This window comes from Salmo salar, chromosome ssa20, assembly GCF_905237065.1.
Source record: "Salmo salar chromosome ssa20, Ssal_v3.1, whole genome shotgun sequence".
Lineage (NCBI taxonomy): Eukaryota > Metazoa > Chordata > Actinopteri > Salmoniformes > Salmonidae > Salmo > Salmo salar.
Window position 1 is genome coordinate 64,093,574 of NC_059461.1, and position 144,179 is coordinate 64,237,752.

The window sequence follows — 144,179 nt, forward strand, 5'->3', positions numbered from 1 at the left end:
TAAACATTACACAACAAGTTGGAAATCGCAAAATCAACTATGAGTGATTTGGAAGGAATCAGTGGCTAACTGCAAGCGTTGCAAAGCAATCATTAGCCTGCTATTCAGTGGAGTGGGTGTGTGGTCCAATCTGGGTTTAAGGGTCTCTTTTCCAAACTTAAAAGGAGAAACATTCAACACGATGGGCCAGAAAAGGTTGAATACATTGGCCATGTTGTCAATCCAGCATGACTTCTGCCGTGTTCAAAACAACTGGGAAATCTCAGACTTCAGTGAGTTCAAGACAACTGGGAACTCGGAAAAAAACGAGCTCCGACTGGGAAAATACGTTTTGAACGGTCATCAAACTCAGAATTCCAAGTCGGGAACTCCGGCCTCTTTCTAGAGCTCCTACCTGAAGATCACTGACGTCATGATTCAACATTGTTTTTTTTTTTCTCTCGAGTTCCCAGTTGCCTTGAAAGCACCATAAATCCAGAGAATGACAGACTTTGATGACAAAGTTAGATGACAAAATTTGCCCATGAAGGACTGAGGCGCCACCTTCCTGATCAAGTGAGCACAGCACAACAAGGTGAGTCCAAAAATGTCTTGTATGCTGCTGCATAAATTATATACAGTGCATTCGGAAAGTAGATACGGTGCATTCAGAAAGTATTCAGACCCCTTGACTTATTCAAGGGGTCTAAATAAATACAAATCTTCATCAATCTACACACAATACCCCATAATGACAAAGTGAAAACATTTTTTTTTTTGAGAAATACCTTATTTACGTAAGTATTCAGACCCTGTGCTATGAGACTCGAAATTGAGCTCAGGTGCATCTCGTTTCCATTGATCATCCTTGAGATGTTTCTACAACTTGATTGGAGTCCACCTGTGGTAAATTAAATTGATTGGACATGATTAAGGTCCCACAGATTATAAGGTCCCACAGTTGACAGTGTATGTCAGAGCAAAAACCAAGCCATGAGGTCAAAGGAATTGTTTTGTAGAGCGTCGAGACAGGATTGTGTCAAGGCACAGATCTGGGGAAGGGTACCAAAAAATGTCTGTAGCATTGAAGGTCCCCAAGAACACAGTGGACTCTTCCTAGAGCTAGCTGCCTGGCCAAACTGAGCAATGGGGGGAGAAGGACCATGGTCAGGGAGGTGACCAAGAACCCGATGGTCACTCTGACAGAGCTCCAGAGTTCCTCTGTGGAGATGGGAGAACCTTCCAGAAGGACAAACATCTCTGCAGCACTCCACCAATCAGGCCAGACGAAAGCCACTCCTCAGTAAAAGGCACATGACAGCCAGCTTGGAGTTTGCCAAAAGGAACTTTAGGTTCTCAGATCATGAGAAACAAGATTCTCTGGTCTGATGAAACCAAGATTGAACTCTTTGGCCTGAATGCCAAGTGTCACATCTAAAGGAAACCTGGCATCATCCCTACGGTGAAGCATGGTGGTGGCAGCATCATGCTGTGGGGATGTTTTTCAATGGCAGGGACTGAGAGACTAGTCAGGATCGAGGGAAAGATGAACGTAGAAAAGTACAGAGACATCCTTTATGAAAACTTGCTCCAGAGCGCTCAGGATCTCAGACTGGGGCGAAGGTTCACCTTCCAACAGCACCAAGACCCTAAGCACACAGCCAAGACAACTCATGAGTGGCTTCGGGACAGGTCTCTGAAAACCTCACCCAAGTGTATAGCCCTGTTGGAAAATCTAAATGGACTGTTTGAAAATTTGAAGATTTTATATATTTTTTAAAGCATTTATTTATAATTTTTTTGGTACACATACCCCAGTTTGGGAATACCTGATGTAGACTATTCTAACTGCACAGCACACACCTTCCCAATATTGATGGATGTCCTTTGGGTGGTGGACACTTGTTGATACACACAGGAAACTGTTAAGCATGAAAAACCCAGCAGCGTTGGAGTTCTAGACACAAACTGGTGCGCCTGGCACCGTACCCCGTTCAAAGGCACTTTAACCTTTTGTCTTGCCCATTCACCCTCCGAATGTCAAGCATGCACATTACACAATCCATGTCTCAAAGTTTAAAAATCCTTCTTTAACCTGTCTCCTCCCCTTCATCTACACTGATTGCAGTGGATTTAACAAGTGACATCAATAAGGGACAGTGGTGGAAAAAGTACCCAATTGTCATACTTGAGTAAAAGTAAAGATACCTTAATAGAAAATTACTCAAGTAAAAGTGAAAGTCACCCAGTAAAATACTACTTGAGTAAAAGTAAAAACATATTTGGTTTTAAATATACTTCAGTATCAAAAGTAAATGTAATTGCTTAAGTGTACTTAAGTATCAAAAGTAAAAGTATAAATAATAAAAAATTCCTTATATTAAGCAAAGCAGCTGGCAAAATGTTATATATTTTTTTATTTATTTACGGATAGCAAGAGGCACGCTCCAACTCTGCATCATTTACAAATGAAGCATGTGTTTAGTGAGTCTGCCAGATCAGAGGCAGTAGGGATGACCAGGAATGTTCTCTGTCCTGGTAAGCATTCAAAATGTAACTAGTACTTTTGGGTGTCAGGGAAAATGTATGGAGTAAAAAGTGCATAATTTTCTTTTTGAATGTAGAGAAGTAAAAGTAAAAGTTGTCAAAAATATGAATAGTAAAGTACAGATACCCCAAAAAATGACTTAAGTAGTACTTGAAAGTATTTTTACTTAAGTACTTTACACCACTGATAAGGGATCATAGCTTTCACCTGGATTCACCTGGTCTGTCTATGTCATGGAAAGAGCAGGTATTCTTAATGATTTGTATGCTCAGTGTACAAGCCTGCTGCCTGGTGAGAGGTGAATAAAATGCTGATTCTTCCCAAATGCTCAACATCCTCATGTCACTGGAGCGCAAGATAGGAGGAAGAACATTAGCATCCTCTGTGATAGGCCAGTCCTGGAGGAACACATTTACTAACATCAAAGTCTCACTCTGTGTGTGTGTCAGGTCTGTGTGTGCACGTGCTTATGAGGGAGAAAGAGTGTGTTAAAAGAGAAGCCATTTTTTATGAAATGTTTCCATGTACACTCAGTACACCCAATTTATTAGGTACACCCATCAGGTACTGGGTTGGATCCCCCTTTGCCTCCATAACAGCCTGAATTATTTGGGGCATGGAAACATTGCTCAATTGGTATCAAAGGACCTAACGTGTGCCAGAAAAACATTGTGCATGCGGATATATCTTCCCCATCCTCCACTGAAACAGGCTTATTTTTGCTTGTCTAAGAGCTAAACCAACTCAATAGATCCCTCACCTCACTTCACTGCTGTGAATAGTCACACCACCATGAACACGGCAGATAAGAGCCCTGCACCTCTATCATGTAGACAAAGCTGTAGATAAAGTAGATAAACCACACATTGTCTGGGTCAGCAAGTCAACCTCATTATAGAACTGAACCACTAACGAGGTCGGCACAGACTGAGTCCTAAATGGCACCCTGTACCCTACATACTGCACTGCTTTTGACCAGAGCTATGGCCCCTGGTCAAAAGTAGAACACTATATAGGGAATAGGGTGCCATTTAGAACTTAACCCCCTCTCTAGTTTCCACATCTAGTAACATATTTTTGATGTGATGTGATTCTGATTTCCACCCATTGATTCCTGGCACTTTTTGGAGGTGTCTCAAATGTGATGCAGAGTTCTGTAAGATTCTCCTACATGTCCAGAGGATAACTACAAACAATGCATGCAGGGCAGAATTAGGCTAATATCCACTAATAATAATAATTTTTTAAAAAGCTATTAAGTTTTGGAAACATCTAGAATACAGTGACCCCCTCTCATATCATTACCAAGCCCTGCAATGCCAAGAGCTGAGCAAAGAAAAGAGTCCCCTCATCCAGCTGGTCCTGGGGCTGAGTTCACAAACCTGTTCTACTAACACACTGAAGCCTCAGGACCAGAACATCCAATCAATCAGAATAAACCAAATTACAACACAGTCAAAACAAAACTACATTGCTTATTGGGAAACACAAGCATAAACACAAAGCAAAATGTGATGATCTCTACAGATTGGTTTACAACCAGTCAAGCAGTTTCAGCTATTCTTTTCTTCCCACTGTTAAAGTTGCGACAGTTCGTTTCTGGTATCAGAACAAAATAGTCAGCACATAGTAACTTCTGATTTATTTGTACTTTAATTAATGCAAACACGTGTGTGGTAAATGGGTGGTTCGTATATACGGTCTCGCTGTTTTACCTCGCAGGGCAAACAGAGAAGAGAACGACACATCCTATTGTTCTCGCTTTTATACTCTGACAGAGATAGTTCCTGCTCAATGCTGGCCTGTCAGAGGGAGGAGGAGCGTGGTTTAAACTTGCTCCTCCTAACGTCGGCGTGCAGGCAGGTCCCAGCGTCGTGACGCACTTCCTGTTGCCGGTTGTAGTTCTTCTTGTCTTCAACAGTTGATTTACCCGTAGTTTATGCACTTAGCATAGCTTCCCCAGTATATTATATAAGTTATGCATACAAATAGCCAGTTCAACCCTAACACCACTCAGGTGCATACTAAGGGCTTTAATGCCCCCCCCCCCCCACATGTGGTTACAGCAAGGTCAACAAACAGTGTAAACGGTGTAAAAGGTTTACAATGATTTTCACCAGTGCCAAGGTACAGTAATGTATAGTCTAGATCAGCATGTGGTGTTGGAAGATGTATTTGAGAATAAGCTGAAAATGTACTGCTTCAAATGATGAAGGCCTTGTCAGGGAGAACGCAATGTGTTTGTTATTGCCCGCATTAGAGCAGAGATGGAAGCAGAAAGAACAGGAGCCAAGCTTGGCATCCGCCTGCTTATCTCAGCCGAGGGGAAGGCACTCCATAATTACATGCCGTCTAGACACTGTTACCTGCAGTCGTACCTAGGAAAGGAGAGAGATAGTGTGGAGATTAACCCTCTCTCTCTCATTTACACACACACACACACACACACACACACACACACACACACACACACACACACACACACACACACACACACACAGTATTACTGATGACAAAATCTAATTTAGTCAAATGATATGAATGAGCATTCAATAATATCCTACAACAAAAAAGCCTTTGAGTAACCATTAAAACAGAAGAAGCTTGCTTTCAGATCCGCGTGCTTTATGTCCCAAGTTGTTCCCTGTAGGAGCAGGGGAAGTGTTGCCTGGAGACGACTTTCGATTTTTTTATTTTTTTTACAGCCTTGAGCAGAGGAGATGGAGAAGTATGAGAAAATCAAAGTGGTCGGAAGAGGAGCTTTTGGGTAAACCAAAAGTTATTAACTTTGAACTTCTTGATGAAACTACATCGCTAAGACACAGTAGCCTTATTTATATTTTTTTGTGACGTTTTATTTCTCTTACTGTCAAACTTAAGTTAAAGTTAAAAACTTCGCAGCTTGTCTATTTGCCAAAATACAGAACGCATGTAAATTGGTTCAGTCGAGTCCCGGAACGGCGCGCGCATCTTTTATTAAAAGGCCCACCCTCGTACAATTAGAATTAAGCGCTCATTCTATTTCTATGGTCGCCCTAATCAATATAGTATAATACTAGTACATGATGAGTGCAAAGCTACTGTGTTGACTTTTTAGTCATAAATGTAATGTGTTATGTTATTTGCCCATTATATAAATTGTAAAACTCTAGTTCTAAGATGTTTTTCTAATGCCCACATGCGTTACCACATGCGTTACATAGAACCAATGTCAGTGGCAATAATGTTCAAAAATGTACAAGCAAATAGGCCCACTGTAAGGGGATAGCCTACACCAGAACACACTTTTCCAACTCTTCCCCACACTACTCATTCTCCACCTTTCCATGTCATGTGTGACAGGATAGTGCACCTGTGTCGCCGGCGCAGTGATGGGGCTTTTGTGATCCTGAAGGAGATCCCAGTAGAGCAGATGTCCCGTGATGAACGCCTTGCTGCCCAGAACGAGTGCCAGGTGCTGAAGCTGCTCAACCACCCCAACATCATAGAGTACTATGAGAACTTCCTGGAGGACAAGGCTCTGATGATCGCTATGGAATATGCACCAGGTACTATCACATTACCCCCCCCCCATATCACATAAGGTACATAGAAAGTCTGACACTGTAACATAGGGTGTCAAATATGTTTTGCTTGTCAGACGTTCCCCATGAGATCTTATTCAGTCTCATCAGATGTCAATCCCTGTTGTAGGGCTTCAGGAGATATATGATAAAGGGCACTGCATTATGTTACAAAACTCTGGGTGGCCTGAGAGCATGATCTATTCTACTGTAACTGTATTATTTTCCTGCTTTCTTACTGTAGGTGGAACCCTAGCCGACTACATTCAGAAGCGCTGTAACTCCCTGCTGGATGAGGACACCATCCTGCACTTCTTTGTCCAGATTCTGCTGGCCCTGTACCACGTGCACAACAAGCTCATCCTACACCGCGACCTGAAGACCCAGAACATTCTGCTTGACAAGCATCAAATGATTGTCAAAATAGGCGACTTTGGAATCTCCAAAATCCTAGTCAGCAAGAGCAAAGCCTACACTGTGAGTGGACATGACGTAGCATTGGTCACCTGACTACATAGTAATGGCCAAATACGTACTCTGATGAAATGCATAGTCATAGGCAGCACAGGCAGTAGAGTTTATCTTTTGTTTTTGTTTTATTTCTATTCAGGTGGTGGGGACCCCATGCTACATCTCTCCGGAGCTGTGTGAGGGGAAGCCCTACAACCAGAAGAGTGATATCTGGGCCCTGGGCTGTGTTCTATATGAGCTAGCCAGCCTCAAGAGAGCTTTCGAGGCTGCTGTACACATTCTTTTCAAATACACTTCATACATTGTCATTCCAATTTCATAACCTGTCCTTGCACTTTGGAATTATGTATCAATAGATCCAGAAATAGCATTGAAGTTAATCATATCTCACATTACTTTGAAGCTTTTATCTTTCTATCTCCATGCAAAATGTATTCAAATTTGTGGGATGATGCCTAAAGTTTACTGGTCCAAAAGTAAACCCATAAAAAATCAAAGCATTAGCATAGTTTGAAAATGTAACTCCTCTCCTTGGGCTTACTCACTCTTCATTATTTTACAGAACCTACCTGCCCTAGTGTTGAAGATCATGAGTGGTACCTTTGCCCCAATCTCAGACCGGTACAGTACAGAACTCAGGCAGCTCATCATGAACATGCTCAATCTGGACCCGTCCAAACGCCCACAGCTCAATGAGATCATGGCCCATCCTGTTTGCATCAGACCCCTGCTAAACCTCTACACTGATATAGGCAACGTCAAAATGCGCAGGTAATGAATGCCACAAAAGACTGTATCCCAAATAGAACACGATTCCCTATACATTTCACTATATAGGGAATAGGGTGCCATTTTGGACACAGACAAAGCCTGAAGCTTCTAGTCACCAGACTCATCATAAGAAAACAAAATGTATCTGATGTATACATACAGTTGAAGTCGGAAGTTTACATACACCTTAGCCAAATACATTTAAACTCAGTTTTTCACAATTTCTGACATTTAATCCCAGTAAAAATTCCCTGTTTTAGGTCAGTTAGGATTACCACTTTATTTTAAGAATGTGAAATGTCAGAATAATAGTAGAGAGAATGATTTCTTTCAGCTTTTATTTCTTTCATCACATTCCCAGTGGGTCAGAAGTTTACATACACTCAATTGGTATTTGGTAGCATTGCCTTTAAATTGTTTAACTTGGGTCAAACGTTTCGGGTAGCCTTCCACAAGCTTCCCACAATAAGTTGGGTAGATTTTGTCCCATTCCTCCTGACAGAGCTGGTGTAACTGAGTCAGGTTTGTAGGCCTCCTTGCTCGCACACGCTTTTTCAGTTCTGCCCACACATTTTCTATAGGATTGAGGTCAGGGCTTTGTGATGGCCACTCCAATACCTTGACTTTGTTGTCCTTAAGACAATTTGCCACAACTGTGGAAGTATTCTTGGGGTCATTGTCCATTTGGAAGACCCATTTGCGACCAAGCTTTAACTTCCTGACTGATGTCTTGAGATGTTGCTTCAATATACAGTGTGGATTTTTTTGTTGTTATTCTGTCTCTCACTGTTCATATAAACCTACCATTAAAATTATAGACTGATCATTTCTTTGTCAGTGGGCAAACGTACAAAATCAGCAGGGGATCGAATACTTTTTTCCCCCACTGTACCCACATAATTTTCCTTCCTCATGACGCCATCAATTTTGTGAAGTGCACCAGACCCTCCTGCAGCAAAGCACCCCCACAACATGATGCTGTCACCCCTGTGCTTCACGGTTGGGATGGTGTTCTTTGGCTTGCAAGCCTCCCCCTTTTTCCTCCAAACAGAAGGATGGTCATTATGGCCAAACAGTTCTATTTTTGTTTCTTCAGACCAGAGGACATTTCTCCAAAATGTATGATATTTTTCCCCATGTGCAGTTGCAAACCATAATCTGCCTTTTTTATGGCGGTTTTGGAGCAGTGGCTTCTTCCTTGCTGAGCGGCCTTTCAGGTTATGTCAATATAGGACTCGTTTTACTGTGGATATAGATACTTTTGTACCTGTTTCCTCCAGCATCTTCACAAGGTCCTTTGCTGTTGTTCTGGGATTGATTTGCACTTTTCGCACCAAAGTACGTTCATCTCTAGGAGACACAACGGGTCTCCTTCCTAAGCGGTATGACGGCTGCGTGGTCCCATGGTGTTTATACTTGCGCACTATTGTTTGTGCAGACGAACGTGGTACCTTCAGGCGTTTGGAAATTGCTCCCAAAGATGAACCAGACTTGTGGAGGTCTATAATTCTTTTTCTGAGGTCTTGGCTGATTTCTTGTGATTTTCCCATGATGTCAAGCAAAGATGCACTGAGTTTGAAGGTAGGCCTTGAAATACCTCCAGATGTACACCTCCAATTGACTCAAATTATGTCAATTAGCCTATCAGAAGCTTCTAAAGCCATGACATAATTTTCTGGAATTTTCCAAGCTGTTTAAAGGCACAGTCAACTTAGTGTATGTAAACTTCTGACCCACTGGAATTGTGATACAGTGAATTATAAGTGAAATAATCTGTCTGTAAACAATTGTTGGAAAAATGACTTGTGTCGTGCACAAAGTAGATGTCCTAACCGACTTGCCAAAATTATAGTTCGTTAACAAGACATTTGTGGAGTGGTTTAAAAACAAGTTTTAATGACTCCAACCTAAGTGTATGTAAACTTCCGACTTCAACTGTACATGTACATTACCACTGATGGAAATGTATGTATACAATATTCAAAAGACATTTTGATTTCTGGTCCAGAATTGAGAAACCACTGTCCACCGTACAGTCAGGAGGTCATGGTAGACAAGGAGGGCGAATGACCGGCACAAGGTCCTTCAGAGGTCAGTGACATTCCACCCACATCCATGATTGAACCAGTTCTGTAATAATTAACACCTTTGGTATAATATTCTGTCCTGTACTAGATGGACGGATGGGAACAGGAAAGTTGCACTCCTTCCCCCTGTCATCAGTGTACACATGGGGCAGTGGCATCTCTGCGCCTCTGCGTCTACCCATGCTCAACACAGAGGTGCTGCAGGTGGCCCTGGGACGCACACAGAAGATGGGCGTCACCAAGTCAGGCCGACTCATCACCTGGGAGGTCAGATTGGGTTTCTTGATCCCCTTATCCCTTCTCTGTCTGAATGAGGCTTGTCAACCTCAGTTATGGCTTCATATATCAATATTTACCTTAACCAACAAGCTGCCTCTTTAATATCTTCAGATTATGCATTAGATTGGTTAAAGGATGATAAGATAAAGGATTTGTTTTCAAAACAATATGAGAGTCTTATCTGGATAGTCTTTAATATCACCAGTATTCACACATTTCCTAACCACGTCCTAATGGTGCTGTGCCAGGCTCCGTCAGTAGGATCTGGTGAGCCCACTCTGCCTGGTGCAGTAGAACAGATGCAGCCACAGTTCATCTCTCGCTTCCTGGAGGGCCAGTCTGGAGTCACCATCAAGTCTGTGTCCTGTGGGGATCTCTTCACCACCTGTATGACAGGTACAGGCTATAATAACGTCTCAAATGGCACCCTATTCCATATATAGTGCCCAAATTTGGAGGGCTCTTATCAAAAATAGTGCACTATTTATGCAATAAGGCACGAGGGGGTGTGGTATATGGCCAATATACCACGGCTAAGGGCTGTTCTTATGTACAACGCATCGCGGAGACCTTAGCTGTGGTATATTGGCCATATACCACAAACCCTAGAGGTGCCTTATTGCTCTTATAAACTGGTTATCAATGTAATTAGAACAGTAAAAAAAAAACGTTTTGTCATACCCGTGGTATATACCACGGCTGTCAGCCAATCAGCAGTCAGGGCTCTAACCACCCAGTTTATAAATAGGGAATATGGTGCCATTTCGGATGCACACCATCTCTCATTGTGTTTCCTGCTGGGGACAACAGCATCCGTGTCAGGTCAGCCTCAGTAGGGGAGCTTCACTATAGGAAATCAATATTTATTCACTGTGTGTTTTTGCTGCTAAGCACACACTCTGACACACACACACACACACACACACACACACACACACACACACACACACACACACACACACACTGCAGTATAGTACTATCGTAAAGCACTGGAGCAGCATTGGAATGGAAGCTGCATTTGAACGTGTGGATGTAATCACCACTTTCACTGCACTTCTGACAAGAGAACATTCATCAGTGTTTGTCCTCCCCTACAGAATGCAATCACCACACTGCTGGCTTGGCGTTTAGGAGTTACACTTTCTCCAACCGGGATACACCATTAGTCACAGTCATAGTCTTGAGGGAGCTGTCATTAGTCTAATATCAAAAGCAGGATTAACGAACCTCTGAGCCCAAGCTCTATTTCCTGCTCCCTCGTTACCATTTATCACCGTGGTGGAGCAAGTTAGCATTCCCTTGTTAGGGATTAAAACTCACACGGTTGGCCCACACTGTGATATAAACACACCCATCAACTCATCATACCTATAATCTCCTCTATTTATTTTCAATTTGCAGACCGAGGTATTATTATGACATTTGGAAGTGGAAGCAATGGCTGTCTCGGACATGGAAATTTTAATGACGTAACACAGGTAAATGTCAATGATTTTGAGGTTTGTTATAAACATTATTGTGGTCCGTCATTCCGGTGAAAGAACACTATATTATTTCTCTGTATGTATTAATGCCCAGCCCAAGATTGTAGAGGCCTTACTCGGATACGAGCTGGTGCAGGTGTCATGTGGTGCTTCCCATGTGCTTGCTGTGACCAATGACAGAGAAGTATTCTCCTGGGGAAGAGGAGACAATGGTAAATGAGCAAGTTTTTTTTCCTGTCGTCAGTCACTCTCTGTTTCTTGGTTTATGTCAGCAGTGTCTGTGGGAGAGCTTGGCATTCTAACAGAATGTTCTGCTTTCTTCCCCCTCTGGCAGGTCGCCTGGGGCTGGGCACCCAGGACTCCCACAACTCTCCCCAGCAGGTGTGTGTGCCAGGGAAGTTTGAGGCCCACAGGGTGCTGTGTGGAGTGGATTGCTCCATGGTTATCAGCACCCAGAACAGCATTCTGGCCTGTGGCAGCAACAGGTAAAGTTACCTTCTTTTATAGACTACTAACAACATAATAACAGTCATTTGCATGAAAGTGCTGTGAAATTGCACAGGCATTCCACAAAGGTTACTATAAATGTGAGTGATCCTTTTCATTAACAACTCACTAAAAAGCAGAGCTCACATTAAAGGTAAAACATGCCCTTGATTTCCACTGCACCAACACCCTGCTTGCTTAAGCACTGACATACTGTAGCTCTTCATGGGCATGCTTTGTTGTGTTAAACTAATACATGGATTTATAGAGGTGGTGTATGACATTATCTTCTGGGCCAATATCCAGTGAGGCAGCATTATCTTACAGTGACAAACACTCTCTGATAGTTAACCCATCCACTAGAAATCCTTGTGGGCAGGAAGCAGGGTTCTATTAGAGCGAGGGTAAGGATAATGAGCACAGTGCTATCAGACCTGGGTTCAAATACTATTTAAAATCATTTAAAATACTTGATCTGTGCTTGATTGAGTTTGCCTGGTTTAATGGAGCAATATAATATTCTCAAAACTGCAAACCTTGCCTATCTGCCACTACAGACAGGATGAAGCTAACGCTCATTGTATTTGAAAGATTTCAAATAGTATTTGAATCCAGGTCTGAGTGCTATAGCAGGGAAGAGTGTATTTGTATTTATTATGGATCCACATTAGCTGCTACCAAGGCAGCTACTCTTCCTGGGGTCCAGCAAAAGTAAGGCAGTTATACATTTTAAAAACATGACATATTGTAAGGTTCTGCTTTTCTTTTCTTAGTCAACCTTGTGTTCTTTCTCTTTGTGTTCTTTTTTTGTTAATTGTTTTCACCTGTGTTCGTTTCTCACCTGGTCTCATCAACTCCCTATTTACTTCAGTTCTTTCTGTTTGTATGGTTGTGAGGTATTGTTTGTTTTTGACTGCCTACCTGTGTTTGACCATTGCCTCCGACCACGATTCCTGCCTTCTTTGAAGGCTTAATAAACATCTTCTGTGCTCTGCGCGTGAATCTACACCTTTTTCTCCCTGACTATTCATTACAGAATACCTCAACTAAATACGGAATGGATTCAGCGGAGCTACAGCGGCGCCTAACCCAGCAAGAGGAGCTTATGGAGGAAATGTTCCATCTTCTCTTCCAGCCTATTCGCTACACCTCCTTCATTCATATCCATGCCTGGAAAATATGACGGTTCACCTGGGAAACGTCAGGGATTTCTGATGCAATGCAGTAAATACATTGAGCACAACTCCACTAACTTCGCCACCGACAAGAGCAGAGTGGATTTTGTTGTGTCTCTACTCACAGGCAAAGCCCTGGATTGGGCCACCGCCATATGGACTGCCAACAGCACAGAACTCGGATCCGAGACCCATTTCCACACCTTCAAAGAGGTATTCAATCACTCTCCCTCCGGTCGTTCTATAGGAGACCTCTTCATAGAACTTCAACAAGGACGCAATTCAGATGCCGACTATGCCCTCGAGTTCCGCACCATGGCTGCAACAAGTGGATGTAATGAGGCTGCTTTACTTACCGTCTACTGAAGAGGGCTCAACAGGTAACTTCAGGCGGAGCTGGCCTGTAGAGGTGACCTTCAGGATTTAAATCAATACATTCGTATCTCCATCGACCACCTCATCGCCGACCGCCGAAGAACTCTACCACCCAGCAACCCGAAACCTTCTCTTTCCATGATTCCGTCATCCCGTCCGAGTCTTCCAGAGCCCATGCAGTTGGGCCATGCTCCTTTCCCATGTATCGAACGTCAAAAGCGGATCCAATAAGGGCTCTGCCTACACTGTGGGGGGAAAGATCATCTACTCAGCCATTGCCCTGTTTGCCCCCCCACGGAGAGATGATGCCATGCATGTAGGCATGTCCTTATTTCTAAATATCTCCCAGAAGCAATTCTCTGTCCCAGTATTGATAACCGTGAAGTGGGTTACCAAGTACGTAGAAGGCTTGATAGATTCGGGAGCAGCAGGTCATTTTATCGATTACCAGCTAGTACAAGAGCTTGACATTGATTTAACACCTGTCACCCCTCCCTTAAGGATTAACACCCTGGACGGGGAGCCATTGGGCACGGGCTTCATCACGCACCTGACACAGAGCGTCACCCGCCAGATTGGAGTCTTCCACACCGAAACCATTCAACTCATGGAACTCTCATCCCCCAAACAGCCACTCATCCTCGGACACCCCTGGCTTTGTTGTCACGACCCTGCCATCTTGTGGCAACAAGGTGAACTACTGTCCTGGTCTTCTACCAGCTTCTCCAGTTGTCTCAGGCTACCCTGCAGAGCCACCACCATTGAGGACTCTGCCTTGATAGTGCCACCCACCATACCATCTGAATATGCCCAGTACAGCAATGTCTTCAGCAAAATCAAGGCCTCCACTCTGCCACCACATCGCCCAGGAGACTGTGCTATTGACTTACTCCCTGGAGTGTTCCCACCGAAGGGCCGTGTTTACCCCCTATCTATCCCAGAAAATGAGGCAACAGAGAACTACATTGATGAATCATTCAAACGGTTTCATTCGTCCTTCTTCCCCGGCTGCGTCCAGCTTCTTCTTTGTTGGAAAAAAGGATGGTGGTCTCCATCCGTGTATTGATTATCGTTCCCTGAATGACATCACTGTCAAGAACCGTTTCCCTCTTCCTCTGATCACAGCGACTCTTGAACAAGTCGACCTGCGAAGTGCATATAACCTTGTCTGTATACGTGAAGGCGACGAATGGAACTCGACCTTTATCACCGCTCGAGGACACTATGAATACCTGGTCGTGCCCTAAGGCCTTACGAACGCCCCCGCCATCTTCCAATCCTTTATGAACAAGGTTTTCCAGGATATGATCAACCACTTTCTCATCGTCTACATTGATGACATCCTGATTTACTACCTGAAGGAACACATACAGCATGTGCAAAAGGCTCCTTGACCATAACCTTTATGTGAAGACAAAAGAGTGCCTTCCATGTAACCTCTGTAAACTTCCTTGGCTTTGTACTGACATGGATGAGCATGGATGAGAACAAAGTCACCGCCGTCAGTAACTGGCCCAAACCCACCACCATTAAGGAACTCCAACGTTTCATTGGGTTCTCCAACTTCTATCGCCGGTTCATTCGGAACTTCAGTTCTACGGCCGCTCCCCTCACTGCCCTTACCAGGTAAGGTTCTGCTTTTCATTTCTTAGTCAACCTTGTGTTTTTTCTTTGTGTTCTGGAACGTAGCCCTGTTTCTTTGTGTTCTGGAACGTAGCCCTGTTTCTTTGTGTTCTGGAACGTAGCCCTGTCTTTCATTTTTGTTAATTGTTTTCACCTGTGTTCGTTTCTCACCTGGTCTCATCAGCTCCCTATTTACTTAAGTTCTTTCTGAGGTATTGTTTGTTTTTGACTGCCTACCTGTGTTTGACCATTGCCTGCGACCACGATTCCTGTTTTCTGCGAAGGCTTAATAAACATCTGCGCTCTTTGTGTGTGAATCTACACCTTTTTCTCCCTGAGTATTCATTACACATACATTCATAACAGATCTCACAACCTATTAAGTGTGTTCCCTTAAGCCTCTACTCTACTAACACATATCTACAACACAAAATCTGTGTGTATAAAGCGTATGTTATCGTGTGTTTGTATGCATGTGTTTGTGTTGCTTCACAGTCCCCACTGTTCCATAAGGTGTAATTTTAATATATTTTTATTTTTTAAATCTCATTTTACTACTGGCACGAGTTACTTGATGTGGAATAGATTTCCATGTAGTCTTGGCTTTATGTAGTACTGTGTGCCGCTCATAGTCTGTTCTGGACTTGGGAACTGTGAAAAGACCTCTGACATGGTTTGTGGAGTATGCATGGGTGTCCGAGCTGGGGGCTAGTAGTTCAAATCAAATGTTATTTGTCACATGCAGATGTTAATGCGAGTGTAGCGAAATGCTTGTGCTTCTAGTTCCGACCATGCAGTAATATCTAACAAGTAATCTAACAATTTCACAACAACTACCTTATACACACAAGTGTAAAGGAATGAATAAGAATATGTACATAAAAATATATGGATGAGCGATGGCCGAACGGCATAGGCAAGATGCAGTAGATGGTATCGAGTACAGTGTATATACATATGAGATGAGTAATGTAGGGTATGTAAACATTATATAAAGTGGCATTGTTTAAAGTGACTAGTGATACATTTATTACATCCAATTTTTTATTATTAAAGTGGCTAGAGATGAGTCAGTATGTTGGCAGCGGCCACTCAATGTTAGTGATGGCTGTTTAACAGTCTGATGGCCTTGAGATAGAACCTGTTTTTCAGTCTTTCGGTCCCCGCTTTGATGCACCTGTACTGACCTCGCCTTCTGGATGATGTTGTCCTTGATGATCTTTTTGGCCTTCCTGTGACATCGGGTGTTGTAGGTGTCCTGGAGGGCAGGTAGTTTGCCCCCAGTGATGCATTGTGCAGACCTCACTACCCTCTGGAGAGCCTTACGGTTGTGGGCGAAGCAGTTGCCGTACCAGGTGGTGATACAGCCCGACAGGATGCTCTCGATTGTGCATCTGTAAAAGTTTGAGTGTTTTTGGGGACAAGTAAAATTTCTTCAGCCTCCTGAGGTTGAAGAGGCGCTGCTGTGCCTTCTTCACCACGCTGTCTGTGTGGGTGAACCATTTCAGTTTGTCCGTGATGTGTATGCCGAGGAACTTAACTTTCCACCTTCTCCATTACTGTCCCGTTGATGTGGATAGGGGGCTGCTCCCTCTGCTGTTTCCTGAAGTCCACGATCATCTTCTTTGTTTTGTTGACATTGAGTGTGAGGTTATTTTCCTGACACCACACTCCGAGGGCCCTCAGTTCCTCCCTGTAGACCATCTCGTCGTTGTTGGTAATCAAGCCTACCACTGTCGTGTCGTCTGCAAACTTGATGATTAAGTTGGAGGCCTGCATGGCCACGCAGTCATGGGTGAACAAGGAGTACAAGAGAGGGCTGAGAACGCACCCTTGTGGGGCCCCAGTGTTGAGGATCAGCGGGGTGGAGATGTTGTTTCCTACCCTCACCACCTGGGGGCTGCCCGTCAGGAAGTTCAGGACCCAGTTGCACAGGGCGGGGTCGAGACCCAGGGTCTCGAGCTTAATGACGAGTTTGGAGGGTACTATGGTGTTAAATACTGAGCTGTAGTCGATGAACAGCATTCTTACATAGGTATTCCTCTTGTCCAGATGGGTTAGGGCAGTGCGATTGCGTCGTCTGTGGACCTATTGGGGTGGTAAGCAAATTGGAGTGGGTCTAGGGTGTCAGGTAGGGTGGAGGTGATATGGTCCTTGACTAGTCTCTCAAAGCACTTCATGATGACTGAAGTGAGTGCTACGGGGCCATAGTCATTTAGCTCAGTTATCTTAGCTTTCTTGGGAACAGGAACAATGGTGGCCCTCTTGAAGCATGTGGGAACAGCAGACTGGGATAAGGATTGATTGAATATGTCCGTAAACACACCAGCAAACGGGTCTGCGCATGCTCTGAGGACGCGGCTGGTGATGCCGTCTGGGCCGGCAGCCTTGTGAGGGTTAACACGTTTAAATGTTTTACTCACATCGGCTGCAGTTAAAGAGAGCCCGAAGGTTTTGGTAGCGGGCCATGTCGGTGGCACTGTTTTGCCCTCAAAGCGAGCAAAGAAGTTGTTTAGTTTCTCTGGGATCAAGACATCGTGATCCGCGATGGGGCTGGTTTTCTTTTTGTAGTCTGTGATTGACTGTAGACCCTGCCACATACCTCTCGTGTCTGAGCCGTTGAATTGCGACTCTACTTTGTTTCTATACTGACGCTTAGCTTGTTTGATTGCCTTGCGGAGGGAATAGCTACACTGTTTGTATTCGGTCATGTTTCCAGTTGCCTTGCCCTGCTTAAAAACCGTGGTTCGCGCTTTCAGTTTTTCGCGAATGCTGCCATCAATCCACGGTTTCTGGTTGGGGAATGTTTTAATAGTCGCTGTGGGTACAACATCACCGATGCACTTGCTAATAAACTCGCTCACCGAATCAGTGTATTCATCAATGTTATTGTCCGACGCTATGAGGAACATATCCCAGTCCACGTGATTGAAGCAATCTTGAAGCGTGGAATCCGATTGGTCGGACCAGCGTTGAACAGACCTGAGCATGGGCGTTTCCTGTTTTAGTTTCTGTCTATAGGCTGGGAGCAACAAAATGGAGTCGTGGTCAGCTTTTCCGAAAGGAGGGCGGGGGAGGGCTTTGTATGCGTTGCGGAAGTTAGAATAACAATGATCCAGGGTTTTGCCAGCCCGGGTCGCACATTCGATATGCTGATAAAATTTAGGGAGCCTTGTTTTCAGATTAGCCCCCAGCTATAATAAATGCAGCCTCAGGATATGTGGTTTCCAGTTTACATAGAGTCCAATGAAGTTCTTTCAGGGCCGTCTGTTTCTGCTTGGGGGGGATACACACGACTGTGATTATAATCGAAGAGAATTCTCTTGGTAGATAATGTGGTCGGCATTTGATTGTAAGGAATTCTAGTTCAGGTGAACAAAAGGACTTGAGTTCCTGTATGTTGTTATGATCACCACGTCATAAGGCATACACCCCCGCCCTTCTTCTTACCAGAGAGATGTTTGTTTCTGTCGGCGCAATGCGCGAAGAAACCAGGTGGCTGTACCGACTCTGATAAAGTATCCCGAGTGAGCCATGTTTCCGTGAAACAAAGAACGTTACAATCTCTGTCTCTCTGGAAGGCAACCCTTGCTCGGATTTTGTCTACCTTGTTGTCAAGAGACTAGACATTGGCGAGTTGTATACTCGGGAGCAGTGCGCGATGTGCCCGTCTACGGAGCCTGACCAGAAGACCGCTCCGTCTGCCCCTTCTGCGGCGCCGTTGTTTTGGGTCACCGGCTGGGATCCGATCCATTGTCCTGGGTTGTGGACCAAACAGAGGATCCGCTTCGGGAAAGTCGTATTCCTGGTCGTAATGTTGGTGAGTTGACGTTGCTCTTATATCCAATCGTTCCTCCCGGCTGTATGTAATAAAACTTAAGATTTCCTGGGGTAACAATGTAAGAAATAATTCATAAAAAAACAAAATACTGCATAGTTTCCTAGGAACGCGAAGCAAGGCGGCCATCTGTCGGCGCCTTGCAGATTGTTCAGACAGCTCGTGCATTAAACATGTCAATACCTCTGACAAACACAAGTAGTGATGAAGTTAATCTCTCCTCCACTTTGAGCCAGGAGTGATTGACATGCATATTATTAATGTTAGCTCTCTTTGTACATCCAAGGGCCATTACATGATTTGAATGATTTGTCCCAAATACAATGCTTTAAGTTTTTGAAATGTTTAGGACTAACTTATTCCTTGCCACCCATTTTGAAACTAATTGCAGCTCTTTGTTAAGTGTTAAAGTCATTTCATTTGCTGTGGTAGCTGACGTGTATAGTGTTGAGTCATCCGACTACATAGATACACTGGCTTTACTCAAAGTATGTCGTTAGTAAAAAAAAGTAAGGGGCCTAGACATCTGCCCTGGGGAATTCCTGATTGTACCTAGATTTTATTGGAGAGGCTTCCATTAAATAACACCCTCTGTCTTCTGTTAGACAGGTAATTTTTTATCCACAATATAGTAGGGGGTGTAAAGCCATAACACATACGTTTTTCCAGCAACAGACTATGATTGATAATGTCAAAAGCCACACTGAAGTCTAACAAAACAGCCCACACAATCTTTTTATCATCAGTTTCCCTCAGCCAGTCATTTGTATCAGTGTGCTGAAAGTTTGTTTATTTGTTTATTGTAAAATAGCATTGTATCTGGTCAAACATCATTTTTTGGTTGGTAACAGGGTGATTGGTTGGCTATTTGAGCCAGTTAAGGGGGCTTTACTATTCTTAGGTAGGGGAATAGCTTTTGCTTCCCTCCAGACCTGAGGGCATACACTTTCTAGTAGGCTTAAATTTAAGATATGCCAAATAGGAGTGGCAATATCGTCCACTATTATCCTCGTAATTTTCCATCCAAGTTGTCAGACCCTGGTGGCTTGTCATTGTTGATAGACACTTTTTTTCACCTTTTCCATACTTACTTTACAGAATTCAAAATTACATTGCTTATCTTTCATAATTTGGTCAGATATACTTGGATGTGTAGTGTCAGTGTTTGTCGCTGGCATGTCATGCCTAAGTTTGCTAATCTTGCCAATGAAAAAATCAAGTAGTGGGCAATATCAGTGGGTTTTGTGATGAATGAGCCATCTGATTCAATGAATGATGCGGAGTTTGCCTTTATTGCCCATTTAATTTAAAGTGCTTCACTACTTTTTTACTATCATTCTTTATGTCATTTATCTTTGTTTCATAGTGTAGTTTCTTCTTTTTATTGAGTTTAGTCACATGATTCCTCAATTTGCAGTACGTTTGCCAATCGGTTGTACAGCCAGACCTATTTGCCATCTCTTTTGCCTCATCCCTCTCAACCATACAATTGTTAAATTCCTTATCAATCCATGGGGATTTAACAGTTTTTACATTCATTTTCTTAATTGGTGCATCCTTATTAATAACTGGGATAAGCAATTTCATGAATGTGTCAAGTGCAGCGTCTGGTTGCTCGCCATTACACACCACAGACCAACAAATATTCTTCACATCAACAACATAGGACTCACTACAAAACTTCTTGTATGATCTCTTATACACAATAAGAGATTGTATTGCCCAGACACCTGTGGTTTAGCTACTTCCTGCCCTCCTTAACTCTCTCTTACTCACTCCACTCCATACTGAATATTTATCTGCCTACACAGAACAAGAAACTCCCCTTCAATGAATTCTTACAGAACATGACAAAGCATTTCTTAACTTTTCTCCTTACAATTTTGTAATGTGATATTGTAGAAAACACATATCAGCTGATAAGGTCAACTGGATCTACTTTTAAGTTATCAATGTTTCCCTTTTGATACGTTTCAAATGTTCTTTAATTAAATGGCCAGAGTAGTAGATTGGCACTTTTGATAGTTTTCCAATAATTGTGTTTGGACCAATCAGATCTTTTGCATGCCAATAATTGGGCAAAAGATCAGAATTAGGCTGCCTGTGTAAATGCAGCACCTTTATCAATTACATTTAAGCCTATAAATGTGCTGCCATGAAAACAATTGCGATTCCTCTAAATGTGCTTGGTTAGGTTCAACAAGCTGGGGTTGGATAAGATCATTGCTGCAGAGGAGCCAGCCCCCTGTGACCAGATTGAAGAAGTCTACTTGTTCAGTCCTGTCCAATCAGCACCTCTGAATGTGGACAAGGTTGTTTACATTGACATTGGAACAGCCCACTCTGTTGCTGTCACAGGTGAAATTATATTTTGTCTTCACCTCGTATGCCTGACATGTCACCATGCAGTTCCTGAACCCATCGTAACTAGAAACCCAAAGTTCCTATGTTGCTGCAAGGACGTGACATCCCTGTGTCAAGCTTACACAGTAAAACATGTAACTGTATTGTAATACCATTATCTACTATAGGATGAATGTGCTTCTATGTGTCCTGTGACAATACACAATAACAATCTTCACACATTTATTCCCCCTGTTCCGTGTGTCCAGAGAAGAGTCAATGTTTCACATTTGGCAGTAACCAGCATGGTCAGCTGGGCTGTAGCTCCCGCCGGACCAGTCGTGTGCCCTACCCGGTGCCGGGCCTTCAGGGCATCACCATGGCAGCCTGTGGGGATGCATTCACTCTGGCAATTGGATCAGGTGAGTAAGAGGCATTGGCAATCAGGGAAGATGCTTTAAGCAGACATTTTCACTTTATATAAAATATTGGAGAAACGTGATGTCCTCAGTAAACTTAGATAACGCACTTTATTAGAAGAGCTAATTGAACACTGTACCAATCTGTTTCTGTAATGTCTTTTGTAATTGTGCTTTCAGCGACTGCTTTAAGGTCCTTAATATGTTGTAACAGGTGTGTTAGACATTTTCCAAAGGGTAGAGAGTTGTGGAAAATGACACAGTACATGTCAGAATGTGTCAATGATCAGCTCGACGTCCCATAGGGAGATGGCAGGCACAGTCACCTCATTGTTCAGGGCTGTCTTTGATCAGATCTGCTCTCCCAGGGATAGATAGAGCCATTGTGCAGTCAGGAGAGGAGAGGAGAGGGATAGAGGGGAGGAGAAGAGAGGGCTGTCAGTTAAGGATTGTGCAGATTCATGAACCCTGGGGTGCGCTGAAGAATGTAACTATTCTGTTCTCTCTATCTTGGTGTAGAAGGGGAGGTGTATACCTGGGGAAAGGGAGCCCGTGGCCGCCTCGGAAGAAAAGAGGAGGATTCTGGGATACCAAAGGCAGTGCAGCTCGACGAGAGTCACCCGTTCACGGTGACATCAGTAGCATGTTGTCATGGCAACACTCTGCTGGCAGTGAAACGTAATATTTTACCTATTACCTTTTTGTCAAAGAAAATTATGTGAAATTGCCAGTAGCACATACTGTATGTGGTGAAATCAAACAGCAATCACTGGGATGAAAGAAAGGTAAAACTTGAAACAAGCTTCTTTAGATGTGGCTGACAGAGATCCATGTTTTTTCCTTGTAGAACATAAGGTCTGAAAGAGCCTATTTGTTAATAGCTTGATAATTAGCTAACCCCACAGTGCAGATTTTCCCGTGGCTTTCTCCCAGTCAGTCAAATCAGAAGTGAACACCATGCCCCATGTTTGGCTTTTTGTGTCTCCATCGCCTCAGGGTCTGTAGTAACAGAGGCTCATTAACGGTGGGTGAGACAATCAGTTGTGCCTTGCTTTCCACAAGCAATAAAATGAACAACAGGGGCCTGCCTCCCTGTCATGCTTAGCTCCTTAGGCATTGGGGAGATGAGCTGGGGTTAGCTCTGTTTATAAACCTGAATGTAACAAACCAGTGTATCTGATAATAGGCATCCTCTGTGCCATTTCCACAAAACCAGGCAGAGGGTTGATTAGGTTGTATGTCTCTATTTACACCAGTAATAATTTACTCACATTTCACTATTCCCTTACACTGTACATTTATAATTATTGATTTCAGGTTGTTGCATGCAGTTTATGGATCTTCATGTAATGTGAATAGTTCCCCAACCTCAATAAGATAATGTATTATCCAGCCTGTGATGAATGGTCCCTCATCAGGATAGTGGATAAGCCAGCAATTCCTCTGCTTTAAAACAATGATGGTTTCCCAAAAGCACCCTATTCCCTTTGTAGTGCACTACTATTGACCAGAATCCAATGGGCTTTGATCAAAAGTACTGCACTATATTGGGAATAGGGTGCCAATTGTGTCACAACCAATAGCTATTAAAATGTCGCATGGAATAGACTAAAGCAACCCTCCCATTACAAATAGATGCAGATTTAGGAAAGATTAAATTGCACTTAAAAATCTCGTCAGTAAGTAAGAGAGACATCTCTAGTCTTTGGAAGAGACCCAAGTCCTGTTGCAGTGTAACTCTGACCTGGCTGTGTTGTAGTGCGTACCATGTGGTAGTGACCTGAAATGCAGACACAGCAGCCAGAGTGCCCTCACACAGGTCATTTCACCCACATTTGACTTCCATTGGTTTTGCTATTTTATCAATGTATGAGTTGTACATTAATCCAGATGCAGTATGACTAAATGCATGGTAGACAATGGCAGTGTGTGGGCATTAGAAACATTATTGTGTCACCACACCTACTGCATTGTGTCTAAGTGAAGTAATCAAGATGAAAATGTGGGTGTATCGATATCTAAAATACAAGAGTGAAATAATTCAATACCTGTCCTGAAAGCTTTTACAAGACTCAGGCCCCTTAAAGTATGTAACTGTACACATGCATTGTGTAAGATGGTATATTCTTTTAGTGCTAATGTAAGTGATACGTTGGTGGCTTCTGATTACTCTTTCTCAGCTTTGCTTGAGGAGCCAGTCCCCAGATGATACAGCTCTGAAAACCATCCCACCACCGTCCACCCCTTCAGTAGCTGTCAGGAGAGAAACAGTGGCACAAGGTGAAAGACTGCTAGCCTCCTCTGAATAACCTCTTCCAGTGGCCTGTCGTTTACTAAGCTATGAGAGGATTCCTGCACATCTTACACAGTTTCAGTTGCCCTGTCTCAAGTCAGTTTATATTTTTTAAATATTATGTTTTTCATACAGTATTATGTAAATGGTGGGGCTTTATTAATGGCACAATTTATGGAACAAATGCAAAACAATCCTATTTAGCATCCTGAGCTTATGTAGCTGGTAGCTAATAGAATTCTTTACCAAAAGTATTGGAGTGAGATTGCAGAAGGAATTGGGGAGCTGTCCTGCTGTAAGGTTTTGTCCTCTCTCACCAGTGAGGTTAGCATGATAAAACGCACAGTTCCAGGATGTCTAACTGGTTTGGTAGCTTTATTTACCCAGTATTGAGTTAGACAAAACAATGTGTGTGAAGAAGGAAGGCTGCTCGTTTAGGACTGCCACTACCGTGTGAGCCTACTAACTGACTTGTCAGTCAAATGAAGCAAGCAAGTAAGGCACTACAAATCTTGAGCACGTTATCAGTGTGCTTTTAGGATTAGTGTGCAATTGGTTTAGAAAGTTTTGTTTAGTATCATAGTAAGGTACTTTTAGACCACACATGAACAGTGACATTTTCTTTAAGACGGTTGACTAAAGGAGGCCACTTCTATTGTAAATGCATTTCAAGTCACATAGACCTTTCAACCCTCAAGAGTTCAAAGATTGTTTAAGATGTTGTATGTAGAAGTGCCACTAACAGCATGGCACAGGTGTGAGAGACACATTAAGAGTCAATATTGGCTCTTCAGCTGTGTGTGTGTCGTAGGCATGAGCAAGTTTGATATGATGTGCTTAATTAGAACCCTTGATGCATCCCAAATGGCACCCTATTCTCTACATAGTGCACTACTTATGGGCCCTGATTAAAAATAGTGCACTATATAGGGAAAAGGGTGCTATTTGGGACGCATACACTAGCTTGATCCTACTCTGGAAAGCCTCCAAACAGGCTGGGATGGTAAGTGCTCCAGACAGAGTAAATCAATGTTATTGGCCTGCTCCTTACTATCTTATCTCTCTGTCACCCACTATAGTATTAGCGATGTAGTGGTAAAAAATAGGTGGTTAAACTGATCACCGGTCACAGTGAAAAAAGTAATTCTCCATATACTTTCAATGCATTTTCCACCAAAATGTGGGTAAACTGTAGTGCAAAAAAGGTGCATCACTGTCTGGTATCCAAGATGATTTCTAAGCAGATTTTTTTTGTTTTCCATTTTTGGAAGAAATGTGAACATGATTCATGTTAGTGCTTTGCTTGCAGTGTTGCCAATTTTGTCAGAACAATCCTCTCCATTTACCTTGTGTGGTACCACTGACACACAATTTTTTGTGAGGAAAAAAACAATCATTATGTAACAAATAACTATTTATATTTGTGCTGTTATTACATAGTTACTGCCTTTTGTTGTTGGTATATGAATATGCCATTTTATAAATTCTGTCAAATAAGAAGGAATAGTCTTTTCTTGTATTTCATTGTACATAATGCACCAGATAATTGATAAACACTGGATATTACGCCTATTGTATGTAATACAATGTCCACTTTTCTTTAATATCAACCAAATTAGAAATTAATAAGGGACAAGAAATTTGAAATCGATGTTCTTTGTTTGGGTCGCTATTTCATGTCAGATTACTTTAGTCAAAACTGAGTTAAATAATTTGTAATGATTGTGAAAACAGTTTATGAAGAATTGAGGCAGCAATAAATCAGGAGTTAGAAAAAGTTCAAAACATATATTGGTTTGTTCATGATATCTATAGCTCTACTGTGTGTGTGTGTGTGTGTGTATATATATATATATATATATATATACAGTGCCTTCAGAAAGTATTCAGACCCCTTGACTTTTCCCACATTTTGTTACGTTATAGCCTTATTCTAAAATGGATTAAATAAATAAAAAAGTCCTCATCAATCTACACCCAATACCCCATAATGACAAAGCGAAAACAGGTTGTTATTTACATAAGTATTCAGACCCTTTGGTATGAGACTCGAAGTTGAATTCAGGTGCATCTAGTTTCCATTGATCATCCTTGAGATGTTTCTACAACTTGATTGGAGTCCACCTGTGGTAAATTCAATTGATTGGACATAATTTGGAAAGGCACACACCTGCACACATGTTTGGAACAACCAAGACTCTTCCTAGAGCTGGCCGCCTGGCCAAACTGAGCAAACGGGGGAGAAGGGCCTTGGTCACGGAGGTGAACAAGAACCCGATTCTCACTCGGACAGAGCTCTAGAGTTCCTCTTTGGAGATGGGAGAACCTTCAAGAAGGACAACCATCTCTGCACCACTCCACCAATCAGGCCTTTATGGTAGAGTGGCCAGACGGAAGCCACTCTTCAGTAAAAGGCACATGACAGCCTGCTTGGAGTTTGGCAAAAGGCACCTAAAGACTCTCAGACCATGAGAAACAAGAGTCTCTGGTCTGATGAAACCCATATTGAACTCTTCGGCCTGAATGCCAAGCATCATGCCTGGAAGAAACCTGGTATCCCTACGGTGAAGCATGGTTGTGGCAGCATCATGGTTTGGGGATGTTTTTCTGGCACTGGGAGACTAGTCAGGATCGAGGGAAAGATGAACGGAGCAAAGTACAGAGAGATCCTTGATGAAAACCTGCTCCAGAGCGCTCAGAACATCAGACTGGGGCGAAGGTTCACCTTCCAACAGGACAACGACCCTAAGCACACAGCCAACACAACGCATGAGTGGCTTCTCAAAATATCCTTGAGTGGCCCAGCCAGAGCCCGGACTTGAACCCGATTGAACATCTCTTGAGGGCCATGAAAATAGCTGTGCATCCAACCTGACAGAGCTTGAGAGGATCTGCAGAGAAGAATGGGAGAAACTCCCAAAATACAGGTGTGCCAAGCTTGTAGCATCATACTCAAGAAGAATAGAGGCTGTAATTACTGCCAAAGGTGCTTCTACAAAGTACTGCGTAAAGGGTCTGAATACTTATGTAAATGTGATCTTTCCGTTTTTTTATTTTTATATAAATGTTCTGAAAACCTGTTGTAACGTAACAAAATGTGGAAAAAGTAAAGGCGTCTGAATACTTTCCGAATGCACTGTAGATATAGAATTTCTATAGAGTCCCTCAATGGAGGTGTCATAATACCCATAAAACCTAGCGGTCAAAGAAGGAAATGGTTCCAATCGTTTTTCCACCATCAATTTTTCCCATAGGGGAAATTTCCCATAGAAACACTTAAAATAAGGTCTGTGTTTCATGTAGGCTTACCCTGGCGTGATGTTTTGATAACCATGTATATCTCTCTCGGACATGGTGACTTTAATCAATATATTCGGCTCTATTTACTTTCAGATTCGAAGTAGACATCACACAAAACTACATATCCCTGCAAGCTCCTGCATGTCATCTCTAGCTGACACCTTTACTAACAGGTATTGTGTCAATTCAAAACTTGCACAAGACAGTTCACAGAATTGTCCATTTAAAGAAATGTAGCAAATGTATTAATTTCTTAATTTAGCTGACGTTGGGTAGTTAATTCAGAGATTCTTACCTTTGCCTCGAGTCGGCAGTCTTGTCCAGATCATCATGACATTTGTAGTTCTTTATGATATCAACATTAGCAGCTAATTAGCATTTCATTTTGGGGGGATAAATACAGGCAAATTATTGATAAAAGTCACCTTGTCCTAGGGCCTCCCAGAGTGGCGCAGCGGTCTAAGGCACTGCATCGCAGTGCTAGAGGCGTCACTACAGACCCGGGTTCGATGAGTCCCATAGGGTGGCGCACAATTGGCCCAGCATCGTCAGGGTTAGGGGAGGGTTTGGCTGGGGGGGGGCTTTACTTGGCTCATTGCGCTCTAGCGACTCCTTGTTGCGGGCTGGGTGCCTGCAGTCTAAACTCTGTTGTCAGTTGAACAGTGTTTTCTCTGACACATTGGTGAGGCTGGCTTCCGGGTTAAGCGGCGGGTGTTAAGAAGTGCGGTTTGGTGGGTCATGTTTCGGAGGATGCATGACTCGACCTTCGCCTCCCGAGACCATTGGGGAGTTGCAGTTGAGACAAGATCAGAAAACGGGGTAAAATACAAAAAAAAGTAACTTTGTCCTAGAAAGATTTACAGGTTATGCAAATGTCAGGCCAGGGTAAGCCTACACAAAACACAGCCCTTATTTTAAGTGTTTCTAAAATCCCCTATGGAAAAAATGTATGGTGGAAAAACGATTGGAACTATTTCCATTTTTGACCGTTAGGTTTTATGGGTATTATGATTCATACTGTGGTACTCTATTGATGACAGGGTCTATGATTTAGTAATACCACAATGCTGTGGCGGGTTTCCGCCACTTATTTGATGAAAGCGCACGAGACTGTGCCTGTGTAATGATGTAATCCTGAAGCAACAAGGTTGGCGATGACAACCTATAGCTATTGAATAATTCTAAATGTGCACAATTGTAAAGATTTTTAAGACAAGTTATTGGCCTGCCATTTGAAACCACTTCCGACAATTATCAAAGTCAATGTTTCATATCGATTATCATATTTATCTGCAACACCATGAATATCAGGCTCTTCTTTTTCAGTTGCACCACCAGAGGGCAGCTCTTCCTAATTAGTAATTCATGTGTCTACTTAGGCTCAATTCATCAATACATCTTCTATTCTGAGCAGGCTTTAGGATATGCAAAACAAATATTTAACTTTTTTATTGAACATTAGACATCTGTACCTTTTTTTTAAATGAACATACACCTTTCAAAATATTTAATTCAAGCCAATTAATTTGCAGGTGAAACCCTACCTTATTTCCATTAATTTTAGATTGATATCATTCAACTCATAAAAAAGAGACTTGAATTAAATAGCTGACAAATAAAACAAATCAGAGGAGATATCATTGACCCAGACCACAGAAAAGCAAATAGGCTATGTTGATTTCACGTTCGACTCCTCCCGCAAGAAAAATAGTAGGCGGGGCTTTGTACCTAAGCAGATGGGATGAGAGCATTGTCTTCAATCTGTCAGTGTTACCTCTGCTGAGAGACATATGCCGAAGATTTTCCTGCATTTCTAGACGCAGAGGAAGATTGTCAGAAGAAGACATCGTCAGGTTTTTATGCAAAAACGTTTGTACTGTCGAGGATTCCCTTTGTTTCCATGCACTCGGTCACCCTGTTGCTGGAGAGACGGCGGAACTGAATCGGTCTATACTCTCGTCTCGTAAACCGATTTGTCACTGGCTGGCGATGGGGACATGAATATCGGAGAATTTCTCTGTTGACGGCCATCAAAAGAGAGACACTGGTGACATCATACACTACAGATCCTGCGTGATTTGGGGTATTTCTACTAATACTGCAGCAATGCCGGGGTTTGATTACAAGTTTCTGGAGAAACCGAAGAGACGTTTTCAATGTCCATTATGCAGTAAAGCCATGCGCGAGCCTGTTCAAGTTTCTACGTGTGGCCACCGATTTTGTGACACCTGTCTACAAGAATTCTTAAGGTAAACTGCGCGTGCGTGCGTGCGTGTGTGTGTTCCAGATCAAACGCTATTAGCCTATTGGATTGCAATAATGATTTTGCATTTTAATGTGTTCTGTATACGCAGCCTTAAAGAACACTGAAAAAAATTGTTTTCAAACTTCTCCCTGTATCTCTCTCGCTCTGTGTGTGTGTGTGTGTGTGTGTGTGTGTGTGTGTGTGTGTGGGGGGGGCTACATGTGTCTTGTCTATGGGTCACACTATAGGAACTAACCATAAATATCAAGTTTCAGTTGGGAAGTATATATGTAAACAGACCCTGTAGGCGTGTCCTTCCTTTGTAAGGCCTTTGCACTCACAGGTGAAGCAAAATTATAGGTAAAGGAAGTGGTGGTGACTTAAATCCTTAACAAAAAATTAAGAGGACATATTATTATATGGGACAATATTCAAACGTTTTTGAGAAAGATCATTTAAATACATTTTTACTGTATTTATTGGTTCCTTTTAATTTTGATAAGAGATTAAAAACATAATTTGAAGGTTATTTGTTGATGTAAAAATCGAAATGTACCGATTTTAAGGTTGTCATATTTGGGGTGGGGTCACAATAAATTATTTCCCCCAAAAAATGGAGTAGAAATTTGGTCCCCTGCTGAAAAAGTTTGAATACCACTGCCTCACCTACCCAGCCTATGGTATTGAAAATGTTTACAACATATTTCACTCATGTCAACTTTATTCCTCTAGATTAGCCAAATTATTTATTTTGGTCCAAATATGATTGTATATTTCTGAATGTGATATCCTCCGGGTAGATATGTGTGGTATATTATGATACAGTAGGATGACACAACAGCCATTGGGGGTGTTGTTTATACATGCAAATCTTTCATAACGTCAGTTTCTTTATTTTCCATAACTGAATTCAAATTGGCCCAACTGGCAGAAGTCTGGGAGCCACCAATGAGAACTCAAGCTCTAAAAGGCCATCAAACAGAAGAGAAAACAATTGCTTGTTTGCATCATCATTTGACACAATGCAATTGTAATATTGTGCATATAGGTTTCAGATAATAATAAACAGTCAAAGATTCAATGCTGTGATGAGGAAGAAATGTTTCAGTAGTTGTTGGTTTTGCAGACTTTGCTGCCATTCTAGCTGTAGTTGCCTACCATGACACATGTAAACAATTATCTAATGTTAAGACCTCAGGATCAGGGACAGACAGAGAGAGGGGAGCGGCACGTTTGAGGTTGTCTGTTTGTGTGTGTGAGCCTGCATGGAAATATATCTGTGTGTGTGTGTGTGCATGTTTTGTTAATGTGTGTGTATTTTCACCCGGGCAGGCATAGAGGACCCTGGCCTGCCTGTCTGTCTCTGTCTGTCTCTGTCTGTCTCTGTCTGTCTCTGTCTGTCTCTGTCTGTCTTTCTTTCTTTCTTTCTTTCTTTTTGCCCTGAGGCTATGTGCCTGCCTGGCTGGGTTTTGGGTCAGGGGGAGGGGGCAGGGTGGTAGGGGTGCTGGGGAAGTCAGCAGTGGCGCTGCCTTGGATGAGGGGGGATTAGACAGATTCCTTTATTGGATTAAGGGCACAAGTGTGCTGAGAGACTGGCGGCCCATTCACTCGGAGGTCATCAAATCTAAATCAGTTTAGATTTTTTTTATTTGTCACATGGTTCGTAAACAGCCGATGTAGACTGACAATGACATGCTTACAGGCCCATCCCAACGATGCAGAGAGAAAAATAGAGAAATAATCACACAAGGAATAAATATACAATGAGCCATGTCTGAGCCCGAGAGAGGTTATGTCCCAAATGGCACTCTATCCCCTATATAGTGTACTACTTTTGACAAGGGCCGATATGGCTCTGGTCAGAAGTAGTGCACTTCAATATATAGGGGATAGGGTGCCATTTGGGACAGAGCCTCTGTCTCGGTCACATACAGTGTAAAATAGCTGCAAAAATTAAGATTTAGTTTTGAGACACTTTAGTTCCTCATACACCTTCACCACTACCACATCCCTCCATTGAAAGATGACTGAAATACTTGGGGTCTTACTTTATGTACAGTACCAGTCAAAATTTTGGACACCTACTCATTCAAGGGTTTTTATTTATTTTTACAATTTTCTACATTGTAGAATAATAGGGAAGACATCAAAACTATGCAATTACACATATGGAATCATGTAGTAACCCAAAAAAGTGTTAAACAAATCAAAATGTATTTGATTTCTTCAAAGTGGCCACAGCTGATGACAGCTTTGCACACTCTTGGCATTCTCTCAATCAGCTTCACCTGGAATGCTTTTCAACAGTCTTGAAGGAGTCAACTGTTGGACCAAATAAACTCAGCAAAGAAAGAAACGTCCTCTCACTGTCAACTGCGTTTATTTTCAGCAAACTTAACGTGTAAATAGTTGGATGAACATAACAAGATTCAACAACTGAGACATAAACTGAACAAGTTCCACAGACATGTGACTAACAGAAATGGAATAATGTGACCCTGAACAAAGGGGGAGTCAAAATCAAAAGTAACAGTCAGTATCTGGTGTGGCCACCAACTGCATTAAGTACTGCAGTGCATCTCCTCCTCATGGACTGCACCAGATTTGCCAGTTCTTGCTGTGAGATGTTACCCCACTCTTCCACCAAGACACCTGCAAGTTCCCGGAACTTTCTAGGGGGAATGACCCTAGCCCTCACCCTCCGATCCAACAGGTCCCAGACGTGCTCAATGGGATTGAGATCCAGGCTCTTCGCTGGCCATGGCAGAACACTGAGTTATGGGGGGGTAGAAGGATTACTTTATCCTATCTTCCCTGTAACACACAGTGTTGAGATTGCCTTTAATGGGTTTGGGTTTGTGCCCATAGGCGACGTTGTTGCCGGTGATGTCTGAGGACCTGCCTTACAACAGGCCTACAAGCCCTCAGTCCAGCCTCTCTTAGCCTATTGCGGACAGTCTGAGCACTGATGGAGGGATTGTGCGTTCCTGGTGTAACTCGGGCAGTTGTTGTTGCCATCCTGTACCTGTCCCGCAGGTGTGATGTTCAGATGTACTGATCCTGTGCAGGTGTTGTTACACATGGTCTGCCACTGCGAGGACGATCAGCTGTCCGTCCTGTCTCCCTGTAGCTGTCTTAGGCGTCTCACAGTACGGACATTGCGATTTATTGCCCTGGCCACATCTGCAGTCTTCATGCCTCTTTGCAGCATGCTTAAGGCACGTTCACGCAGATAAGCAGGGACCCTGGGCATCATTCTTTTGGTGTTTTTCAGAGTCAGTAGAAAGGCATCTTTAGTGTCTTAAGTTTTCATAACTGTGACCATAATTGCTTTCCGTCTGTAAGCTGTTAGTGTCTTAACGACTGTTCCAAGGGTGCATGTTCATTAATTGTTTATGGTTCATCGAACAAGCATGGAAAACAGTGTTTAAACCCTTTACAATGAAGATCTGTGTGCCTTTCCAAATCATGTCCAATCAGTTTGAATTTACAACAGGTGGACTCCAATCAAGTTGTAGAAACATATCAAGGATGATTAATGGAAACAGGTTGCACCTGAACTCAATTTCGAGTTTCCTAGCCAAGAGTCTGAATACTTACAGTTGAAGTCGGAAGTTTACATATACCTTAGCCAAGTACATTTAAACTCAGTTTTTCATCATTCCTGACATTTGATCCTAGTAAAAAAGCCCTGTCTTAGGTCAGTTAGGATCACCACTTTATTTTAAGAATGTGAAATGTCAGAATAATAGTAGAGATTTATTTCAGTTTTATTTATTTCATCACATTCCCAGTGGGTCAGAAGTTTACATACACTCAATCAGTATTTGGTAGCATTGCCTTTAAATTGTTTAACTTGGTCAAACTTTCGGGTAGCCTTCCACAAGCTTCCCACAATAAGTTGGGTGAATTTTGGCCCATTCCTCCTGACAGAGCTGGTGTAACTGAGTCAGGTTTGTAGGCCTCCTTGCTCGCACACGCTTTTTCAGTTCTGCCCACAAATGTTCTATAGGATTGAGGTCAGGGCTTTGTGATGGCCACTCCAATACCTTGACTTTGTTTTTCTTAAGCCAATTTGCCACAACTTTGGAAGTATGCTTGGGGTCATTGTCCATTTGGAAGACCTATTTGCGACCAAGCTTTAACTTCCTGACTGATGTCTTGAGATGTTGCTTCAATATATCCACATAATTGTTCTTCCTCATGATGCCATCTATTTTGTGAAGTGCACCACTCCCTCCTGCAGCAAAGCACCCCCACAATATGATGCTGCCACCCCTGTGCTTCACGGTTGGATGGTGTTCTTCGGCTTGCAAGCCTCCCCCGTTTTCCTCCAAACATAACGATGGTCATTATGTCCAAACAGTTCTATTTTTATTTCATCAGACTAGAGGACGTTTCTCCAAAAAGTACGATCTTTGTCCCCATGTGCAGTTGCAAACCGTAGTCTCTTTTTTTATGGAGGTTTTGGAGCAGTGGCTTCTTCCTTGCTGAGCGGCCTTTCAGGTTATGTCAATGTAGGACTCGTTTTACTGTGGATATAAATACTTTTGTACCTGTTTCCTCCAGCATCTTCACAAGGTCCTTTGCTGTTGTTCTGGGATTGATTTGCACTTTTCGCACCAAAGCACGTTCATATCTAAGAGACAGAATGCGTCTCCTTCCTCAGCGGTATGATGGCTGCGTGGTCCCATGGTGTTTATACTTGCGTACTATTGTTTGTACAGATGAACGTGGTACCTTCAGGCGCTTGGAAATTGCTCCCAAGGATGAACCAGACTTGTGGAGGTCTACAATTTTTTTTCTGATTTCTTTTGATTTTACCATGCTGTCAAGCAAAGAGGCACTGAGTTTGAAGGTAGGCCTTGAAATACATCCACAGGTACACCTTCAATTGACTCAAATGATGTCAATTAGCCTATCAGAAGATTCTAAAGCCATGACATAATTTTCTGGAATTTTCCAAGCTGTTTAAAGGCACAGTCAACTTAGTGTATGTGAACTTCTGACCCACTGGAATTGTGATACAGTGAATTATAAATGAAATAATCTGTCTGTAAGCAATTGTTGGAAAAATTACTTGTGTCATGCACAAAGTAGATGTCTTAACCGACTTGCCAAAACTATAGTTTGTTAACAAGAAATGTGTGGAGTGGTTGAAAAACGAGTTTTAATGACTCTAACCTAAGTGTATGTAAACTTCCGACTTCAACTGTATAAGGTATTTCAGTTTTTTTAACTTTTAATGCATTTGCAAAAAATTCTCTGTCATTATGGGGTATTGTGTGTAGATTGATGGAAAAAGGCAATTTAATCAATTTTAAAATAAAGCTGCAATGGAAAAAAATGTGAAAAAATGTAAGTGGTCTGAATACTTTACGAATGCAATGTATAGGGAATAGGGTGGCATTTTGGACGCATGCAATGTCAGTGACTTACAATGTGAGTGACATTATTGACTTGGTAAGCTTGTTAAACTCTAGTGCCAAACATAGCCAAGAGATCTGGGCCTCTGTTTTCATAACACATTGTTTTCTCAGCCTAGAAAACATCACACTTATTTTGACTGGTATTTTATCCTCTAAAACATTTTGATGCCTCATGAGGTCTGTCCACTCCTACTTTACTTCTTTCTTCATCTGTCAGGATCCTATTGGTCCAGCTGACAGGGGGTTTAGGCTATTTGACAGCCACTTCACCTCTCCATCGATCTCACACACTTTTATCTAGTCAATTGATTAACCCAGTAAAAATCCACACGTAGCAGAGTTCACTGAGTGTATTTCCATTGGCTAAGTTAGCACACTGTGCAAACTGAGGACACAGACCATTGCACACGAAGGGATTGCACAAGGTACAGGTGAGATCATTTTGGAGCAAGCACCAGTATACCAAAGCTCTCTGAGGTCATTTTGATACATTCTGTACAGAGTAGATCCCCCTCCCAGTGAGTCCTAGCTTTAGTGTACAGTATCTGAGATCAGTCCAGGCTTGCCAGCCTGCTTTCACTTTGACACTGATAGTTCTGCCAGCGTCCCTGGGACCCACCTGGATTCACCACTCTTTTGCAACAGGCCATAAAAAGAGCTTTTTTTTCATGTATTTTTATTATAATTATTTAAAATGTTTTTCCCAACCACCACCCACCTCTTCAAGAACAAAAATAAATGTTGTTTTACAGCTTTTTCTTTTGTTGTTTCATGTACATTTTACATACATGGCACTTTTTTTTTCACAGTAGTTGCATAGCAATAATAAAGTTATTTTGATATACATTGCATCTGGATAGATAGTACATATGACTGAAACACGATGTATAATGTATAACTATTATAGAACATGAGCTTTTAAAAAGAGCTTATTACTTTAGAGCGTGAATCACCAAATTGACACTTCCACTTTTAAGTATAAATGATCTATGGCTACATCTCTCTCTCCTTCCCCTCTAGCCAAGTTTCATCTTAAACTTTTCCTCATGGGATCCTTTGAAATAAGTGGCCTCCACACCCTTGCTTCAGGTTTTACACTTTTCATATGCTATCGTACAATAACGTTTCCCTTTTCTCTGACAGACCCACTACTTTTGACTAACACAATAATAGCTTTATTTGCTGAATCATGTCTTTGTGATGAAAAGGTTTCGCTTGCCTGTCAGTCTGTCAGCATGTGATGCTAATGGGCTGTGTTTCCACCCAGGGAAAGAGAGGGAGGGAGGAATGTTTAAATACAACAGGCCAACAGGCAGAAGCCCTGGAGGCTGCCTGGCCCAGCTCTGATGTAGAGTCATGGGGTAGTAGAGCAAGCACAGACCTGAGGCTTATCACTTCTGCAATCAACTGTGAATCACATGCCTGTACCACCGTGTATGCTGGTCTTGATCTGTGTCCCAAATGGCACCCTATTCTCTACGTTTGGCCAGGGCCCATAAGGCTCTAGTGAAAAGTAGTGTACTGTATAGGGAATAGGGTGCCATTTGGGACGCAGCCTTGGTTGGCGACGGCAAAACCCTTATCATGGGCCTTGGCAATTAGCTCAATACCTCATGAGCAAAGGAGAATGAACACTCAAACGATACAAAAAAAACTATTATCCCCATGATATTGGGCAAGAGCAGCCTTACATGCCTAACCCATCCCATACATGGAGTCATCTATCTTGGGTTAGTGTGTGTGTGAACCAAGGCAGTGTCACACGCACGTTACTGTGCCATCTCTGTGGGAATGATACAGTGCTCCGGCCTGGTCTTGACAGGGGCAGTTATTGGTTTGTTCTGCCCCATAACTTCTTCCAGGATATGTTTCCGCAACACTATGGTAGCCTACTGTAACGTCTTCCTGGATGGGCCTCCTCAACACTATGGTAGCCTACTGTAACTTCTTCCTGGATGGGCCTCCTCAACACTATGGTAGCCTACTGTAACTTCTTCCTGGATGGGCCTCCTCAACACTATGGTAGCCTACTGTAACTTCTTCCTGGATTGGCCTCCTCAACACTATGGTAGCCTACTGTAACGTCTTCCTGGATGGGCCTCCTCAACACTATGGTAGCCTACTGTAACTTCTTCCTGGATGGGCCTCCTCAACACTATGGTAGCCTACTGTAACTTCTTCCTGGATGGGCCTCCTCAACACTATGGTAGCCTACTGTAACTTCTTCCTGGATGGGCCTCCTCAACACTATGGTAGCCTACTGTAACTTCTTCCTGGATTGGCCTCCTCAACACTATGGTAGCCTACTGTAACTTCTTCCTGGATGGGCCTCCTCAACACTATGGTAGCCTACTGTAACTTCTTCCTGGATTGGCCTCCTCAACACTATGGTAGCCTACTGTAACCTCTTCCTGGATTGGCCTCCTCAACACTATGGTAGCCTACTGTAACTTCTTCCTGGATTGGCCTCCTCAACACTATGGTAGCCTACTGTAACTTCTTCCTGGATGGACCTCCTCAACACTATGGTAGCCTACTGTAACTTCTTCCTGAATGGGCCTCCTCAACACTATGGTAGCCTACTGTAACTTCTGATTTCCTCTGCAGTCCCGTGGAGCTTACAGTCTAATTGGTGTGTCTCCCAAATGACACCCTTTTCCCTCTTAAAGTGCATTACTTTTAACCAGGGCCTATAGGGATCTCATCAACAGTAGCATACTATGTAGGGAAAAGGGTGCCATTTGGGACGTGGTGATTGCTTTGTGCTGTTTTGCTGATGCAGGCTATAGGCCTACTAATCTCTTTTTCTCTGCTCCCTGACTTTTCTTTATGGCTTTCCAATCTCCCACACATGTAATAACACTGAAGTCCCTTTGATGCAGCATCACCAGTAGGGCTGACCCCATTTAGTCGACTGGTCGATTGTTTGGTCAATAAGCTGTTGGTCGACTAAGATTTCTTAAGTCATGCAGTCGCAAAAAAAAAAATGTTTCATGGTGCACAAGACACCTGTCTGATTCGCGCCAGTCTCTGTGGGCTGATCCATTGCGGAGGCCATGGGGATGGCACAGTTCATCATTCTAAGACATGATGTGATACTAAAATTTGTATATGGTTATATTATGTAAAAAATAATGGTGCAACACTAATAAATCTAATTATTTTATATAATGCACTTTCTCCCGCATTGGATATGGTCACTGTCCACGGTTCTGAAACATAATCTTCAGTGCACTGTAGAATTGGCACCTTTCCCTATGTTGCTATGTGCATAATAGCAAAGTTAACCAGCATATTTGTCAGAAGGTGAGTGTAGCTGGTGCATAAAGTCAGGCGCAGGAGAGCAGAATGAGTGAGCAACATACTTTACTCAAAAAACAAAGGCACAAGGTAAACAAATACACTTGACCAATAACCAACGGTAAACATTACGCACGGTGAACACAGCACCCGTGGAAAAACCAGCCATCATGAACCGAACTGAACATAGAAATAATCACGCACAACAAACATGGGGGAAACAGAGGGTTAAATACATGGAATTGGATAATGAAAACCAGGTGTGTAGAAAATAAAGACAAAACCAATGGAAAATGAAAGATGGATCAGCGATGGCTAGAAGACCGGTGACGTCGACCGCCGAACGCCACCCGAACAAGGAGAGGGACCGACCTCGGCGGAAGTGGTGACAATATTGCGATTGAAAACAATGCGGGGGAGACAGATGCAGCAGAGTCGAGGACACAGGACATTTCATTTGGTTTATAATCAATAGCCAAACTGTTAAATGTGCCTGGCTTTATAAATTATCCATATCTACAGAAAGAAGACAGACCTTGCTTTTTGTTTATTAGCCTGCTGATTCCGTGAGCACCAAGCCTCATGCAAAGGCAAAATGTCGGATAAAGCAATTTCACAGATTCAGCTGTTTTTAATCTTTGCTATGCTGTAATAAAGGCTTTCATTTTTTTTCTCGTTAGAACAGCCTGGTATTGCTTATCATTTATTTAGTGCTGTTTACACTGTTTCAAACAGGCAGAAAAATTATATTGTAATCTAACAGCTCCTATTTGTCGCACATAAAATGTATGCAGCTCTCACTCCTATGCCCTCCTTTTTCTTGATCTCCTTATTTGTATTTTTACAATTATTATTAAGATCATCATTATAATAATCAGTAATGTCGTTATCATTAGTGGTCTTTGTATACTAGCCTTGTATAACCACCATCGAGCTCTAGGCCTAAGAGTCCTGTTTACTCTTAATACCGTAACTTACTTTCAATATATAGGCTACTGTATCAATCAATAGATCATTTCTTTTAACCTTGTGACCATTGGGCTCTTTCTTGAGTAATTTGTGTGTCTTAATTATTTAATCGAACAGTGTGCTTAAAGTATCAGACGAGCTCTGTGGATATGTAGTTGATTTTATTCAAACACATATGGTATGTCTGTCTATATATGGAAAAATAAGTCTAAACATTTCGATCAACTTATTGGTCGAAGAACAGGATGTCTCTTTTTTTTCCTTTTTTTTTTGTTGTCTGGGACAGCTCTAATCACCAGCATTATCAGTGCCTCTGCTGCCTCCTACTTCCTCTCTCCTTCCTCACATCCCGCTTTTTCCTTCCATCCCTTCCGCAGTCTGGGAAAGAGAGTTTGCAGCAAGTAAACAGAAAGCTTATTGCAGTGAGGAAAGAGTTTGGAGGGAAGAAAAAGGGGATGATTGATTGTGGTCTGAGACAGTAGAGAGAGAGAGGGAATCTGGGTGAGCAACATTGGTCTCCATCAAAGCCAGATGAATTGACTTCTGTCCATTGTGTGTGCAGATTGATAGGGGAACGCAGAATAGAGACACTTTTGGCCAGGGAGTTATCTAGTGTCTCTTAAAGGACTAAATGGGGTCGGGGAGTACTGGTGCCCAGCTCTGTGTGTGAGCCAGGCCTGCTCTGGCAGCTGGGCCTTTGAAAAAGCGTGTGTGTTTGTGTGTGGGTTCAGCCGGACTAGTAATGAATGGTTCAGTGAATGAGGATATCCAATCCCCAGCCCCACACACCACCTCTAGTCGCTTCACAGAGGCCTTCATAGACCCTCACAGTTGTCCAAAGGCATTTATGTATGTATGGCAGACGAGGATACAGAAGGGGATGCGGAGTGAAAGGGATTTTTGCTTCGTCTATTGCTGAGCACAACGTAGTTCACTGCTTCGCTGAAGGGGGTTTAGTTAGCGGAGTGAAATCCCCCAGGCCTCTGCTCTGGTCTACTCTGCTCTACTCTGTTCTCTGGGTGGGTGGTGAAGACCTCTCAAAGCTGAATATTGCTGTTCCAGCTGATGAACTGGGAATGATGGAGTCTAGAATCCGGCTAGAAACACTGGGGCAGTAGTAGCCCATACAAAGGAGTGGCACCTAGACACTGATCTTGGGTCAGTTTTGTATTTTCCTCCCACTAATGGTTCAGGTAAGGATTGATGGAGGGGAAGCTGATTTATTAGATCTGTACCTAGGGGAAAGGAGAGAAACTACCCCAGAGCTAGTACATAGAGGCAGTTCCTGATATACAGTAAAGGAGAGGCAGGGTGGACACACACTGACATGGAAATATCCCAATGTAGGCTATCCCTATTGAGAGAAACTAAACCAGTACTTCCTCACACGTGCATGGACTTTGAAGCGATCCATTGTGTGAAAGTCCACTGATCTTTTCAAGTTTAACATGTCAGTTACACATACAGTATGAATTATAGCTTTGCCCTTCAGAATGACTCCATGACCTATATGGTGCTCATTCACCCAAATCAACTGGTACAGTAGTAGTTACTGTACATGGACACTGATTTGATGGCCTACACAGATATGGTCAATAAAACAATACTCTGTCTGTATTCCATAGGTTTTTCAGAATTAGGTTAACTCAGGTAACCTGGGGAATGCATTAATCCTTTGTTGTTTGTAATGGATGACCTCACTAAAACAACAAACCAACAAGGTTGTATTTTGTCAACCTGTATGGAATACAATACCTGGAACGGAACTTCACCACCAGGATATTTCTATTGCCCTGATAAGAGGTTTCTGTTGTGGGTGTGACTGTAAAACAACGTCTACACTTGCAAAGGTGATGATGTGTGCTTGTGTTTACGTGTGAGTGTGGCTGGGCGTGAGTGTATGTGGTTGAAAGAGTATTGTAAACTCACTGAACATTTTGTGTGTCACTCACATGGCGTGATATACAGTGCATGCTGAAACCTGAAGACACCCATCCATTTAACTTTAGGGCACCATCTTTTCTCATTCAGCTCCTTGGCAGAACATAAGCCTTACTGTTCTCCAAGCGTTTTCCCATAAGACCCCCTGTACCATGAGAGGAGTGATATGGATGTGAGCCAGGACATTGCAGGATGATGTCATTGTATGGGGTCTCATGGGAGGAAGCTGAGGGGCTTTAGACGTCCAGCTGTGATGATGACATCGCTGAGAGAACGTTATCGGTCTGTTTCGCACAGTTGCAGAGTTCCTTCACACAGACTCTCTCCACATGGACTGGACGGCCCCGTTGCTATTGTCAAACTCTCTTAGTGGGAACTAGAAGTCATTTGGTTGAATGTTCTGCAATAGTAATTTTCTATGCCTTGGTCACTGGCGTAAGGGCTTGGTGATGCTAATTGTTGGTCTAAGCTAGGAAAATGTGAGCAAGTCTCTGTCCTTTTTTCAGGGCAAAATTTCACACCTCTCAAAGAGGGAAAGCACTTAAAATTCTTGTCTAGCCTCTCTAAATGCGCTGACAACATTCCTGCGTCAATGCTCTTATCTTCCCAGTTCTCTTTATCAACATTTGTGTGCACGAAGCATCCCTAGAGCAGGTTTGGGACTTGCTGAGACTTGTCCATGGCTATAGGAGGTCTTATTCAAACAGCTCGGAATCTGGCAGCTCTTCAGGCCAAACAAAGGTGGTAGGCATTCCAGTTATGTAGCGGAGCACCTTGCCCCTCACACAGAGAGCATGCTGGGGCCAAGCTGCCAGTCCCAGCCCTGTCACTGGAGCCTGAGCAGTTGGCAGCCCTTCCAGCATGGCCAGTGCCTACATGTGCATGGGTATGCATGTAATGTGAAAGGGCAAATGTAAGGTGTTTATTGTGAAACATACTAGCCCTCACGTTAAGACTACATCGGGATTAATGGACAATGTACAGCGGAGAGAGTCTGGGTTAAGATTGTGGGAACTGGGATGCGATGAGGGCTGTTAGGAGGTGGATGGATGGGCAGATTACCCTAATGACCAATTCAAGGTTACACAGCGGACGTGGGAGGGTCTGCTTGGCCATGGCACAGCTTGTGCTTAGCTGTTCGAAACCCATTCCACTGCTCGGCTACATCACCGCACTGCTCCCTGTTGAGCTAATTGACTTCCCCCAATCTATCTGTGTTGTGCAGAAGTCGCTGCACTGGCTGTAAAGCTGACAGCCCCTCTGCACATGACCACATGCACACACATGCTCAGACACCCACATATATTAAGCTAGTATAATGCATTCATTAATGTATACAATTTCTTCCCCAAGAGAGGCTACTGACTACTTTCTATTAAACCCAGTAGTCCTGAGAACTATTGGAAGCGTGTCTGTGAGGGGTAGCTGATGTTGTGAGAGGCTCATTAGCGGCAGGCGACTGACTGACTGGCTGGCTGACTGGCTGACTAACTGACTGACCATTGGTTCTGGTTGCTGAGTGGACGCCCAGGCATGTGAGGAATCTGTGTCTGGGCTCTGAAAGGAGAGCAGCTGGCCAGTGGGACTGGAACGTGGGGAAGGCACCTGTCTCAGTGAAAGGGTCCACTGTAGACCAGAACAGGTGTTGGCATAGCAGTTTAGCTTTTCACTAAAAGCATACACACACATCCTGAATTATAGTCATTTATTCGGGAGAGGCCCCTTCAATGTTAAGGTCATTGCCATTCAACCCTAAGCCCTTCCGTTCAGCCCCCTCCCCCTGGCCAGTGAAAGGGCCGTTGTGATGATGGCTCCCTTCCTTCCTTCCTTCCTTCCTTCCTTCCTTCCTTCCTTCCTTCCTTCCTTCCTTCCTTCCTTCCTTCCTTCCTTCCTTCCTTCCTGCCCTACCTTAATATCAGCTAGCTGTACTTACTGTGTTGGACAACTAACTAAAACCCCAATGACCATCCACCACCACCACTCTCTGTCTGTGTGGCATCCTCCCTTCTCTCACACAGCTCATTTCAGATATGTCAACAATGCACAGCCTCCTCCAATCCTCCCTTCTCCTCCCCCTGCACAGATGGGCTATTGATCCTATGAAAGAGCCCAGCGGAGGAAGTGACTAGCTCACGTTCGTGGCCAGATGCATCATTCACTACCGCTCTGTTTGGGATGAGAGAGCATTTGTCTCATTGCAGCCTCTCGTCTCATTCATTTCTTAATTAATTTCCCATTTCAATTTGGCTTTTGTTCAGTGTCGCTCCTTTCAGTCATCATCCGGACCCGTAAATCAATACCGTTGAACAAGAGAAACCTGCTGAATTTTCTCTCTCTCTCTCTCTCTCTCTCTCTCGCTACCTTTAGCACTCTCTCGCTACCTTTAGCTCCCTCTCTACAGTCATAGAAAGCAGGGACAGACTTGTGTAATACTAAACTGGGCCATTGTGCTTTGTTTATGTTTAGTAAAATTCACATGGCTAATCGTTCTCCCTCGTCGCACTCTCTCTGTCTCTGATTCCAAAAGCAAATGCCTCAATGTTGTCACTCCTGGCAACAGGAGCAGCTTATAGAATGCATACAACAGAAGCACTGCTTTCTAGGTGTTTCGACACAAAGGAGTCTTTTTGACGTCACTGCCTCGCCTGGCTAAACAAAGAAAATACATCGTCGAAAAGAGGAGTGGACAGCAGCTTGAGCTGCAGCTGAATGCTGGTTTCAAACATGTATGGCTCAAGGAGAAGGGGACAGAGGGAAAGATATGACTGGATTTCTCTGGCAGGATGTTTTTGTCTCTGTCTGAATGTTTGTGGGCTTCAGATTCAGGCTGATAAGGGAAACAGGAGCCACAGCATGTCCAGAGACGAGCTTTCTGGCCTTATCAGGTGTGTGTGTGTGTGTGTGTGTGTACATGTGTACGTCGCCGGCTAGACAGCAGCCCCCTGTCTGCTTACTGAGCTCTCTCTCACACAAAGAGCCTCACCTTCCCTCACTGTTACCATGGCCACAGCCAGCACAGGGCCCTCTCAAACTGTCACCAGCAGTGAGGTGCACAGCTCAGACACACTGACTTGAAATGAATTGGCTTACTGACAAAACAAGAAAAATAGCTTTTTCCTAAATGTCAGATAAATGGAAATGCAGGTAGAGCAGAAATATAAATTATTATTATGTAAGGCTGTTTTTGCTCTGAAGTGTCACCATAGAAAAGTGCCAGGGTAAGGTGTCCTTTTGATCACCTTTTGAAAGCAAGCAGAATTTAGTGAGGGAGTTTGAAGAAGGCGAGGAAGAAAGTTTGGACAGTTTTGTGGCTGTGAGCGAGGAGGAAGCCTGTGATGAGTGACTCATGACAGATGAGGGAAGAGAAGACGCGTGGTTGTGTTCTGTGCCATCCGCCGCAACGATGACTGTGCATCCCAAAGGGCACCTTATGCCCTTCATAGGCCACTACTTTTGTCAAAAGTAGTGCGCTATGTAGGGAATAAGGTGCCATTTGGGAATCAACCTATTACTCATGCAGAGGCAGGTCACACTGCCAGGCAGGCAGGCACAGCGTGAATCCACAATCATTAACTTCTCCACCTTGCACTCCTCCTCAGATGACCACGCCCTCACACAAGTTCCTCACAGCTTTACTTCTGTGGAGGAGTTGAACAGAACTGATAACATGGTGTTTACTTATCTACAAGTTATACCTTGAAGGCACGTTAGGACATAAGGTTCAGCAATTGGTGTTTATAGTTTTGTTTATTTATTTCTCATGGGGAATCTTTGATGTTTTCCTGATTGAAACATCTCTCCTTCTCTTACCCAACCTGCTAATGAATGGGTTCAACAACACTAAAGGCGTGGCAGAATCTTTCCACAGATGTTCTGTTGGGATTGAGCTAAATTAAGCCTCCCACACGGCACAGATGAAAGTAGTATACACACAAATCCTGGTATCTCACTCACCCACATAGGCTTACTGTACATTCAGAAAGTGAGATCAAGGGACAGAGATCAAACCCTCTGACCTCACTGTTGGTAAATCCATAAATAATAGACCAATCTCTATGGATAAAGCACTAAGCACAGTAGATCACCTATATTCTATGTAAACCCTATCAAGGTGAAGAAAGGAGAGCAACTTGAACTTGGTGCTGTTCCTTTTTGTATCAGCAGCTCCTAAAAGGTGACAAGAAGGACATTCCTTTTCTCCATTGTTCCCTCCAGACACAGATACAGCCTGCAATGAACCACTCTGGTCTAACAACCAACGAAAGACTTTATGGTTGTTGTGGGCATTGAGTATGAAACAAGAGCACAGTGGTGAATCACAGGTCAGATAGGTTAGACACAGAAAAAATATTTATTTCATCAGTCCTCAATATTATCTTATTTGTCTAATTTACTCATCTATTGATGTGCCATAGAAGCAGGGTATGAATAGCTTGATGTTAATTAATTCACTGCATACCTTGTCCCAAAGGGGCAGCAGGTAGCCTAGTGGTTAGAGAATTGGGCCAGTAACCGAAAGGTTGCTAGATTGAATCCCCGAGCTGACAAGGTAAAAATCTGTCGTTCTGCCCATATTACTAGCATATTACTACATGTTGCATGTCTCTATGCAGGCTTGAGAGCAGATGCAGACTAATCAAAAGATCTGTAGTCCATAAGATATTATTGGTAGCAGGGAGGGATTATGTGTCCAACCCACCTGCTGTCCCTGGGGCAGTGTGCTGGGGAGAAGCAGTATGGAGTTGGTGAGGTAATCCGCCTTTAGCCACCAGCTCCCTGGATTAGCACAATGCTAATTTTGGCCTGCCACCATGTGATCCTGTAGGCAGGCCATTGTTGTTCTCCATAATTTGTGTCCGTTTTTGTCATCGCCTAAACTTTTCAATGGACCAGTGTGACAAAAGAAGTTGACACAGGATTAGAGGGTCAGGACACTTCAGACCATGTTGCCTGCTTTCCTCTGTGTAGTCTCTCTTTCTGTAGGACCTCATTACATTTACATTTAGTCATTTAGCAGACGCTCTTATCAAGAGTGACTTACAGTTAGTGTGTTCATCTTAAGATAGCTAGGGGAGACAACCACATATCACAGTCGGTGTAAGTAAAGTTTTCCTCAAAGTAGCTATCAGCAAAGTCTTTGCTAGTAGGAAAAGACAAGTTCCATTTTTATTTTTAATTTGTTTATGACTCATCCTTGCTCTGTGCGAGGAGTAGGAACAACAGTCACTGTTATGGGTGCATTATTTCAGTGATGGACGAAGCACTGGTTTCTACTACACCATGGAATAGATGGCTTGGCTGTCCAGGCAATCAAAGGAGCTCTGCCTGCCTGACTCGCCTTATGCCTCAGTGAGCACAGAATAATGGTCACTAAGGAGTGTGCTCAACCAACAGAATGACTAAATGACAGTATAATGTGCTCTGTCATGTCAGGGAGCAGGTAAATCAAGATGAACTGGGCTGGAGGGTCGATGAGCCGTCACTTGTCACAAGTGGCACTGACTGTAGTGTAGAACGTTGGACAAAGAACATTTTCAATGATGCCTAATTTAGAAACTAAACTGCTAAGTGGCTTGAGATAAATATATTACCTGTAGTTGGCCAGCTGCCAGTAATACTTTATGGAGAGAACCTTTTGTCTCAGCTTGGGAGTAACCGATATCAGTGTGGTTTTAAAACTCTTCACATGCGCTCAGGGGGAAGATTACTCTTTGGGGATACATGCTGATGGAGGAAACTAACTAGCCATGGGCTTATTCATCACTCTCAGTACTCTGTGTCCCTGGTATATTATCTCTGGACCTAGTTTGTAGCTATGGACTCGAGGCATTGTATTTCGCCAAACACTCATTTCTAGAGGTTGATAGCTGCTCTACTCACAGTACTCTTGCTGTGTTGTTTGGTGGTGGGATGCCTTCTGGGGGAAACCTCTACGGTATACTGTATGTGTCTGCTTATTACATCATACTTCAGTTTTGGTTATAAATATCAAGGCAACTTTTGTGGTAAGTAGTGAAAAGTTCCATTTTAATCTCTGGCAGTCTTACAGCTATTTGCCTTTGTTAGAATATGCGGTGGATTGACTTACTCTCTCTCAGGGATGCTGTAGTCTTTATCCCTAAAGTAGGCTGTCCCATGAGGTCTCAAATATACTTCATTTCCCAACGAGGAACCATCTCACCTCTGCATTAAGGAGCTGATACCTCCAGCTAATCACAGGCAGTGCTTTAAGAAGCATTCCTTTATCCTCCAGGGATGGAATAGTAGTCTTCTGTTTCTCTCATCCCTCAAGATTAACACCAAACCTGCGCACTTCTCATCTGCCGGATATCCTGATGGTGAATACCTGAGATTAGTGAAGCGTTTGTAAGAGGAGTCTGAATACCTCCTGTGAGTTTGAGAGGGGGGCAGGGTGTCACCTTTACCTCTCAGATTTACTGTGTTGCTTTACTTTCTGGCTCCAGTAGCTGACTCAGGTTGGGCCCTGGTCAAAAGTAGTGCACTACATAAGGAATAGAATGCCAATTGGGACAAATCATCAGTGTTTGAGGAGTGATGGCAGGACAGTCTCTCAGTCCTATGCTATGTGTGTGTGATAAGACGAAGTGCCTCTTTTAATAAGCCAGTCAGCACCCGGGCTAGTCATAAACCAGTCTCTGAGCCCCTCTGCCCAGCGTTGGTTAGCATTCTTCAGGATTACTGCGGTGGCACCACAACTTTTCAAAGGCAGCAGGCCTCGCTCATTGCAGATCACCCCCACAGCAGACATCTGCCCCCTGAAGCAAAGCTACAATTAGATCTGTCATTAAAACGGCTCAAATTTACATGTGTGAGGAAATTCATTTACTGTGTGTGTACCCTAATTTGAATCCAATATGTGTAAACTGAAGATTACACTCTTTCTTCTAGTGCCCCAGTTTACCAGAGTTGTGAGGGTAGTAAAGAGAGCAGGAACAGACAGTACTGAGAAGAGTGTGGTGTTTCACACCTCTAATACCTTGACAGGAGCTCTTAGCACTTCTTCAGAGGCTAGTGGCTCCTTCTCACATGTGTGCCATGTCAAACCCAGGACCTTCATTGGCCCCTGGTGGTAGCCAAGCCCTGTGAGAAGCTCAGCCCACCCCCCTCCACTACCTCTACACCCTGGGTGCATCTCAAATGTTACCCTATTCCCTATATGTAGTGTACTATATTGGGTATATGGTGCCATTTGGGATGTAACTCAAACTAAAGATCAAAGACAAGCCTCTAATTTGTATGCCCTCATCAAGCCCCCATTCTTAGATGGGTTCTCATGGGTTCAACTGAACTGCTCAGAGCAGTGATACAGCTGGTCCTGCATGGTGGTGTATGTACAGTGTGTGGCTCTAAGGGGTTTCTTGGCTGTGTATACTTTGTCTATGCTGTGAGTGTGTTGACTATGAGGGCGGCTGCAGTCATGCGTGGTGTGCAGTCAGAGCCCTGCTAGCTCTCAGTAGGATTGATGGGACTGTTCTCCATCTCAACCCCCACCCTGGACCCAGATCAGCAGGAGTTAATGAAATTGAATTGATTTCCTTGTACCTCTTGCATGCAGGCAGCATATAATCCTGGGAAGAATTCGGGTGGGGAAATGATCTGGGAAGGCATTCAGGGCTCTAAAGTTTGACCAATTTGGCCGCATATCCGACCAAATATTTTCCTGTGCGACCAGGAGTTTTATTTTGGGACAACTGTGAAACTATGAAAAACATTTCTCAGATAATAATTGTTGTAATGATAAGGCTTTGCTGCACGATTGAGTGCCCTAGAGAAACAAGCAAGTGCAGATTGGTTAGCGTCATGGTTGCACCCTTACTACAGAGAAAACAGCATGCTTCTAACCCAACCAGGTCAAAAGATCTGACCCATATTACCGGCACAAAATGTTTATCTTCCTATAGTGCAGGGTTTCCCAAACTCGTTCCTGGGCCCCCCCGGGTACATGTTTTTACATAGCTGATTGATGAGTTGGTGATGAATCAGGTGTATAGTGCTAGGGCAAAAAGCAAAACAAAGATAAACCAAGATAGACCACAGCTTGTCGTTTCCAATGGGAACAAATTAGTCATAGTGGTCATAACAAGCAAGGAGGTGGGAAGAGCCAAGCACACGTTAGCAATATCCTATTGGCGCGTTCTGGTATACATCTGCATATTTCCGTTAGGAAATGCCTACTCTGTTGTGTGTGTGTGCAATAACAAAATTCGCCATTGCGCTCCTTCTAAACAGTATGATTTAAAAAAACTTTTGCAAAGGGTAAAGTCTACAAAACTTAGTCCACTCTGTTCATAACATATTTTTAGTTTTGGGAACCCAAAACTGTATTGAGATCAAATGTTTAATCGATGACAAAATGTGCAGAATGTCTGCCGAAATCCATCTCGTTCCATCTTCTCCCACTGCCCGCTAGTAGGCTTCCTCTCACTACCATATTTGGTAGTGAGTGGACATGCCAACCAGATGCTTCACATTTATACAGCCAGTGAAATATCTGTCTCATTGTTCTATCTGTGACCAAAATGTGCACCCAGGGGGAGGGCCCCAGGACCAAGTTTGGAAAACCCTGCTATAGCGGCTCGCTGGGACAAAACTTTACATTCATAAACCATGTCGGGGTTCATCCTACAACTACTTGCGTGTTTTTAACCATTTGTTTACACTTTGTTCAGTCATGTTACTGCATTGGCTGGCTAACGATCTCGTAACTTTACCACTATATCCAAACATTTGGGACCCCAGAAAGAAAGGAAAAGGGATTGCTTCTTCAGGACATCAATAGAGAGAAATAGTAATGGTGTCTTTTTGTTGGCACTAACTCCGCCATGGTTCGTTGGACAAAGCCTATGGGGAAAATGACTGGAGTTTTTGTAGGGTTTTTGGATAGACGCTGAAGATGAGGTCTGTGGTAACACAGGCTTGGGAGATCTTATACGTTTTGTTCTATGAGATAATCTTCAGCAGCTAATGTCACTTATTTTGAAGAATTTATGTAATAAAAAAACACATATAAAACACATAAAGGCTTCATAATTCATAAAGGTCATGTTACCTCAGACCTTATTTTTGGCATTTATTCCAAAACCCTATTCTTTCCCTATCCATTTTTTCCATAGGGATGGCTGAACGATCCAGAGGTAACTAATTTCCGGGTTTTACGACTACAAACTGGCAAGCTCCATGATCATATAGCAGAGAAGTGGAGGAAGAAAGAGGCCCAACTCGGCAAAAAATCGGTCTCCCGCCAGCATGTGCTGTTTTTTTTTTTCATTGTTTTGCCCACCAAGCAAGGAGTGTTTTGCTATGTGAGGTTTATTTGATCTAATAGAAGTTTTGTAATGTTTATGTTGTTACGAGTGTACTGATATAAGTAGGACACGTGTGACATCCCGGCATCTTTGAGAAAAAACACTTTGTGTCGGAGTTGTCTCAAGATGGTAGTGCTGAGCGATTTAATTTCGGTAATTTTTTGTTGACCGACGTCGGTTAAATTATTAGAATTTCATGTCGTTAGTTTTTTTTTCTGCGAGCTCATCTCTAGAGATATATCAGATCCAGCCTGAACTGTGCAATGTAGTAGGGAGTTGTAGTTTCCAACAGGCCAATATTTTACATAGTTTAGCGCATAGAACTTTACATAGTTTAACGCATAGAACGTGGTAATTAACTACAAGGACCATAAACCATTGCGCATCTACTTATCCGGTGTCTTTCTTTTACGCCTGCTACAGAAGACACAACAATGCACTATCATGAGGGGATATAGAGAGCAGCTATTAGTTTGTGTGGTATCTCTACCAGAAAATACATGATCTAAGTGATTGATAGTTGGTATTCAGCAGTCATAAAAGTATGCCTTATTTACTATGAAGAACTACTAAAATAGTGATTTTGTCTGACAGCATAGGCAGCAGCTCTATAGAGATGATGATTTGGAATGAAATAATAAAGTAATCAAATAAAACAAATGTAATATACACAACTGAAATATTTTATTAAAGTTATGTTAAGTGATAAGCAGTAATGGGCAGTCACTACCATCATGGGACTTTTATTCATTGTTTTATTCTGTGTTACCATGATTATTTAAATAATCGACCCGACCTCAAGCACTAACCGCTCAGCACTACGAGATGGCTATGCATGTTCATGGCATGAGGCTAGTAGCATAGCATCTCTCCATTGAATACAGGTGGTTCACATCAACAACCCTCATCGAATATTCAAAAAATGATTACAATAATGAGATGTATACACCAATCAAAAGAAAGGATAGGCAGGAGCTAGACAGACCGCCGTGCCGCTTTGTGGATAACGACTCCCATTGTTAGGACGGAGAGACGTATCTTGTCAGTATATCCATAATCTTTGATCATGGCAATAAATTAATGACAGTTCTCTTGCATGTCATCATCAAACCTGACGTTTTTAAAGAGACAGTGTACAATTTTCAATGTAATGCATCTCAATAGTAAAATAGTGCTTTTACACAATGTAGAAATCTAATATTCCACAAATGACTTTGTAATTTCAATGACAGGTATTTGTATCAACATTTTAGCTTTTATAATAAACTGTGTTTGCGGTGTTACATATTCGTTTCTAGGGCACAACATGTGCTTCAAAAGTAGCTAGAATTCATACAGGCCCAATATATCCTGTATCTCAATCAATGTAAAAAAAAAAAAATTCTGTTGCTCCTAAATTTCATGTGGTGCTCCTAACATTGTTAAGTTGGTAGCAATGACATTTTTTTTATTTAGAGCTCTGAATACATTACATTTGCTAATTTATTTATCCAATTCAAGTACCATCCATGTACATGTAGGCTAAACAGTACAGTCCTTCCCATTGGAAGAGGATTCATTACAAACCCAATGAAGCACATAACCCTGCCAGCTGAGCTATAGATCCCCAGTCAAGGTTAGCCAGTTCAAGCGAGTTCAAGGAAACCATAAAACAAATCAGTTAACAGTATTTTCAAACGATTGACTATTACAAAAATACAAAGTTGACAAGAAAGGGTTTCGTATCGCGAGGTCTGCTGAGAAGTGCTGGGTTGGCAGTTGTGGCTACGTGAAGATTCTGAGGCGCTGGTTCCCCTGATGAAGACTCCATGTCTATAGCACAGTCACATTGATGGAAGGAGATGGCAACAGGGATTGTGAGGGAGTGTAAACTCCGTCTCCCCTCCTATCACACACTTAACCATGGATTATGGCGTCTCAGAGACTTGAGCCAATTTGCAGATGGCTGTATCCCTCCCTCTCGCCCTCCCTCCTTCCGTTCCCCCTCTCATCTGTGCTCTGGCAGGTGGCTGGATGCTTTTGGGAGTCAGTGTTTTCTGTTACGCCGGAACACAGTCGACTTGCATCAGAGCTGTGCCACTATGAGTCACAGTGTATCCTAACGGTGTAGAGCAGACGCTCATGGATTCAAACCGATCAACCACCTCAGATCCCCGTCTGAACAGTGTGCAGATCCTATTCCATGATGTATTCTCGGGGAACTGCCTGTGGCTCAGAACAGACGTCTGATATCATAAAAGTCAAAGAACTAGCCGTCTGTTCCTTTTCTTACAAGGATGTCAGCGAACATAGCTTTGCCCATTTTTTGTTGTCAGTTTTGACGTGCTAGCTTGTTCCCCTAAGCTCTACTCGGGGAAAAGAGCTGCTGCCATGCATGCAATTCACAGCAGGATCCAAAAGCTTGATTATGACAATATTGCAATTCTAAAACCCTTGGAAAATATACCTTAACACAGTATTACCCTTGAACAACTGCCTGCGTTAGTGCTGTTAAACAAAGATGGCATTTGAAAAACAAATTGATATTACGATAACCTTTGAACGTGCCAGTACTGTGTGAATTAGCTGACAGATGGCTTGTGCTCACAAATGTCAGCACACTGAGTGTTTGGAGAACTGCAAAGAAAAATGAATGTCGTTACGTAAGCAGCGTGAACTCGTGCCATCACTTGCATCTAAACAACTTCCATCTTTGTGCATTTTTCTACAGAGCTGTCCCATGATCAATACCTGCGTCTGTAATGGCACCCTTTCCCATATATAGTGGTATACTTTTGACCAGGGCCTGTAGGGCTCTATATGGGAATAGGGTGCCATTTCAGACACAGCGATGCTTACCTCAGCCCGCTTCTTTGTCCCTGGGAGAAGAAACTACCTCCACTTTCTCTATGCATGAATGACATCACCGACACAGAGTGTTAGTGCACTATATAGGTAATAGGGTGCTATTTTGGATGCACCCAATGTGTCTTTATGGTCCACCTGACCCCCACTGGACTTTCATTAAACACAACATTGTATCCTTACCAATACTGTTTATGGATCAAAGTATTGTATATTTCTGAGACACATCCACCTTGTGTGGAATAAAGAACTGCCTTGGTATAGGCCTAGCTCATCTCTTGGGTGGGGATGCTCACTGTCTGAATGCTATGTCTGTAGGCTATTTAAACACAGTCGTTTTCCCTATGGGTTTCTTCTACCTTAGTAAACGCCTTTCATCCTAGTGAGGAGAGAGGGTGCCATTTGTGACACAACCAATCTCCTTTATAGTGCACAGGGCCCATAGAGCTCTGTGTACTATATAGGGAATAGGGTGTCATTTGGGACACATACAGTATGTTGAAGGGAGAGCAGGAGGAGCAAGAGAGCCATGGAAACGCTGCCAGACAACTACCCACACATTTGTCGTTGTAGAATGAGGCCTAGTTGGCTTTCCTCCACTTGCATCATTTGTGCTATTGTTGCAAAGAACAACAGTAGAAAGACTCATGAAAATCTCTTAAGAGTGTCTGTCTGTTTTTAGAGTAGATACAGAAAATGTAGTGTGTGGATCCAAACTGGATCTTGAGGAACTAGGCCTAATACCTATAAAGCTGAATCAAGTCTTGTTGACATCAACTGATAGTCAGACATGGTCAGTTCACATTAAGCTGTCACTGACTGGACATGGACATTGCAAATACCAATGATGTGAGTCAGATATGATTTTACAAATTACATTACAAAAAAACAAGCAAATTACAAAAAATAAAAAATAAAATAAATGTAAAAACATTTTAAAAATACTGTAAGTCGCTCTGGATAAGAGCGTCTGCTAAATGACTAAAATGTAAATGTAAATTTGCTGTACAAGCATGTCCTCTGTGCCTCAGTCAATCAAACCCTGATTAAAAAAAGTCAAAACATAACAAGGAGTATGTACTCAACTAAATGAAACCAAAATAAACTTCACAGCATGTTGATTCAAACATGCTTCCTTGCTGCACATAAAGTACTGTAGCCAACTGTATGTTTGGATTTATCCCAAAAACCCTAAGGATATGATTGGCCTATCAAAGGTCATGGGTTTCTGCACGACATAATCCTCTTGAACTCTGTTTAACTCATCTCTGATTCATTTTCAGAAGTGTGAAATTTCGCACAAGTCGTCATGCTACAGTAAACTAAACTCCAGAATTCTCTGAACCAGTCAGGTAGTGAGGAGTTAACCGGTGATGTCATTCATGCATAGAGAAAGTGTAGGTAGTTCTTTCTCCTCCCAGGGACAAAGAAGAAGGCTGAGGTGAGCCTCCCTGTGTTCTCATATGGGTCCAGGTCAAAAGTAGTGTGCTATGTAGGGAATAGGCAGCCATTTGGGATGCTGCCCCTGCCTTTGTCCAGGCTGTAAACTGAGTCAGCATTTAGCGGGAGCAGGGAACATTACCCTCCCATCGTATCGGGTTCCATAGACAGAAACACCTGCTTCACCCCATGTCCTCCACCTCCTTCCTCATCCAGGAGATCCCTCTGATTGTGTCAAAAGAAATGGCACACTATGCCCTATATCGTGCACTTATTTTGACCAGGGTTTATAGGCCTCTAGCCACAAATAGTGCACTATAGGGAATAGCTAGCCAAAAATAGTGCACTATAGGGAATAGGGTGCCATTTGGGAAGCACATTCTGACTGTTCTTTGGCTAGGGGGCATTCCTTCACCCGGTCACTGCCTAATGACTCTCCCGCCATCTCTCCCTCCACTGTCCTACAAACCTCTTCACTCATGTGGATATGGACTGTACTTTGGATCACTTCTCTAATCTCATTTGCCTCTTCTATAAATAAGAAGGTATTTTGTCAAATGTGTTGGAGGCTCTTTATCTTTACATGAGAGTCCTTTAATTATCTCTAAATGCTACTACTGGGCATCGTAAAAACAACAGAACATGTAGTTGACGACCGGTCATTTCATTTAACTGGCAAGTGTTAAAATCTTCTCCCCTTCAGCATTGCATAGGATAGGTTTATTGTGTATATATTATATTGTCCGAGACAGAATGGCCTTTAGGGTTGTGTTTCTGTAGCGTGAGGCAGCTTGATGTACAAGTACACCTCCTGGACAGGAGGCTAGTCTGTCAACGGGCTTGTAAAGGGCAGTTATAATGACAGTCTCATTACTGTTGGAAACTACAGGCTGATAATTTGATGTGAGTTGTAACACACACATACACATTCATATACATATACACACACATTCATATACACACACATTCATATACACATTCAAAAAACTGTTGGATTTGGGAGATTAAGGGAACTCCTGCTGAGATGAAACAAGATTCCTGTTTTCTCCCAACATTCTGGCAGCAGAAGCATGGAATTGGGATCAGCTGGGAGACTGAAAGCCAGGAAGCCTGAATAAAGGGAACTGATGGCATTTAAGATCTTGTTTGTGTAGCATAGTTAATCCACTTCTTTACTTGAAAAGATTTGGCATGAAGATGAACATAAAACCTCAGAGTAAGCTTCCAGAGAAGACCAGCAAGCCAGGCCTGATACAGTTACTAGCCAGACGACCCAGTCAATTTTCTTGATGAGATCTCCGAGTTTGAAAGGACCTCTTCTGAGTCCCAAATGACCTATGGGTCCTGGTCAAAAGTAGTGCACGATTTAGTTAATAATGTACCATTTGGGATGCATACAACCTCTCACGGTAATAGTAAAACTGTCTTTTGGACGTTAATGTGTTGTAGACGTCCTGCTTTCCAGAACTCTCAGAAACTCCTCTGAGAGGCGTTTGTTTAGCTCTCCACAGCCATGCCCTCTATTATTGTAAACATAGGGTCAGGGGTCTCCCTGGTAGTCAAGAGATCAGGCTTCAGGGTCATTCTTAGGCCTCAGTCGGTGAGGTAGCAGCCATCAGGAGCCATCTCCTCTTTCTCTGTGTGTGATGGCTGTACTGCACTGTCTCTGACAGGCCGTTTGCAGTCTTCTGCAGGCCAACCAAACCTGGGGGCTTTGTCTTGTTCTTCTCAGTGGCCATCTGCCTATCAGGAGGCATATGGAGGGTGACCTTCAGTCCTCATCACTATCACTGGGCTCAATGGATTGCTGTTTAATCTGCTCTCAGGGCCTACAAGAGGTTTTGAGGGCAAGAGATGGGGTGCAATTAGTGTCTGGGGAGTGGGGGATGGGGGATGTTCCAGGGAAATACTAGGGTGATGCTGGGGGGGGGGGGACTTTCACTCATGGAGGGAAATTGGGAAATGACCCTAATTAGAGCTGGGGAGAAGGCTGTTGTCTATCCAAATAAGTGGGGTGATTTTGAACATGTAATTAGCTGTGGGGCATACTCACCTGGCCTTCTGCTGTTTTGGTCCAGGGGCCTGCTGGATCTGATGTTGGCCTCCCTGTGCTGCAGCACAACAGCTGTGGAGCCTAGGCTACTCTCACAGTATGAGAGACAGGGAAAGGATGGGAACCCATTGACATTTTAATGTGCTGATTATATTAAACACGCTATTTGTATTTATTATGGATCCCCATTCTACATGGGTTCCAGCAAAATGAAGGCAGTTATACAATTCTAAAAGCATTACAACACTAAGTGTGTGCCCTCAGGCTCCTACTCCACTACCACATATCTGCAACACTAAATCCATGTGTACAAGTGTGTAAAGTGGTGTATTATATCACGTGTGTGTGTGTGTGTGTGTGTATGCATGTGTCTGTGCTTATGTTTGTGCTGCTTCACAGTCCCCGCTGCTCCATAAGGTGTATTTGTATCTATTTTTTTTATTCTAATTTTACTGCTTGCATGAGTTACTTGATGTGGAATAGAGTTCCATGTATGTGGTTACTGAGCTGTTCTGTCTGCAGTGCTTTCCCAACATAAGTGATTGGTTAGTTTGTTGTTTATCAGCCTCTCACTCTGTATAATCATTGACTTGTACAAGTCAGGCACTGTTACCTCTGCCCTGTGTATCCTAGTAGGCACATATTTCTCTCCCATGAAACTGTGTCCTAGTTGCAGTGAAGCTGTTGCTATCAGTAGTGTTGTTGGTTTGTGAGTCAAGTGGACAGGGTGCAAGGACCCTGCGGGTGACCAGGCTGTACTGTATGTATGCAAAGGACTTTTCCCTTTTTTCAGTGTCACAATATAGTTTATCCTCTCACAGCCGCACAGTGCTGAGTGATTGGAAGTGGGCATTGAAGTAGTCAAGGGCATTGAACGGTAATTAGTGCAATCTTACTCCACTGTAAGGAGGCCTTCAAGTAGTCATAGAAATGGTTTGTCAAGAGAAGGGGAAGACTTGTATAGAAGCTATTATTATTCCAATGCCCCCACCTCTCTCTGCTAATGTGCATTCACAAACAAGCTGGCTGGAGAGTCGGGTAGCATTATGAACAGCGGGCCAAGCAGATGAATGCGTGGCTGCAGGACTTTCTCTGCGAAGCAGGGAGGGAATCATCCTGACAGCCTGTGACGATGCTCTTTTCGCCTGTCTGCCTCTGTGTCAGGTAGAGCAGAGGAGCTGGTCGGGTAGCTCCTTTAGCTGTAAACCCTGCTTTCCTGCACTGCTTACATCTCCCCTGTCTAGTCCAGCAAGGAGCACCTTTCTCTCTGTTTCTATTTCCTTCCTCTATATGGGGAAAGAGTCACTACACAGCCCCACGTCCCAAATGGCCGCCTATTCCCTATACAGTGCACTACTTTTGTGGGCCCTGGTAAAAAATAGTGCAGTATGTAGGGTGTTGTTTGGGATGTAGCCCACAGCTCTGCGTCATGCAGTCCGGCCCTGTGGCTCTAAAACGCATCATCAACATCAAATAGATGAGGCTCTAATGACGGAGATGAGTAAATGATTTCACAGTACATAGGAGATGTTCTGCTGACTGGGCTCTCTCCCCTGGTGATCAATAATGGGGTTTTTTAAAGCCGCATTGTTGTTTATTAATTGCTTTCCTGCTGACAAAGTGACCCTAATGGACTGGAGTTACCGCTGCCTCATAATGCATTAAACACACCTCCATCTCCCCGTCATCCCTCTGGTCTGTTGTTCTGTGTGCAGCTGATTCCACAGCAGCTGGGGAGACAGGCCAGGCATTCCAGCCAGGGCAAAGTGCAGGGTGATCATTGATCATGTGTCCCAACATCACATGGCCCTGGGTCTCTGGTCCACTCCCAGGGGCCTCAGGCTCTGTCAGGTGACATTGAGGCCAACTAGACTACAGGGTAACAAGGGCCCTGGTCAATAGGCACATTGTATGCATCCCAAATGGCAACCTATTCCCTAAATAGTGCAAAAGTAGTGCACTACATAGGGAATAGGGTGCAATTTGGGAAGAACCCATTGTAGGACCCTGGGAGCAGAGACCACTACCCTCCCTGCCCCCTTCGGGCTGTTTGTTTTCCCATTAATCTATTACTGTACTTTAGAGAATGGAGAGGTCAGGAGAAGTTTGTTCATTAAAAGATGTCTTTCTGTTGTTTAGCTCGTACATGGTAGTAGGACAGATGGAGCTTCAGGGCCTTGTTGCTTTAACCCAAAACACTGAGGTTATTTTAGTCTCTCTCACACCCGTGGGCAATGAAAATGTATGCAAAGCAAAGGAGCATTTCACCATTCGTGTTACAGTACCTCTATCAATGTGGCCATTGTTGCAACAAGATGCCTGTCTGGCTGCGGCCTATGATAATGACATTGCGATCTCATGTATGTGCACTGGGCCACGAGGAAAGGGATGTACGTCCTCATGTCACTGACTGACTGACCCTCTAGATCCCCCTGATCCCTGACCCAGCCACCCCTATGGCTCAGCAGGGGGCCTGCAGCCAAGCAGCCCACCACTACACTACCGACACATCTCTTTAAAGGGTGCACACATCGCACCGAATGTGGATTTCCCGTTCGTCTACCGATCGTTCAGCGCGCTGTTGACATCTGACTGGCGACATTGTCACGCGATTCTACATGTAAAATCAGTTTGCAGTCAGTTTGCGAGTACTCTCGGCAGGCAAACGCTATTGGTATGTTTGAGCCCTAATGCATCTCAGGGGATCAGCCACTGATGGCCTTTTTAAAGTTGCTCTTTGTGTCACTGATTGACTGGCTTTGCTGTACAGTAGATCTATGGGCTCAGCACGCAGTAAGCCCACTGCCTGCCTGACTGCCTATAATACTGCAGTGACGTCATCTCCGTTATTTACCAGAGTGAATATTTCATGGTGACATCAGGACTGGGGACGTGCTGCGTTGTTACCTGAGGGCCACCCATCTCATCTGGCCCCTTGGTAAAAGGCCTCTAAATCAGGGCAGGGAATTAGTTTTTTTGTGGCGCTGCCTGTGTGATAAACCCAGAGATCTCAGATCTTATTTTGGGTTTTATTGCTGTTGGAAGGAGGGAGGAAGGGAGGAACAAAGAGAGGCAGCAGCTAGTCGCCCAGACATGCCACCAGCCTCACTGGCAAACCAGCAATCAATATTTCCTGAGGGAGGGTACAAAGACCAGGCTTACCGCCCTCTTCAGCCGCTTCACACACACTCAGTTTGTCATCCCCCTGCCTTCAAAAAGAGGGGTAAAAATGAACACCTTTGACATGAGAGAGAGAGAGGGGCGGGGGCGAGCGAGCGAGCGAGAGAAGCCCTTAATGTATTATGGATAGACAGTTCAGGTTCTAATGTGTTCTCTTTTCCTCTCCAGTAATAAAACTGTGAATTTGTGGAAATAAATCCCTAGAGGGAGGGAAGATGAAAGGGCAACTACATAAAAGCTAGTGGCTCAGAAACTCATCTGGCTTTATTGTACAGTGCAGTGTGGTTAAGATGGGTGTGTGAGAGCAGAGATGGGGGTGGTGATGCTTTTGAAGGCAACTAACGTGTCTTTTCCTCCTTGTGTCTTACAGTGAGGGGGTCTTCAAGTGCCCAGAGGACCAGCTGCCCCTGGACTATGCCAAGGTACGGTTAAAACCCTCTTACCCACTTTCTCACATGCGTATTCAAGTTTGAATATGATCTGTGTGCCAGTTAAGCAATACTTTAGCCTACAACCATAGTTAAGCCTACAACCATGCCCCAATCAACATAATTCACCCTCACTTTCTGATGTCTCTGGGCTACCCATACAACACACTGATTATGAATGTCCTAGTCAGGCTGAGATGAGGCCTTATTTTAAATGTGAATCGGAAGGGCTGTGACCCAAATGGTACTATATTCCCTATATAGTGCACTATTTAGACCAAAAGTAGTGGACTATATAGGGAATAGGGTCCCATTTGAGACACCGCATGGACACGTGAGTCACCATGTCCCTTGCCCCAGACCCTTAGACGAACAGACAGACAGAGGGCTCAGGCAGCTAGCTAGCCATCCTAGTATAGGCCCACTAATTGTGCTAATGAAGGACCACAGGCTACTCATTCCTCTTGGAATGTCAGGTTTGATGGCGGTCCGTTTCTCAATGCACAAAACCTTCGCACACTACTGTGGACATGGAAGTTTTAGAGTTTAATACAGTACCCATGAAAAACAAATGAGCAGACATGATTACTCAGTCGGAGAGCGGCTGGAGAGTGGTAAAAACACTCTCCTGTCTAGCAGCCAAAGTCAAAGGTTGTGTTTAAATGTTTTAACTATTGCATTGCTGGAGAAAAGCAGGGTATTGGGTTGATCTTCAAATCACTAAAAGAGTAGCTCTCCTAAACCTCTTCATCCGGGTTCCACTGAAAGAATACCACATCTAAATCTCTTTAATTCAACTTTTGGCTTTTTACTCCATCTTTTCTTTTAAGCATTTAATCAGATTGTACTGGGGGGAAAATATGGTGGCAGTCTCTTCATAATAAAAGAATCACTCTCTTACAAACTTGATTTCTCCATTGTGCCACAGTGTGCAGCGAAAGGATAAGGACTTAATTCTGCTCTGTGCATGAGAGACCCCAAGCTTAACACTTAACAAAGCAATAAAAACACCATTGGTCACTAATTCATCATCTCAGTTACTGTACAGTCTCACTGGCTAGTTTTGCCATGAATGAAAGAATTGCCCATACAGTAGGCCCATCATGCTCTATACTAGAACATTAGCATGCTAAAGTGTGTTAGGAGTTCAGAGGCAGTAATCCAATGAGGTGGTGAGTGTGAGGTCAGTGGGTGCTGAGCTGTGACTGCTAGCGAAGCACTTATGGAGACTGTAGTCACGACAAAGAAGCAGTACACGGGTCCCCACAGTGAGGACGTGCTCATTGTACATCTGTCAGACACTGTTATTTACTGATGCCTTCATAGCCTTCCAGTCACCTGTGAATTACCCCCTGCTGGTGACTAGGGATGCATCCCAATTGGCACCCTACTCCCTATTGACTTCTGTTGACCAGAACCCTGTGAGCCCTGATCAAAACTAGTGCAGTATATAGGGAATAGGGTGCCATTTGGGACACAGTCCAGCTCCCTGGGTACAGCTCATTACGCTATGTCCCTGTCCTTGCCCTCCCCTGAACACAACTCAATTCTAATAATGCTCTAATTTCACCCAGGCAGTGCAACATGTCATTCAAATATGTCCCTGTTGTCAGAGAGGAAGCAGAATGTCAGTAATATAAAGGGATGGGTTCTGCTGTGAGACTGCAGCTGACTGACTCTTCCAAAACGCAGACAGACAAAGTCGAAGTTAGCACTCCAAAGAGCTTTAGTTCCCTGATCCGCCAGGGCCTATGTTATTAAAAGGTCTTTATTGCAGTCCCCCGCAGACTCCCAGGCAGGAACAATGAGGGAACGTTAAGGTTTACTTTAGAGGATTTGGTTTCTTTGTCATCTTGGCTCAGCGCATGTGACTTCCAGTAGGAAATAGTATTGCGGTTATCTGCTTCAATCACTCATCATGCATTATTATGCTGCGGTACATGCTGCAGTAGATTGTAAGAGACAGTGCTGTTCTGTAGCACAATAGTTGCTTTATTGGTCCATTTGCACAGATAGCCTATTCTTTATTTGTTGCTGTCATAGTACCCAACCTGAAACACAACACACACATCACAGGCTGCTCACACACCAACACACACACCAATTATCTGCCATAGTACTGTGCTCTTTTCAGATGACAAGACTCTTCTGTGCTATATATTTTGGGTATTTGAAGGCAGTGTTCATTACAGCATGGTTAATGTAATATATAATTCATCCTCACTAGTTAAACTACTGTAGCACACAGCTTTTATTTGCGATGACATAACAGTTTGTGTAAGTTACTGGACCAATAAAGGCTGCCAAGTGAGAGTGAAAAGTTTTACCTCAGATCTGCTTTTGGTTCTAATGTATTATTCACTGGACCCTTTTTAATTCCACTGCACATTTACCTTTTACAATTCTGACTTTTACAGTTCTAATAGGGTACCAAGACCATAAACATTTACAGTGTACTTATTTATGTATAAATAATATTTAGGCTATGGTAAAACCATAGTATCTCAATGTTTTGACTCATAGCCTATAGAGAAAGAGACCGCCTCTTGTATGACGGCGTGTGACTACAGTTGAGCTGTTATTTGTTTTTAGGGACAGCTTTGACATTTTGAGGAAGTTCCTTTTCTCCTCATGTGACAAAGGCAGCCTGGGCACCATAGGAACAGAGATGCATGCAGTGCTGCCTCACATGGGTTGTGTGTGGCCTCACATGGGTGTTGTGTGGCCTCACAGAGGATACTGTCCTGTAGGGAGCGGATTTGGCTTGATTGGATAGAGAAGGACCTCATCCTGATCAGTGACTATGGGGTGTTCTCTCTCTCTCTCCCTCACTCTAATTCTCTCTGATGTTTTCAACATTTCATGAACTATAATTCCATAAACATTGCAGTATATATTCTTGTGTTCACAGAAGTTTAATTGTTATTCCTAATATTCCTGTGGGGCTGATTCATTCGTCATTCATGTCACATGTCCATGACTAGTACTTTGAACTTCCTCTTCTGCTGTTTGGCTGCTGGTCACTCAGACCCTCTTTGTCAAGGCTTCATTGTATTAGTAATACACTTAGTTAGGCATCAACATGATAATCATTACTAGACTGCTGGAAACACCCTTTGTCTTACTTGGTCACACACTAGATTAGTTTGGGTGTTGCCATCGGTGCGGCCACTATTCCCCCACTCTGTCCCCATAGCATAACCACACCATCCAGGGTTTATACTGCAGTTAACCCAGTGTGACCCGATGCCTCTGCTTTGCAATCAGCATTAAGGAGATGTATTGGGGCCCTGCGGCAGACTAGCTTCCTGTCCAGGGGGTGTACTTGTACATCAACCTGCCTCATGCTACAGAAACAGGAGATAGGCTGGGCAAGACCGTATCTATCCCAGTGTGAGCCAGTGCTGATCACGTCCTCATGGTTGTGTCATGGCTACAGATCTACCCTGACCCAGAGCTAGAGCAGCAGATCCTGGCTCTGCCCATCCGCTGCATCCACAGTGAGGAGGGCTGTCGCTGGACCGGACAGATGATGCAGCTCCAGGTCAGTAGCTGCCTGCCTGGCTTTCTTACCTTTTTTTGGTTTGTTTTACCCTTCTATCTCTCTACAGTATCTCATCCTCTACCTTGCTCATCCTGTCTAAGCCACCACCTTTGTGACCAAAGCCCTGTGTCTCCTGCCTCCAGTGTGTCGTGTTGTGTTATCTGCTAGCTGAAGCCTGGCTAAATGCTAAATGCAGGCTGAGAGAGCGTGTCTGGCTGCTGACACATTCCTCTCTCCCCCCTCCCTCCGTCTCCCTCAGGGCCACTTCTCCACCTGCGCCTTCAATGTGATCCCCTGCCCCAACCGCTGCTCCATCAAGCTGACACGCCGTGACCTGCCCGACCACCTGCAGCACGACTGCCCCAAGCGCAAGGTCAAGTGCGAGTTCTGCGGCAGCGAGTTCACCGGGGAGGCCTATGAGGTAAACAACAACAATAAGCAGAGACCTACTTTTAATTTTATTTCAATATTTTTACAGGGTAGCACTTACAAGTAAACAACCTGGTTAAGGCCACATTTTTCACTGAGTGAATAACAATCTTTTTAGTGTCTACACCAGAATGCCCAGTATGTAAATGACACTCGCTTTCGAAGGTGGCAGTGTATTCAGAAAGAATGTGTGTTGGCGTGAGGGGAGAGAGGTAAAACTGTGCACATTTCATACTGTGTGTTTTTCTCTCAGTCCAGGAGAAGTAGTGAGTCAGGGTTAAAGTTAGCCTCTCTCCCTCTAACTAACACCTCTGTTACTGTTTACATGCTGACCCTCTTACAGAAAGGCCCAATGTGGCCTTTCTGTTTTATACAGGCCCAATGTGGCCTTTCCACCATGGCTCAAGCTTTTTATAGAATAATTATTTGTTCATTTTCAGTGGCAATGGGATCATAAAATTGATGTATACCAATTACTTTTTTATCTGACCAATTGTGACCCACCACCTCGATTCGGTCTTATGTAGCAAAATTTGAAATTGGATTTTTTACATTGTATAAAAGTAGACACTGCAAACTAGTAAATGGTATATCATACACTGCAGTTGAGGAACAATGGGAAGGTAATTCTGCTTTGAAAGTTGATAAACTTGTAACACCACTTTTTTAGAAAATGGCCCTTGAATGTTTTGTTACACCTACTGGACCTACTGGAGAGCTCTTCTTTGTCTACACCCATTCAGCATCGTTCACACCCTCTACATTTACATTTTCTTTTACATTTTAGTCATTTAGCAGACGCTCTTATCCAGAGCAACTTACAGTAGTGAATACATACTTTTCATTTCATGCATTTATTTTTTTATTACATTTAAAAAAAAAATTTTTTTTTTTAAGCCTTAGCCCCACTCATAGCTAGCCACCATGTATGAATCTGCAGGTAGCTAAAGCTAACCAACTAGGTTCAATGTTAAATTCAGGGAAACAATGTTGAGAGCAGTAGCAACACTTTTGCAGTTCTCTATGATATCATTAAAAAAAATCCACAGTAGCAAGGATTATCTACACATACTGAGCAGCTCATGTTATAGACAGAACAATGCTACATGGCAGACCAATACAAACTAATCTCTCGGCATGTCCAGCCCATCCATTATCTCAGCTAATCATGGCTAGCAGGAAGGTTCATGACTTTTTCTGTGGCTAAACCAACTAGGCTAGCAATTTAACCATTGTATTCGTATTTACAGATGGAATACAAGTGTGTTATTAAGGCACATGAAAGTTCACATGTTCCAGAAGGCATTTCTGCCAATAAAACACATTTTCATAAAATGTTTCAAAATACATTAAAATGCCTCTCCTGTGAAGTAGGGACGTGTGACATACACCTAGCTTCTTGAAACAAGTCACAATTATGATGAACTGCACTGAAAGCTTGGTAGTTTTGCGGGTTGTGATGTCACTGCTGTGTTGTGACCTGTTTGTGTGTCCTGTCTTTTCTCCCAGAACCACCAGGGTATTTGTCCCCAGGAGAGTGTGTACTGTGAGAATAAGTGTGGCGCACGGATGATGCGTCGGCTCCTGTCCCAGCACAGTCTGGCTGAGTGTCCGAAACGCACGCAGCCCTGCAAGTACTGTGGCAAGGAGTTTGTCTTCGACACCATCCAGGTTAGTCAACAACACCAACACACCTCCTCTGACCGAACAAGCTCTAGGACTTCTTCCTTCCCTACATTCTCCTGCGTGTCTTGTTTTACAATCACATTTGTCATCACGTGATTAATGGGTACATTTTCTTTCCCATCAATGTAGTATTTGTATTGGAAGGCTAGACCTAAATTAGTGCCCAAACTCAGACCTGTGAAAATGAAGTGTTTTGAAGGTTTATTCTGGAGGGTTTTTATGAGTCCTTCCCCTGTTTGACTGTGTGTGATGAAAGAACAGTGCAGTCTGTCGTGGATGAAGGAGGGTTCTCAGTTTCTGTAGAGCAGGATGGCACTGGGCCCATGGCTGCATGAACACTGGCTTTCATGGTGCTCACTTCTCTGTGCCAGCCCGCAGTGTGTGCTTGCTGCTGTTTGTGCTGGCTGCGCCCACCTCCGGCAGCACCTGTCTCTGCACACATCCTGTCCTCAGGCCCAGCAGCCGGCCAGCCACTCCCACTCTCCTCTTCTCTCATACCCACAGTTTATTCATCATGTCTCCCTCTCAGAGCACATGCTTTATGATGCAGACATCAGCTCCATAATCAACTTGTTTATCCCATTCATACATTTTAATAGACAGCCATTTGTTCAATATGATACACAACATTTTTTAATTACTCACACTGAATCTGCTGTGTAAAGTACATAATGTAATAAATGAAATAATAAATGTATCTTTTTTTCTGCCCTACAGAACCATCAGTACCACTGCCCTCGTTTTCCAGTTGCATGCCCAAACCAGTGTGGGACCCCCAACATTGCCCGGGAGGACTTGGCCAATCACGTGAAGGAGAACTGTGGCAGTGCCCTCATCCTCTGCCCCTTCAAAGATGCTGGCTGCAAACACAGGGTAAGGCTGACCTGCTGCAATCTAGCTGCTTTTTATTACTTCAGACCCTCAAAGAGAAGAACATTGATTTTAGCTTCTTGCAAGAGGCATAGTTAGATTTTTCATTACTGCCCACTGCTTTATTGACGTCAGGTTTTATAATTTTTCCACTCTCGGGTTGTTTTTTGTGCATGTTTCCAAAATTATATTTGGATTATTATGCTTCATGCTCCGGTTGGCGTTGAAACCCAGTAACTTATGTCCAAAGCGATGATTGTCTCCAACATACATCACTGTCTGCCCGTCCTGCCTCTAGGCTCTATTTTAATGAGAGTCACACTTCTCCTCCGCTCTGACAGCGTATTTTTGTCTATTTTTGAAACTGACGTCAATCTGAGAAAATGTGGCAAGCTCCCAGAGTCAAAGAAAACAGGCTTCATGCTTTGTGTTGTCAGCTTCTGTCCTTCAATTTGAAATGGGAGTGAGTTTGGAAAGCTCAGTGCAAAGCAATGCACATGGTCTGACAAATGCATAAATGACTCTCTCCCTGACCATGAAGGCATCAGGCGAGAGAGTACAACCAAGAGTGCAGATGTTCAGTACACCAAACACAAATGTGTATGGCAGGGCTCCCAAAAGAGCAGCTGATCAGCAGACAGACAACATTCACTTACTGTAGGAGGCTTGCATGTGAAACTCAAACAGACAAAACAATCTAGTGTGATGTGCATACTGTACCACATTATTAAACACAACACATTTCTATACAGAGTTTGTACTATACAGAGTTTCACCCTCCTTGCTACACACAGTGACCTCTACCTAACCAGTCTCTCCTCTCTCCTTGCAGTGCCCAAAACTAGCGATCGGTCGTCATCTGGAGGACACAACCAAGTCCCACCTGACCATGATGTGCAGCCTGGTGGGGCGCCAGCGGCAGGAGATCCTGGAGCTGCGGAGGGAGATGGAGGAGCTGTCAGTCAGCAACGATGGAGTGCTCATCTGGAAGCTCAGCGACTACTCCCGGAAACTCCAGGAGGCCAAGCTCCGGAACAACCATGAGTTCTTCAGCCCACCCTTCTATACCCATCGCTATGGCTACAAGTTGCAGGTGTCTGCGTTTCTCAATGGTAACGGCAGTGGGGAGGGCTCGCACCTGTCCATCTACATCCGGGTACTGCCAGGGGAGTACGACAACCTGCTTGAGTGGCCCTTCTCCTACAAGGTGACTTTCTCCATCATGGACCAGAGCGACCCGTCGCTGTCCAAGCCCCAACACATTACAGAGACCTTCAATCCTGACCCCAACTGGAAGAACTTCCAGAAGCCATGCAGCACCCGCAACTCGCTGGACGAGAGCACCCTGGGCTTTGGCTACCCCAAGTTCATCTCCCACGAAGAGATCAAGAAGAGGAACTATGTCAGAGACAACTCCATCTTCCTCAAGGCTTCCATAGAGATCCCCCAGAAAATTATGGCCTGAGTGAGAGCTGGTTTTTGGTTTATTGGAAGGGAAGGGAGGGTGAAAGACAGGCTTGAGACTGATATGACATTTACCTTGAGAACTTCACCACACATCCTTTAGACACTGACTGTCCAAATCCATACAGCCACTCCACTACAGGACTTAGAGCTGCTAGTCTGTTGGGTTGTGTTGGAGGACTAGACTGGAGGACCCCGCTATATTTAAATGGAGGAGAATTCTAAGTGTTTGGTATGCAGAAACCATCACTTTCTGATTCTTATTTTTAAGTGTTTGTTTTCTAACATTTTTCTTCTCTATCTGCAACAAAAAGCCTTGGAAATCAACAGTGCCTAGAGTTTATTTTAAGTTGTATTTTGTTGTTTTTCTGCAGCACAGGTAAATATTAAGGAAGGATAGAGCGATGTTCTGGAGGTGGAAGGCGTCCTTAAGCCTTGTGTGTTCGGCTCTGGTTTGAACCATCGTATCTGATCATGAGCGGTCTAAAGAATAGAGCAAACCTCAGGCTATTGGAAGGAGCTCATCACACTCTCAAACCCAACTGCCTTCTGTTTACATGCTCTAACAGTATCTCCCACTGATCCCTTAACAAATGCAAAGCTCTTGGTTAGCGAATTTGAGATTGCTGTTAAGCTTATTGTCAGCGAACAATATTACAGCTGTGAATTAAGTTTGTTTCTTCTTGTCATTGTTCCATCACTCGCTGTCTACAGTTCGTCATTCTCTAATGCTTAGAATGAGAGGATCATGATCTTTAGACAAAAAACAACAATCATTTGTCACAGGCAGATCTCCTGTGCGGTCCTGAGAAGATAGATACAGTAGATGGGTTCCTGTGCGTTGTTGGTCAAAGGTGCTAATGTATGACGGTCTTTGAATGTGTAGAACTGAATCGAATCCACTCAGTCTTGTCAAGAGGCGATATGGTACATGTGTACTTAAGTGTGACGGGAAAGCCGTGAGGGCTGGGTCTTAGTTGGTAGGTAGGCAGGTAGGCACGTCGGTAGGGGAGAGATGAGCTTGAAGACATCAACAGAAAAACATGCATGTTTCAATGCGATTCAACGTGGATCTGTACTGTAACCTGGATTCTTGAAATCTTCTCCCCCGATACTGAGGGCTTTTTTGCAGTGGAGGACCTGTTAAATGGAACCAAATTCTTTTTATATTTGCAAAATGGGAGCAACATTTGTTGATAATATGTCATAGACAGAAAGACATTGGAGTGAATTAGTTTAACGGAGGTCTGTGAACTGCAGTGCATTGTTTTTAAGTCAGCCCAGTGGGGAATGGGGGCTGTTTAAAATATGGTTTATGCCTTGGTTCCCACCTGAGAATGACATGTGGGTGCCTCAGGACAGACTGCATCTCAATGGTGTGGTGCTGCTGGTTACCATGGCCACCAGTGTGCATCTTCACCTCAGCACATAAGCTGGTCATGAGGAGAGGTTGAAGAGGAGCAGCCATGTGCAATACACCAGTCAGAGGCCCCATCAGGCCAGTAACACCCGCAGTGGAGGACTTGATCAAACATTCATGACATATGTGAAATAATACTGATGTAAAAAATGCAGAAGCCCATTCTGTCATTTTTATTCCACATAAAAAATCCTGGTTTCTTGCTATAATACCAGCCAATATTTTACAGTGATTTTAAAAAAGTTAAAAAAAAAATATAAAAAAAAACATTTTGTAAGGTTATGTATTTTGTGAAGTACTTAAATGTTTTGTACAACTTTTTGTTGGCGAGTCGGGTTGAGCTTAGGAATTTTATGGACACTTTTTTTTAAGTTGAATCTCTTCTGAATCTGAATAATTGTTTTGTTTGTTTTGGATCTCATATTCTGTCTGTATTACTTTGTCTTTAAAATGATTTATTTTAAAGAGCATCACGTAAGCTTGATTGACTAGATGGAAAAAAATTTTTGGAGTGCTTCTCAATTTCTCTTTTAAAATAAAATACTATCTATTACATCTTGCTTCACTATGCTGCTAATTTACTCTTTATGTCGTTGTACAGTATGTCTGAGTGTTTGCATCACCTACTGACTTCTTAGCTTTCATCCTCATGAATTTTGTCAGGCAGTTTGGCCTCTCAGCTGAGCCTTTCCCCACCAGAAAATGTTTTACTGATCACATTGATGATTCTGCTCCTCTTGTAACACACAGTAAACCACGCTCGATACAGTGCCTCTCAGCTGTCTCGTAAGCAGACAACTTGTCTTAAACTACAGCAAATGCTACCTTAACTCCTACTTCCTTGATGAAAAGGTGCAATTTCTGTCTGAAATTCCTGCCTTTTTCAGCACTTCAAGTTTATCAATAAAATCTCTTGTCCCTCATTGTTTCACTTGTTTTAGTTAGTCCCTTACTGAGCACCCACTCCAAGCATCTAGTCTGAATTGAATTTTCACAGTAGTGTTGTCTGAGGAGCAGGCCCCATCTGATTACAACACATAAAGCCCTCCTCCTGGTCGCTTCCCTCCCTCCCTTCCTCGCTCTCTGGTCCAACACGTCCAGAGATGGAGGGAACGGAGGAAAGGGGGCAGAGAGAAAGGAAGCGAGGCAGACGCTTGCCCTGCTTTGATGTGATGCCAGGAGTTTGCTGTAGCTCTCAGCTTGAATGATGTTGAATGTGGAGTTTAGGGAAGGGGAAAATTAGCTTTTACCTCCGTTAACTTAAATATCCCTCAGGAAGGAAACTCTTTCTTCACTTGTTTTAGAATAGTTTGGGGAACTCTTTTCTCCAAAGTAAAACTTTGAAGTTACATAAAGGGTGATGTGGAATGGCACATACACTCCACTGTCAATTCTCCAGGATATTTGGACATAGTCCTACTTACATTTCTCTTTAAATGGCTACTTATTTATCATTATGGGAAAATTGTTCCCATGACAAAATATGTTTCCCTGCTGTGGGCAATGTTTTCAGTGTTATGAGTTTCACCACAAGGGGTTCTCTGGGTAGGACAATCCCCTCTGCCTGTCACCAGACTAATGGCTTTCCACAGAGAGAATGGCTTCATTTTGAGCAGCCTTATACAAAATTAAACATAATAACCAAAAGCCATACTGACAGCCTCAAACTTTCCTGGCGCTGGGAGTTCAAACAACAGCCTAGCTCGTGCTGCTCTGGGGCTGTACAGCAGCATTAAAATAGAAAAGGCTAATTACATGTTAGCTTCATGTTTCCCATGCCGACAGTAGTGGAGCAGAGTAGTCACGTGTTATGCAGCCAATGCTCAATGTACTATACAGTACTGTCCTTTGGCTTCTCTCTCTCATGTGACTTTTCGCCTGGTAAATGAGCCCTCGGGTAGCCTACACCCAAGCTCTCACACTACAGTGTTGTTCCCTATAGGTTAGCTTACCCAGCCTTTGGTCAACGTGAGGAACATGAGTGGAGTGTCAGGGCAGGTTGGGTGAAAGGCTGAGTAAAGAGGGAGGACCCAGCACAGCCCATAAGGCTTTCCTCTGCCATAAAACACATCAAAGAGTTGTGGTGTGGGTTTGTGTAGTGATGCCATGCTGTCGTCTCCCTCATGTTGAAGTTAAACAATGACTGGTGTGGAGCAGGATAGAGGTTAAGTGGAGTGGTGTGTGGCTCGGCCCGGCTGGGTCCTTCAGCGGTGAGAAAACACATCCCCTGACTGATCAACATCTGAGCTGAGAGGCTGAGGAAACAGCCCAGCACCGCAGTGCTCTCCTAAGAACTCTATCTGACAGATGCCTTGCTCCTTGGCTACAGGCAAAATGGTTGAAGACCTAGCTGATCCAACAGAGGTTTTCCAACTGTTTTTATATACAGTACTGTACTATACCCACAATGTCAAGTGCTGGTGCTGGTAATTAAAAAAAATCTGATTGTGGATATCATGCCACTTAACTCAGAATATGCATACAGTAATTCATTCACTTTGACCTAAATTGATTCTTTCCTCCTCTGTCCCACATGTCAAATCTGTGATGTTCAGTGTTGTGGCTGACTGTCCTCATTAGCACACTGGCTCTTTTTCAGTTGCAGCTTTCAGATAGATCAGATAACTGCCCCAGGAGCACAGAGAGCAGCCCTCTCACTCTCTGCATACTGTAGCTGAGCAGAGCTCCCAAGACCAGAGACCTCGGGATAGACACTGCTTTGATTCAGGGAGTTATTCAATTGAAACTGAAATATCTTCGTGTTTCATACAGCACTACTGTTGTTGCTCAGTCATATATATATATATTTTTCAAGACAACCACAATTGTTGCTGCTCTCCTTACTTCAATGTGAAATAGTGAAACTACGATGAGAGATGGGGACATTGATAACTATCCAGGTGCTTTCACTCAACGTTGCCCTTGATCCCAAACAAACCAGACAACATGATGTTTATCTACAATGGACATTTAAAAAAAGAAAATCACCTTTATTTAACCAGGTAGGCCAGTTGAGAACAAGTTCTCATTTACAACTGCGACCTGGCCAAGATAAAGCAAAGCATTGAGACACAAACAACAACACAGAGTTACACATGGAATAAACAAACGTACAGTCAATAACACAATAGAAAAGTGTATATACAGTGTGTGCAAATTAACTAAGATTAGGGAGGTAAGGCAATAAATAGGCCGTAGTGGTGAAGTAATTACAATTTAGCAATTAAACACTGGAGTGACAGATGTGCAGAAGATGAATGTGCAAGTAGAGATACTGGGGTGCAAAGGAGCAAAAATAAACAACATAATAATATGGGGATGAGGTAGTTGGGTGGGCTATTTACAGTTGGGCTATTTACAGGTGCAATGATCTGTAAGCTGCGTTGACAACTGATGCTTAAAGTTAGGGAGGGAGATATGAGTCTCCAGCTTCAGTGATTTTTGCAATTCGTTCCAGTCATTGGCAGCAGAGAACTGGAAGGAAAGGCGGCCAAATGAGGAATTGGCATTGGGGGTGACCAGTGAAATATACCTGCTGGAGCGCATGCTTACGGGTGGGTGCTGCTATGGTGACCAGTGAGCTGAGATAAGGCGGGGCTTAACCTAGCAAAGACTTATAGGTGACCTGGAGCCAGTGGGTTTGGCGGCGAATATGAAGCGAGGGCCAGCCAATGAGAGCATACAGGTCACAGTGGTGGGTAGTATATAGGGCTTTGGTGATAAAACGGATGGCACTGTGGTAGACTGCATCCAATTTGCTGAGTAGAGTGTTGGAGGCTATTTTGTAAATGGCATCGCCGAAGTCAAGGATCGGTAGGATAGTCAGTTTTACGAGGGTATATTTGGCAGCATGAGTGAAGGATGCATTGTTTCGAAATAGGAAGCCAATTCTAGATTTAATTTTGGATTGGAGATGCTTAATGTGAGTCTGGAAGGAGAGTTTACAGTCTAACCAGACACCTAGGTATTTGTAGTTGTCCACGTATTCTAAGTCAGAACCATCCAGAGTAGTGATGCTAAACGGGCGGGCGGGTGCGGGCAGCGATCGATTGAAGAGCATGCATTTAGTTTTACTTACATTTAAGAGCAGTTGGAGGCCACGGAAGGAGAGTTGTATGGCATTGAAGCTCGTCTGGAGGTTAGTTAGCACAGTGTCCAAAGACATGGTAAAGGGCCACAAACCACACTGACCAAACTGATAACAACCATTGTCAATGATCATGAGTCATGCCGCCGTACAGGATGGCCACCTTTTTGCAAGCTCTGGCATTTTGTGATTCTTCTGGCATTTTTATTTACTTTATTTTCACAAAATGTACCCGTTATCATTTCTTATAACCGACAAGAACAGTTACCCCAATTCCGGCTTCAACTTCGACTCATCTGCCTTAGGCTCAGGTCAGTGGAAGTCTCGACCCATTGTTCACCCCTCTTGGAATACCTGATGCTCAAATGCTGACCCTTCTACCTCCCAAGGGAGTTTTCAGCTGTTATCGTGACTGCTGTATACATTCCACCTCAGGACAAGAAAAATAACAAGCTGGCACTCAACGAACTGTATGAGGCTATAAACAGGCAACAAACCTTAAATCCATAGGCTGCTTTTCTTGTGGCAGGAAGTACCCGTGACTCGCGCCATTGAGAAATGGTCATCAGAATCAGAGATTATGCTACAGCAGGGTTTGTTGCTCAATATGCGATAATGTGACTAGAAAACGTTGTATACAACAGCCAACTTTCCAGGACATAGACATGTCTTATATGGGCAGAAAGCTTACATTCTTGTTCATGTAACTGCAGTGTCCAATTTACAGTAGCTATTACAGAAACAAAATACCATGCTATTGTTTGAGAATAGTGCACAACAACAAAACACTTTTATCATGCCAACTGGTTTGATACATTCACCTCTGAAGGTAAATAATATTACATTCAGTAATCTTGCTCTGACTTGTCATCCTGAGGGTCCCAGAGATAACATGTAGCATAGTTTTGTTTTGATAAAATCTATTTTTATATTCAAATGTAGGAGCTGCCCCCCCCCCCAACTTACCTGATCTAATGTGTTATATTCTGCTACATTAATTTCACATTTCCACAAACTTCAGAGTGTTACCTTTCAAATGGTATCAAGATTATGCATATGCTTGCTTCAGGTCCTGAGCTACAGGCAGTTAGATTTGGGTATGTCATTTTAGGTGAAAATGTAAAAAAAAGAGTCCCATCCTTTAAGCTAAAGGAGAGGACTACTGCACGCAGAGCTATCACAGACAACCCTGAGGCTACGACTGAAGACAGGAACAAATACAAGAATTCCCGCTATGACCTCTGCAGAGTCATCAAACGAGCAAAGGGACCATATAGGAATAAGGTAGAATCATATTACACAGGTTCCGACACCCATCACGTGTCAGGAGCTACAGTCCACTACAGAGCTACAGTCCATGGATGACCCAGCCGTGATCTGCCCAACAATGCCTCTCATAATATGCACGCTTCAACAATAACACCCTGCCGGGTGTGAGGGCCCCCACCGACCAGAGGACTGAGTGATCTCGCTCTCTGAGGAAAATATGATTAATTAGGTCACTCGCAAGGCCGCAAGGCCTGACGGTATTCCTCAGAGCATGCGCAGAACAGCTGGCAGGCATATTCACGGTAATTTTCGACCTCTCCCTGACCCAATCTGTAATCCCCACATGTTTTAAGATGACCACCATCATTCCTGTTCCCAAGAACTCTAAGGCTTCCTGCCACAATGACTACGGCCCTGTAGCACTCACATCTGTAATCATGAAGTGCTTTGAATGGCTGGTCATGGCACACATCAACTCCATCATCCCAGACACCCTTGACCCACTCCAATTTGCATACCGCCCCAACGGATCCATAGATGACAATCTCAATTGCACTCCACACTGCCCTCATCCACCTAGATAAGAGGAGTACCTATGTGAGAATGCTGTTCGATGACTACAGCTCAGCATACAATACCATTGTCCCCTTCAAGCTCGTCACCAAGCATAGGAACCTGGGTCTGAACATCTCCCTCTGCAACTGGACCCTGGACTTCCTGACGGGCCAACCCCAGGTGGTAAGGGTAGGCAACATCACCACTGCTACGCTGGCCCTCAACACGGGTGCCCCACAGGGGTGTGTGCTTAGTCCCCTCCTGTACTCTCTGTTCACCCATCACTGTGTGGCTATGCATGAGTCCAGCACCATCATCAAGTTTGCTTATGATCCGATGGTGGTAGGGCTGATCACCAGCAACGACAAGACAGTCTACAGGGAGGAGGTCAGTGATCTGGCAGTGTGGTGCCGGGACAACAACCTCTCTGTCAACGTCAGTAAGATCAAGGAGCTGATCATGGACTACAGGAAATGGGAGTGTCGAGCACACCCCCATCCACATTGATGGGGCTGCAGTGGAGCAGGTCGAGAGCTTCAAGTTCCTCTGTGTCAAAATCAGTAAGGACTTAAAATGGTCCACATTTTAGTTGTGAAGAAGGCATGACAGAGATTCTTCCCCCTGGGAGTCTGCCTGTAGATGGTAAATCGTTTAAAGCCCTCTGTCCGAACGTGGGAGTTGGGAACGGTAGCCTGTAGCCTCTGATGTATTGGTCTCCCTAGGCAGACTGCGATGCATCCAGCCAATGAGTGGTTGACCTGCTGTTTTCTACCTCTCAACAGCCAGCCGAGCAGGACCAGAGGCAGTGACCTGGAACCAGAGGCCACGTGTGCATCCCAAATTACATCCTTTTGTCAAAAGTAGTGCACTAAATAGGGAATGGGGTTCCATTTGGGACACATCCCAGGGCCTCCCTGACAGCCTCTCCTTTCAGCAATGCCTGCCTGGATCAATGACTGACCTGCTTTACTCATTGGGGATGGGGCTGGGAGAGGAGGCTGTGAGAGGGAGGGGAGAGCTCCGAGGCCTCCCACTCCCTACCTCCCACTCCCTCCTGATTTCAATCAATACACTGTAAATTGTGTTCTGAGGTTTGGGTCTGCATGACAGGTTAGGAGAGGGATTTGTGAAAATACACATGCAGTGGGTGCAGTGTGTGATTAGGATTTTAAAAAGCATTTGTTTGTGTTTTTATGTGCATAAAGCGGTGAATGATACTCTTAATTTATGGGTGGAACATGTTTTTTGGGCTCATTCTAAATTCCCTTGTATTTTGCAAATATCTGCATTAACAGCCATAGGGGCAAGAAGTGCGGGGCAAGGCTGGGTGGTAGTCAATGTGTAAGCATCTCACATACATTACTTGTCCTCCCGACCTCACACAAAACTGTTAAAACTTTAAACTTATGTTAGAACTTACCTCTGTTCTTGCCCCAGTTGGAAACACTAAAACAGATTACTAAAGTTTTGTCCTCTCACTTGCCCTCTGCACAAAGGCAACGCATACGTACAGAGGTCAGGACCTAGGTCACCTGCTCCTAGTCTGCTCCGGGTATTGGGTGGTCAATGTCAAACATTAGGGATAAAGGACATCCAGCTCAGGCCTTCCCTCCCAGGCCTCACTGACAGTCCGGTGGATTGAAGGCTGTGAGAGGTGCTTGCTTTCTGTCTCCTGTATGGGGGTCAGATTAACCAGTATCTAACACCTCTATGAGGATTCCCCAACGACTCAGATGCAAACAAGCAGTGCGGTGTCTAACTGGAAAGAAGCCATTCAGCCCATCAGATTTAGAGATAGACAGGACTGGAGAGAGCAGGGTAGACAGATATATACTGCATATGACTGGGAATACATTAGGAAACTATGTCATATCCTCATAATGCCCTGGTTAGTTAAACAATTTCATCCATAATGTTTTTGGATATGCATATTTAAGTAAGTCTCTTTGAGAGAAAATAATTGCATGACAAAAAACAAACAGAAAAACAACAACTTAGTATACATCAAGATCCATCCTACTACAGCTGCATCATGATCCATCCTACTACAGCTGCATCAACATCCATGCTACTACAGCTGCATCATGATCCATCCTAATACAGCTGCATCATGATCCATCCTACTACAGCTGCATCATGATCCATCCTACTACAGCTGCATCATGATCCATCCTACTACAGCTGCATCAACATCCATGCTACTACAGCTGCATCATGATCCATCCTACTACAGCTGCATCAACATCCATGCTACTACAGCTGCATCATGATCCATCCTACTACAGCTGCATCATGATCCATCCTACTACAGCTGCATCATGATCCATCCTACTACAGCTGCATCATGATCCATCCTACTACAGCTGCATCATGATCCATGCTACTACAGCTGTATCATGATCCATCCTAATACAGCTGCATCATGATCCATCCTACTACAGCTGCATCATGATCCATCCTACTACAGCTGCATCATGATCCATCCTACTACAGCTGCATCATGATCCATCCTACTACAGCTGCATCATGATCCATCCTACTACAGCTGCATCATGATCCATCCTACTACAGCTACATCATGATCCATCCTACTACAGCTGCATCATGATCCATCCTACTACAGCTGCATCATGATCCATCCTACTACAGCTGCATCATGATCCATCCTACTACAGCTGCATCATGATCCATCCTACTACAGCTGCATCATGATCCATCCTACTACAGCTGCATCATGATCCATGCTACTACAGCTGTATCATGATCCATCCTACTACAGCTGCATCATGATCCATGCTACTACAGCTGTATCATGATCCATCCTACTACAGCTGCATCATGATCCATGCTACTACAGCTGCATCATGATCCATCCTACTACAGCTGCATCATGATCCATCCTACTACAGCTGCATCAACATCCATGCTACTACAGCTGCATCATGATCCATCCTACTACAGCTGCATCATGATCCATCCTACTACAGCTGCATCATGATCCATCCTACTACAGCTGCATCATGATCCATCCTACTACAGCTACATCATGATCCATCCTACTACAGCTGCATCATGATCCATGCTACTACAGCTGCATCATGATCCATGCTACTACAGCTGTATCATGATCCATCCTACTACAGCTGCATCATGATCCATGCTACTACAGCTGCATCATGATCCATGCTACTACAACTGCATCATGATCCATCCTACTACAGCTGCATCATGATCTATGCTACTACAGCTGCATCATGATCCATGCAGCTACATCTGCATCATAATCCATCCTACTACAGCTACATCATGATCCATCCTACTACAGCTGCATCATGATCCATGCTACTACAGCTGCATCATGATCCATCCTACTACAGCTGCAGCATGATCCATCCTAGTACAGCTGCATCATGATCCATGCTACTACAGCTGCATCATGATCCATGCTCCTTACATATTTCATACCGTTTAGTTTATTGGAGAATAATGTTTTATTCACACCATAAACAATGAGCAGTTACATACAGTACAGTACATTCTCTGCACATGCAAGAGAGTCCGTACCCCCAGATATAAAAAGACTGACTCTCTATCTCACAGTAATTAACACAGAAGCTAAAGCCCCACAAAACTGACAATGGTGTGATTAAGGACCCCTCTGTGGAAGACAATAAGGCTGTGAATCGGAGGGGCTGGTGTGTGTGTGTGTGTGTGTGTGTGTGTGTGTGTGTGTGTGTGTGTGTGTGTGTGTGTGTGTGTGTGTGTGTGTGTGTGTGTGTGTGTGTGTGTGTGTGTGTGTGTGTGTGTGTGTGTGTGTGTGTGTGTGTGTGCGTGCTGAGATGACAGGCGTGAGTGTCACTTTCAGAGGAGAGGGCCTGGGCTGTCATAGTCAGGGAGGACTGACTGCATTGTACTCCATAGAGAGAACACTTCATCTCTCCCTATAGAGTGCACTACTTTTGACCAGGACCCTTAAGGCTCTGGTCAAAAGTAGTGCACTGTATAGGGAATATGATACCATTTGGGATGCAGGCATAGGCTGTGAGAATCCTATGGTTTTGAGGTCATGAGTAACGACAGTAACAATATTCTCCAGTCTGTACACTCAGTACTGTACTGTCTATCTATTTATATATATGGTCTGCTACAGCATGACTGCATGGGATGCCCTTGAAATGCTTCTCATCCTGCATTAGCTCTTGTGTCTGTAATCTGTGTGTTTGGGTTTAACGATTGTCACTCTAGAATCCACAACAGCAGTGTTGTGCCTGCTGTGTAGGATAAATCTCTTTGGGTGGAAGTCAGTCGTCCAACAGTCAGTTAATCTAGACTCTGGGATTTAGCCTTTAAGTGACTGCTCTGTAGTTCTGACCAGGGCTGGCTGTAGCCTTTTGGGGGGCCCCCACTTTGCGGAAAAACATTATAGTGTGCAGTTTTACAGTTGATTTCCTGTGAATTTACCCATTTTACCATGGGGTGGATAGTGGATAGACGTTTTTCATGCAATTCTACACATTTTGTAATGACTTATGACATGTTAATATGATATCTGAGTGAGAATGACTAACAAGATCAATGGTGGCCATCTGGAGGTCAGGGCCCCTGGACACATGCCCTGCGTGCCCGGTCGGTATTCGGCCATGATTAATACAAGTTTAGATAGCTGGCTAGACTAACTACCAATCTAAAAAATGGTTAATTGAGTGACTGTCAGTGACTGACATAACAAGAGAAAACTGCTGATGCACAACCAAATTTCGAAATTGCACCTGGTGTATTCTACTATTCATACTCTCAATAGTAAGTGAGAGCCTGACTAAGTTCTCCCCCAATTTTTTTTTTGGAGGGGGGGCCTTAAGTGACCACTTATGCCTGGAACTGCCCCTGTTCTGACCTCACAACCCATAATCTGGCATTATGGGGAAGACAGAGCAGCATGAGGCCACAGCGAACAAAGACACACAGCAGATATTTTACAAGGCAAGATAAGCAGCAGCTAGCAGTAGCATAATATTGATGCATAGTGTTCACTCCAGACAAAACAGAACTACTTCCCAAATGGCACCCTATATCCTACATAGTGTACTACATTTGACCAGGGCCCATAGTGCTCCGGTCAAAAGTAGTGTGCTACATAGGGAAATGTGATGCCATTTGGGATGCAACTTTGAGATGCTCTAAGGCCTCTATTGTAGCTGTCTCTATACCAGATTATGTTTTGTGGCATCGTTTCTCTTTCAAAAAGCCTAAAATTGAAGGATGAATTATTTAGGCCCTATTTGTAAAAGGTGCAATTTCCTGGTTGCGAAAATTCTAATAGTTCGCCTAATTTCAGTTTATGTGATAAAAACATAATTGTGCTGTGAAATATATTTTCAATAACCAAAAAGTAAAATCTGTTTGAAGCTGGTGTACAAAACCAAAAGAAGCAAAAATGTAACTTAAGAACGGGAAGCATAAAAATAGCGCACATAGAACAGATCTCTCTCTCTCTCTCTCTCTCTCTCTCTCTCTCTCTCTCAACATTCACTGATACCACAAAGCCTGTTCTATGCTAATTACCAGTGTTTTCATGCTCTGAGTTTATTACACTCCTGCTGTCAAGAGGAGGTTAATCCTATTATCGCCACTTTCATCATAACCATAACATCTACAGTAGATTTCCCTGTCTCTCCACACTGCACCTAAACACACACATACCTACACGTTTGTTTTACTATACTTGTGGGGACCAAACAATTGATTCCCATTCAAAATCCTATTTTCCTTAACCTAACCCTACCTCTAACATTAACCGCAAAACCCTAACCCTAAAACTAAACCTTAACCTTTACCATAATTCTAACCCTAATTGTAACCTTAACCCTAAACCATAAGCCTAAATAAGCTTTCTTCCTTGTGGAGACTGGCGAAATGTCCCAACTTGTCCAACTTGTTTCACTATCCTTGTGAGGACTTCTGGTCTCCACAAGGATAGTGAAACCAAACCACACACACAACCGTCTGTGTGAAGTATTAGAGAGGAGTTATCTGTAACTAACCTATGACACTAATATGATATGATATCATAGTACAGTATACGTCTGGGACTCTCCGCCTACAGCCAGGAATCAAGCCAGCCAGTGGTGTGACATGTTCAGTATGCCACCAGTGGAACTGAGAGCTCTCCAACCTGTTCTCCCACCCTGCCTGCCTCAATTACACTTTCAATTTCACATGTCCCAAATGTTATAGTTGTTCTCCTGCAATGATAGGAAGAAGAGGTCAATCTCCACTGGCACTTGAAATAGTTTCAAATTGCTGTCAGTGATTACAAAAGGAACATTTGATTTTAATTTTGAAAAAAGGGAGGAAACCAGAAATACAGAGAAAATAGAAAATCTTGAGCAGATGGTCAAAGGAAGATTATCCACTGAACATGGCCTGCCTGGCTCTGAGCCCCTAATGGGAATACTGTCATTTAGAGCAGGGATGGGTAAACTTTGATGGGGTAGGGGCCACAAAAGTCTGAACTCACAGTTTACATACCCACATCCACACTATTCTAACTCGCAACAGTACGCTGTGATCCCGACTAACTTTTTTTCCCAAGGGCCTTCAAAAAGGGAGCCAGTTGCCCATCTCTGATTTAGAGTAATCAGTAGAGGAACAGGCAATACTATGTTGATATACAGTAGAGGAACAGCCCACTCCACCATTGCCAACAATGAAGAGATGGCGCAGTGCATGTTATGTCTGTTTGTCTGTGTGTGTGTGTTTGGAACCATGTGTGGGATGTATGTGTGGGTGTATGTGTTGGAGTGCTTAGACTGTTGTGTGTGTGTGTACGTGTGGGCGCGTGTGTATGGTAAGGGAGGTGGTATATCAGAAAAGAGTGATTTGATGTTTTTATGTATTGAAACATGCAGCAGCACCCATACTTATCTTAAACAGTTTTCCTATATCTGTGCTGAGGCTAAAATTCCCCCATGAGCATCTGCTACAGGCACTGAACCCACCCAGGCCTGTATGAATCTGCCTCACATCTCACACTATCCCACAGTATCAGTCTGAAGCCGAAAATAAAGTAATCAAAAAAATAATAGTGTGGATTATGTATAATGTCGTTTTCTGGAGGATAACATATAAAAAGATCCATCTTAACTGTAAATATACAGTCATACAATGTGGGGAAGAAAAAAGCTTACATTTTCACAGGGGGGTGGGGGTTGCCATAGTTTTCATAAAAGGGTTAATTCAATGGTAAATACTGTATACTGCCCACTCTGCCACATAACCTGCCCTCCAGGGTCGCTATGCTATATGAATCAGTCTCCTGCTCTCTCCCCTGCCAGCTCTTCCTTCAGGGGGAAAGTCAGGTGGGTTTACCTGAGGAATGACCAGTTTCGGTTGGCCGGTGGGTGTTGATTTTGACCATCTGACAGAGGGAGTGGACTGACTGACTGTGTGAGAAGAGAAAACATCAGCTGGGAAAAGGTAGAGTGGAGTGAGTGGTTGCCAGGGTGAGCATACTCTGTTCCACTAAACTGGCCTCTGATAGGCCAGAGCTGCCACTGAGAGAATGAAATCCAGCCAATTGAAAACAATTGATGTTTTGTTGCCGGTCCAAGCTGTCCCGACAAAAAGCTGACTTTTGTTGGCAACAGGACTGGCCTTCAGGTTTAAAAAGGTGACACTTCAAAAACAACACTGGTCATTCAGCTCATTAGTTAATTCTGTGTGAAGCAGAAAGCCTTTTCTCCACAGAAACTTCACAGTTACGTGTGTCATCTTCTTAGAATGGACTGGGCACCATTTACAACCTCCCAGCAGCCAGCAGCCAATGTTAGTAGAAAAAGGAGATTGTGGATATTATTACTTATTTAACAAGAGCCTGATCAAATTCTAATTGAGTCGCTGCTTGTGAAAAGGATGTAGCTGGAGCTCCTTCAACCTCAGTGTGGTGTTTTTTGGCTCTATTTACATATTTTATTGAATCAGAGCCACTTCGCAGACAGACCTCATTTCGCTCCTCATCTAGAAAATAATTAGATAACAATATCCCCCCTTTGATTTTCTGCTTTTTGAAGTCAGGGTGCTATTCAATCCGTATCGGGGAAGTTCAGCGTTACAGCCTGATTGAAATTTAAAGGCAATGTTCCCACGTTAGCGGACACTGCATTCACGCTAAATGCTACATATGTCAGCTCAATCGGAAATGACCATTACATTTCTAACGCGATACTGAGCAAATAGAGACCTTATTCTAGTCAGTGAGTGAATCCAATTGCAGTACACTGTGACATTTGGACTTGTACAAAGCAGGTGAAAAACAATACAGTTAGCATGTTCCTCTCAGCTTGGTATCCATCAGCATTTTTCAGTTTTGCTTCTATAAATGTCTCGCTGTCTCACCCAAAAACGGTTAAAGAGGATGCGATGACAGACTTTGATCTTCTTGTGGTGAGAAACTCTAGAGAGAGTTTATTGTATGTACAGTGAGGGAAATAAGTATTTGACCCCTCTGCAAAACATGACTTAGTACTTGGTGGCAAAACCCTTGTTGGCAATCACAGAGGTCAGACGTTTCTTGTAGTTGGCCACCAGGTTTGCACACATCTCAGGAGGGATTTTGTCCCACTCCTCTTTGCTGATCTTCTCCAAGTCATTAAGGTTTTGAGGCTGACATTTGGCAACTCGAACCTTCAGCTCCCTCCACAGATTTTCTATGGGATTAAGGTCTGGAGACTGGCTAGGCCACTCCATTACCTTAATGTGCTTCTTCTTGAGCCACTCCTTTGTTGCCTTGGCCGTGTGTTTTGGGTCATTGTCATGCTGGAATACCCATCCACGACCCATTTTCAATGCCCTGGCTGAGGGAAGGATGTTCTCACCCAAGATTTGACGGTACATGGCCCCGTCCATCGTCCCTTTGATGCGGTGAAGTTGTCCTGTCCCCTTAGCAGAAAAACACCCCCAAAGCATAATGTTTCCACCTCCATGTTTGACGGTGGGGATGGTGTTCTTGGGGTCAATGGCAGCATTCCTCCTCCTCCAAACACGGTGAGTTGAGTTGATGCCAAAGAGCTCCATTTTGGTCTCATCTGACCACAACACTTTCACCCAGTTGTCCTCTGAATCATTCAGATGTTCATTGGCAAACTTCAGATGGGCATGTATATGTGCTTTCTTGAGCAGGGGGACCTTGCGGGCGCTGCAGGATTTCAGTCCTTCACGGCGTAGTGTGTTACCAATATTTTCTTGGTGACTATGGTCCCAGCTGCCTTGAGATCATTGACAAGATCCTCCTGTGTAGTTCTGGGCTGATTCCTCACCGTTCTCATGATCATTTCAACTCCACGAGGGGAGATCTTGCATGGATACCCAGGCCGAGGGAGATTGACAGTTCTTTTGTGTTTCTTCCATTTGTGAATAATCACACCAACTGTTGTCACCTTCTCACCAAGCTGCTTGGCGATGGTCTTGTAGCCCATTCCAGCCTTGTGTAGGTCTACAATCTTGTCCCTGACATCCTTGGAGAGCTCTTTGGTCTTGGCCATGGTGGAGAGTTTGGAATCGGATTGATTGATTGCTTCTGTGGACAGGTGTCTTTAATACAGGTAACAAGCTGAGATTAGGAGCACTCCCTTTAAGAGTGTGCTCCTAATCTCAGTTTGTTACCTGTATAAAAGACACCTGGGAGCCAGAAATCTTTCTGATTGAGAGGGGGTCAAATACTTATTTCCCTAATTAAAATGCAAATCAATTTATAACATTTTCGACATGCGTTTTTCTGGATTTTTTTGTTGTTATTCTATCTCTCACTTTTCAAATAAACCTACCACTAAAATTATAGACTGATCATTTCTTTGTCAGTGGGCAAACGTACAAAATCAGCAGGGGATCAAATACTTTTTTCCCTCACTGTAGCTTACTTCTGGGTGCAATCGCCAGTAGCTGTGCTGTAGCACTGTTCAAATGCTCTATGCTACTCAACCATGTCACATTCTCCTTACATTCTCATTACAGCACGATGCTAGCTGACATTAGTAGAGAGAACATCAAAGCCAACCAACACCAAGGGAGCTCTTTCTCTCTCTCTCTCTCTCTCTCTCTGATAATGATCCTCAGTACACACATGACAACACCCAAATACATTACACTATCTCTCATATAATAATTGACCTCCTGATAATGAGCAGTTGTATTTTAATGAATATATCGGCTAACGACCCTAATCTTGTTTTTTTATAAAGGTTTTTTTATTTGCCATTTTTTATGATTATACAGATAAGACAGAACAGGCAGAGGGCAGAACACACACGGATCGCCTACCAAATCAAACCCACACAGGCTTGATATACAATAACAACCCTAATCTAACACGAGGTGGCAATGCATCCTGATTTGTGCATCTCAAATAGCCAGACGTTAATTGTCAGCTGCTCATGAGTAATTGAATTGAGCGGGCACACTTAAACAATGGGCTTTAATTGCATTACTCTGTTGGGCCATGACAACAATGGGTAGACTGAAACCTGCCCCCTCAGAAGTGCTAATTAAATATGTAAATCAGTAATATTTGGCCTTAACGAGCGGAGAGAATGAATGTCCTGTAGTCAGACTACTCTGATCCATGTAAAGCAGGATTGCGAAGCTTTCCTTTCACTGGCATTTAGTATGAGACTGAGGCTGAGCCCCATCCAGTTCCAGCTATCATCTGTGGGGACTTGATCTGATTGCCACATACATCGCCACATGTTCAAAGAGCATGATGATATTATGGGCTCCATTTTGAATGATTTAGTGAACTAATCCAAACTTCCCAGGTTTTACTGGCTCACATGTCTGAGTAATGTGTCACGCTGGGTGGAGAGCATGAGAGAGTGGAGGACCATGGGTAGTAAGAGGTCACAACTCTCCATGAATTCCCCATAGGAGTTCAACCTCTCTCTCTTCCTCCTCCATCATTTTTCCCATTCTCCTTCTCCTTTCAGCGCTGCTTGGAGCCAGCATCACATATACATACATACACATCACATGACCCACAAGTCACTGATGCTACATGGAGGTGACATTGACTGGTTGGGTTACCATCCAAAACATTATTGCGTCCCAAATGGTACCCTGTTCCTTATGTAGTGCACTACTTTTGGGACACCGCCATTTGATTCTCAGATTTAATATTCACCACTTTATTCATCATGCATGAAAACAGCAGTCTGGAACTGCTGTTTTTGGTCACACAAGGAGGAGCCATTTTCATTTGGCTTGAAAGGGCAATAAAGCACTGACTTACTCACTTGCTTCACCTAAACATACACTGAATGTACCCCTAAAAGATTCTCTGATGAAAATGAACCTCAGCTAAGCAAGCCGATATAAACATTAAGAGAAGTACTATTCCTAGATATTTTAGGCCGGTCCCACATGCATGTAAATTGATCACAGCTTTTATAAACCAGTCGTGTTCCACATATGGGTCTGGATCTGTTCTAGATTAAGATGCAGCCACGTGTCGCTGGTGTAGTAGATACAGGATCTGCATCCCAAATGCACCCTATTCCCTATAGTGTACTACCTTTGGCCAGAGCCTATAGGGAATATGGTGTGGGAGAGTCTTTGGCTTGTGGGATCCAACACCATTGTCTTGGTGGACTGCCTGACTGAACCCTCCCTCCTTTCCACAGAGCTGTGATTACTGCTAATTCGCTGTACAGAAATAATCCATGGTGAAGATCACTCTGTAATTAGCCCTGTGGAAAGATGGACGGAATTTTCCCTTTTCAAGAGAATACATTGGAAGTTGATAGTGCTTTTTTATGGCATTTGCAGCTCTAGGATTTCAGACACCTCCCGTAATCCTCAATGCCGTTTGGAAATTAAACATATTTGTCAGTTGAAATGTTAGTGTCCATGTCAGTCTGTGCCTTTGTTTATCAGCATTTAATTTGGAAGACCATTAGAAACTAAAGAGAAGGGAAGATTGCATTCTGTGCTATGAAACAACAAAACTGCCATAGAGATGAGTCTCTGTGTCTCTGTGTCCCAGAAGCCTCTACAGAACCACAATCATGTTTCCCAACCCTCCCACTCCCTGACAGTCAGTGTCCCAACGGAAGAACATTGAGGAGACACAAGAGAAAGCCACAAGGAGGGAGAATACACAGCCCTCTATCCCCCCAGCCAAGAGTCTTGTCTTTTACAGCCCATTTTACCGTTCATTTGGCTGTGGTGCAGTCCAGGCAGACGACTCTGAATCCGAGCTCTCTGCTGTCCCCCTACCTAGTCCCTACCTGCATCCCAAATGGCACCCTATTCACTATATAGTAGTGCACTATATAGGGAATAGGTGTCATTTTGGAAGCAACCCCTGTGTTTATGGGTACAGGGTAGCGTAGTGGGTGCTAGAGGCTGGATCAGACCAGGCTGCGGGAGGACAGAGGGGGAGGGGGATGGATACGGGGACAAGGCGGTTAAGCAGCGGCTAGCGGTTCTCAGGGCTGATGGGACACAAGGGAGCCCTCCATCACTAACATGGCTCCCCATCCTGTTGTGCCTCAGCACTCTCTCCCTCCCTCCTTCAGTGTCTGTGTGTGTCAGGTTTCAAGCACATGGAGTGCATTATCTGTGTGCCGCTAACAGGGCGTCCACTACACACACACTCACCGTGCCCTCTCTGAGCCTTGAGCCCGGGCCTCCCAGCGCCTGGTCTGACGGCCCCCTGGGTGTGAGAATGTCCCTCTTTGTTTTTTCTACAAACACAGAGTAGATTTAAGAGTTGTTGTTGCAGGACACGGCAGGTTTACTACCGCTCAAATCCGTGTTGTAAAAATCAATTAACCGGTTAAGAAATGTTACTGGAATGTGGAGACACTCGTTAATAATGGTCAACTGTTGCATTTGGAGTAAACATCTCTAATTGAGTACAGTTGTGATGGATATTTTCATCAAATACTCTGACTCTGAGGTCAGTTCATTTGGCTGACCAAACATCAAAAGACAACCAAAACCACAGCTGTGGACAAAAAGGATGAGCTCAAAACTCCTGGTTGGATTCTCTTGTCAGTTTTATGTCATAACAGGGAAATCCCTTCTGATTCCTGTCGCATATCAGCCATGTTCATCTCACTGTATCAACAGGCACTGAGGCACCACTCCCTCTCCTTGGCTCCTTCCCAAATGGCACCCTATTCCCTATATAGTGCACTACATTTGACCAGGGCCCACAGTAGTGTACTATATAGGGAATAGGTAGTGTACTAGTAATGTACTATATAGGGAATAGGGTGCCATTTGGGACGAATGCCTTGACTCTAATGTAATTGAATAACTCTCCAATGTCCTCCCCCTTTTCCTGAATAAGCTGCCGTCGCCACACTCAGTAAGCCAAGGGAGGAGAGCAAAGCACTGTAACGTGGTCCACTCCTCAATTACTCTGTACATTACTCATATATTGATTTAGGACTTTATTAGTGGAGGGAAAAATACGAAGGTGTATCCATCTATCAAGTTGGATTGTTCCCAACATTCTCACTCTTTAGCTAATGATTTCACTGTCCTTCGTTGTATACTCTCCCCTTGATTCACACATTCCATCTGCATAGACTCACACATCATCAGCAGGAGAACAGTTAAACATTAAACAATGTTAAACTTAACAGGGAAAATCAGGGACATTTCTGCTCTTGTCAGCCACCCTGAACTTGATGGACACCTATTATCTCACATCATTACATCAGTGACCCTCTTCCTCTGTATTCAAATGCTTGGCATGAACCTCAGGTACCTCACTATTCTTGGCTCTGGTCAAAAGTAGTGTACTATATTTGGAATATGGTGGCATTTGGAACTCAGCTTGTACCTGTAGCTGAAAAAGCAGCAAGGTGCCCTTCCACTTTAGCAGTGCATTATGAAGAGGTTGAGACAGGAATATGAGAGCTCAGTCAGCTTACCGGGAGGTAGCACCTGTTCCCCTGGTCTACAGCACTGGTCTACAGCACTGGTCTACAGCACTGGGAGAGGAGAGGGGTGGAGGGATGTGTGACTTTGAGAGAGAGGCCATTGTGTTCCAACCCACAGCCTGCAGTGTAACGCTAGGTGTCCAATTTCAAGCTGTAATCAGTGTGCAGCTGAACACAACCCGTCACTGCCTTGGGAGTTAAACGAAGGGAGGAAGCGGTCTTATGAATGCTGTAAGGGGTTTTACTCCAGTAATGTGTAAAAAGCACCATGAAGCTATCTTGTCATTAACAGAAGGGAGAGGAGGGCAGAATTCATAAGTGTAAGAAGGGGGACTAGACCTCGGCAAGTGACAAAGTACTGCAATTATATCAGCTGCCTGCCTGCCTGCCTGCCTGCCTGCCTGCCTGCCTGCCTGCCTGCCTGCCTGCCCGCCTGCCTGCCTGCCTGCCTGCCTGCCTCCCTGCCTGCCTGCCTGCCTGATCAGTTTGCCTCTCAGGTGAGATCAGATCACCACACTGTCTTCCTCTGCCATGACAATGATGGCTGCCTGCCTGCCTGCCTGCCTGCCTGCCTGCCTGCCTGCCTGCCTGCCTGCCTGCCTGCCTGCCTGCCTGCCTGCCTGCCAGCCTGCCTGCCTGCCTGCCTGCCTGCCTGCCTGCCTGCCTGCCTGCCTGCCTGCCTGCCAGCCTGCCTGCCTGCCTGCCTGCCTGCCTGCCTGCCAGCCAGCCAGCCAGCCAGCCATCATTGCCATGGCAGAGGAAGACAGTGTGGTGATCTGATCTCACCTGAGAGGCAAACTGATCAGACTTCTCCTATTCTGCACCCTGGAGCGGAGAGCTGTGTCTCTGACACATTTCTTCCGCCTGCCTAGACAGATCCCTGTCTCTCTCTCCGTCTCCTGCCTGCCTGCCTCTCTCCTCTCCTCCGCATCTCCACTGTAAATGCATAATCATAGGGTGGCTTATGCAGAGCCCGCTCAAAATAGATAATGATGTGTAATCTCTGTCGTGATGGGCACCTCAGCAACAATGTACATAATGATGCCAGTGCCTACGGGGAACGTGGGTGAGGCTGGCTGACTGGCTATCTTCATGCATGTTATTTTCTGTAAAGCTGCCTTTTTAGGTCTTCCCTTCTTACAACGTCTCTTCCTATGTCACAGTGAAGGGCTGTAGGTGTGGAGGAGGACAGAGCTAATAAGGTTGGCCTGGGACATCGGGACTTGAATGACGCAGACAATGTTATCTTTAGTCTGAAACGCAGTGCTGTGGGTGAGGTCACCATATATTCTCTCTCTCCTCATTCTCTAACACTTTCTTCTATAATAACGAGTCTGTGTATGACTTTTGTTTGCCATGTGAGATATGGGGACTTGCATTTGTTTTTCATTTCTTGGATTGATGATTAAGAAGTGCTGGATGCATACATCATGAGGTTTGTTTTGTCAAGTGTTGAAAAAGTTCCAGTATTTTTCCTGGACAGAAACAAACTACCATGTTGCTTTCATACCAATTGTAACTGTGTTGTTCATGGGCCAATAATAGTAACTTGGAACGTAATCCAAAGTTAGTAATACCAGGGTGTGCTATAATGTTGGTATCATCTTACAGCTAGTAAAACATAGTAGATTTTAAGGACCTCAAAGTGACAGTTAATGCCCACCACCCCATAACTATAGAGTGGAGAGACATGAGGGTCAGTGCTGGGCAGCAACCATCCAATTAAATCACCCTGCATATTTTTGGGAGGCAGTTGTTGTTAAATTTGATAGCTTTTCTTGGGTTGGTTGAACACAAATTATAACAGACAAATCAAAGGGGATTAATCTAGCTATTATGCTTACTGCACTATGCTTTTTCAGATACCCCATAGTATATATTTTAAAGGTCCCACGGTTTCATTTCATTTCTCACTCAGATATTCATATTCACAAAGCCAACTTGACAAGCGGTATTGTCTGGAAACTGTGCTATTTCAGAAATCAATATACAACAGGCAATACATTTCTATGCATTTCAATAGAAAAGGTTGGTGTCAGTAGAGAGAGAATGAGAGAAAGAGGAAAGGAACTGCTCTATTAACAGCTGCAGTCTCTGAGCCCTTTTCAATAAAGCTACAGCTTTTCCTACTACCAAACCCACAGCTGAATTCAGTTGCATTTTTATTGATTTACAAAAGGCTGGATAAACTGTCAGGGAGGATTGTTATTATTGTGGAAGCTTCAATTACTCTGGGAGGAAATGCAATACCTTGACCTTTTATTTCTCACTGCCACCTCCCGTATGTTTCTCTCTCATGTCAACTTCCTGCTCGGACTCTTTTCACACAGAGATAATCTATGTTCTCACTGTAATCGTGATACAGGTAGCCTAGTGGTTAAGAGCTTTGGGCCAGTAACCGACTAGGTGAAAAATCTGTCGGCGTGCTCCTGTAAGTCGCTCTAGATAAGACCGTCAGCTAAATGACTAAAATGTAAATACACCAATCTCTCAGACATGGGCGCTCCATGATGATGAGACAAAGTTCTGAAGAATGTGAGAACAGAGAGAAAGAGACAGACAGGGAGAGAGGAGAGAGAGAGTGGCTGGTTGAGGAAATATACTTGTGTGGTCAAACAAAGAGAATGAGAATACCCCCGAAAGAGGTTAGAGAGAGGGAACATCGAGAGAAGTGCCCCCATGTGCACAGTTACTGCTGGGTGATCGACTCAATAAGTAATATGTCAAGAGGCAGTGAGAGATCTGGCAATAATGGTGTAATGACCTTGAGTGGCCATAAATCTGAGGCAGCGAGGCCTCCTGCAGACAGCTGAGGATGAAGGAGCTGGGGTGGGGAGGTTGTGACCTGTCTTTATGAACCTGCTGGTGACAACTGGAATATAGATGAATGAAGGCTAGAGGAGGTGGCACCGTCCTCTGCCCCTCCCCCTACCCATCCTCTCCTCTGTCAGCGGCCCTACTACTCCCCCCACACAGATACAATAGGAAAGGTACTACTCCCCCCACACAGATACAATAGGAAAGGTACTACTCCCCCCACACAGATACAATAGGAAAGGTACTACTCCCCCCACACAGATACAATAGGAAAGGTACTACTCCCCCCACACAGATACAATAGGAAAGGTACTACTCCCCCCACACAGATACAATAGGAAACCACTTGTAACACCAACAACCAGCAACCTCCACCCAGGAGGATCTTCTCGTGGTAAAACTCATGGATGATCTCTCTCTGTGTCTTAGCCCCACTGGACAAAAACAGCAAACAGCAAACTGGGACAGAGCAAAAGCGTTGTGAAAACAGGGCCTCTCTCTCACCACCCACAAAGCTTGCACAGTAAACAAGCATCCATGTTTGAACTGCAGAAGCCAGAGAGGAGAGGAGGAGCTTGTCTGCGTTTCAAATGGTACCCTTTTTCCTATATAGTGCACTATGGGCCCTGGTCAAACGTAGTGCACTATAAAAGGAAAAGGGTGACATTTGGGATGCATTCTTCATCTGTAACGTGAGCAGCCCTGCAGCCTGTTAGCAGATTGAGTTCAGCCTGCAGATGGACACAGTGCTCCGTCAACACAGACCCCTTTCCTCCCACCAGGCAGACAGGCAGGGAGTGCCCTAACCTTTCACCCCAGCAGGACGCCTCCATCCTGGGATGCTCTCCTGCCCCCAACCCCCTCTCCCTCTTCCTCCCCCTTCTGCTACCACACTGCTGTTTGGACAACATGAGGAACACCGGGAGAACGGCCATCTGTCTTCAAAATGTCCAGATCACACAGGAAATACCTCATGTCTTCATCTGCCGTCAGCTCGTCACAAGTTGCAGAAACCCCGCCCACCCACAGAACCTGCCTGGCTGGACACAATATTGATTATTCTGAGAGCTTTACGACATCTGTCAGACGTTGAATTAAATGTATGTATTGGCAGAGCGATGGGTTTGCATCCCAAATGGCACCAGAGGTCAAAAGTAGTGCAAAAGTAGGGAGTAGGGAATAGGGTGTCATTTGGGATGCAAACATGGTCACAGGGGTGAGTTAACCCCCTCTGCCCTGGCATGTTGATGAATAAATCCAAGTGGATGATGTCTAATGGGTCCCTGTAATCCCCCGGTGAAATGTTGAACATTGTCATTTTGAGGATGGGATGGGGCAGGCAGATAATGACATTGTGAATCATAATCTAATCCCCACCTGTAATGAATGCACAGGGATCTCAGTAATCCAGGCTCTGCTGTGCAAAAGCAGGTTCATACACGCAAATAATTATGGTAAAACTACTGAACAGGCTTCCAATAAAGGACAAAACACACCATGCCAATAAAGGACTAAGCAGCGTGCCGTGTTAGAGATCACCTGCTGGGTGTCAACGAACAGTGGCCATTCAACATGTAGAATTGTCGGGAAATTAACAGAAAATGATGGCTGATGTTCTAGTCAGAGGCGAAGGGACGGCCACCAGCAGCTTTTAACTGTTTGTTGACACAGTGTGTTTGGTCTTTAAGCCCTCATTCTGACCCATATAGTCATTGTAGAACAGGTCCCACAGCACTCTTTGAATGACTTACAGTCTAAATGAATGATCAGTGATTCATGGACTGGCTATGCCCTGGGAAAGAGTACTTTGATCATCTCTCTGTCGGTATTAGGGGGACTCTGGGATGACCGACTGCCTCACTGAATGGGGCATCACTTCACATGCACTTGGGAAAAGTGGAGCTGAGTTCATGGAATAAAACCAGCCACAAACAGGAGAGACATTTTACTATTAAGTTGCCGAATTCAAGCTTTCACAAAACATCATGCAATAGTGGTAAACTACAATGTTTAACAAACTGCCTCGTAAATATGCGAGGCCATGGCATCAGCATTTTTTTCTCCAAAATGCTTTTCCTATACTAAAGTCATCAGCTACCAATGTTTGTTAATCATTTAAAGGTCCATGTTTTGTGCAAGAAGGAGACAGCTTCCAATTGAACTGATACACAGATGCAGGCAGGCATAAAAGCACCGGTGAGGGTTGTCATTTCCTCATGAATAAAACACTGGTTCCATCAAATCAAATCAAATTGTATTTGTCACATGCACATGGTTAGCAGATGTTAATGCGAGTGTAGCGAAATGCTTGTGCTTCTAGTTCCGACCATGCAGTAATATCTAACAAGTAATCTAACCTAACAATTTCACAACAACTACCTTATACACACAAGTGTAAAGGAATGAATAAGAATATGTACATAAAAATATATGAATGAGTGATGGCCGAACGGCATAGGCAAGATGCAGTAGATGGTATAGAGTACAGTATATATATATGAGATGAGTAATGTAGGGTATGTAAACATTATATAAAGTGGCATTGTTTAAAGTAGCAGGTGATACATTTATTACATCCATTTTTCCATTATTAAAGTGGCTAGAGTTGAGTCAGTATGTTGGCAGTAGCCACTCAATGTTAGTGATGGCTCTTTAACAGTCTGATGGCCTTGAGATAGAAGCTGTTTTTCAGTCTTTCGGTCCCCGCTTTGATGCTGTCACGCCCTGACCTGAGAGAGACGTTTTTCTCTGTTTAGTTAGGTCAGGGTGTGGTATGGGGTGGCCATTCTAGGTATTTATATTTCTATGTTTTGGCCAGGTATGGTTTCCAATCAGAGGCAGCTGTCTATCGTTGTCTCTGATTGGGAACCATACTTAGGCAGCCGTTTTCCACCTGTGTTTTGTGGGTAGTTGTTTTCTGTTTTGTGTTTTACCTGACAGAACTGTGCGCTTTCGTTTCCATTGTTTATTATTTTGTTTAAGTGTTCTGTTTAATAAATATCATGAACACGTGCCACGCTGCATCTTGGTCCCCTCATTGCGACGGTCGTTACAGAACTACCCACCACAACTGGATCAAGCAGCGTACCCGGGAGGAGATGGATTCCTGGTCTCTGGAAGAGTGGGAGGAGAGAATAGACTGGACTTGGGGGCAAGTATTGGACAGATATAGAAGCCTGCCGGGGAGGCAAGGAAGGAAGCACGAGAGGCAGCCCCCCCCAAAAAAACTTGTGGGGGGGGGGGCACACGGGGAGATTGGCGGAGTCAGGGTTGAGACCTGAGCCAACTCCCCGTGCTTATCGTGGTGAGCATGTGCCTGCTTCTCGCACTCTCCCTCCAGTGCGCCTCCACAGCCCAGTACGTCCCGTTCCAGCTCCACGAGAGAAGCCTCCAGTGATGATCCACGGTCCGAAGCCTCCAGTGATGATCCATGGCACGAAGCCTCCAGTGATAATCCATGGCCCGGAGCCTGTAGGGATAATCCATGGCAAGAAGCCTGTAGAGATGATCCATGGCCCGGAGCCTGTAGGGATGATCCATGGCACGAAGCCTCCAGTCATGATCCATGGTACAAAGCCTCCAGTGATGATCCATGGCGCAGAACCTGTAGCGATGATCCATTGCACGGAGCCTGCAGCGACGGTCCCCAGTCCGGAACCTACAGCGACGCTCTCAAGTCCGGAGCCTTCAGCGACGCCCTCCAGTCCGGAGCCTTCAGTGACGTTCTCCAGTCCGGAGCCTTCAGTGACGCTCCCCAGTCCGGAGCCTCCAGCGAGGCTCCCCAGTCCGGAGCCTCCAGCGACGCTCCCCAGTCCGGAGCCTCCAGCGACGCTCTCCAGTCCGGAGCCTTCAGCGATGCTCCCCAGTCCGGAGCCTCCAGCGACGCACCTCAGTCTGGAGCCTCCAGCGATGCTCTCCAGTCCGGAGCCTCCAGCGACGGTCCGCAGCCCGGAGTCTTCAGCGACGGTCCGCAGCTCGGAGTCTTCAGCGGCGGTCGGCAGTTCAGAGCCTCCGGCGATGATCCACGGTCTGGTTCCTCCGGCGACACAGAAGCGGGGGGATCAGCGGGCGGTGTGGGGGCTACGCCCCGAACCAGAGCCGCTGCCAAGTATAGATGCCCACCCGGACCCTTCCCTATAGGTTCAGGTTTGCGGCCGGGAGTCCACACCTTTGGGGGGGGAGGTACTGTCATGCCCTGACCTGAGAGAGCCGTTTTTCTCTGTTTAGTTAGGTCAGGGTGTGATATGGGGTGGGCATTCTAGGTATTTCTATTTCTATATTTTGGCCTGGTATGGTTTCCAATCAGAGGCAGCTGTCTATCTGTCACGTCCTGGCCAGTATAAGGTTAATTGTTTTGTAGTTTGGTCAGGACGTGGCAGAGGGTATTTGTTTTATGTGGTTCGGGTGGTGTGTTTGTGTAAAGGGTGTTTGATTTAGTATTTCCGGGTTTTTGGTGGATGGTCTATGTGTTTGTATTCTATGGTTAGTCTGGTGTGTGTGTTTCTATGTTTGGTTAATTGGGGTTGGGACTCAGTTGAAGGCAGGTGTTGTCTATCTGCCTTTGATTGAGAGTCCCATATATTAGGGTGTGTTTGTGTGTGTGATTTGTGGGTGATTGTTCTGTGTTGAGCCTATGCTTTGCAGACTGTCAGTTTATCGTTTGTTTTCTTGTTTGTTGTTTTTGTATTCGTGTTGATTTAATTAAATGTTCAAAATGAACAACTGCACACCTGCTGCGTATTGGTCTACCTTTTCTGATGACGATTTCGCATTATCGTCAGAAGACGAAGATACTTGTGACACTATCGTTGTCTCTGATTGGGAACCATACTTAGGCAGCCTTTTTCCACCTGTGTTTTGTGGGTAGTTGTTTTCTGTTTTGTGTTTTACCTGACAGAACTGTGCGTTTTCATTTCCATTGTTTATTATTTTGTTTAAGTGTTCTGTTTAATAAATATCATGAACACGTGCCACGCTGCATCTTGGTCCCCTCATTGCGACGGTCATTACAGATGCACCTGTACTGACCTCGCCTTCTGGATGATAGCGGGGTGAACAGGCAGTGGCTCGGTTGGTTGTTGTCCTTGATGATCTTTTTGGCCTTCCTGTGACATCGGGTGGTGTAGGTGTCCTGGAGGGCAGGTAGTTTGCCCTCGGTGAGGCGTTGTGCAGACCTCACTACCCTCTGGAGAGCCTTACGGTTGTGGGCGGAGCAGTTGCCGTACCAGGCGGTGATACAGCCCGACAGGATGCTCTCGATTGTGCATCTGTAAAAGTTTGTCAGTGTTTTTAGTGACAAGCCAAATTTATTCAGCCTCCTGAGGTTGAAGAGGCGCTGCTGCGCCTTCTTCACCACGCTGTCTGTGTGGGTGAATCATTTCAGTTTGTCCGTGATGTATACGCTGAGGAACTTAAAACTTTGCACCTTCTCCACTACTGTCCCGTCGATGTGGATAGGGGGCTGTTTCCTGAAGTCCATGATCATCTCCTTTGTTTTGTTGACATTGAGTGTGAGGTTATTTTCCTGACACCACACTCTGAGGGCCCTCACCTCCTCCCTGTAGGCCGTCTTGTCGTTGTTGGTAATCAAGATTACCACTGTAGTGTTGTCTGCAAACTTGATGATTGAGTTGGAGGCGTGCATGGCCACGCAGTCATGGGTGAACAAGGAGTACAGGAGAGGGCTGAGAACGCACCCTTGTGGGGCCCCAGTGTTGAGGATCAGCAGGGTGGAGATGTTGTTACCTACCCTCACCACCTGGGGGCGGCCCGTCAGGAAGTCCAGGACCCAGTTGCACAGGGCGGGGTCAAGACCCAGAGTTTGGAGGGTACTATGGTGTTAAATGCTGAGCTGTAGTTGATGAACAGCATTCTCACATAGGTATTCCTCTTGTCCAGATGGGTTAGGGCAGTGTGCAGTGCGATTGCGTCGTCTTTTTTTTTATTGAATTTTTTTTGAGTGGATCTAGGGTGTCAGGTAGGGTGGAGGTGATATGGTCCTTGACTAGTCTCTCAAAGCACTTTATGATGACGGAAGTGAGTGCTACGGGGCGGTAGTCATTTAGCTCAGTTACCTTAGCTTTCTTGGGAACAGGAACAATAGTGGCCCTCTTGAAGCATGTGGGAACAGCAGACTGGGATAAGGATTGATTGATTATGTCTGTAAACACACCAGCCAGCTGGTCTGCGCATGCTCTGAGGACGCAGCTGGGGATGCCGTCTGGGCCTGCAGCCTTGCGAGGGTTAACACATTTAAATGTTTTACTCACGTTGGCTGCAGTGAAGGAGAGCCTGCAGGTTTTGGTAGCGGGCCGTGTCAGTGGCACTGTATTGTCCTCAAAGCGAGCAAAGAAGTTGTTTAGTTTGTCTGGGAGCAAGACATCGTGGTCCGCGACGGGGCTGTTTTTTCTTTTGTAGTCCGTGATTGACTGTAGACCCTGCCACATACCTCTTGTGTCTGAGCCATTGAATTGTGACTCTACTTTGTCTCTATACTGAGGTTAGGCTTGTTTGATTGCCTTGCGGAGGGAATAGCTACACTGTTTGTATTCGGTCATGTTTCCGGTCACCTTGCCCTGATTAAAAGCAGTGGTTCGCGCTTTCAGTTTTGCGCGTATGCTGCCATCAATCCACGGTTTCTGGTTGGGGAATGTTTTAATAGTTGCTGTGGGTACAACATCACCGATGCACTTGCTAATAAACTCGCTCACCGAATCAGCGTATTCATCAATGTTGTTGTTCAACGCTATGCGGAACATATCCCAGTCCACGTGATCGAAGCAATCTTGAAGCGTGGAATCCGATTGGTCGGACCAGCGTTGAACAGACCTGAGCACGGGTGCTTCCTGTTTAAGTTTCTGTCTATGGGCTGGGAGCAACAAAATGGAGTCGTGGTCAGCTTTTCCAAAAGGAGGGCGGGGGAGGGCTTTATATGCGTTGTGGAAGTTAGAATAACAATGATCCAGGGTTTTGCCAGCCCGGGTCGCGCAATCAATATGCTGGTAAAATTTAGGGAGCCTTGTTTTCAGATTAGCCTTGTTAAAATCCCCATCTACAATAAATGCAGCCGCAGGATATGTGGTTTCCAGTTTACATAGAGTCAAATGAAGTTCTTTCAGGGCCGTCGATTTGTCTGCTTGGGGGGGAATATATACGACTGTGATTATGATCGAAGAGAATTCTCTTGGTAGATAATGCGGTCGGCATTTGATTGTAAGGAATTCTAAGTCAGGTGAACAAAAGGACTTGAGTTCCTGTATGTTGTTATGATCACACCATGTCTCGTTAATCATAAGGCATACACCCCCGCCCTTCTTACCAGAGAGATGCTTGTTTCTGTCGGCGCGATGCATGAAGAAACCATCTGGCTGTACCGACTCCGATAGCGTGTCTCGAGTGAGCCATGTTTCCGTGAAACAAAGAACGTTACAATCTCTGATGTCTCTCTGGAAGGCAACCCTTGCTCGGATTTCGTCTCTACCTTGTTATCAAGAGACTGGACATTGGCGAGTAGTATGCTCGGGAGCGGTGTGCGATGTGCCCATCTACGGAGCCTGACCAGAAGACCGCTCCGTCTGCCCCTTCTGTGGTGGCGTTGTTTCAGGTCGCCGGCTGGGATCCGATTCATTGTCCTGGGTGATGGACCAAACAGAGGAACCGCTTCGGGAAAGTCGTATTCCTGGTCGTAATGTTGGTGAGTTGACGTTGCTCCAATAGTTCCTCTCGACTGTATGTAATAAAACTTAAGATTTCCTGGGGTAACAATGTAAGAAATAACATTAAAAAAACGAAATACTACCTAGTTTCCTAGGAATGCGAAGCGAGGCGGCCATCTCTGTCGGCGCCGGAAGCCAGATATGCCCACAGAGAGGGTTACTTCATTATCCAACAGCATGGAACATTTATTAGATAACAGTACTGACTGGGCTGTGTGTGTGCATGCACATGCACTGTAGTAGCCCACACAGAGTTAGCATTACTACACTTACCTCACCACACTGCAATAACAGTCTCACAAAGTACATTATTATAACCAGGGGTTAGGGTTATGGTAAGGGTTAAGCCAGAGTTCAGCGAAAGCCTAGGGTTAGGATTATGCCAAGATTATGGTTAGGGTTAGTACTTTTATTTTACATTCCATCCAGCAGATGTTGGATATTAATTTGACCAGTATTGTTGTAGCAAAAATAATCCTGCCGCAATAGGATTTTAACATTCAGTCCATAGTGTTGCTTGATTGGTGGTTAAGCTATTAGTTGGATTGAAGTAGGCTACATAAAAAGTGCAATACTGTTAATATAACCATGTGTTAGTGAAGGATTTTCAGTTCATTTATGTAAATCACGAAGCTGATCAGCATTTCCTGCGGCACAAGAATATTCTCTGCAACAAATGAGTGATTGAATTAAGATTGTACATCTGTACTCCTCTTTGGACTCGTAAGATGCTGGGGTTGCTCTCTTTGACCCAAGGTGCAGGAGCCCGGCTCCGGGTATCCTCGGCTGAATTTAACCACTGTTTATAACCCTCAGTAATGGCACATAGACAACCCTGGGCTCATTTAAAACACTGAGCTTAACAAGCAACCTCAGCACTTCCCCCAAAATTGTTAACATACAGTATCAGCATTTTTTTACCACACGTTTTTCTTTCCTCCCCATTCTTTCCTCTGCTCTGAGAGGGGGTTGTGCCAGAGTTTACAACAAGCGATGCTGCTTGTGGTCTTGGCAGGCCCGCCAGGACTTCCTGATGCCCAGGGAGGTCTGACAGGATGCTTAACAGGGGAGGTCAAACGATCACAGAGGGGCTGAGAATGAGGAACGAGATGAACCAGTGTCCTCGGTCTGCAGAGGTCTTTCATCAGGGAGGTAATATGTCACTGTCACCACCAGAGAACCAGGAAGTATAGGCTGCATCCAAAATGGCACCATATTCCCTATATAGCCAATGACTGGAACGAACTGCAAAAATCACTGAAGCTGGAGACTCATATCTCCCCCACTAGCTTTAAGCACCAGCTGTCAGAGCAGCTCACAAATCACTGCACCTCTACATAGCCTATCTTTAAATAGCCCATCCAACTACCTCGTCCCCATACTGTTATCTATTTTATTTATTTTTGCTCCTTTGCACCCCAGTATCTCTACTATTACACTCATCTTCTGCACATCTATCACTCCAGTGTATAATTGCTATATTGTAATTATTTCGCCACTATGGCCTATTTATTGCCTTACCTCCGTTATCCTACCTCATTTGCACACACTGTATATAGACTTTTCTACTGTATTATTGACTGTATGTTTGTTTATTCCATGTGTAACTCTGTGTTGTTGTTTGTGTTGCACTGCTTTGCTTTATCTTGGACAGGTCGCAGTTGTAAATGAGAACTTGTTCTCAACTGGCCTACCTGGTTAAATAAAGGTGAAATAATAAAATTTAAAAAAATTGCCTATAGGCCTCTGGTCGAAAGTAGTGCACTATGTACTGTAGGGAATAAGGTGCCAGTTGCAACACAGACATAGCGATCAAGTCAGGGTGTTCTGCTGGGTGTCCTGCAGGGTGTTCTGCTGAGTATTCTGTTTGGGTGTTTTCCTTTGTAGTCTGTCCTTGTGGGCTCTGTTGTTGTTGGGCAATATGGTAACTAATAACTACAACACCACATTTACATTGGAAAGCAACAGAGTATTTGAAGGTGCTGCTAGGTCTAGCTCTCCACGTGTCTAGTATCTGGCATGTACTGTATATGACCAATCCAACCGCTTCGGAGTATCAGCAGCTATAAGGTACAGTGGCTTGCGAAAGTATTCACCCCCATTAGCATTTTTCCTATTTTGTTTCCTAACAACCTGGAATTAAAATAGATTTTTTGGGGGGTTTGTATCATTTGATTTACACAACATGCCTACCACTTTGAAGATGCAAAATATTTTTTATTGTGAAACAAACAACAAATAATACAAAAAAACTGAAAACTTGAGTGTGCATAACTATCCCCCCCCCCACTTTTTGCAGCAATTACAGCGGCAAGTCTCTTGGGGTATGTCTCTATACACTTGGCACATCCAGCCACTGGGATTTTTTGTTCTTCAGGGCAAAACTGCTCCAGCTCCTTCAAGTTGGAAGGGTTCCGCTGGTGTACAGCAATCTTTAAGGTATACTACAGATTCTCAATTGGATTGAGGTCTGGGATTTGACTAGGCCATTCCAAGACATTTAAATGTTTCCCCTTAAACCACTCGAGTGTTGCTTCAGCGGTATGCTTAGGGTCATTGTCCTGCTGGAAGTTGAACCTCCGTCCTAGTCTCAAATCTCTGGAAGACTGAAGAATTTCCCTGTATTTAGCTCCATCCATCATTCCTTCAATTCTGACAAGTTTCCCAGTCCCTGCCGATGAAAAACATCCCCACAGCATGATGCTGCCACCACCATGTTTCACAGTGGGGACCATGTTCTCGGGGTGATGAGAGGTGTTGGGTTTGTGCCAGACATAGCGTTTTCCTTGATGGCTAAAAAGCTACATTTTAGTCTCATCTGACCAGAGTATCTTCTTCCATATGTTTGGGGAGTCTCCCACATGCCTTTTGGCGAACTCCAAACGTTTTTGCTTATTTCTTTCTTTAAGCAATGGCTTTTTTTCTGGCCACTCTTCCGTAAAGCCCAGCTCTGTGGAGTGTACAGCTTAAAGTGGTCCTATTGACAGATACTCCAATCTCCACAGTGGAGCTTTGCAGCTCCTTCAGGGTTATCTTTGGTCTCTTTGTTGCCTCTCTGATTAATGCCCTCCTTGCCTGGTCCTTGAGTTTTGTTGGGCAGCCCTCTCTTGGCAGGTTTGTTGTGGTGCCATATTCTTTCCATTTTTTAATAATGGATTTAATGGTACTCCGTGGGATGTTCAAAGTTTATGATATTTTTTATAACTCAACCCTGATCTGTACTTCTCCACAACTTTGTCCCTGACCTGTTTGGAGAGCTCCTTGGTCTTCATGGTGCCGCTTGCTTGGTGGTGCCCCTTGCTTAGTGGTGTTGCAGACTCTGGGACCTTTCAGAACAGATGTATATATTTTGACATCATGTGACACTTAGATTGCACACAGGTGGACTTTATTTAACTAATTATGTGACTTCTGAAGGTAATTGGTTGCACCAGATCTAATTTAGGGGATTCATAGCTGTCAAGTCCTGACCATAGTAAGTTGTTATTTTCTATAGTAGAGTGGTCAGGGCGTGACAAGGGGTGTTTTGGGTGGTTGTTCTATGTTTTCTATTTCTATGTTGGGATTGTTTGGGTTGATCTCTAATTGGAGGCAGCTGATTCTCGTTGACTCTGATTAGAGATCATATTTAAGTAGAGGTTTTTCTCTTCCTGTTTTGTGGGTTATTATCATTTGAGTAGTGTGTTTTCCTCTCTGCGCCACGGTTTGTTGTTTTTGTGTATTCAAATATTTTTTTGTGTATTGCATTTAGTTTCACAATAAATAAAATATGTGGAACTACGAACACGCTGCGTTTTGGTCCGATCCTTCAGATAGCCGTGACAATAGCAAAGGGGGTGAACACATATGCATGCACCACTTTTCAGTTTTACATTTTTTTGAATTTTTTGAAACAAGTTATTTTTTTTATTTCACTTCACCAATTTGGACTATTTTGTGTATGTCCATTACATGAAATCCAAATAAAAATACATTTCAATTACAGGTTGTAATGCAACAAAATAGGAAAAACGCCAAGGGGGATGAATACTTTTGCAAGGCACTGTATAGAGACAGGGGCACAACACTATGTCATCATGTGATATCTCTGTTGCGGGTCCATTGAAAAAAAGGACACTGTACGTGGTGCTGTAGGGTGGCGTTGGTCGCTGGGCAGGCTGCCTCAGGAAGTATTTGGAGGAGAATTCTGCATCCCAAATGGCACCCTATTCCCTATATATTGTATTATTTTCAACCAGGGCCCTACGTAGTGTACTACTTTGACCAGGGCCCATAGGGCTTTGGTCAAAAGTAGTGCACTATATACGGAATAAGGTGACATTTTGGACACAACCTACTGTATGTGTCTGGAAAAGGCGTCTCTCGCTGCCAGATAACAGCATGGCTAATGAGCTCATAATAAACTCAGCCTGAGCCCATGCCAGCAGCCTTGGCAGGAGGCATTACTCAGTCAGAGTTTACAGTGTGTCCAGTGTCAGCCCTGCTACCGCTCCCCAAACAGACTGCTCAATTAAAACACAACAGTAGACCTACATTCCGGGTGCATTCTGGTTGGTGGTCAAGAGGCCTAGTGGTTATTGTTCAAACCAATGGCTCCTCGCCAGCTCGATGAGATAGTGTTTGGGTGTTAGACATCACATACTGTATACTCACTTACTACAGTCTGTAAACCCCTGTGTGTGTGTGTGTGTGTGTGTGTGTGTGTGTGTGTGTGTGTGTGTGTGTGTGTGTGTGTGTGTGTGTGTGTGTGTGTGTGTGTGTGTGTGTGTGTGTGTGTGTGTGTGTGTGTGTGTGTGTGTGTGTGTGTGTGTGCGTGCGTGTGTGTGTAAGAAACAGAAAGCAATAGCCTCCTGGATGTGCGTGTGCCTCGCTGTGTGTCCCACTGTGTGTTGAGTGAGATAAGTATGTTGTTCAGAACCTTGCCCCAACCAGGGGGCCATGTAGGCAGGAAGTCCTAGCCCACATGCAGGAAGTGTGTAAACTAATCTGAGACAGTGGAAACAGGAAGTGAGTGATGGATTACAGGTTGTCTGTGATGGAAAGAGTGTGCTTGCTTCCCAAATCAAATCAAATTGTATTGGTCACATACACACATTTAGCAGATGTTATTGGTGGTGTAGCAAAATGTTTGTGTTCCTAGCTCCAACAATGCAGTATCTAACAATTCACAACAATATTCACATACTGTATCTAAAAGTAAAAGAATGAATTAAGAAATATACAGTGTCAGTCAAAAGTTTGGACAAACGTACCCATTCAAAGTTGTTGTTTTTTTATGACTATTTTCTAATAGCAAAGACATCAAAACTATGAAATAACATATAGAATCATGTAGTAACAAAAAAAAGTGTTAAACAAATCAAAATATATTTTAGATTTTAGATTCTACAAAGTAGTGTCATTTCTTTGGCATCATTAAAGGTGAAGACTGTTATTTTATCAAATCAGTTCTCTGTAATTATTATTACGTGATTAAACGAATGATATAAATTTAATTAACTAGGAAGTCGGGTCATCACGGAAAATCTTCAGATTACAAAGTTATAATTTTCCGAATATAACTTCAGATATTTTTATCTGATCAATTAGTCTTCTATTAATGAATTATTCTCATTCCTAACGTCGTAAATTGTTGGTTATCTGCACAAACCCAGCCTAAACTATGACTCATCCATACACCAATTGGCTTAATAATTTATTTGCTAACGAACTAAATAATCACAGAAATGCATAAACAAACAAACAAACAGTAGATATTGGTTACTAACAATGACGGCTTGGTGGACAAAGGAAAGGGGGTGTAGACCGATAAAGGAGCGGGAAAGACAAAACGGCTTCACTACACAGTTGATAATTATATTCATTGAAATGCTAAGCCTTTGCATATGAACGCTCGCTCATTCGGGAATAATTGCAATCAATATATTTACACCTATATGTTGTTGTTGTCTTCTCTGTTAGAATCGTAGGTCCATCTGCTGGAGAGTCAGTTCATCAGAGAGTGGTTGTAGGTCTATCGGCAGCTCCTGATAGTGTCTGTTGTAATGGATACGTCAGGCGTCCATTGTTCTTAGAATAGATGTTTCGGCGGTTGTCGGTATTCGCATCCCAGGTTTACATAATTTCTAGCTGCAGACTAGTTATTAGTATCTAAGATTTGCTTTTATTCTGTAGGGATCGATAGTCTCAGAGTTTAACCATTGCCAGCCGTGTAGTTAATGCGCCACGTGATGTGGTTTTCTAGTCTTGGTACTCAACTATTTGCAATCACAGCTCATGCTATGGGTTTGCTTAGTCTTGGTACTCAAACCTGTGCCACCTCAGCTTACACTGAGGTATGCGTGGTCTGAAGAGGATTTCCTCAGGAGGGGGTTTTATTCGTAACAATAGAAAAGGTGGTTCCATGACGCCAGATCATGTCTGTGCTCATGGGGTCTTGGCCGGTGATTAGTTAAACTTTACAGGGAATACAATTCTCTCAAAATTAAAGGTTAACATCACATTACATCATTTCACAAATAGTTTCATCTATACTCATTAATTTTATACAAGAATTAGATGCAAACCCCATAATTGAGAAATGTGCACATTCAGAGATATAGTTATGTGTTTCCTGCCGTTCATGAGGTCACAAAATAAAACACACTCAACATAACTGTCCCTTAAGTGTCCACGGACCATTTCCAAACTCTCAAAGGTGGACATATTGTTTAAAACTCATTAAAACTCACCATTTTGAGGATTTAGGAGTTTGGCCAAGTGAAATCCCTTGTTCACTCTGTTGTCTCTCTCTCTCTACATGAAAAGGGGGAGAGAGTCTCCGCCAGGAATTTACGACCTGAGATAATAGAACCTGGGTGCAGGAGAGAGTGAGAGAGGGGGAAGCCACAATCTACACCCAAAAAGGGCCACATCATGACAGTAGCCACCATTTGCCTTGGTGACAGCTTTGCAAACTTTTGGTATTCTCTCAACCAGCTCCACCTGGAAGGCTTATCAAACAGTCTTGAAGGAGTTCCCACATATTCTGAGCACTTGTTGGCTGCCTTTCCTTCACTCTGCGGTCCAACTCATCCCAAACCATCTCAATTGGGTTGAGGTTGGGCGATTGTGGAGGCCAGGTCATCTGATTCAGCACTCCATCACTCTCCTTCTTGGTCAAATAGCCCTTACACAGCCTGGAGGTGTGCTGGGTCATTGTCCTGTTGAAAAATAAATGATAGTCCCACTAAGCGCAAACCAGATGGGATGGCATATTGCTGCAGAATGTTGTGGTAGCCATTATGGTTAAGTGTGCCTTGAATTCTAAATAAATCACTGGCAGTGTCACCAGCAAAGCACCCCCACACCATCACACCTCCTCCTCCATGCTCCATGGTGGGAACCACACATGCGGAGACCATCCGTTCACCTACTCTGCGTTTCTTTGCAGCAATCTGACCATGAAAGCCTGATTCACGTAGTCTCCTCTGAACAGTTGATGTTGAGATGTCTGTGAATAATTTATTTGGGATGCAATTTCTGAGGCTGGCAACTCTAATAAAGAAGACGCAGAGGTAATTCTGCGTCTTCCTTTCCTGTGGCGGTCATCATGAGAGCCAGTTTCATCATAGCGCTTGATGATTTTTGCGCCTGCACTTGAAGAAACTTTCAAAGTTCTTGTGTTAAAGTAATGATGGACTGTCATTTAGCTTTTCTTAAAATGGAGTCGTGATCTGATTTGCCGAAGGGAGGCGGGGGAGGGCCTTGTAGGCATCCCGGAAGGGGGAGTAACAGTGGTCGAATGTTTTTCCAACGCAATTACTACAGTCAGTGTTGATAGAACTTCGGGAGCGTTTTCCTCAAATTTGCTTAATCAAAATCCCCAGCTACAATAAATACAGCCTCAGGATATGTGGTTTCAAGTTTGCATAAAGTCCAGGTGTAGTTCCTTGAGGGCCGTCGTGGTATCGACAGGGGCGAAAATCTGATATAAACTTTGGAGGGGACAATTACATTACATTTTCTCAAGAGCAATTCCTGAGGGGGACACCAAAAGTAGTGCTGTAACACATAGCCTACATTGTAATATGGTAAATGTATATTGAGGAACCAAAGAAATAAGGTGTTTGCCGTACTCATAACTACCGGTACCCAAAACTACACAACAAATCATAACAGCAATACCATTGCCGTTAACAAATCTTAGTTCAGTCACCAGTTTAAGTTGAGAGTGGGGGTATCCATGGCATTTTCCAATTATGTTCCTATTTTACAAGTCCAAAAAATTGAGAACCTTTCATAATGTTGCCAAACAAAGACTCAACGAACTTACCTGAGACTCCCTGTCTCTGCCAGTCTGTCCCTGCATATCTGTCCCCAACTCTGCTGTCTGTGTGCCATCTGTTGCCTGCTCTGCCTAATGACATCATTGTGAAACATTTCCATTAGAATTTCATTTATTTCTTATGAACATTTTATCAACTAGTCTTTGAGATATTAGGCTACTAGGGTTCTTACTTTGCGTTTTGGTGTACTGAAAAATACTCTGATGTCCGTCTTTTATTTTTCTGCCATTTTTCTACCTGGCTGGCTGGCTGGCTACACACACACACACAGTGTGTAGGTTATTTACAGTAGGAGATGGGCTTCTATCATCTTATCTTCTATCATTCTATTTGGGCTTCGATCTAAAAGGTAGCTTGTCAACAAGAGTTGACAGCTGTATGAGTTTACCATTTACACAACATATGCTGCAACCTTTTGTAATTTTAATAGTTTGTTTCATATTGGCTGGCTTCCAACAATAGCTGAATTTGCAAAGCTAGCGAGCACCAATTCCGTTTCAGTGGTGTTTGCTATAATCTTTGCTACCCGGGTTAAATAAAGGTGAAATAAAATAAATACACGTTCCCTTGCGACAATTTAGCTTTTGCAACGAGACCATTAAATATATTTAAGACAATGGTAGAAGAGAGTGTAGTTCTGTTCAGTTTGGACTTCAGTTTATCGCTAACCTTATCACAGGGACTTTGAAGCACTAACTTACATCATCTGCATGCTGATCTTGGAATAAATTGACGATAGCAAAGATTCCATCTTTGACGATGCCACATAAATGGAATAGGTACTAGCTAGCTTAATAATTAATATTTGCGCGCTAGCTCTGCATATTCAGCTAGTGTGTGTGTGAACCCTGCCAACATAAAACAAAACATTGCATTGGCGCGATTGACTGGATGAACCTCACATCAGTTACGTGCATTGAGTGCCTTTCAGACAGTAGATATGACCCCTCTGTTACCTTGCCAACTAAGGAACTGGCAGTGGATCAAACCATTGTGAGGCAAAGGGTGGGGGGGGGTTGCAATCTTTTGAAACTTAAAAACGCGCTATTAAGTGTCTATAATCAGCACAATTGCTTTCATTGCGTATTATTAATATTATTTAAATTACATAGTTATGTTTCAGTGATATATTGGGGGGGACAAATCATATTTTTCCCAGGATGGGGGGGTCGTGTCCCCCCCCGTCCCCCCCGGGATTTCTGCCCCTGGGTATCGACTTGAGTGGGAATATACACGGCTGTGACTATAACCGAAGAGATATCTCTTGGGAGGTAATATGGTTGGCATTTGATTGTGTGATATTCTAAGTTTGGTGAACAAAAGGACTTGAGCTTCTGTACGTTCTCACAATCACACCATGAGTAGTTAATCATGAAACATACATCACCGCCTTTCTTCTTCCCGAAGAGTTCTTTAATCCTGTCTGCACGAATAAAGCCCAGGTCAAAAGTAGTGTACTATATAGAGAATAGGGTGTCATTTGGGATACAGAGCAGACAAGGTATATACTGCATCTCCCACTCAATCAGGCACATGGTCTCCCAGATTTTATGCACTGTGGATGGGGCAAGACAGGAAGAAGAATTGCTGTGGCCACATTGGCGCAGTCAGTTCATCTGGCTTTTTTAAACTAGTTTGGAGAGTCACCAAACAATGTGTGGCTTGGAATGGATCTCTGAGGCATTTGTAATTACAAAACATTTTCCAAATGAAATGTGCAAGATTTCCCTTTGTTTTTTGGCAGGAATAATTTGGCATATTGAATCTGAATTGTCAAGGAAATAATTGTCTCAGAGTGCAACCGAAAGTTTGGAGTTCAATAGCTTGAAGCTCTTTTACTTTGAATTAGTCAAAGACTTTTAATTTTCATCCACCAGATTACTCCAGAATGTTCTGTTCTCATTATATTGACATATATTTAATCTTAAATCTATTGAAATCTTTACTTTGCTGAAAAAAACATTGATCTGTCTGTATTGCATGTCTATAGGCATTATTCTAGTCAACAAGCTCAACCTCTCTGTAGCCCTTTACACTCGTACCAGTACACAGGTTGAAAATGGCAGATTTGGGAATTTATAAACGCCTACATTGGAATGCAGTGGCTTTACAGTAACATGCTATACATGTTGTCAGAGCTCTGTTTCTGCGCTTAACAGCGCTGTATGGGTTTTGACTGACAGCCGTTCTGAATTTGTGCACCGCACGCAACAAGAAGTTGCCCCTATCCCTCCCGGTAATCGGGCAACGTGTGCACATTCTTTTGTCTGAGTGAGTGAAATGCTGTAAATTAAGAGGACTCGATTTATTTTGAAAGATTAGGTGTTGATGATTATAATAAATACCGCTTTGATATCATATAAGCAAGCCAAACACCTGTGAGTCCAAATGTGCACTTCACATTTCCAAATAAAAAAACTCACGTCATATACATCGTCAACGTTTCTGTGTCTCTGAATTTCCTTGTGAAAGCCTAACACTGTAAGATTGTGTTGTATTATTTAGCTAGTCATTTTGGCAATAGAACAAGCTTTCAAATCATGCCCACCTGACCCAGATTGTGATTTATAATGGACCATTTTTGGATTGCGTACGCAACAACAGCAATTGTGTGATTGTGGGGAAGCAGAGATGTGTTCCAAATGAAAAAACGACAAGTTTGCTTGCTTTAGTTCCTCAACGGCACAGCTAGGAAAGCTCAAAAAAGTACCTTATAGTTGAAAAATCTTCTTTGAGTCATAAAGGTGAATTAAATTGCTTAGGATGTGTGCACACTTGGGAGAGGTGTATGGCCACTTGGAGACGCCAGTTAGTCCTCTCACCTTTGTGATTTTTTTTGTCTTATGTTGCACCTATCCCACATTTTCCAGGAATAGTATTATCATGTTACTGAATGTATCCAGAGTATTTTCAGATTTTGTTATCAACAAATGTAGCAAAAAGTACAGTAAATGTAAAATACACATAAAATCAACAGTGTAATGTTTGGTTTCAGTCTTGTGTCAGGTGAACTGTTGTGTACTCACCTTTGGTCTAATAATTTCCACATTACCTCCAAACTGTTCCCTTTCAATTGCTACCATGCTTATGCATATGCTTTTCATACCTCTTCTGTAAGAAACATTTCAATGTAGCCCTATCTAATAGGCTGATTGCCACGAGTGTAAAGGGTTAATGGAATTGTTGTTTTGAGTGACAGCTTCAGACAGTTTGGCTGGCCTTAGTGTGATGAGGTTCATTGGTTCAAACAGGTCATACTAACTCAGTGAAACGTGCCTGTGGTCAGGGCAGTAACAGTTTCCCAGACCATGGTGGTCTGATGCCTAGGTCATGGCTACTTGTGCTGCTCAGCAGAGACAGGTGCCACTGCTGGCCACCACATGTATCTATAGACACTTCACCTGCTGCTGACAGGACAGGACAGGAGACCTAGCAGGCAGTTTAGGTCAACTGCCTCATAGAGACCCAGTATTGTCCCAAAATGCACCCTATTCCCTATATAGTGCACTACTTAGGGAATAGGGTGCAATTTAATTAACACTGACAAGAGAGACTCCACACAGTAAGTGAGTGATGGATTACAGGTTATTCCACACTCATAGAGGTATGTTTCCGTGTCAAGAAGATCCTGGCCAAACATAGCCTCATGGACAATCGATTCCTCAATGTCGAAAAGGGCTTATTACAATAAAGAACACACATGATGCAGTGCTTCATCAGCAGTATGCTCTGAAATACAGACTGTAAGCTTCAGGCTGTAGTCTTAAAAGTGGTGTTGAAAAATATTGTTGCTCTATTTTGAAGTTTTATGTGTTTCTTGCTGGTATAATATTAGGGTATATGGTCTAAGCAGTAAAACATAAACTCTTCTATAGTAGTTTAACAATTGTTTCTAAGACCTACTGTAGGGACATAGAACACAGGAACAATGCCTTGAATCTGAAATATCAAGAATCATCACATTGAATACTGATAACAAAGAAAAAGTTTAAATAGCCCCAGGGAATTTGCATTAACAATTTAGCCATAATCCTCTCAGTATACATTAAAACCTGCTCATTAAATGTGTCATACAAGGGCTAAATGTGACAATATAGGCAATATTCTAAGTTGACACTTGACATAAACCATCCAGTTGGCAAATAAGCCACCTAACCACCCTGCTGGGTTTTGGTTAAAAAGGAAAATACAATTTGCATGTTCAGAAGATCTTGTGCCAAGTTGCCCCCCTCCAACTGCAGAGAATGGATTGTTCATAATTAATTTGGGAGTTAATTAAATATGGTTTGGGCGGGTCTGGGAGGGAAGAAGGGAGAGGGACGATGGGTGGAAGTGGTATGGTGCCTGTCGCTATTTGTGCTATGCTGTGCTTTCTGTCTGTCTGGCAGCAAGTGGGGGTCTTAATGAGCTCTCTGCTTCAGAGAGATAACCCTGTTACAATTACCTCAATTAACAAGTCAGTCCATACCTGCTGATGGGACTAATACACCAGTGACTGAGCTGGCTGGCTGACTGACTGGCTGAGCTGGCTGGTTGACTGGCTGAGCTGATTGGCTGGCTTGCTGGCTGGCTGGCGGATTGGCCAATAGTTTCACTAATCAAATAAAATCACATTTTATTGGTCACAAACACATACATTTTTTAGCAGATGTTATTGCAGGTGTAGCAAAATGCTTGTGTTCCTACCATATATACATATGAGATGAGTAAAGAAGTATGTAAAGATTATTAAAGTGACTAGTGTTTCATTATTAAAGGGACCAGTGATTCCATGTCTATGTGTATACCGACAGCAGCCTCTAAGGTGCAGGGTTGAGTAGCCAAGTGGTAGCCATCTATGAGTACTGTACCTCCTTCATGCAAGAATATCTCGCAATAAATTACACACACATTTCCAACACTGCAGACATTGCAGATCTCTGTTTTCATCAGTCTTATAACAGCATTAACACACATGTATGATGTCACACATTAACAGTATTACCACAGCAGTAGGATTTCAGTTGATGGAAGTATTTATTCACCATGTTGTGTTTGGTAATCTGATGTTGAAAATACACAATCCGTTTCACAAAGCCATCTGCTAGATTAGAGTGCACAACAACTGTCTTTTCAACCATTGCAATTGTTAATGACACACTACCAAAAGAAACTATGGTAAAAGTATTACCTGTATATAGACACAGTAGACAATGCCACAGTAGACAATGCAGTTTCACAACCCCACAGCTGTGTGTGCGTATGCGTGTGTGTGAGTTCATGGTGTGAACTGTCCATTAACTGTACTGATATACTCCTCAGGCTGTGTTCTAACATGCCTTTATGTGTATGTGGCTGGGGCTCCTAACCATCACAGTTTACAAAAAGAAAGCCTGCCACATCGCAGTCACCAACGCCACCTTACCGGACTAGCTAAACAACTTTTTCTCACGATTTCTCACGACCCTGAGCTGCCGAAGAGAGCCCCCGATGACAAGGTGGGCTACACACTCAGTCGCCACTGAGGACGTACAGTACCAGTCAAAAGTTTGGACACACCTACTCATTCAAAGGTTTTTCTTTATTTTGACTATTTTCTACATTATAGAATAATAGTGAAGACATCAAAACTATGAAATAACACATATGGAATCATGTAGTAACCAAAAAAGTGTTAAACAAATCAAAATATATTTTAGATTTTAGATTCTTCAACGTAGCCACCCTTTGCCTTGATGACAGTTTTGCACACACTTGGAATTCTCTCAACCATCTTCATGAGGAATGCTTTTCCAACAGTCTTGAAGGAGTTCCCACATATTCTGAGCACTTTTCCTTCACTCTGCAGTCCAACTAATCCCAAACCATCTCAATTGGGTTGAGGTCGGGTGATTTGTATTTGTATTTATTATGGATCCCCATTAGCTGCTGCTTTGGCAGCAGCTACTCTTCCTGGGGTCCAGCAAAACTAAGGCAGTTTATACAATTTTAAAACATTACAATACATTCACAGATTTCACAACACACTGTGTGCCCTCAGGCCCCTACTCCACCACTACCACATATCTACATTACTAAATCCATGTGTCACACCCTGACCTTAGAGAGCCTTTTTTATTCTCTATTTTGTTAGGTCAGGGTGTGACTTGGGTGGGCATATCTATGTTTCTATTTCTTTGTTGGCCTAGTATGGTTCCCAATCAGAGGCAGCTGTTTATCGTTGTCTCTGATTGGGGATCATACTTAGGCAGCCCTTTTTCCCACCTGTGATTGTGGGATCTTGTTTTTGTATAGCTGCTGTAAAGCCTGCAGATCGTTACGTTCGGTTTTTGTGTTTTGTTGGTGTTCATCTAATAAAGGAAAGATGTACGCTTACCACGCTGCACCTTGGTCTCCTTCTTACAACGAGCGTAACACCATGTGTATGTATGTTATCGTGTGTGTCTGTGCCAATGTTTGTGTTGCTTCACAGTCCCCGCTGTTCCATAAGGTGTTTTTTAATCTGTTTTTTAAATCTAATTTTACTGCTTGCGTCAGTAGTAGTGTGTAGTACTGTGCGCCTCCCATAGTCTGTTCTGGACTTGGGGACTATGAAGAGACCTCTTGTGGCATGTCTTGTGGGGTATGCATGGGTGTCCAAGCTGTGTGCCAGTAGTTCAAATAGACAGCTTGGTGCATTAGTAGTGATGAAGTCAATCTCTCCTCCACTTTCAGCCAGGAGAGATTGACATGCATATTATTAATATTATCTCTCTGTACATCCAAGGGCCAGCCGTGCTGCCCTGTTCTGAGCCTATTGCAATTTTTCTAAGTGCTTTTTTGTGGCACCTGACCACACGACTGAACAGTAGTCAAGGTGTGTAGGACCTGCCTTGTTGATAGTGTTGTTAAGAAGGCAGAGCAAAAGAAATGTATTTTCTTTCAAAAACAAGGACATTTCTAGGTGACCCCAAACTTTTGAACGGTAGTGTACATGATATCAACAGAGAAGTATATTTTCTGGGTGATTTAAATATTGACTGGCTATCATCAAGCTGCCCACTCAAGAAAAAACTGTAACCAGTGCCTGCAACCTGGCTGGATCAGGTTGTCAGTCAACCTACCAGAGTAATTACAAACAGCACAGGAATCTTCAATTTAGCCAAAAACAGCCACATCTTCAATTTAGGCCTACTAGAAAGTGTGTGCCCTCAGGCCTGGAGGGAAGCTAAAGTAATTCCGCTACACAAGAATAGTAAAGCCCCCTTTACTGGCTCAAATAGCTGACCAATCAGCCTGTTACAAACCCTTAGTAAACTTCTGGAAAAAATGGTGTTTGACCAGATACAATGCTATTTCACAGTAAACAAATTGACAACAGACTATCAGCGCGCTTATAGGGAAGGACACGCAACAAGCACAGCACTTACATAAACGACTGATGATTGGCTGAGAGAAATTGATGATCAAATCAAATCAAATTGTATTTGTCACATGCGCCGAATACAAGCGTGAAATGCTTACTTACAAGCCCTTAACCAACAATGCAGTTTAGGAAAATAAAAAAAATAAAAAATAAATAAAAGTAACAAATAACTAAAGAGCAGCAGTAAAATAACAATAGTGAGGCTACATACAGGGGGTACCTGTACAGAGTCAATGTGCATGGGCACCGGTTAGTCGAGTTTATTGAGGAAGTATGTACATGTATAGATAATAACAGAGAGTAGCAGCAGCGTAAAAGAGGGGGGTGGGGGGGCAATGCAAATAGTCAGGGTAACGATTTGAATAGATGTTCAGAAGTCTTATGGATTCGGGGTAGAAGCTGTTTAGGAGCCTCTTGGACGTAGACTTGGCGCTCCGGTACCGCTTGTCGTGCAGTAGCAGAGAGAACAGTCTATGACTAGGGTGGCTGGAATCTTTTTAGGGCCTTCCTCTGACATTGCCTGGTATAAAGGTCCTGGATAGTAGGACGATTGGCCCCAGTGATGTGCTGGGCCGTACGCACTACCCTCTGTAGTGCCTTGCAGTCAGTGGCCTAGCAGTTGCCATACCAGGCAGTGATGCAACCAGTCAGGATGCTATCGATGGTGCAGCTGTAGAACCTTTTGAGGATCTGAGGACCCATGCCAAATCTTTTCAGTCTCCTGAGAGGGGTACAGATTTTGTTGTGCCCTCATCACGACTGTCTTGGTGTGCTTGGACCATGTTAGTTTGTTGATGATGTGGACGCCAAGGAACTTGAAGCTCTCAACCTGCTCCACTACAGCCCTGTCGATGAGAATGGGGCCGTGCTCGGTCCTCCTTTTCCTGTAGTCCACAATCGTCTCCTTTGTCTTGATCACGTTGAGGTAGAGGTTGTTGTCCTTGCACCACACGGTCAGGTCTCTGACCTCCTCCCTATCGGCTGTCTTGTCGTTGTCGGTGATCAGGCCTACCACTGTTGTGTCATCGGCAAACATAATGATGGTGTTGGAGTCGTGCCTGGCCTTGCAGTCATGAGTGAACAGGGAGTACAGGAGGGGACTGAGCACGCACCCCTGAGGGGCCCCCGTGTTGAGGATCAATGTGGCGGATGTGTTGTTACCTACCCTTACTAACTGGGGGGTGGCCCGTCAGGAAGTCCAGGATCCAGTTGCAGAGGTAGGTGTTTAGTCTCAGGGTCCTTAGCTTAGAGATTAGCTTTGAGGGCACTATGGTGTTGAACGCTGAGCTGTTGTCAATTAATAGCATTCTCACATAGGTGTTCCTTTTGTCTAGGTGTGAAAGGGCAGTGTTGCGTGCAACTGAGATTGTGTCATCTATGGATCCGTTGGGGCGGTATGCAAATTGGAGTGGGTCAAGGGTGTCTGGGATGATGGAGTTGATGTGTGCCATGACCAGCCTTTCAAAGCACTTCATGATTACAGATGTGAGTGCTACAGGGCGGTAGTCATTGTGGGATGAAGCCTTAGAGTTCTTGGGAACAGGAATGATGGTGGTCATCTTAAAACATGTGAGGATTACAGATTGGGTCAGAGAGAGGTTGAAAATGTCAGTGAAGCGACTTTCCAGTTGGTCAGCGCATGCTCGGAGTACACGTCCTTGTAATCCATCTGGCCTTGCGGCCTTGTGAATGTTGACCTGTTTAAAGGTCTTACCCACATCAGCTGCGGAGAGCGTGATCACACAGTCGTCCAGAACAGCTGATGCTCTCATGCATGTTTCAGCGTTACTTGCCTCGAAGTGAGCGTAGAAGTAATTTAGCTCATCTGGTAGGCTTGTGTCACTGGGCAGCTCTCGGCTATGCTTCCCTTGTAGTCTGTAATAGTTTGCAAGCCCTGCCAAACCCGACGAGCGTCGGAGCCGGTGTAGTACGATTCGATCTTAGTCCTGTATTGATGCTTTGCCTGTTTGATGGTTCATTGGAGGGCATAGCAGGATTTCTCCTAAGCTCCCAGGTTAGAGTCCCGCTCCTTGAAGCGGCAGCTCTACCCTTTAGCTCAGATGTTGCCTGTAATCCATGGCTTCTGGTTGGGGTATGTACGTACAGTCACTGTGGGGACGACGTCATCGATGCACTTATTGATGAAGCCAGTGACCGATGTGGTGTACTCCTCAATTGCATTAGAAGAATCTTGGAACATATTCCAGTCTGTGCTAGCAAAACAGTCCTGTAGCTTAGCATCAGCTTCATATGACCACTTTTTTATTGACCGAGTCACTGGTGCTTCCTGCTTTAATTTTTGCTTGTAAGCAGGAATCAGGAGGATGGAATTATGGTTAGATTTGCTAAATGGAGGGTGAGGGAGAGCTTTGTACGCGTCTCTGTGTGTGGAGTAAAGGTGGTGTAGACTTTTTTCCCCTCTGGTTGCACATGTAACATGCTGGTAGAAATTAGGTAAAACGGATTTAAGTTGATTTGTATTAAAGTCCCTGGCCACTAGTGCTGCCTCTGGATGAGCATTTTCCTGTTTGCTTATGGCCGTATACAGCTCATTGAGTGTGGTATTAGTGCCAGCATCGGTTTGTGGTGGTAAATAGACAGCTACGTAGAATATAGATGAAAACTCTCTAGGTAAATAGTGTGGTCTACAGCTAATCATGAGATACTCTACCTCAGGCAAACAAAACCTTGAGACTTCCTTAGATATCGTGCACCAGCTGTTGTTTATAAATATGCATAGACCACCATCCTTTGTCTTACCAGAGGCTGCTGTTCTATCCTGCTGATACAGTGTATAACCCGCTAGCTGTATGTTATTCATGTCATCATTCAGCCACAACTCAGTGAAACATAAGATATTACAGTGTTTAATGTCCCGTTGGTAGGATATACATGCTTGTAGTTCGTCCACTTTATTATCGAGCGATTGTACGTTGGCCAATAGTACCGATGGCAAAGGCATATTAGCCACTCGTCGCCGGATCCTCACAAGGCCCCCCGATCTCCTTACGCAAACCTCCGTCTCTTTCTCCTCCAAAGGACGGGGATGAGGGCCTGTTCAGGTGTCAGTAGAAAAGCCCTTTCGTCCGACTCATTAAAGAAAAATTATTAGTCCAGTTCAATGTGAGTAATCACTGTTCTGATGTCCAGAAGCTCTCTTCGGTCATAAGAAACAGTAGCAGCAACATTATGTACAAAATAAGTTACAAACAATGCGAAAAAGCTAACAAAATAGCACGGTTGGTTAAGAGCCCATAAAACGGCACCTATCCCTCCGGCGCCGTTAGTATTATGATAAAATGATTGTGGGAGCTGTCTTGTTAGACTTCAGTGCAGCTTTTGACATTATCGATCATAGTCTGCTGCTGGAAAAATGTATGTGTTATAGCTTTACAACCCCTGCTATAATGTGGATAAAGAGTTACTTGTCTAACAGAACACAGAGGGTGTTCTTTAATGGAAGCCTCTCAAACATAATCCAGGTAGAATCAGGAATTCCCCAGGGTAACTGTTTAGGTCCCTTGCTTTTTTCAATCTTTACTAACAACATGACACTGACTTTGAGTAATGCCAGAGTATTTATGTATGCGGATGACTCAACACTATACACGTCAGCTACTACAGCGACTGAAATGACTGCAACACTTAACAAAGAGAGTGGGTGGCAAGGAATAAGTGTCACGTCCTGACCAGTAGAGGGAGTATTTGTTATTGTAGTTTGGTCAGGACGTGGCAGAGGGTATTTGTTTTATGTGGTTCGGGGGGGTTATGTGTATGTAGAGGGGTGTTTGTATTTATGTGTTCCGGGGTTTTGGTGTATGTTCTGGTTTTTGTGTTCTAGGTTTCTAGTTTGTATATTTATTTGTGGTCTGTGTGGCTCTCGATCAGGAACAGCTGTTCATCGTTGTTCCTGATTGGGATTCATATTTAAAGTGCTTGTTTTCACCTGTTTAGTTGTGGGTAGTTGTATTTGCACTGCTGTGAGTATAGTCTGTAAAACTGTCGTCTGTCGTTCCTTGTTTTCTTGTTTTTTCCGTGTTCACTTTATTTAATAAAATATAAAGATGAGCATTCATATTCCCGCTGCGCCTTGGTCATCTCTACACAACAACACCCGTGACAGAACTACCCACCAAACACGGACCAAGCAGCGGAGGAAGGAGCAACGGATGGACTATCGTGAGACATGGGCAGAGATGAGGATAAGAATTTCCAGGGCTATGGAGGAGTTAAGGGAGCCCGAGAGGCAGCCCCAATAAAAAAAATTGGGGGGGCACACGGGTAGTTTGGCTGGGCGAGGATTGAGCCCCAGGCCAAATCCCCGTGCCTTTTTTGGGCAACATATGACTGGACAGGTCCCGTGCTTAGGGGTGATAGGTGCTGTGGCGAGGCCGGGTATTTTCAGGCCGGTATGCACAGTGCCAGCGCCCCGCATTTACCAGGGGGAAGTGGGCATCCAGCCAGTACGGGCGGTGCCAGTCGTGCGATCAAGACCGCCAGTGCTTCTCCACGGCCCGGTATATCCACAGCCAGCATCACGCACCAGGCCTCCAGTGCGTCAACCCAGTCCAACTCAGCCTGTTCCCACTCCCCGCACTAGCCCTGAGGTGTGTGTCCCCAAACTGGCACTTCCAGTACCAGCACCTCCAGTACCAGCACCACGCATCAGGCTTCCAGTGCGTAATCCCAGTCTAACTCAGCCCGTTCCTGCACCCCGCACTAGCCCTGAGGTGCGTGTCCCCAAACTGGCACTTCCAGTACCAGCACCACGCATCATGCTTCCAGTGCGTAATCCCAGTCTAACTCAGCCCGTTCCTGCTCCCCGCACTAGCCCTGAAGTGCGTGTCCCCAAACTGGCACATCCAGTACCAGTACTACGCATCAGGCTTCCAGTGCGTCAGTGCAGTCTCGAGCTTCCGACGACAGTGCTTTGTCCAGAGTGTCCGACAACAGTGCCCCGTCCAGAGTGTCCGACAACAGTACCCTGTCCAGAGTATCCGGTAAGAGTGTCTAGCCCGGAACCGAGTGAGACGGCCTACAGTTCGGAACCAAGGGAGACGGCCCACTGTTCAGAGCCGAGTGAGACGGCCCACAGTTCGGAGAGGAGTGAATGAGTCTACAGTCCAGAACCGAGCAAGACGGCCTACAGTCCGGAACCGAGCGAGTCTGCCTGCGGTCCGGAACCGAGCGAGTCTGCCTGCGGTCCGGAACCGAGCGAGTCTGCCTGCGGTCCGGAACCGAGCGAGTCTGCCTGCGGTCCGGAACCGAGCGAGTCTGCCTACGGTCCGGAACCGAGTGAGTCTGCCTACAGTCTGGAGCTAGAGTCGGCCTACAGTCCGGAGCCCCCAGAGACGCTCTGCAGCCCTGAGTATTCTGCAGGGGTGGACAGGTTGGGTGGGGGTTGTAGACCGGAACCTGAGCCACCTCCAGTATAGGTGGGTTGGGGAGGGGTGTGTAGCACAGGAGCCGTCGTTGACGGCAGCCACCCTCCCTTCCCTCCCTTTAGTTAGGGGTTTATTTTTTTTATATATATTTTTTTTTAGGTGCATTCGGGGTATGCACCTTTGGGGGGGGGTAATGTCACGTCCTGACCAGTAGAGGGAGTATTTGTTATTGTAGTTTGGTCAGGACGTGGCAGAGGGTATTTGTTTTATGTGGTTCGGGGGGGTTATGTGTATGTAGAGGGGTGTTGTATTTATGTGTTCCGGGGTTTTGGTGAATGTTCTGGGTTTTTGTGTTCTAGGTTTCTAGTTTGTATATTTCTTTGTGGTATGTGTGGCTCTCGATCAGGAACAGCTGTTCATCGTTGTTCCTGATTGGGATTCATATTTAAAGTGCTTGTTTTCACCTGTTTAGTTGTGGGTAGTTGTATTTGCACTGCTGTGAGTATAACCTGTAAAACTGTCGTCTGTCGTTCCTTGTTTCTTGTTTTTTCCGTGTTCACTTTATTTAATAAAATATAAAGATGAGCATTCATATTCCCGCTGCGCCTTGGTCATCTCTACATTACGACAGTCGTTACAATAAGTTATCCCTAAAAAGCATTGAATTTGGGACAAATCATTCACTAAACCCTAAACCTCAACTAAATCTTGTAATAAATCATGTGGAAATTGAGCAAGTTGAGATTACTAAACTGCTTGGAGTAACCCTGGATTGTAAACTTTCATGGTCAAAACATATTGATACAACATTAGGTAAGATGGGGAGAAAGAAGTATGTCCATAATAAAGCACTGCTCTGCCTTCTTAACAATACTTTCAACAAAGCAGGTCCTACAGGCCTTAGTTTTGTCGCACCATGACTACTGTTCAGTCGTGTGGTCAGGTGCTCAGAACAGAGCTAATATTAATAATATGCATGTCAATCTCTCCTGGCTCAAAGTGGAGGAGAGATTGACTTCATCACTACTTTTATTTATGAGAGGTATTGACATGTTGAATGCGCCAAGCTGTCTGTTTGAGCAACTGGCACACAGCTTGGACACCCATTCATACCCCACAAGACATGTCACAAGAGGTCTCTTCACAGTCCCCAAGTCCAGAACAGACTATGGGAGGCGCACAGTACTACATAGAGCCATGACTACATGGAACTCTATTCCACATCAAGTAACTGATGCAAGCAGTAGAATCAGATTTAGTAAACAGATTAAAAAAAAACACCTTATGGAACAGCGGGGACTGTCAACACAAACATAGGCACAGACACATGCATACACACACACGATAACATATGCACTATACACACATATACACATGGATTTAGTACTGTAGATATGTGGTAGTGGTGGAGCAGGGGCCTGAGGGCACACAGTGTGTTGTGAAATCAGTGAATGTATTGTAATGTTTTAAACATTTTATAAACTGCCTTAAATTTTGCTGGACCAACAGGAAGAATAGCTGCTGCCTTGGCAGCTAATGGGGATCCATAATAAAAACAAATACAAATACAGTGACTCCTCAACCTCAGGATGCTCCTCCCTATGGTTATTCACCCCCACCCCATCAACAGTCTTTACCATGCCTCCACCCCAATGGGCATGTATTTATTAATCACTGATACAGTTGTTATGATGTGCATAGTGCTATTTTTCTATTGTTGTTGTTTTTATTACCATTTTCATTATTTAATTTCATTTAGTCCTGCATGTTGGAGCTTGGAACCTAAGATTTTCACTGCATCCTGCAATCACACCTGCAACCCTGTACATGTGACTATTAGACACCCTGAATGAATGAATAAATCTCTCTCTCTCTCTCTCTCTCTCTCTCTCTCTCTCTCTCTCTCTCTCTCCCATAATAAAGCGCTGCTCTGCCTTCTTAACAATACTTTCAACAAAGCAGGTCCTACAGGCCTTAGTTTTGTCGCACCTTGACTACTGTTCAGTCTCTCTCTCTCTCTCTCTCTCTCTCTCGACAGACACAGCTGTGGTGGCTCTAAAATAGTGGTCCCAACACATTAACACCACTTGCAACCCTTCACACCTTACAGATTCCATTTTACTGGCAGAGGAAAAACATAAGTAGTGCACTATATAGTGCATAGGGCACCATTTGGGACTCAGCCTATGTGGTGCTGCACATTTTCATGCCTGCATGAGCTGTGCTCCAGCTCAAATTATGTTGCTGGAGTCTCGACCATACCAGAGTAATGTGTTTCAGACATTTATGTCACCCTATATTATTCCAGTTCATTATAAAATAATGAAACATTCTAGAATCAAGGAAGCAGCAGGAAAATAGTTTCTTAAGACTATGCCAGTTTATTACCAATAGGGTCCACAGAATAATAAAAACTTCACACTAAGCCTGAGAGTCATCTCATAGGCTGGAAATCCCATTACAGTAAGTGACATAACAGTTGCTTTGACATGTCACTGTCCTATGGGCAAACTCACCAACGGTCACGCACATCTACATGGCAGGTCGAACACACAAGGCTGTAACGCATAACAGGGTACATACATCTGCATGCCTCTCCTGTCTCTCTGTAATCAGCGTCCTGACTACTAGAGATAAGGCCTGGCTGGTACTCCAGTCTGGGAGGCAGTGAGTGACAGGCTTCTGTGTCTGTCTGTCCCTGGCTGCTCCCTACTATTGGACTGGAGTGGAGACAAGCCTGGCAGGGATGGAGGAGAGCACTACCCCTCACACAATTTGTAATACAATATTGTTACTAGACTAATTACAATGTTACTATACAGGTATACTAGCAACAATGTAAAGTGAAGGAGGCAAAGTCATATTTGAGTGCACAGCCTAAGATCAATCTTGTGCTATAGGTGCAGTTTACAAATAAATCATTTATTTTGTATTTTTTTTATTGTTTTTATCCCCTTCTTTCTCCCCAATTTTGTGATATCCAATTACATCTCATCGCTGCAAATCCCCAACGGGATCGGGAGAAGCGAAGGTCGAGTCATGCATCCTCCGAAACATGACCCGCCAAACTGCGCTTCTTAACACCCGCCGCTTAACCTGGAAGCCAGCTGCACCAGTGTGTCGGACGAAACACTGTTCAACTGATAAACCAAGTCACTAGAGCGCGAATAGCCAAGTAAAGCCCCCCCAGCCAAACCCTCCCTTAACCCGGATGACGCTAGGCCAATTGTGCACCGCCCTATGGGACTCCCCGTCACGTCCGGTTGTGACACCGCCTGGGATCGAACCCAGGTCTGTAGTGACGCCTCTAGCACTGCGAAGCAGTGCCTTAGACAGCTGCGACACTCGGGAGGCCCCACATAATTCATTTCTAACTGCGTTTGGAATATTTGCCCCAAGTCAGCACTATTTTTGTCAAAGTTAGGAAGCCCCTCTCCTCTCTTTCCTATACTATACAATACATTTGAACTGAGTCGGCTCATGTGTTAGTTCTGTATTGCGTAAGCCATGTGAAAAAGCCCAGGCCATTGAAACGTGCAGTAATCTGGTCCAAAGTAGTGCACTTTATAGGGAATAGGCTTTCATTTGGGACTCTGCAGCCATGCAGTGTTCCATCTTTATGGGCCGTCAGACACAATCACACTGGAACATGTGTTTCTGATCTGCTCATGTGCAAGGCTGCAGCCAGTTAAAGCCCCTATACACAATTATTATTCTCTCCACTGTGTGCCACGGCAATCACAACCACATGCCTATCTCTGTCTGTCTCAACCCAAATGCCCCAACCAACCAACCCCCATCAGTCCCTGCCTGCTCTGTTTACGATCCTGTCCCAAAGGAATTCTGTTCCTACACTCAATGCCTTCATATTCATTACATTCTAAAGCAGTTATGGGCCTGCCTTGTTCATTATCATATTGGATTTTATTGGGTTTATATATAAATTGTTCTGGTTATAAAGAATTTGTAGTTTTGCTGTGAGAGTTTGTTACTAGCACTCGCTACAGTTAATATATATAGAGAGAGCTGTTATATGATCTGCTATCCAATAGCTTTTACAGTGTTCATCTGTCAGAGTGTGTTTTCCCGCCCTTTCTCCCTAAGGAGAATGAAGGGGGATAATTTGTTGCAGTTGGATGTGTGGATGTTTTACGCTGTCAGATATGGAGTGAGACTGGGCATGTTGAATCCAAATCTGTTCAGGCTTCGCGAACTCCTCCTCACGCAGCAAACATGACTCTCTTTCTCTTCCGCTCATCTGTTTATCCCCATATCACCTCTTCCTCTCTCACAGATGCTTTGATTTCATCAGCACTAGTTCAGTATACACACTTCTCTCTCCGTCATTCTGTTCAAATCTCTATACAAAATCTCCATGCAATTAACTTGTCAATCTTCAGCAATGTTGATCATAAACCACTGATAGTGCTGGTTTATCCCACCTCATTGGCAGTTCCCCGTTATCAGCTTGAATCTGTGAAGTCACCCCGGTCCCCCCTCTCTCCCTGTCTGGACTGAGACATCCGAGTCGGCGGCGACAGCATGTCGGCTGTAATGCTCTGCCAGTGCATTGATCAGCCCTCTGATTGAGGTGCTCTAATTTAGTGCTGGGCTCATTGACCACCGCTAACAGTCTGTTATTAGCACTCTTTGTACTCCAGTGAACAGTCAGTTGGGGAATGCTCCCCTCTCACCCCCCACCACCCTACCTCCACCCTGGCAGCTACCTAATCTCCTCCACTTTCCCAGGATGCCCTCTACACACCTACACTGAGCCCACTGTTGACTCACACTACATGGAGAGTACTGCTGAGCGATTAGTGATTAGTGCATTTTGAGGTCGGTTCGGTTTCGGTTTGATTATTTAAAAGAAATCACGTTTTTTTATTTAATTATTATTTTTTTTTAATTACATTAAATGGACTATGCATTATGTGGGTTGAATGCTGTAACAACACAGAATGAAAACAATTAACAAAAGTCTCATGATCGTAGTGATTGCCTATTACTGCTCATCACTTATTACTGCATCATTTATACACATTACTTTACTTTGCTAAAATGTGTTTCATTGGATGACTTTATTATTTCATTCCAAGTCATCATCTCATCTCTAAAGAGCTGCTGCCTATGCTGTCTGACGAAATCAATATTTTAGTAGTTCTTCAGAGTAAATAAGGCATACTTTTATGACTGCTGAAAACCAACTATCAATCATTTGGATCATGCATTTTCAGGCATGCAAAGCAACTGCTTTCTATCCCTCTCTGATTGCGTTGTCTCCCTTCTCTGTCTCTGTGTCTGCTCCGCACAGACCGTACAAGTTTAAGCGGGTGTGCAATGGATTATGGTCATTGTAGTTAATTACCATGTCTGCGCTAAACTATGTCGAATATTGGCCTGTTGGAAACTACAACTCCCTACTACATCGCACAGTTCAGGCTTGGCCTTATTTATCTTTACAGAAACTGCACATCGAGCTCAGAAAAATTTAAAATGAATGGAATTCAAATAATTGAACCAACTTTGGTCAATTAGTTGTTTAAAAACCAAAAATAACAGACATTTTGGTTAATCGCTCAGCAGTAATGGAGAGTGCTGTGCCTGTGCTCCCTTGCTAGTGTTGCACATTTCTGCTGTGTGGTAGAAAGTGATAGGGTGGACAGGTCATGACCCCTAACTGGTGGCCTATGGAAAGATGGGAGAGAGATGGGGCCTGTCCCTGTCAGCCTCACACTTTGTGTGAGAGACTGTCTGTGTACCAAATGGCACCCTATTCCCTTCATAGTGCAATACTTTTGACCAGAGCCTATAGGGCCATAGTGCACTATATAGGAAATAGGGTGCATTTGGCAGGCAGACTGTGTGCACTGTGCTGAGTGCCAACTCTAATCTGTGGTTACATTCCAGCTCTGATGCTGAGCTTTCATTGGTCACTTCTACTCCTCAACACTCTATATACTCACTTCAGAAGAGCATGTGGCAACTAAGAATATGTTCTCTCTCATGACAGGTTGCAATCCGCCAGAGGGAAGACCTGATCGACATGACTGACATTTTTCTCTGCTTGTTGGCACAAGTCATCATTGTTGTTTTTTGCAAGGTTAGCCATATTTTAGAATGAGGACATTTAATCAAGCATGGGATACATTGTCACATTCCACTACAGCCATAACTTCAGGCAGGGCACAAAGTTATCTCTGCTCAGTGCAACAGTTTATCCCTAAGCCTCCTTCACTCATGCCGCCAAACATACCCTCGTAAAACTGACTATCCTACCGATCCTTGACTTCGGCGATGTAATTTACAAAATAGCCTCCAACACTCTACTCAGCAAACTGGATGCAGTCTATCACAGTGCCATCCGTTTTGTCACCAAAGCCCCATATACTTCCCACCACTGCGACCTGTATGATCTCGTTGGCTGGCCCTCACTACATATTCGTCGCAAAACCCACTGGCTCCAGGTCATCTATAAGTCTTTGCTTGGTAAAGCTCCACCTTATCTCAGCTCACTGGTCACCATAGCAGCACCCACCCGTAGCACGCGCTCCAGCAGGTATATTTCACTGATTATCCCCAAAGCCAACACTTCCTTTCGCCTTTCCTTACAGTTCTCTGCTGCCAATGACTGGAAAGAATTGCAAAAATCACTGAAGCTGGAGTCTTATATCTCCCTCTCTAACTTTAAGCATCAGCTGTCAGAGCAGCTTACCGATCACTGTACCTGTACACAGCCAATCTGTAAATAGCAAACCCAACTACCTCATCCCCATATTGTTATTTATCCTCTTGCACCCCAGTATCTCTACTTGCACATCATCATCTGCACATCTGTCACTCCAGTGTTAATGCTAAATTGTAATTATTTCACCTCTATGGCCTATTTATTGCCTTACCGCCCTTCTCTTCTACATTTGCACACACTGTACATACATTTTTCTATTGTGTTATTGACTGTACGTTTGTTTGTGTGTAACTCTGTGTTGTTGTTTTTGTTGCACTGCTTTGCTTTATCTTGGCCAGGTCGCAGTTGTAAATGAGAACTTGTTCTCAATGGGCCTACCTAGTTAAATAAAGGTGAAATTAAAAAATTCACAACTCTTACTGTCATAAATGTTGAAGGCGTGTTGAAGAGACCAAACTGCATGCGGAACGTGGATACTCATCTTTTAATATAATTAAGTAAAGTATACACAGAAAACAATAAACCCTCACAACATGCTAACATGCTACTTACAAACAAACAAAACAAACCCAACCAACCAACCAACCAACCAACCAACCAACCAACCAACCAACCAACCAACCAAATAGCAGTGTTAACTCACAACCACCCACAAACCCAAGTGACAAACATACTCCTAAATATATGACTCCCAATCAGGAACAACGATAACCAGCTGTCCCTGATCGGGAGCCACACAGACCAACATAGAAACACAACACCCAGAACAAACATACACAGACATCTTCTGCCACGTCCTGACCAAAATACTACACAACTACACCCTCTGCTGGTCAGGACGTGACACTTACATTGTCCCAAATGACCATTTGCTGTTATTACTATACAATCTGTCAGACCCCTCCCTAGATAATACCCCAAGCACATCACCATTCTTCCCTCAGATTAGTGTTAGGGGGATATTGTGTTAGAGAGTGCGCTGAGACCCGGGATGCGTATTCCCTTTATAGTGCACTATTTTTGACCAGGGCCCTGGTCAAGAATAATGCACTATAAAGACAATAGGACGCCATTTGGGACACAACCCCAGAGAGGGTCAATGGGCTGGTGTGACCAGGCTGTGAGAAAGCAGGAGTGTGGGAGCGATCAGGCCCTCCTCTACTGATGTGCTCTGACAGTGTTGTGGCAGAGCCGCTCTGCCGTGAGAGGTACAGAGAAAACAACAGGGCCACTCACATCGGGTACTCTCTGTCTCTACGGCTGCAGTTGTAGCTTAACCTCCATGGGGTGGACTGTGCGTGTTTGTGTGTGTTGTGCACAAGCGAAAGGAACGCATTTCTTCATTCCAGAAACACACATTATCCACCAGTCCCTTCTAGACTCTCTTCACATTTGTCTCACTCCTCTCGCTCCCTCTCTCTCTCTCTGTGTTTCATTTAACCCAGTGGCTCCTCAAAAACTGTGGCTCATTGGATGCAACCCCAGGGCAGCCCCTTGGCATTCCAGTCTGCTGGGCAGAGGCCCGACACGTGTTTTCTCAGAGCTTATGTGTGTGTGGAGTGTGGAGGTGATCACCGTGTGGGAAACGCGCACATTCCACACTCACTTGTTGACCTTCCTGAACTCTCACTCTCACTGGACTGACTCACGCAGAATCTTCAGGGCTACCTTGGCCGCGGGGAGAGGATGTCCTAGAGAGAACCCCCCCCCCCCACACACACACACACACACACATACTGTAGGGAAAATAAACACACAACATATCTGTGTGGGAGACCATAGGTTTAGTTGGCTCGCTGTGGATATACCATATCCATATAACAATGCCTGCAGTAACGTTACACTGGCTGTGTACGTAGGAGGTCGACAGAGGACAGATTCCTAATGATATTAACATTGCACTGTAGTAGTTGTGCCTCCGGGAACTTCAGCCCCAATCTTTTATATCCTAAATTAATTAAAAGGCATGGCATTAAGGGGGCTTCAAACACCCTCCCAGGCTTTGTTCAGGGGGTAATTAGTGACATCAAGTGACATATGTCATTAACTCAAGTGCTCATTAGACTATTAAGCACATCTCACTCCCTCAGCAGCAGGAAATACCCTATGTCAGATTATCAGGATATTGACAGGAAGTTGAGTTGAAAGCAAACAAGTAAAACAGGAAGGTGGACTCCAGTAGAGACTCTCACTATTTTCAGACCTAAACATCAGGGTTGTATTCACAAAGAATCACAGAGGAGTGCTGGTCTAGGCTCAGTTTAGTCTTTTAGATCATAATAAATATGATTATGGGGAACTGATTTTATATCAGCACTCCTAATCTGAGATAAGTTACAGGCAGTATGTATGATCAAAATATGAAATGCTAGTGCCACCCTGAGACCCTGTGTATTGTCTGACTGAGAGGTGCTCCTACATGTGATGGTCAGCTCCCTGTCTGACTGAGAGGTGCTCCTACATGTGATGGTCAGCTCCCTGTCTGACTGAGAGGTGCTCCTACATGTGATGGTCAGCTCCCTGTCTGACTGAGAGGTGCTCCTACATGTGATGGTCAGCTCCTTGTCTGACTGAGAGGTGCTGCTACATGTGATGGTCAGCTCCCTGTCTGACTGAGAGGTGCTCCTACATGTGATGGTCAGCTCCCTGTCTGACTGAGAGGTGCTCCTACATGTGATGGTCAGCTCCCTGTCTGACTGAGAGGTGCTCCTACATGTGATGGTCAGCTCCCTGTCTGACTGAGAGGTGCTCCTACATGTGATGGTCAGCTCTCTGTGTGACTGAGAGGTGCTCCTACATGTGATGGTCAGCTCCCTGTCTGACTGAGAGGTGCTCCTACATGTGATGGTCAGCTCCCTGTCTGACTGAGAGGTGCTCCTACATGTGATGGTCAGCTCCCTGTCTGACTGAGAGGTGCTCCGACATGTGATGGTCAGCTCCCTGTCTGACTGAGAGGTGCTCCTACATGTGATGGTCAGCTCTCTGTGTGACTGAGAGGTGCTCCTACATGTGATGGTCAGCTCCCTGTCTGACTGAGAGGTGCTCCTACATGTGATGGTCAGCTCCCTGTCTGACTGAGAGGTGCTCCTACATGTGATGGTCAGCTCCCTGTCTGACTGAGAGGTGCTCCTACATGTGATGGTCAGCTCCCTGTCTGACTGAGAGGTGCTCCTACATGTGATGGTCAGCTCCCTGCCATGCCCAGGGTCACTGTTGGAATGTCAGCCTCTTTCCCTGCCATTTTGACCACGTTTCTTTCGCAACATAAGACTTCTCTGACAGCTGAGATTAACATGTGATTAACATGGTATGTGTCCGAAATGGCACCCTATTCCCTTTATAGTGCATTACTTTTAACAAGGGTCCATGGTCAAAAGTAGTGCACTGTATAGGAAATAGGGTGCCATTTGGGAATCATACATGGCCTTTAGGATAAACTCTCCTCTTGTTTTAATAAAGCACATGGTGGGTCAATGCATTGGTTCAAAGAGGTCTGTTGATGTTCAACCTTTGCATTTGTTTTTTCTTTATCACATACTGGGCCAAATGTAGGGCTTTCATTAAAACAACTAGCTAAAGAAAAACAGTGAGATTCATGCTGATTAACAAAGGGGTGTTTCACACACAGTCATTCAAGACTAATATTAAATCCCATAAGAAATCTTTGTGGCTCTGGAGCCCATCCATCAGATCGGCCTGGGGTCATGACATGAACATTACCGTCTCCTCCACCCGGCCCCTCCCCCAGCCCCGAACAATCACCACCAGAGAGTAATGCAGAATCCCTATTCATCTTCATTTCCCCCAAGCCATGTCTGACATCATACTATTACCCATGTTATTATGCTGCTTTTTGTTAATGAAATATTGACTCCTGTTCTTTTCATTTTAGATATTTGTTGTGATGTTTGATGTATTTTGATGGAAGGTCCTGCTTTATTACCATAATGTATCTTTATTGAACTTTTTGATCGTTTTCAACATATGAATGATGTATTAGGAGTCAGATACAGTATCTGTATGTGTTTTCACAATGAACACAAGCTGTATGTCTCAGGTGAAACTGATAAAAATGCATGGAGACAAAAGTGGAAATGAACACCCTTGGACACTGTTGCTGGTTGGTCATGATACATGAGGTAAAGAAGATTTGCTGAGATTTTGAGAGGTTGTGAGGTAGAGCGGTAGAGAGAGGTAGAGAGCGGTAGAGAGAGGTAGAGAGCGGTAGAGAGAGGTAGAGAGCGGTAGAGAGAGGTAGAGCGGTAGAGAGAGGTAGAGCGGTAGAGAGAGGTAGAGAGAGAGACATACTGAACCCTCTCCTGCCAGCATACATGCAGCTAGTTAAGCAGCAGCTGTGTGTTAATTAGAGCGAATGGGCAGGTATCTTAATTAATCAGAGGTGAAAGCAGCCTTTACAGAGGGATTACACATTTACTGCCAACAGATCATTAGCTTAATCCTAAATTAAAGAAATGAAGACAAAAAGGGTTTTGGCGATAACCTTACTGTTTCATCCATTAAACACAGGATACAGCATGTTGTGTTTGTAAACACAGGGATGATGGATCCATCTGTATGGCTACAGTGTATGGCCACATCATTTTGATCCCCTCCACACTAATCAAAGTGTATAGGGGAAACTCAACATCCACTGAACACTATGACCTCCACATTTCAGAAGAGGCTAGTGGGAGGAGCTATAGGAGGACAGGCTCATTGTACTTGATGGAATGGAATTAATGGAACAGAGTCAAACATGTGGTTTCCATATGTTTGATGTGTTTGATACCGTTCCATTGATTCCGTTACAGCCATTACAATGAGCCCCATCCTCCTATTCCGCCTCCCACCAGCCTCCTCTGATGCATTTGCTTCTCATGGCTTATTATGAGTCTGGATTAGAGGGTAGGTAGGCTTTTCTAGGCACTATCAACCACTCCTGTTAGGATTGGTCCCAGGATCTAATGTCTGTTAAACTGGTCTGATCTGATTGGCAGATGCCGTACTGATCAGAGATATAGCTCGAGCTTCAGTCCCTCTCTTTTACTTTTTTATTTAACCTTTATTTAACTAGGCAAGTCAGTTAAGAACAAATTATTATTTACAATGACGGCTTTCCCCCCCGGCCAAACCCTCCCCTAACCCGGACGACGCTAGGCCAATTGTGCGCATACCCTATGGGACTCCCGATCATGGCCGTTTGTGACACAGCCTGGGAACGAACCAGGGTCTGTAGTGATGCCTCTAGCACTGCAATGCAGTGCCGTAGACCGCTGTGCCACTCTCTGCCTGGCTGGTGCATTAATGCAGTGGTGAGGTTGTAACGCCATGCCGTGCTCATCATCATTAAGGGACCGCGTTTCTGTGAGGGACTGTAAAAGCAGAAAAGCATAATGGACCAGACATGATCAGAGAGAGGAGAGATAATGAGATCATTGTTAGTGCTATCTGGCTTCCTTGGGACGTCCCTACCCTAAACCCTAACCCCTACCCTAATCTTAACCATAACTCATACCTTAACCATTTGAAATGTCAACTTCAATGGGGTGGGGATGTCCCAAGGTACCGGATAGCAAGGACCATGAGATCATGGCAATGGGAAAGACTATTAATGATTGAACACATCATCCCTCTCTCTCATCTGAATTGATATAAAACATTACCATACATACAGAACTTGTTCCAGGTACTTGAACAAATTCAGTATTCAGTGCAGTGCTGTACACACTTCAAATATGGTTTCAGGACACTTGGTTTTGATCGTCTAATTGTTTTGTTTTTTCAGCTGCCCTAATGCAGCTCCATATCTAATCTCTCATTTGGTGGATAATGACATCACCCAGGTGCCTTCTGCTGCCATCCCTGTCCTAAAGCTTCAGCTCCAATTCAAAAGTGTATGCACCCATCCATTCCATTTTAGCCCACTTTACTTTTTCAAATGACTTCATCTTGTTACAGGACATCTCCATGAGAGGGAAGCTTTAAATGTGCCTTTTTCTCTGAGGAGAGGCTCTTGAGCATGTGGCAGATGCCCTCCTTTCTTCATGGGGCCCCCATTTAAATCACAGCAGCTGGGGAGTGCAGGGGTGAGGGGAGACAGTAGGGAGGGATGGGGAGTGATGGGGGGTGGAGGAGGGGAATGTGGAGTGATGGGGGGTGGAGGAGGGGAATGGAGAGTGGGGGGCATCTGTTTGGCTAGTGCTTAATCTGGCACACTTCTATACACTGGAACCCCAAGGCTCTGCATCCTTTGATCCACAAAGGGGCCTGCAGGCTGGGGCAGGGGTGTGCCTGGTCTGTCTGGCCTTTCCCCAGGGCTAGGAAGCAGGGAGTCGGAGCCACAGGGTAGGGGCGGGGGGCCATGGATGGAGAGATGGCAGGTTGTCTGTCCACAGACAGTGATGCTGCCGCGGGGGATGTACAGAAGCACACGCGTCAGTCGGAGTGATGCTCACTTTATTCCCTTTGTTAGCCCACGCTGCACTCTCTAGATGTGATTTTATATGCCACCGCATATGGTAACCCTGGCAGGAGTAACGGAGAACTGCAGTGGCAATTTCATTTATTTTCTGAATAGGTTGACGCATGGTGAGTGCATGCTCTCCTGAGGCAGACAGTAGGCTAGACTATATGTCAGGTTCCTGCAGCTTATCTTTGTTGTTTGTCTGTTGTAGCAGCATTTAAACAGGCCTAGAATGATTCAGGCATCTATCTCATAAGTAGTTGTATGAGTTCCAATGTGCAGGAGCAATACTTCATGATCATATAGAAAAACCATTGTAAACAATTGAGTAACAACATGCCACTTTTTAATTTAAGTATGCTCTCTAAAAGGTATTTAGTCTGTCACTGAATGATAAATTGATCATGTGTTCTGAGAGGGTCGTTCAACACACTGAGGTCTATCAGAAAGTGGGTATCCCAGTGAAATTGAAAGTGCTATTGTCCTTTTTATTGTGCTCAATCTGTTGGGAGCCTTTTCTTGGTGATGGTATAGGATGGCTGTCAGCACTCCCGTCCTGTTGCAGCTGGTAAGACGCTGAAGAGGTCTTGCCCCCCAGATTTGCATTTTTTTTGTACCAGAGGGGCAGTTAAAGTGGTAGAGGGGCTCAGGGACCCACTTGTCAGTGTGGGTCTCCTTGGTCTCAGTGCTGCCTCAGGGGGAAAGAAGAGGAGCCTCATCCTTGAGGGGCCTTTGGGATTATGGCTCCTACTGGAGTAGATTTTATATATATATAAATAAATAAGAGAGAGAGGAGAGAGACAGAAGAGAGAAGAGAGATGAGAGAGAGATAGAGAGAGAGAGAGACTGGTTGAGGAAATAGAGTTGTGCAGTCAAACAAAGAGAATGAGAATCTCCAAACGAGGTTAGAGAGAGGGAACCTTGAGAGAAGTGCCCCCATGTGTGAGAGGGAGAGAGAGAGGTAGTTGTAGTTCACCGCTCTATGACTGGTGAGATAACTTGTGCACCATCAGAAAATGACTGGTGCAGGATCATCACCTTGTGGTAAGAAAGAGAATGGCCCGAAAGAACGGCAGGGACAACCAGGCTCGGTGGTCTCCCATTCCTAGTATTTACATTCTTTGTTCATGAAAACTAAAAGACACCAAGTTTCCCACTGCTTTTCCATTATGATCAAGCCGAATGCCATGGTTTGACAAGGCAGTGTAGCTTGTGGACAATGCTCTCAATCAGTCTAAATTACACATTTAAGCCAGCCTTCTGACCATAAGTAAGAGTTACTGTATAAACATTCTGCAGTGAGCAATCTAATTACATAACCACGTCCATGATAAGTATCTGTTCCTGTTCTTAAGTATTTGTTCCTGGACACTCCTCGGAATTCAGAGTATGAAAAGGAAGTCTTGAAAATCTTTTGATCAACAGGCTCATGATCTCAAGCTTTGTTTACCGGAGAAAAGGAACATGAACAACATTTGGATAGATAATAATAATGTTTAACTGAGTCAGTGTGAACTGAAAGGGCATCCATGCAATAACTAGTGGAGTTTTACTCAAGGGCACTATCCTACGGTAAGGAAACTGTGGTTACATACCATCTTCATTCTCAGCATTGGTAACGTTTTATTTGGATAGTCTCAAGTAGATGATTTGTAGACGTTCAGTAGATGTTCAGTAACTGTCAACAACATTTCTACTAACTATCCACTAACCCTAGCCCTAACCTTAACCTTAACCCTTAGCCTAACCAAGTGTGACCTCAGCATTTCTTGAATAATTAATTCAACCGAACACTTATCTTATGTGCAAATTCAAAACAGGTACATTTTATTTATAAATATACACTTTTCAGCTTTAGAAACAAATGACAAATTAGTATGGAGTTCAGACTACGGTAGTGGCATTGATTACGTAGGTCACAGTGACACTTTCATAGTGACACCCTTTTGCATCCGCAAAAAACAATGGCGCACGAGAGTGTTCTTGAAGAAATGGTAAAGTTTTGACTTTGAAGTATTATGCTTATTTTGGTCGCTAAATTAATGAAAAATTAGGCAGAATAGGTTAACCTACTAGATTGTACATTATTGGAACACAGGTGTACATTATGGTGCCTCTAGAGCTCATCCTCTCAAACCTAAATCTATCGTAATGGCGGTAAACATAGTTGAATAAACCACTAATAAGCAGCTTGATAATAACATGACTATGTTCATTATAGTGCACTGCAAACATTAGTTTAGTCATTACACTCAATAATGACTAAAATATACTAGGCATATTTGTTCTTAGAAGGATGTCTTAATGACAATAACAGCAAAAGTAGGAAGCGGTGCCGAACGTGAATTCTTTTCATTTGCCCAGCGTGACTATAATATAACAGTTCAAAACACTGTGAGTGGTGCAATATGCTGTGAAGCCAACCGCTTTAGACTCCAGAATGATACTATGATGTTATTGCTCAGTTGTATTACTACCTTTTTGTTAGATTGGAAGCATAGCTATTTATTCCTTCGATTTTTCTTTTAAAAAACACCAGGTATTGTCTATATATAATTATGGATACATTGTGGCATATTACAGGACCCTACCCAGTGTGTGGACAATGCAGAGCCCAATTCATATGTAGTAGTTTCTGAAACTGACACCTACCATTACTCACGAGATGCACTGGTATGTTTGTTTTACTTTGATTTATCATATACTTACTGAAAGAAGCTTGTAAAATACTTTCTTTGAATGACCGTAATGTCAGGACACTAACTAAATATTTAACTAAAGATGGTTCTTTTTTATAGGTTTCATTGCAGTGTGAGGATGACCAATTTGGTTTCAATGCGGTCATGGTTACAGAAGAGGGGACTTTTTCTTTACGGAGATGTACTCCATTTATAAGCTATAACAGGTGAGTTGTCTGTACATTATATTTTAATTACCAGATAACTAAAATATGTATGAGGTTTGTTCAACTTGGAGGGAAACAGCGATGAGCAGGTAGGACTATGTGATTCTGCTTCTATAAGCACTTTGAAATGAAAGGTCATTGTTTTTATTTTTAGACCAAACAACCTTGCAGAAGCAGACAGAGGTCTGTCTGGAAATAATGTTGAGTTTACCAATTATTATCAGGAAACAGTTATGTAATATATATCAAACCAATATTTGGCAAGACGTGTCACAACGTCTATAGAAGAGGTGTATCAGCCTCTTTCTCATTGATTCCCCGGCGTTACTAGTGGTACTGGGAATTCCCTGGCTGGCCACTCACAATCCTAACATTTCGGGGAGACAGAGGGCTCTTAAGGGGGGGTCGAGGGAGTGCTCGGGCAGGTGTATAGGGGTTTCCATCGGTGCGATTACGGTGGAGAGTCCAGACCAAGTCTCTACCGTGCACATTCCCTCAGAATATGCCGATTTGGCTATCGCCTTCGAAGGCGACTCAATTACCACCTCATCGACGAGGAGATTGTGCGATAAACCTCCAGGCTAAAGCTGCACTTCCCAGGAGTCACATGTATCCTCTGTCTCAGGAGGAGACAGTGGCTATGGAGACATACGTCACTGAGTCCTTGAGACAGGGATACATTCGGCCCTCTAAATCACCCGTCTCCTCAAGCTTCTTTTTTGTGAAGAAGAAGGAGGGAGGTCTGCACCCGTGCATTGACTATAGAGGTCTTAATGCCATCACAGTGGGTTTCAGTTACCCACTACCTCTCATCGCATCGGCGATAGAGTCATTTCACGGGCGCGCTTCTTCACGAAATTGGATCTCAGGAGTGCATATAATTTGGTGCGTATCCGAGGAGGGGACGAGTGGAAAACTGCATTTAGTACCACATCTGGCCATTATGAGTACCTCGTCATGCCGTATGGGTTAAAGAATGCTCCCGCAGTCTTCCAATCCTTTGTGGACGAGATTCTCCGGGACCTGCTCGGTCAGGGTGTAGTGGTGTACATCGATGACATTCTGGTCTACTCCGCTACATGCGCCGAGCATGTGTCTCTGGTGCGTAAAGTGCTTGGGCGACTGGTGGAGCATGACCTATACGTCAAGGCTGAGAAATGTGAGTTTTCCAAACCAGCCGTCTCTTTCTTGGGGTATCGCATTTCCACATCAGGGGTAGTGATGGAATGTGACCGCATAGCAGCCGTGCGTAATTGGCCGACTCCCACCACGGTGAAGGAGGTGCAGCGGTTTTTGGGATTTGCTAATTACTACCGGAGGTTTATCCGGGGCTTTGGGCAGGTGGCGGCTCCCATTACCTCACTGATGAAGGGGGGCCCGGTGCGGTTGCGGTGGTCAGCGGAGGCGGACAGGGCCTTTAGTCGTCTGAAGGTTTTGTTCACCGACGCTCCAGTGCTGGCGCATCCGGATCCCTCTTTGCCCTTCATAGTGGAGAAGGACGCGTCCGAGGCTGGGGTAGGAGCCGTGCTATCCCAGCGCTCGGGCACCCCTCCCAAGCTCCGCCCCTGCGCCTTCTTCTCTAGGAAGTTGAGTCCGGCGGAGCGTAACTATGATGTGGGGGACAGGGAGTTGTTGGCTGTGGTCAGAGCCCTGAAGGTGTGGAGACATTGGCTTGAGGGGGCGCGTCACCCTTTTCTCATCTGGACTGACCACCGCAATCTGGAGTACATCCGGGCAGCGAGGAGACTGAACCCGCGTCAAGCCAGGTGGGCGATGTTCTTTACTCGATTTCAGTTTAACATCTCGTATATCCCAGGTTCCCGGAACACTAAGGCCGACGCACTGTCTCGTCTCCATGATGCCGAGGAACGGTCCACCGATCCCACTCCCATACTTCCAGCCTCCTGCCTGGTGGCACCGGTGGTCTGGGAGGTGGACGCGGACATCGAGCGGGCGTTACGGACGGAGCCTACTCCTCCGCAGTGTCCAGTGGGTCGTAAGTACGTTCCGCTCGGTGTTCGCGATCGTCTGATTCGGTGGACGCACACGCTTCCCTCCTCGGGTCACCCAGGGGTTGAGCGGACAGTGTGTGGTCTTAGTGGTAGATACTGGTGGCCCACCTTGGTGAGGGACGTGAGGCACTATGTCTCCTCCTGTTCGGTGTGCGCCCAGTGTAAGGCTCCCAGGCACCTGCCTAGAGGGAAATTACAGCCCCTCCCGGTTCCACAGCGACCATGGTCCCACCTGGCGGTGGATTTCCTGACCGATCTCCCGCCGTCTCAGGGCAACACCACGATCCTGGTCGTTGTGGACCGGTTCTCTAAGTCCTGCCGTCTGCTTCCTTTACCCGGTCTTCCTACGGCCCTGCAGACCGCGGAAGCCTTATTCACCCACGTCTTCCGGCACTACGTGGTGCCCGAGGATATCGTCTCAGATCGAGGCCCCCAGTTCACGTCCCGAGTGTGGCGGGTGTTTATGGAGCGACTGGGGGTTTCAGTCAGTTTGACCTCAGGGTTTCACCCCGAAAGTAATGGGCAGGTAGAAAGGGTAAACCAGGAAGTGGGCAGGTTCCTGTGGTCCTAGTGCCAGGACCTGCCAGGGGAGTGGGCAAGGTTCGTGCCATGGGCCGAAATGGCTCAGAACTCTTTGCGCCACTCCTCTACCAACATGTCGCCGTTCCAATGTGTGTTGGGTTATCAGCCGGTCCTGGGGCCATGGCATCAGAGCCAGACGGAAGCCCCTGCAGTAGAGGAATGGGTTCAGTGCTCTAGGGAGAACTGGGATGCTGTTCAGGAATCCCTGGAACGAGGCCGGTGTCGGCGCGGTGCGGGAGCCGCGCGTCAGAGGGGGAGTACTGTCACGACACCGACGGATGGTGGCGCCCCTCCTCGACCGGGCGGCGCTTGGCGGTCGTCGTCGCCGGCCTACTAGCTGCCATCGATCCTTTTTGTTTCACTTTCTGTTGGTTAGGTCTAGGTAGGCACGCACCTGTTTTGGTTTAGTTATTAGTAGGGGGGGTTATTTAGTTTAGCAAGGTATGTCTGTGTTTGTGCGTGATTATGTTCCTTGTCAGGTTTGTGGAATCTTGAGGAACGTGTGTTTTTTTCCCCTCTGCCTGTGGTTGTTTTGTGTTTTATCACCGCAGAGGTATTTATGGGCTGCGTCCCTATTTTGGACGTCTATAAGGGTTTTACATTTACATTTACATTTAAGTCATTTAGCACAGGGTTTTGGAGCGTAGTATCTGTTTGGCGCCCTGCCCTGCCGTGTTTGGACTGTCTTTATTTTTTGTGCATACGGATTAAAGTGTGTTCAAGAATTTACTGTCTCCTGCGCTTGTCACGTCCTGACCAGTATAAGGGTTCATTGTTATTGTAGTTTGGTCAGGACGTGGCAGAGGGTATTTGTTTTATGTGGTTCAGGGTGGTGGTTGATTTAGTAGGGCATTTGATTTATGTATTCCGGTGGTTTTGGGCACTGTGTTATGTTTATGTATTTCTATGTTTAGTCTAGTGAATCTGTTTCTATGTTTAGTTAATTGGGGTAGGGACTAGTCCTATATATTAGGGTGTGTTTGAAGTTGTGGGAGATTGTTTCTTGTTTAGCGTGTGTAAGCCTGTTTTGTTGATCGTGAGTTCGTTATGTTGGTGTTCACTTTGTTATTTAAAATAAATCACGATGAGCATCCACATTCCTGCTGCATTTTGGTCCTCCTTTCCCGACGACAACCGTGACAGCGCTTGACTCTACCTCTCCTGCCTCCTTGAGCCAGCCCTGACAGCAGTACAACAGTGGTAAGCAGAATGGCATCTCAGAACACACAACTTGTTGATCCTTGTCACGGATGGGCTATTGCAGCAGACGACCATACCGGGTTTCACTCCTATCAGCTAAAAACAAGAAGAATGTCTGCACTATTTCCTATGCATTCTTCTTAAATGTAGTTAACAGAGTATATATGAGAAGGTATTATGCTGTACCAGATTTGTGTTTGATCATCAAGATTTATCTCCCCTCCAGAAATACTGGATCTGGTGGCAGTAGAAGAACAATCTTTTCAAAACTTCACTCCAAGACCTTCTCACCATGTGCATCTACCTCATACCATTCCTATTGTGAACAACTATCTCACTCAAGGTCAAGGGTATGGCTCACTACAACAAGGTACATACAGCCACAATATCTGTTCCCTAAATAAATAATCATTGAACTATAACTGTTACTACGAATGACGCCTGAAATATCTAAACATCTGGTAAACCAAATGACTTAATCATTTGTGTTGTTATACAATCAAATACACAGAAGCCAAATGGTCCACTGAGCAATCAGTCCAAATGATGTCAAGCAATATTTTTATTTTTTAATTTATTTCACCTTTATTTAACCAGGTAGGCAAGTTGAGAACAAGTTCTCATTTACAATTGCGACCTGGCCAAGATAAAGCAAAGCAGTTCGACACATACAACAACAGAGTTACACATGGAGTAAAACAAACTTACAGTCAATAATACAGTAGAAAAAAAAGTCTATATACAATGTGAGCAAATGAGGTGAGATAAGGGAGGTAAAGGCAAAGGCCATGGTGGCAACGTAAATACAATATAGCAAGTAAAACACTGGAATGGTAGATTTGTAGTGTAAGAAAGTAGAAATATAAATAATGGGGTGCAAAGGAGCTAAATAAATAAATACAGTAGGGGAAGAGGTAGTTGTTTGGGCTAAATTATAGATGGGCTATGTACAGGTGCAGTGATCTATGAGCTGCTCTGACAGCTGGTGCTTAAAGCTAGTGAGGGAGATGTGTTTCAAGTTTCAGAGATTTTTGGAGTTCGTTCCAGTCATTGGCAGCAGAGAACTGGAAGGAGAGACGGCCAAAGGAGGAATTGGCTTTGGGGGTGACCAGAGATATACCTGCTGGAACGCGTGCTACAGGTGGGTGCTGCTATGGTGACCAGTGAGCTGAGATAAGGGGGAACTTTACCAAGCAGGGTCTTGTAGATGGCCTGGAGCCAGTGGGTTTGGCGAACTCTGCATTTTCATTAGCTTTAACGCTGTCCAGAGAACAAATAACTAAAGCCAACCTGCTATGTCTGGTTGCATGTCTTGGTAGATATGGAGCCCTCAGGACTGATCGAGCGTTGGCATGAAGAACCGAACACGGTGGATGATGACAAACAGGATCGGGAGGAATACTGAGTTAAAGTGGCGTGATGTTGTCTGAGCATCAGCATAACTGAACATCACAGAAAGCAAAATTATGTTCATCAGCAAAGGGGGTCATGAAGTGGTGGTTGTCACACAACAGCGTGCTAAGTGCAAGACGTCACGTTAAACGTTTGACAATAACATACAATACTGTAACCTTCCTATTTTCTTTGCTTCCTGCTCCTGTGTTTGTATTGTACAGTTTAACGTTCCTGTAAATAATTATTAAACAACTCTTTTGTTAATAAAGAACAAAAATGTGAATGTTTTGTCCCTCTGGTTCCTAGGGATAGCTGTCAGTAGATCTGTAAAGTAATTTGATCCTTTTACTCACCACCCCTAATAACACTTGACAAACATGATGTTTATTCATAAGTAAACAGTTAACAGCATATACAGTTGAAGTCGGAAGTTTACATACACTTGAGACAAATACATTTAAACTCAGTTTTTCACAATTCCTGACATGTAATCCTAGTAAAAATTCCCTGTCTTAGGTCAGTTAGGATCACCACTTTTATTTTAAGAATGACATTTCAGAATAATAGTAGAGAGAAATATTTATTTCAGCTTTTATTTCTTTCATCACATTCCCAGGGGGTCAGAAGTTTACATACACTCAATTAGTATTTGGTAGCATTGCCTTTAAATTGTTTAACTTGGGTCAAACGTTTCGGGTAGCCTTCCACAAGCTTCCCACAATAAGTTGGGTGAATTTTGGCCCAATCCTCCTGACAGAGCTGGTGTAACTGAGTCAGTTTTGTAGGCCTCCTTGCTTTCATACATTTTTTCAGTTCTGCCCACAAATTTTCTATAGGATGAGGTCAGGGCTTTGTGATGGCCACTCCAATACCTTGACTTTGTTGTCCTTTAGCCATTTTGACAACTTTTGAAGTATCCTAGGGGTCAGTGCTTCTTCCTTGAGCAGCCTTTCAGGTTGTCGATATAGGACCCGTTTTACTGTGGATATAGATACTTTTGTACCTGTTTCCTCCAGCATCTTCACAAGGTCCTTTGCTGTTGTTCTGGGATTGATTTGCACTTTTCACACCAAAGTACGTTCATCTCTAGGAGACAGAACGCGTCTCCTTCCTGAGCGGTATGACGGCTGCGTGGTCCCATGGTGTTTATACTTGCGTACTATTGTTTGTACAGATGAACGTGGTACCTTCAGGCGCTTGGAAATTGCTCCCAAGGATGAACCAGACTTGTGGAGGTCTACCATTTTTTTCTGAGGTCTTGGCTGATTTATTTTGATTTTCCAATGATGTCAAGCAAAGAGGCACTGAGTTGGAAGGTAGGCCTTGAAATACATCCACAGGTACACCTCCAGTTGACTCAAATTATGTCAATTAGCCTATCAGAAGCTTCTAAAGTCATGACTTGGAATTTTCCAAGCTGTTTAAAGGCACAGTCAACTTAGTGTATGTAAACTTCTGACCCACTGGAATTGTGATTCAGTGAATTATAAGTGAAATAATCTGTCTGTAAACAATTGTTGGAAAAATGATTGTGCACAAAGTAGATGTCCTAACTGACTTGCCAAAACTATAGTTTGCTAACAAGAAATTTGTGGAGTGGTTGAAAAAGGAATTTTAATGACTCTAACCTAAGTGTATGTAAACTTCCGACTTCAACTGTAGTTATTCTGGGTACCAGTCTGTTTAGCTATCATTCCACTCTTTGCAACTAACATACGGCATATGACACTGAATACAACGAGTAGAATGTTAGCTAAACAGATGGGTACCCATGCTAGCATATTGCATTATAAGTCAGACGATTGTGAAATAGCAGACTCAGGCATAATGCAATGTCAGTGTGGGCCTAGA

The 144,179-nt window shown here is 44.1% G+C and overlaps 2 protein-coding genes across 5 annotated transcripts; both read left to right on the plus strand.

Moving 5' to 3' along the window:
* The first annotated feature begins 449 nt into the window (after positions 1-449).
* On the plus strand, positions 450-27,208 carry LOC106581190 (NIMA-related kinase 8). 3 transcript variants are annotated; one of them, XR_001323036.2, is made up of 16 exons: positions 5,206-5,294; positions 5,870-6,075; positions 6,335-6,567; positions 6,701-6,832; positions 7,124-7,332; positions 9,341-9,423; positions 9,508-9,686; positions 9,947-10,094; positions 11,100-11,176; positions 11,277-11,394; positions 11,517-11,667; positions 20,874-21,037; positions 21,292-21,444; positions 21,961-22,119; positions 23,622-23,721; positions 27,128-27,208. XR_001323036.2 is itself a non-coding variant. In XM_045703772.1 (15 exons), the coding sequence occupies exons 2-15, from the start codon at positions 5,940-5,942 to the stop codon at positions 23,648-23,650; spliced, it is 1,971 nt and encodes a 656-aa protein (XP_045559728.1). In that variant the 5' UTR covers positions 450-574; positions 5,870-5,939; the 3' UTR covers positions 23,651-25,234. The 3 variants fall into 3 exon arrangements, 2 of the variants coding, with proteins under 2 accessions (XP_045559728.1, XP_014018560.1); XM_045703772.1 differs by lacking the exons at positions 5,206-5,294; positions 27,128-27,208 and adding an exon at positions 450-574 and having other exon boundaries at positions 23,622-25,234; XM_014163085.2 differs by lacking the exon at positions 27,128-27,208 and having other exon boundaries at positions 23,622-25,234.
* A 565-nt stretch (positions 27,209-27,773) lies between these two features.
* Positions 27,774-70,157, plus strand: LOC106581191 (TNF receptor-associated factor 4). Of its 2 annotated transcripts, none has more exons than XM_045703773.1 (7): positions 27,774-27,853; positions 60,132-60,183; positions 63,629-63,733; positions 63,993-64,154; positions 65,672-65,833; positions 66,566-66,721; positions 67,551-70,157. In XM_045703773.1, the coding sequence occupies exons 1-7, from the start codon at positions 27,789-27,791 to the stop codon at positions 68,181-68,183; spliced, it is 1,335 nt and encodes a 444-aa protein (XP_045559729.1). In that variant the 5' UTR covers positions 27,774-27,788; the 3' UTR covers positions 68,184-70,157. The 2 variants fall into 2 exon arrangements, with proteins under 2 accessions (XP_045559729.1, XP_014018561.1); XM_014163086.2 differs by lacking the exon at positions 27,774-27,853 and adding an exon at positions 28,753-29,283.
* Positions 70,158-144,179: the final 74,022 nt, after the last annotated feature.

What these genes read in the sequence shown, in the direction of transcription:
- LOC106581191 (XM_014163086.2), top strand. Translation starts at nt 29,141, where the DNA reads ATGCCGGGGTTTGATTACAAGTTTCTGGAGAAACCGAAGAGACGTTTT. An exon ending in TGTCTACAAGAATTCTTAAG is followed by an intron (nt 29,284 to 60,131) that starts GTAAACTGCGCG and finishes TGTGTCTTACAG; the next exon opens with TGAGGGGGTCTTCAAGTGCC. An exon ending in TGCCCCTGGACTATGCCAAG is followed by an intron (nt 60,184 to 63,628) that starts GTACGGTTAAAA and finishes TCATGGCTACAG; the next exon opens with ATCTACCCTGACCCAGAGCT.
- LOC106581190 (XM_014163085.2), top strand. Translation starts at nt 5,248, where the DNA reads ATGGAGAAGTATGAGAAAATCAAAGTGGTCGGAAGAGGAGCTTTTGG. An exon ending in GCCGACTCATCACCTGGGAG is followed by an intron (nt 9,687 to 9,946) that starts GTCAGATTGGGT and finishes GTGCTGTGCCAG; the next exon opens with GCTCCGTCAGTAGGATCTGG. An exon ending in CACTCTGCTGGCAGTGAAAC is followed by an intron (nt 22,120 to 23,621) that starts GTAATATTTTAC and finishes ACTCTTTCTCAG; the next exon opens with CTTTGCTTGAGGAGCCAGTC.